At 35.7% G+C, this 144179-nt stretch overlaps 1 protein-coding gene across 1 annotated transcript; it reads left to right on the plus strand.

The window, feature by feature from the left end:
* The first annotated feature begins 9283 nt into the window (after positions 1-9283).
* Positions 9284-73391, plus strand: LOC150097213 (WD repeat-containing protein on Y chromosome-like). Its single transcript, XM_090407376.1, has 13 exons — positions 9284-9385; positions 25497-25631; positions 34074-34189; positions 43202-43329; positions 56004-56156; positions 58679-58744; positions 61418-61655; positions 63127-63173; positions 63340-63471; positions 64254-64445; positions 64647-64838; positions 69979-70155; positions 72498-73391. The coding sequence occupies exons 2-13, from the start codon at positions 25546-25548 to the stop codon at positions 73098-73100; spliced, it is 2130 nt and encodes a 709-aa protein (XP_090263502.1). The 5' UTR covers positions 9284-9385; positions 25497-25545; the 3' UTR covers positions 73101-73391.
* The last annotated feature ends 70788 nt before the right edge of the window (positions 73392-144179 follow it).

Raw genomic sequence — 144179 nt, forward strand, 5'->3', positions numbered from 1 at the left:
TGGATCACCTTCGAGGCTAGTATGGCCACGTTTAAATTCTGCAGCCCATTTCTTAATTGTCGAAACAAAGGAGAAGAATGCTCATAAACCTTTATGAACTTCGAATGAATTTTTTTGGTGTTAAACCTTCTTTTACAAAGAATTTTATAACCGCACGATACTCAATTTTATCCATTTCAAGGGATGCACACAACACTTTTGCTTTAGACAGTTGTATAAAACAAACTACTTGATAGAATGACTTGCAATTTCATGTGGCTTATTAAATGTACTTATTACTAATGTATCAACTTAGAAAAAATCGTGCCGATAGTGTCGCCATCTATGGTCACTGTCGAGAACTTTTCAGACAACCCTCGTATATATAAAGAAATTTGGCCGAGAACGTTTCAGACAACCCTCGTATATATATGGAATGTCTAATTCTTTCACTTTACACAACTTGTTGTCTCTTAATTATCACTGTGAGCTGCTGAAACCAATGCTATTAATGATGTCATAGGTGTGGAGATGTCATAGTGGGGAGAGAGAGAGAGAGAGAGAGAGGCAGGATAGAATGGCAACTATATTTATCCTAACCCCTAAAAGATTTATATTCTCTGAAATAATGCAAGTCGATTTTTCTATGGTTGATTATTTGAGTTGTGGTAGTCAAAATTGAAATTTTTGAGACAAAAACACTACTTGTCTATGTCAAACATCGAATAACTTGGAAATTGGGAAAAATCTAGAAATAGTTCCTTGAGTTAGTGATTGGAATTGGTTCTACTTATAATGGTCCTTTTTGAGCGGTATTTTGGACGAAATGCAATATTCATACGTAACTACACAGACACTTGTAGATCCGCTAAGTTTTCTTTTCCAAACTCTAAAAAAAGCTGAGAGGAAGCGTTCCTCTTTGAGTTTTTGGCTAAAATATCAGAAAAGGTAATCATTTTCCTTTTCATATCATTCAAGCATGTTATTATTATGTGACACCTCCAGGGAGTCTAACGACTCATCAAGGGAGAGTGTGCTATCAGCATCGAACGATTATCCCGTCCAACTACTAACTGCACTCAAACTTGCTTAACTTTTTGCGTGAGCCATTAGCAGCAGAGGCTCTACCAATCGACCAACTTTCACTGACTTATACTTAATTTTACTTGGATTCATTGTCATCTTATGGTAGTATTTCCATATTGCTGGAAAAGAAATAGACTTTATTTGATTTTCGTAATTACTAGAAAAATACTGAATTTTTTCAGCTGTTTCCCAAATTAATTGACCTTTGGTAAGCAGGAAAGTAGTTTTCTCCTCATTAAAACCTAGGTATATAACCCTTAAAGTCAGAAAAATCAGCAATAGACCTTAATGTCTCAAACAATACTTCGAATTACTGTTAGCAAAATGAGATGGTAGTAGTAGTAGTCTGTCATACTCTCATCACCCACAAGTCTTCAAAATCCATCGATAGCAATGAACTCAACTATTCATGGCTGCTAATGGAAATCAGCTGCCTATGGTTGTCAGAGAGTTTGGCAAGAACCCCCATGAAGCAATGAACTTGGCTAGTCTTGTAAACACAACTCAATGTTCTGCAGGTAGTGTCGTGGTGTGGCTCATATTCTGTCAGTATGGAATATTGCTATAATATTGATGGAAGGTCCAGTGTCATCCGAGAAATATTTGAACATTGCTGCTGATCAAGTCCATCCTTCAATATTGAGTTTTTATCCAGCAGGTGAAGGCTGCTTCATGGAAAACGATGCTACTGTCCATCATGCAAGAATTGTTCAGCAGTGGTTTAGTGTGCATAACAACAACCACCAACATCCCTGGCCACCACAAAGCCTGGGTCTGAACCCCCATTGAGAATCTATAGGATATGTTAGAAAAACCGTTCTGGCAACAAGGTCCTCTTCCTCAAACCTGAACCAGTTAAAGGACTGCCTGGTGAACCTGGTATGTCATAGATGTAGATGCAATCCAATACCTTGTTGGAAAATGCTGTTCCAGTCGAATTGCAGTTGTACTAAAAATTGCAGTTGTATTACAGAACGTAGGCAATGTAATCTGAGGTCCAAGTTATCCTCACTCCACTAAAGGATGGCATGGAGATCAGTGTTAAAGTTATTAGTTAGAGATGATCTTGAAGCTTGGGATGTCTGAGTACTTCATGGTTTGTTGAAAGAGTTGAATAAATGATGTGTATTATCATCGGGCAAGTCTGTGGATAGAACTAATGGTGATTGAGACAAAGCCATTGATTATTATTATTATTATTATTATTATTATTATTATTATGTGACACCTCCAGGGATTCCAAAGACTCATCGAGGGAGAGTGTGCCAACAGCATCGAACGATTGTCACCCCGTCCAACTACTAACTGCGCTCAAACTTGCTTAAGCCATTAGTAGCAGAGGCTCTACCAATCGACCAACCTCTGCTGACAAAATTTTTCTTTAGTTGCCGACTAGATTCGAAATGAAGTCTCCCTTCGTGTGGTCAAGAGCCATGGTGTGCAAACGCCACATCCACTGAGCTACACAAGCTCATAGAAGAATGAAGGGTAGGCTAACAGAGTCCTGAGACAATCCTGCATTGGAGAAGAAGCTCGAAGAGAGAGGGCCATCTGTTATGACACGCAATAAACGACCAGAGAGAAAGCTTTCTATCCAGTTACAGAGGGTGGTAGGTGGACCGTAGAAGGCAAGTTATTTACACGATCAGAAGTCCTGGAAATATAAGCAACAGCATATGTTTCTTGGGAAATACATTAGTGTTTCTGTATTCTGCTCTACTGATGAGATGCATCGAATTTGCTTAAAGAGGATGAATGAAGGCATTGGCTTTTGAATATAAGTGTTAAACGAAGATTTTTCACAATATGCGTACTGTGTTTAGACTATATCAGAAATGAAAGCATATGGAAAAGAAACACATGTCATAGCGGATAAAAAGGAAGATACAATTGTACAAATAAGAAGACATGAGATAGTCTGGACTCTCACTGAGCCAGAGGAATCCTTGGTCAAAAAGCTGCAACTAAAGATTAAGGCAATGGTTAAGTATTGTACTAAACGCCTATAGCATGCTCAAGATATTTTGATGAGATGAAACTAGCCTAAGAAAGCCTTATAAACTCTTTTCATCTTAGGAGTTATGTTATCGAAGTATGGGCGCAAGAAGCAGACAGTTAGCAAGTTGATATGTTGCAGTTTTCATTCACGCCAAGTACTATTTGAAGGGCGGAGGAATACTAGAAAATACCTAACCAGCACAGAAATAGCACACAATCTATTTCGTCTGGTTAATTCGAGAACTAGGATTGAAGTATTATTTCGTTTCGTATTCGTAACGAGCAAATTGTAAATTATTTCAAGGGATTTCATAAATAACATGACTTTATTACACATGCCAGTGTTGTTAAATATTTAAGTTGTCTTTTGTAGATAGAAACAGTAAGAAATTCTTCAATAGCTGTGACACTGTATTATGATTGGTCAAGAAGCCACAAAAATGTAACTGAGAGGCGTGGCTTTAACTCGTCAGCTATTCTTTTATTGTCTCTGGAACTGCAACACTAATTTTAGATCTTGAAGGAAAATTTTATAGTCTACGCCAGGGGTCGGCAACCTGCGGCTCGCGAGCCACATGCGGCTCTTTGGATGTGAAGCTGCGGCTCTTTAGTTCCATACGCAAATATTATTTATTTTATAAAAAAAAAAAATTTAAAAATCGTTCTGAATCGATTAACGAGGATTAGGCACCGATTCTATCTCTCAGCCACTTGTACTCGCTTTTCACCGCACCCCTCCCCCGTGACACGCATCGTCACTGTCGTCAGTCCGTCGGAAGCTCTCGAATGACGCCGTCGTCGGATGTTTCTATGTAGGTTTTAATTCGCTTTCGACGCAAGACAATTTGGCGTCTTCACCAGTGCTTTGGCTGTGACGTAAGTTTGTTGTTTCAAGTAAAAGAGTTAGAAGCGAATTATCTTCTCAAAGTTATGTATGTACATATATATATAATAATAATAAAAAAACCGAAGTAAAGGTAGGTAACATAATAAGTATTATATTTTTAAAATACATATTATACATATTTTTTTCCAAATAAGATACCTAACTACTTTTTTGAAGTCAATAAGAATTGTCAAAAAAGAAACAAAGTACTACTGTTGGATATTACCGCGAAAGTGTTTTTATTAAAATATATATTTAATAAATTACCTATTTTATTATTTATCTATTTTATAGCTTTTATTATTTAAAAATTAGCGTTAAAATAATAATTATAAGTGTAAGTACCTATAAATTGTTATTCAATAAACCTATTTTCGAACTCTGAGGATCAAAGTAGGTAGGTATTTGCAGTTTTAGATTGTTTATATGTTTGGCAATTTTCATTGATTTCGGCATAGCTGGGCATAACACCTTTACTCGTAAACTAAGTATCTAATATTTGCCAAAATTAAAAAAAAACTAAAATGTGCAGACTGCGCCGTGATAAACACGTTCTGACAAGTCCGTTCGTGCCAGTCGGCGATCACCGCACACGGGAGGCGACCACAGATGCGACGAAACTATGTACTTATAGTCAATCAGTACGTGAGAGAGTGAGACAAACAGTGTTTCGTGTCTAAGTTATTTATTTTAATAATTAAATTATTAGAGAATTATTTATTTTATTTAGGTAGGTATTTTTAATTGGGAAATATCGTTGTAAAATGTTTTGTGATAAATTATATTTCATTATGCCCAGCTTCTCGTATGTATTTACTTAGGTATACGTTGACATAGTAAATAATTGCAAAATTTGTCATCTGCTGTTTTGGATACCTAAATAATAATTTTAAAAATTCTTTATTACAGCTTCACCGCAAGCATGGCATCTACAAAAAAAAAAAGAGAAGAACTGAAGAAGAGCATCGAGAATTCAATCGGGATTGGACGGAGTCGTTCGCTTTCATATGCAACTCAGATGGCCTTCCGACTTGTCTCATTTGCCACGAAAAACTCGCACACAATAAGAAATCAAATTTAGAGAGACACTTCACTAAAAAACATACTCAGTTTGCTAGTAAATATCCAGCCGGCGAAGAACGAAAAAAAGCTGTCGACGAGATCCAAAAACAAAAACAGCAAATCAAGTTCCATGTTAAGTAACTGGACGCAATCTACAAGTAATGTTAATCTGGCAAGCTTCGCGGTATCACTAGAAATTGCAAAAAAAGGCAACCCATTCATAGATGGTGAGTATGTCAAAGATTACTTCATACGTGCATCTGAAGAACTGTTTCGTGATTTCAAAAACAAACCAGAAATCTTGAAAAAAGTCAAAGATTTGTCACTATCCGCTAAAACAGTACAAGATAGAATAGCTAAAATGTCTTCAAATGTAACATATTTGCAGGCGGAAGATATTCAACCTTCTTCTGCCTTATCACTTGCTATAGATGAGTCTTGCGACATAAAAGACACGGCACAAGTTGCCCTTTTTGTCAGGTATATGTCTTCCCAAGGTCCAAAAGAAGAACTTCTAGGATTGCTACCGCTCTCGGGACAAACTAGAGGGGAAGATATAGCGAATGCCGTGCAAAAATGCCTTGAAGACAATAAGATCGATTTAAATAAAATCGTTTCAATAGCAACTGATGGAGCCAGAAGTATGACAGGAAAAAATAAAGGGGCAACGACGATTCTTCAGAGCAAAATAAACCACGAAATTCTTACGTTTCACTGCATAATACACCAAGAAGCGCTCCGTGCCCAAACATTTCCGGCCGAAATAGTTGAGGTCATGAATTTGGTAATCAAGATTGTTAACAGCATCTTGTCAAAAGCACTCTACCATCGTCAGTTTAAAGAATTCTTAAACGAAATGGAGACTCAGTATTCCGACCTCCTTCTTCACAATAAAGTGCGATGGCTTTCCAAAGGTAAGGTGTTGAAACGTTTTGCTTTGTGCTTGAATGAAATAAATACATTCCTAAATGAAAAAGGCATTAATCACCCTGAATTAGAGAACGACAAATGGTTGCAAAAATTTTACTTTATGGTGGATATCACAGCGAAATTAAATGAGCTGAATCTAAAACTGCAAGGAAAGGGAAACCCAGCCTATGTTTTGGTAGAAGAACTGGTTTGTTTTGAAGAAAAATTAATTCTTTTTGCAGAAGATATTCAGAGCGGTAAAATACTTCATTTTCAATTTCTAAAGCAATATCGCGATAAAACCAGTGCAACTGTTGACACGAATTACTTCAGCACAGTTATAAAAAAAAATTAAAGATGAATTTGCTGACAGATTTGAGCAATTCAAAACCAACAAAACCACTCCAGCATTCATAGTAAGTCCTCTCAACACAAATAGTAACGAAATCCACATTGAGCCATTTGGAATTGATACTGGATCTCTAGAAATGCAATTGATCGATTTAAAAAGTAAAGCTTTGTGGAGTGGAAAATTTACAGAGTTGAAAAGCAAGTTGGAAGAGTTGGAGGTCCAGAAATGTATGTACGTAACGCAACGAAAGTGGACAGCTTTAAAAGAAATGCCGCGAGTTGAGGCACTTATATTTGACGCATGGAATAGTCTTCCAGATTGCTACAGTGAGGTGAAGCAGTTGGCATTTAGAGTGCTGACTATCTTCGGATCGACATATTCGTGCGAACAAGCGTTCTCTTGCATGAATATAATTAAAAGTAAAGTAAGAAGCCAACTAACAAATGAAAATTTAGAGTCGTGTTTGAAACTTAAAACAACAAATTATGAGCCAAATTTATCCAAACTTTCTAAAACCATGCAAAGCCAACGCTCCCATTGAATTTGTTTGCTCAAATGTATGTTATTGTTTTTTTTATTTAAAGTACAAGTTACATTGTTTAGTAAAGTTTAAATTTTCTACTTGAATAACCATGCAAAGCCATCGCTCCCATTGAATTTGTTTGCTCAATTGTTTGTTATTGAAGTACAAGTTAGTGTTGTAAGTAAATGTTTAATTGTTTTAATTTTTTACTTAAATAATAAGTAATTATCTAATAATGCCATATATATATTATCTAATTTGTTGTGAAAAACACTTATATATGAATAAATAGATATTTTTTCTTATGAATAAATAGATTAGTTTTTTTTTTATCAAAAAACTTTATTTATGCGAGTACTATTTATTGTTGGCAAGAAAAAATTTTGTGGCTCTTTAAAAACTTTGAAATTTTGTAAATTGTAATTTTTGACTCTTCCGACTCAAAAGGTTGCCGACCCCGGGTCTACGCGAATTGCTTGTAGGATTGTTGGGCCACTTACAATAAAAAAAAATTGCCCATTCCGGGTTTTTTTGTATTATTCTTTTGTATTATTATGCTTGTAAGCAGTGTCTTGTCAGTTGGGAGAAGAGATTTTAATGTTTCCTTTAGGAGTTAATTAGCCTCACAGGTGGCGTGGTATTTCTTAAAGCATCCATCCAATTGGGAAAAAATGCTAATAAGACAAATTTATTTCCTTAGTGCAATGTTTCTCAAAGTGTGGTACGCGTACCCCCGGGGGGTAAGCGAAAGGTCGTTAGGGGGCACGTGGCAATTTTCGGCTATGCATAATTAAAGGAGTCATTATATTTTTCAACAAACAGTGCAATTAGAGCACTAACTAATGAATCACATCCTCTCTCCAACAGAAACGGCTATATAGACCAAGCAAAACCATATGTTGCCGGTGGAACATATGGTTTTGCTTGACCCCCCCCCCCCCCGTCGTTAACGTGTTAAAACTAAGAAATATATAGTGAATGTGTTTTAGATATTATGGAATTCGGTTGAAGGGAATTAGCATTTCAACTCAACTGTTGAAATGCTAATTTATCTTTGGTTCGCGCGATCTTTTGTTAATACCGCACCAATCATATGCAGTTCTTTGCTGCTCTACGTATTTCAAGTCTTGTAAATTACTGATAATTTTTGCTTGAAATAATGAGAAAGAAGATGACGCTATTTGGGCAGATGACTTTGACGATGTACACAAAGAAACTGTTCTCAGTGCCAAAAGTAGTGATAGCGAGTAGGAGCTTCTTATTCCACATTTAAATATTTTTCTTCAGTAAGCAAAGCTTTCTTAAAAGGATACGTGAAGCAGAATTTTTTTTAAAAAATTGTCAAATAAATAAAATAAAATAAAATTTGGAAAGTTTAATCCAGACTGAAATCATGATTATTTTCGTTTTCATTTTGCAGTCTAAATACCAGTTTAATTTATATATATATTCATAGTTTTCGTGATTTGCGACCATTTTAATTTTTAGAATTTTTCTTGTTTCAGATTTGATACAAATTTAGTTTCTGAAAAGTGCATCCATAGTTCAGGCGAGAACACGTTCCTTTTAGTTTGAAAGACTTGGCTTCGATTCTTGTCATAGTATGTAAGAAACTACTGAACGTGAGATCGCATGTCTTCTACTCAAGTAGAAGGATTTCGTCTTTCTCTCTCTTAGAGATAGAGAGAGAGATTAAACTGCGCTAATCATGTCTAGTTTAGATTAGCGAAATTCTTTTATCAGCGTTGCCGGCTGCCCAGACAATACCTTTGTTGTTTTCTGATAACTATCAGCAGAGCAATTATAGGGGAAAAAAAAACAGTCTAGTCTAGGCAGAGAAGAAAGAGTTTATAGATTGGGAGTGGGAGGTTTTAGTATTGAAGAGGATGAGGTAAAAAGGGTGATCATCTCGGATAAATGAAGGTCTAGCTTTTTTTCACGGAGAGAGAGAGAGAGAGAATGCACGTGCACGAGCGCCTTCAAGTGGGAAAGTTTTACCCCTCCTCTCCTTTTTTGGTCTGTAGACTTTCTCTTCCTAAACTTAACTTTTCTTTTACTATCCCCCCCCGCCCCCCACCCTCACAGCAACAGCATCAGAACAGTCTAATACATCTGTTGTAGAGATAGCTACTTTTCATACTAAGTCCGCTTTATACAATTTATAAATCTAATTTTTTAAAAAAAAAACTATTTTTAAAACTAATATTATAGTATGAGCATTTGCTAATCTGAGTTATTTCATTTTAGTTTATTTTTATGTCATATCCATATAAGATAAACATCAAAATAAACTGTAGATTAGGCGTAAGAGTTTTTTTTTTGTTGTTGTTATTGTTTTGTTTTGCTTTTCTTTTTAACTTGGCCTACAGCCAATCGTTATCTGCTGTTGCTTGTTTATGCGCAGCGTGTTTATAAGCTTCAGTGATTGTTGCACCACCTGGCTAACTAGAATCATACTTTACATTAAACACGTCGTGAATAGTAGACCGAAAAACATCCAATTCTAAATTCGCAAGGGTAGTTGACTTTTTAATGCTGCTTATCTAAGAATATACAGTATTGCGAATACGGTGAACAGCTGCATCAGTAGGTATGTGTAAATCCGGTAGACTTATTTCCCCACGCTCCGGTCTCAAAATTATACCGCTATCTGAGGTTTTTTTTTTTTTTTTTTTTTTTTTTTTTTTTTTTTTTGTTGTTGTTGTTGTTGTTGTTGTTGTTGTTGTTGTTGTATGTAATCATTAATACGCTAAAATTTTCACAGCAGTTTCATCGTCGTTCTGGTAAAAGGTGGCGTTTACAGTATCATGGCGAATAATTCAAATTAGTTTTATTGAGTGAGCAGCATATAACATAAATTATATAACATATAATTTAAATATAATGTCGAAAGCTGAAAAAAAATGAAGTTTGGCATTCTATTATGATGTTTGTATACATATGTTATTAGGCTTAGCTGTTATTAGCGCCTCCGTAGCGCAATTGGAAGAACAACGGCACATTGCGCCCTTCGATTGGAATAGGCCTAAGTTCGATTCTCGTCGCGACGGGAGGAATCTTTATCTGGACGATTTCAATCGAAGGTGAGTTAGTCGACCTCATACGGAGGTAGCAGGGTTTTTCCTCCCGGAAACTCGGGTTTTTCATCCCGCATACAGACAAATCGGCCCTTCAGAACACACGCAATTTACAGACAAAAATACTAGTTATGGTAGTGGAGGAGGGGGGCGGTAGATGGCGTTGATGGAGATGATTCGTAGTAGAGGTTCGGTGTAGTGGTTGAGACAGTTGTAGGTGTCCTCCCGCGATGAGTCTTCGGACTCCTTGGAGGTGTCACGAATAATAATAATAATAATAAATAATTGCACGTTTGCTGCTTCTTTATTCACATACGAAATATGCTTGAACAGTAATTGTTTGTATAATTTCATTTTAAGTGTACATTTTCATATTAATTTTTTTACAATGCAAGTTTTAATATCGCACACAAAAAAAGAATTTGGTAGTTAAATGTGAATTAAAATTATGCCAAAACAAGTACTTCGCTCCGCTATTGAAATAGAAGTTTCGAAGTGATTATGTGCCGCTAATTGTTAAAACATTATTATTATTATTATTATTATTATTATTATTATTATTATTATTATTATTATACGGGTATCTCCATTGAGTCAGAAGACTCATCGCTGGAGACCCAAACTATCCACACAATATCTACCATACCTCTTTTTGAACTCATTTGCAGACGAAGCACTCACAACTGAGTCGGCCAACTCATTCCATTCATTCACCACTCTCCAAGCTAAAAATCCACTCCTCACACCCTTGTTAACCACACTCTTACTTAATTTCCAGGGATGACCTCTTGTTCTTCCACCACTATCCCACTGCTGAAATATTTCCCCTGCATCAATCTTATAAAAACCTTTTAGTAATTTAAATGTTTCTATTATATCCCCTCTTCTCCGCCTATCAACCAACCTCTGTAATCCACAAATCCTCAGTCTATCAATGAAGGGAGCATTCCTTACACCACTCACCAACTTGGTCACTCTCCTCTGAATCTTTTCTACCACTTCCTCATCACCAAGGAATCCAGGCGACCAGACAAGCACAGTAATCCAGATGTGGACCAGATGTGGACGTATCAACGCCTTATAAAGAGAAATAACTTCTTTATCTCTACATGTTAATGTGCTCTTCAATAACCAAGTAATCCTATGAGGTATCTTGGACACCTTAGCAACATGCCCTCTGAACTTCAGTTCCCTATCCACTAACCCCCCTCCCCAAGTCCCTAGCTAGCCTCAATCTCTTGGAGTAACGTTTCATGAATGTGGTGTACTTACGTAATTTCAAAATCACTAAGTGCGCATGCACTCACAACAGTGCCTTTCAAATTTCGTAATTTTATTTATTTAATTTTTTTTTTAATATAAATTTACTATGCTGTTTTAACCTTGTTTTTAAAAATACGCTTATAAGATTATTTTGTCATTTCGTAACTTATTCCTCGCCATGGAGTTAGTTTTTTAATTTAAAAAAATTCTGTTTAATTAAATTAAAAATTAAACAGTTTAATCTTAAATTAAATTAATTTAATCGTAAATTTACTTTTACAATTTAATTAAAAAATTAAATTAACAATTGAACTTAATTTTATTTTTTAATTAAATTTAAAATTTTGAAGATAATGTTTTTGTGAATGTTTTCCATGTAGCTCTTTTTTTTCGTCAACTAACAAAAAATAGCACGGCTTTTTGTAGTAACAAACATCCGCAAACTGGAAGCTCCATTACCAAGTTTTGCTAATTTTTTGTCAATTAAAAAAATTAAATTAAATTAAAGTTAAATTAAAACTTTCGTTTGTAGTTATTATGTGCACAGCACATAAGTCGAAAACTGCTTTAAGTCAAGTGTGGTAATGAATGGTGTCGCTGTACATGAATATAATTACAAAACTCATCTTTTTATGATTGTTTACAATCATGCGTTAATATTATAATCATGTAAGATTATGATATTACAGAAGGCTTACAAATCCTGCTCTGACCTACAAATCTGTTATATCAAAAAAAAAAAAAAAAAGAAAGAAAAAAAAAAAGCCCTTTGACCATATTTATTTCACAAGATGACCGATAATAATTAACTAGTTTTATTACAAAATGCCTCTGGCGTATCAAGACTCGGTGGAATACAAATGAAACAACTCCATTAAGAATTTCAAATCTTATAATTAATTCCTGTTTTATTGTCATATGGTGACAATTGGTGACCTTGGGAATAAGTAAGACTTAATCTTCGCGGGCAGCTTCTGGGATGTATTTTTACACCGATAATCATTACCAACAGGGGAGACTCGTGCATAGGCACTGCGGAACTGCAGCACCTTCAATTTTTCTCTCTATATAAATATATTAATTAATTTATTTATATTTGCTTGTAATATTTAATTTTATCATCAACAATCCTATACAATCCTCCTGTTTTGTGTAAAAAAATAATAAAAATCCATCTGAAAGTAGTTATGAGGGCGAAGGACGCTAGCAGCACTGTGTTTACCGCAGTGTCATATTGCTACGGGCGCAATCATATGCACGTCATAGTGAGATGCGAGCTATTAGCGTAATGCGGCACTGTCCGTGGCGCAGTTCCACTGTTGTTTATATGCAGTTTGCGCCAGTAGTAGAGTGTCCGTAGTGCTTATCGTGTTTACTGCGTCTCTTTAAATATTTGGACATTACAATTAAAGAGACATAACATCTGTTATCGTTTTTACTTTAGAACATTATTGGGATTATGATAATGGATTTTATTTTTAAGTAATTTTGAATTATACTAAACTATAATTTTATCGATAATAAACAATATTTTTTCATGAAACAAAACAAGAAAATATTTTATTTTTAAGTAAGTTTGAATTATACCAAACTGTATATATCAATAATAAACAATATTTTTTCATGTTTAATTTTTAAAATTTTTTACCAATAAAAAAAAATCAGCTAACGCCTTTTTTATTCCCATATACGGGAGTAGGCGAGGCCATTTAGCCCTATCTAACTTTTGGAGACTGAGTGGGCAGTTCAATCCCCACTGGTACCAATCAGAGATAGATGGCCCAAGGCTATCACTAATTAAGAGGTACACAGTGAAGAGAGATGGCTCAAAATTGTGCCGCCATCTCGTGGTCCCTAACCCTAACACAATATATTTAATGTATGAAATAATGTGGGTTCTACGGTCGATTTTCTTGAGTTTACGGGACGAAAAACCCGAGTTTCCGGGGGGGGAAAACCCGCTTGCCCGTGCCAGAGATCGACTAACTCAGGAACCGGTCGAAAAAAGGCTTAGAAAAATTTCCTCTAGTCGTCGACTAGACTCGAAACCAAGTCTTCCTTCGTGCGGCCAAGCGCCGTGGTGTGCAAACGCCACATCCACAAGCTACACAGGCACCAAATTTTTTACCATAATTTTGATATTTTATCCAAACATGTATGTAGATTTCGAAAGTTGCAGCACCTCCACGATTTCAAGCCACGAGCGGCCATTAATTACCAGAAAAGGAAACAGTTCATACTCTTTTTTTTTTTTTCATTAAATTTAACATACTAAATATTAAATATTAAATTTAATCATTGGACAAATGTTTATTAGTCCAATGATTAAGAGAAACAGAGACATAAAGTACTTGCCGGCATATAAGACGCTGTTGGATCCTACTTCGTCTTAATCTGTACCTTGGATCCGACATGTTATTTACTACGATGTTCTTAACCTAAAAATAGTTGCTAGTTGGTTTCTAATTCAAATATAGAGAAAATTTATATTTAAAGACTGCGCCACTCTATATCTGAATTAGTTCAAGAATTGAAGAAAAATCACCCCTCAACTATTTCTCCATTTCTCCTTAATATATATACTGGCCGAGTATATTTGACTTACTTAATTTATCCACTTTGGTTCGAATATTTTATGAATGGTGCAGTAAAAGAGATTCAGGCAAAATACAACTTTTGATTAACAAAAACAAACATTTAATATAAGCTATATAACACATACATAAATTCTACTTCTAATTTAAACAATAAAAACAAGTCAAACATTAAGCCAAGTCAATCACATTAGGAACCTTCCAATCCTTCACATACACTTTCTCAGCTTCTGAGTTACAAAGTTCCTACACATATACAAATATAATAGAACTTCCTATCTAATCAGTTTTCACACACTTTTCAGTCATGCTATAAGTTCAAAATATCGCAGGCACTAATAGTTGAAAATATCTCTCTAACAATTCTTAACTTCAACTCTCAATCACGAAGAGTTTCCACAGTTGAGGTTAGGTTAAGCGTAGCGTAATTAACACTCAATTCTTCAAGCATTGAAATAATACACTAAGATAATCCTTACCGGAAATAGTTCCTAGTACATCAAATACGTTGTGAGCAAACTTTTAAATTATTTTTATTTCACTTAAGAACACATCTACAAGACTTATCCACAGTTATAATTAAAACACTATCAATCGCGCTTCAGAAATCCAGACATCGACTGCAGGGTACTTCAACTATCCTTGTTACCACTCATAAACTAATTAAAACACTGTGCGGTTCTCCTTAGGGCAAATCGGAAATAAGCCGCAATTCTAGACCAACTGGGTTTATTCAGAATTCTTCCTTGAACGTCCAGCTTTTTATATTATCCGATTACAGCATCAATTTCCCTTTTATTATTACTGCTGGCTTCACTTTCAGCTAACTATAAAATTCACTTCATCCTTGCTCACTTATAAAAATTATCCTCTTAACTCCTGCCCTTAAGAACCTTTCATTTACTTCTACTTCTCTAGTTTATGCCCTTGCTTCCTTTCACTTCCAAGTTTCCGTACCAACTCTCTCTTGTTACCTCTTATATTTTTTTATTATTCTTTTTCCAGTCCTCGCTCTGTTCCACTCGCGCTCGTTTATTTCACGCGTTTCCATGACAACCGATAAACGTAAACATTCTCGCGAATGTTACATTAGGCTATACAACTACATTCAGTTATTACATAACGTTAAACTTTCACAAACAAGAATAAATAGAATATTTGCATTTCAATAAATGCGTAGTTAAATTACAAATACAAGTTCTTATAATATTGACATAACAATAAATAAAATAGCTTAATAATACTTAATACAGAATCTTATTACTATTAACACATATCTTTGATTAAACAATTAAATATTAGATATAATTAAGGTAATTACATGATATCATATTATAATTTAAGTTATTTACATTAAATAATATTTACAAATGTAGCCTTTGTGATGGAAGATCATGTTGGATTCTGAAGCAATTAATAATTACTCTAATATCTACATAATCAGAATCCAACAACGCACTTTATTTCTTTGAAAATAGGTCTGAAAAACAGGGTGTGTCTTATATGTCGATACTCAGTGTTTTATTATTTTCATTACTGAGAATTTTTCTCTGTTCTGAGTTACGCGATACAATAGGATCGTTTTACGATCTCGAACGTCACGGATACGTTGAATTTTATTCTATGCGTTCATGATGCATAGTCGAAAATTGCCACGGATCCCCTGAAGACCTTTCACGTACCCCCCGGCGGTACGCGTACTACACTTTTAGAAATACTGACGTAGAGTTCGGTGGATGCGCATACGCTGTTATCGACGATCACAGCTGTGTCCTGTTCGTTTAAACTTTCCAGTTGTTGTCGCAGTTGTGAACGGTGATAACTTTCTGTCGTTAAATTTTCTCTAAATTTCTTGGCAAAGTATGGCTGAAAAACGTCGGCATTGTTACAATATTGCATACAAGCTACGTGTGATTGCGTATGCTAAAGAACATGGAAACAGGGCTGCAGAGAGGCATTTCGGACCAACCCCAACTGAGAAAATGATAAGAACTTGGCAGAATTAGGAAGAGGATTTAAAAAAAGCAACTCACAGTAAACATAACCTACGAAGTGGAACTGCAAAATGGCCAGAACTGAATTCTTGGATTTTAGACCACAGAAAAGCGGGACTTTCAGTGTCTACAAAAATGATTATTCATCAAGCGAAAGTGATAACCACTAACAGAGGGATCGCCAACTTTACTGGATCAACATCATGGTGCTCAAGATTCATGAATAGAAACCAGTTATGTATGCGGACTAAAACAAAATATCACAAAAAATGCCAGCTGAATATGAAGGAAAAATGATTGAATTTCATCGATTCGTCATTAACGCAAGGAAACAAGAAAATTTTGAACTTGCGCAAATTGGAAATATGGACGAGGTTCCGTTGACTTTTGATGTGCCCTCAAACAAAACTGTAGATTCCAAGGGCACTAAAAGTGTTACTATTAAAACTTCGGGGCACGAAAAAACTCACTACACGGTTGTTTTATCCTGCTGTGTTGATGGGACAAAATTGCCCCATTATTGATTTTTAAAATTAAGAAAAACTGCTTAAAGGAGTGTTTGTACATGTTCACGCAAAAAGCTGGATGGATGGAGGAGGAGGAATGAAGTTATGGATAGATTAAATTTGATCTAGGCGCCCTGGTGGACTGTTGAAGAAGCCTGCCATGCTAGTATGGGATCAATTTCGTTCTCCTAGAACAGACGATGTTACAAATAAACTCAAGGAATTGAAAACTCAGTTAGCTGTAATTCCAGGAGGTCTAACTAGTCAGCTTTAACCTTTAGATGTCTGTATTAATAAACCATTTAAGGGATTTATGAAGGAGAAGTGGAACAGCTGGATGCAGTCTTCAGATTTTGAGGTTACGCCATCAGGAAGAAGGAAGAGGCCTAGCATTTCGCAAGTTTGTGAGTGGGTCAAAGCTTCATGGGATGTTGTGAAAACTGAGACAGTGGTTATATCATTTAAGAAGTGTGGAATTAGTAATGCACTGGATGATACAGAGGACAATTTGTTGTATGAGGACTCAGATTCTGATTTAGAAGAGGTTTCAAGTGTCTCTTCATTTAACTCTGGAGATGAATTTCTGGGTTTGACGATTAAATGGTGGGTACTCTTTCCTAGTTAGATTAGGTATTTGTTGAAAGTAGACCTATTTATTACTTTATATTTGAAATACTGTAAATTCATTATAATATACAGTGATAAAGTTTTTTTTCCTAAAAAATGTATACAAAAAAGGGGGTGTGTCCTATACGCTGGTACGTCTTATACGCCGGCAAATTCGGTAAATACTATTTAATAGCTGTAGCATTTCGAAAGCGCAAAGCTCTGAATTACTACGTCATTGATGGGGAAATGTGAGGAGTGGGATTCATTCATCATGACACCTGATGAATCGTCAGAGAATAAAAGTGAAAGGGAAAGAATAAAGTGAAAGGGAGATGACAAACCATAAGGTAATAGGTAAGCCAGACACGATCAACTACTGTGGACATCTCGCTGAACACAGATAATAAAGAACATGTATTTTCGCTCCAGCGCGCAGGGTTTGAGCATAATTAGGAATAATATTTTTTTCTAATTATATGAAGAACCAAAGGCTTCAATTCGGCGACGTGAAATTATCTTAATTTCATGCCGAATATAGTTCTATATTCGGCATGAAACTTTAGGACACCTTCTTGGCAATTCTTATAGTAGGGTATGTAAGTTCTGTTCGCTACAAACTTGGTATTATCCCCGTGTGGTTGCCGGGTTAAGAATAGCACCAATGTAACTCATGCATGTCGTACGAGGCGACTAAAATGGGTATCCTGTGAGGGTAATGGATGGCAATGCTATAGCCAATAAAGTTCTAACTGAGGCTCGGCTATTGCTGTTACCCTCCTGCCATGATCAGAACTTTAATAGCTCAATAACACCTTATCCCTACACTGTCCTCTACAGATAACGGGGAAGATAAAAAGCATTCTTGCTTCGCTCCTTTAAGCCAGTCCTTATAAGGACTTGGTATTAACTAGGTCTACCTACTCACTGATGAGACCTCAATAAAGGTTGAAACCGGTCTGGGTAGTGACCTCTCATAATGTAGAACAGTAATACAGCTCCTAGGACTGGGTTTCACATTATGAGTAAATACCAAGAACAGTGATCGGAGCTTGCTCCACCCTTGCTATGAGTTGCCTCAGTTTGCACTACCAAATGGGTTATGTGTTGCACTATCCAGGAATTTGCTTACGTTTGGACTCGCCGAACTTTATATAGTTTCTATATTCGGCATGAAACTCTTTGAGTTTCTTATTCGGCTATGAAACAATATGGGATGTAATATCCCTTAACTTAAATAATATTTTTTCTATTTTTCTTTCTTTCTTTTTTTTATATGAAACTTTCTCTATGAAAGATTTGAAACCCATAACTCATTAGTTTAGTCAATGGATTAAGGATTTTTTATTATTTTTTTATTTTTGGATTTTATATAATTTCTTATATTTCGTTTTTTTTTTTTTACATCACGTGCTAACCTTGCTTTAAAGGATAAACATGATATTTCTTCAAGCCACCTCATGCTTCCAATAACCGAGATGGTGGTGTTAAACTATGCGATGAAATTTATATCTTTCCTAAAGACAATTACCAAGTATTCATTACCATCACAGATTTTGAACCTACAGCCCGTTAGCTGGCAGATCTGTACCATTTGGTGCTCAAGTCCATCAAATTAAAAAAAGAAAAAAGAGAGAAAGCATAGAAAGTATATATATATATATAATATCATCATCATCATCATAATCATACGTATCAAGGATTTAGGCCTAGCATCGCCGGTAGCCAATCGGTGATATATATATATATATATTTATATATAATACATATTATATATATAATATAAAATATATAATATAATTAATAATATATATATTGTATAGCAGGAGGCGAATTCCCTTGGTTATCCTAGCAGGAGTTAGATGACAAGTAGGAGAATGGATAATAGCTGTCATGTGAACAGCTTTGTCTCTAGATGACACACTGTCTGATCAAAAATATCGGAACATCCCTATATACATCATCACACTCACGGCTTATCAAGCATAAAAGAAAGCACACGGTCTTACAATCTTCATAGAAAAATATTAGCAGTAAAATGAGATGTACTACAGAGTTCAGAAACTTTCGATAGCACTATCATAAGATGCACACATTCACAACAAATAGATTCGGGAAATTTCTCTCCTACAACAGTTTCCCCGATCAACTGTCAGCGATATTATTGTGAAGTGGGGAAAAAAACCTAGGAACAACAATAGCACGCTTGCGATCTACTAAATAAATAAAATAAATAAGCTAATGCCTTTTATTCCCGTATAGGAAGTAGGCAGTAGCCTTTAAAATAGGAAGTAGCCTTTAAACCCTATCTAGCTTTTTTTGGAGATTGAATGGGCAGGTCAATCTCCACCGGTAGCCAATCGGAGATAGCTGACCCATGTCTAATTATAAGCAGCCACCGATGAAGAGACCGGAAAACAAGTGCTGCCATCTCTTGGTTCCTAACTTTAACAGGATATGTTACTGTCTGAAATAATGTGGGTTCTGCGGTTGTTTTTCTTGAGTTCACGGGAAAAAAAACCGCTTGGCCATGCCAGAGATCGACTAACTCGGGAACCTGTCGAAGAAAGGCTTAGAAAAAGTTTCTCCAGTCAGTGACTAGACTTGAGCTATAAGTTTATCTTTCGGGTGGCCTAGCACAGAGGATGCAAGCGCCACTTCTACTGCGCTACACAGAACTTGCGACCTAATAGGTTATATAAATTCACAGAGCAGACCCTCCGAGTGTGAAGCACCTGGCGCGAAAAAATCGTCCGTCTTCGGATTTGAGCCGCTACCGAGATCTGAAATGCCTCAGCAAGCAACTCCAACACTAGATACTTGTTGGAAGCTGAAGAACATCAGTTTCCATGGCCGTGCAGCTGCACATAAACTTAACATCAGCAAAGGCATCACCAACCTTTGGGCAGAAAGGTGTGAAGGTGCCATTAGACTCAGAGGCAGTGGAAACGCATCCTCTGGACTGATGAACCACTCTACAGTATCTGATTTTTCAGACGGACGAGTCTGGGTGGAGCGGATGCTAGGAGAATGCTACCTGTCTGAATATGCTCTGACAACTGTGAAGTTTGGTGGTTTTGAGTACATCGTGATGTGGAAATATTTTTCATATTTCAAGCTGGATCCCTTAGTTCTAGTGATGGGGAATCCTAACAATACGGTCTATAATGTCATTCTAGAAAATTCTGTCCTTCCATCTTTATGGCAACAGTTTGGTGAATTCTCCTTACTGTATCAACATGACAATGCCCAGACTACTGGTCTGGTCTATACAGCTCTGATCTCAACCCTAGCGAACACCTATGGGATGAACTGGAATGCCGATTGCGAGCCATGCCAAATCGCCCAACATTAATCACCGACCTCACCAATAATATTCTGAAATAATGGAAGGGAACTACCGCAACGTATCAAAATCTAGCTGAAAGCCTTCCTAGAAGATTGAAGTTCTTATATTAGCAAAGAGTGGACCAACTCCATGTTAAATATCTTCCATATTAGAGGAAAGGTTGGATAAGCATGAGTTCGGATACTTTTGATCAGATAACGCATGTTACAATAGTGTCATGTGGAAATGATGAGGTGGAACCACAGCACTGGAGGATATGGTTGCCTTTTGTATTTCTCTATTTGGCCCTATCAAAGTTATATTAGATGCGTTAATGTTTTTATTTTTTGCATGTTTGAAGACTAAGCTTAAAGGTGAATTTTGAATCGAACTTGAATTTTTTTCGGAAAACTGTCTTGAATAGTAAGAATGGATCTCGAACTGAATGGGTGATGATTTTTATTTCAGCAAATGGTATTTCGGTAACTCAACCAGAATAAATGTTTAAATCAGGAGGATTGAAACATTTATTCGGGTTTTTGGGTGCCTGATGCAGAACATCAAGCATCAGGGATAAAATATCAAAAAGGTCAAAGTAATTTTCAGAACTGGATAGAAACGGTGAATCACCCTGAGAGAATGAGGAAAGAAAAGTAAAAAAAAATATTCATTATTCTTTATTAGTCTCCGTTCTCTCCTGCTATTTAAAAAAAAAACCGACTTCCTTGTGGAGTGGTTATGAACACGCAATGGTAGGAAGGATATTATCAGTATTATTTTATTTTCACGCATTTGCTACAGCCCTTCAGTATAAACATTATCATCTGGTTGATCTTTTCCACATACACAATAATTAGTACATTCTGTCTGCAACCTGTTAGTGAATGTATATAAAGTAGACTAATCTATGATTCTGATGCCCACAGCGTGTTTTCAGCACTAGGATGTTAGTGCTGAAAGCACATTTCTCAAAATAATAAGGTAAATTCTTTAAACGTTTTTCATTTCCATCAATTGAGCAATCACTTTGACCTGTTTGGAAGAGTAGACCTACTTCTTGACCCAACAGGCGGTAGGGATTCGAATTTTCCCTGTGGTGTTTACGCCTTCAGGTGATTGAGAAATTTTATCTTCCAGTCCGAAACCTCCACCCACACTTACTAGAGATCTGAAATGGCTTCAAAAAGGTCACTTAGGGCAAAATTTCCAAATTATCTTATTCTTAGCCTACTCTAATATTAATGCATTGTCTGATCCAAAATATCCGCTGTTCATTCCGACTCTCGCAGTAACATAAAATCCATTAATACGGAATTGGTCCATCTTTCGTTGCCATAACAGCATTAAATCTTCTGGGAAGGTTCTTTGTCCACTGTATTGTAGTGCGTTGCTACAATAATTCCTTCCATTCTTCCAGAAGATGATTCGTGAGGCCCGACTTGCAATAGGCGTTCCAATTTATCCACATAAGTGTTTAATGGAGTTGAGATCAAGAGTCTGTATAAGCCACTCAAGTTCTTCAACACCCAGTATAATCAAACTATTCCTGTACAGATCCCCACTTTGTTGATGGGGACATTGTCGTGTTGATAACCTTCACCGAACTGTTGCTATAAAGTTGTAAACACAAATTCGTCTAGAAGTCATTATAGGCCGAATTGTCAAGATTTCAAAATATGAGAAACATCCCAGTCCACGATGACTTCTCCACCGAACTTCACAGTTGGTACAACACATTCATACAAGCAGCGTTCTCTTGGCATCCGCCAAACCCAGACTCATCAGTCGAACTGCCAGTAGGTAAAGCCTGATTCAACACTCCAGAAAACGCGTTAACACTTCTCTAAAGCCCAATGGAAGCGTGTCTTATACCACCCCACCCAACTTTTAGCGTTGCCTTTGCTGATGTGAGACTTGTATGCAGCTATGTGGCTATGGAAACCCACGTTCTTCAGCTTCCAATGAGCAATTGTCGTGCTGTCGTTGCTTGTAGAGGCATTTCGATTCTCGGCAGCGACTGTTACAACCATACACATGCGAGTTTTACGAGGCAGGGTGTCCCAAAATTCACGCAAGATTTAAATTTAGCGCCATTTGTGCGATAAAGTGTTGCCAACGAGAAAAAAAAGACAGAGTGACAGCTGACAGTTCAGGGTTATTAAAAATGACCACACACAGCGAAGAGAGTTCGTTGAATGGATTATACAACAACAAGTGGATGCTTATTTTTCGAACAAAATCATCTTCAGCGATGAGGCTCATTTTCATCTTGATGGCTTCGTTAATCGACAAAATTGTCGCATTTGGGGTTCAGAAAATCCATGAGTGATTGTTGAGAAACAAATGCATCCACAACGTGTCACTGTTTGGTGCGGATTTTGGGCAGGAGGCATCATCGGTCCATTCTTCTTCGAAAATGCGGGTGGTAAGGCAATAACAGTTAATGGTGCTCGCTATCGCGACATGATAATCCAGTTTTTTGGGCCTAAATTGCAAGATATGGGTGTGGACGACATGTGGTTTCAACGAGACGGTGCCACATGCCATTCAGCCCGAGAAGCAATTCAATTACTGCATGAATCATTTCCTGGTAGTGTAATTTCCCGTTTTGATGATCAGAATGGGCCGCCGAGATCATGTGACTTAACGCGTGGGACTTTTTTCTTTGGGGTTTTTTGAAGTCTAAGGTTTATGCCAACAAGCCCACGACCACACACGCCTTGAAGGAGGAAATTGAGCGCTGTATCAACGAAATTCAGCCGCATTTATGCAAACGGTCATGGAAAATTTCGACAAAAGAGTGCGCATGTGCTAGCAAAGCGTGGAGGCCATTTACCCGATATGCTATTCCATGCATAACACTATACTGTATACACTATGAATCAATAAGAAATTACAATTTTTAATTAAAAACCTGTGTTTTCTGTCAAAATTACTTCTATATATATATATATATATATATATATATATATATATATATATATATGTCTGTAGCTACGTGTGTTCACGGAACCGGTTGCCTGTTTGGGGGAGAACCCCCCCCCCCCGATAAATTGGGGAGAAAAACCCTGCGGTCCACGCCCAAGACCATCTAATTTGGTTATAATGTCACATTTTAAATAGTTGCATACATTAAGAGAAAAAGAGAATCTCAATATGGGACGGTTGCTCAGTGCGAAAAAAACATCCCATTTCTTGAAAAAAATATTTGAACCGTGTTTTCGTTTACTATATCTGCATGCTTTCAATGTTATGATCAAATCGCAGATGTTTTCAGAGTTGTGATGTGTATAGCTAAAATAATATTTTTTTTCGCCGCGTTTTGATGTTTTTCCAGTAAAAGCGTTGTTAATATTACCGAGGTCATAATACATGTTACTGGGCAGTTCAACTTAAACGGCAATTTCCTTGTTCTCGATGTAACCTCAAGTATTCTGTATATATATGTATGCGCGTATGCGTTTGTGTGTGTGCGTTCATGCTCGCCCGCAGGCGAGGCATGAACGTTTATTATCGATAAATTATACAGTTGGGTATAATTCAAACTTACTTAAAAATAAAATCCATTATCATAACCTCAATAATGTTCTAAAATAAAAACTATATAACAAATGTTATGTCTTTAATTGTAATGTCCAAATATTTAAAGACGAAGTAAACGCGATAAGCACTACGAACACTCTACTACTGGCGCAAATTGCATATAAACAACACTGGAACTGCGCGACGGACAGTGCCGCATTACGCTAATAGCTGGCATCTCATTATGACGTGCATATGCTTGCGCGAGTAGCAATATGACACTGTGGTAAACTCAGTGCTGCTAGCGTGCTTCGCCCTCCTAAGTGCTACAAGATGGATTTTTATACAAAATAAGAAAATTGTATAGGATTGCTGATGATAAAATTAAATAATACAAGCAAATATAAATAAATTAATAAATATATTTATATATCGAGAAAAATTGGGGGGTGCTGCAGTTCCGCAGTGCCTATGCACGAGCCGCCCCAGCTAAGTAGTACATAAGCCAAAAAACAACTCTTAGGTTGAATTGCAGTGTTAATGAATGGAGTCATTCCAAAAATGTTATTTCAAATGACATCTTTTTTATTTTAATTGTTTCTATTCTTCTTAATCTGTATGAACTTACATTTGACAGTGGGGTTGGAATATCGCTTCCCATCCAACAGACTCTGCCTTCAGCTTCATTTGTACATGGATGTGTGCGAAAGTCTTCACTTACTTCAGATGACTTATAAAACATCTTAAATTACTTGAAAAAGTTTTATTTTGGTTTGTAGGTCAGACGGGCAGGCTTATTCGATTACCTAACACTTAGCTCATTCACAGTACTATTGTAAGGTCTATATATTATGAGAGCCAAAGGACTCCCACACGCTGTCGATTTATTATTTTTTTTTTATGTGATTCCCATCCATGCTAAGTGCTAAACGTACAGTAGACTATTTTATTTATTTGAATCCGCTGCTTGTTGGCTGAAGAGCAAATACGTTACCCATTCAGCCTACCCACCTTTTTTTTTTTTTTTTTTTTTTTGAAATACGGTCAACCCTTCTTTAACATCACTAATTCGTTCTGGGAAAAGTGATGTTAATCAAAAATAATGTTAAACGAATTACAACTTCAATGGGGTATTTAGGTAATCTATTTCAGCGACCCAAAAGTAAAAATGTATTGTCCCTAAAGCTATTAAATTGTCTTTGTAATTGTTTTTAAAGTTCATTTTCATTGTGCAGTAGAGACAGTCATTCTCTCTTCCTCTGGAAGATTCAAATTCCTTTATTCCTTTGCCATCTCTTGGAGGTCTGCTCCATTTAACTCCATTAAGCTTTTGTGATATTCTCTGCCTGAAAATCCATGGATTTTTCTGAATGCAAGAATTCAAGCTAATTGATGGCGAGTACAGCAACAGTCTACGATTATACTTTGCTGAAAGGTAAAGGTTAACTCTAAATCATGATCGTTTTCCGGGATTGTGTATAATCTTGAATGTGCATTTAATGATTGCGACATACTTTCCAAAAAATAATATTACTTTGCATTATTTTACATATAAGATAATCAAAGTATAATAATAACACGGAAATAGAGCAATACGAATAAGCCATTATTTTACTGGCTCAGCAAATTATACTATTACTTGCAGATAGCAGTAACTAAGCAACGACGTTGCCTTGACTACAAAGAAACAAACGCTACAGAGCAGACGACAAAGTCATTCATTCCACGAGTTAGTTAAGCGAGGTGATACGCACTCAATTCTAGAATTAGTAATTATACGTGAACGGTGATTTTTTTTTTCTTCCATTTAGTACCATCACTAACACGTTACTTGGAAGGATAATTCATCATCTGTAAAACATGGCTTTACTACACCTACCAGACGAGAGCAGACCACGTCGTTATGTAGCAAGAGCTGGAAGTTTAGGCAGCAGTAAAGCATCGAGGTAAATAAAATGAATTTCTAGCGTGGAAAATTTTGACACGTTTTGAATGCTTACTACTGCTTCTTGTACCAGGAAGTACGCAAGATATTCATATTATACAGTAAAAGGAAAATAATATTGGAAAAGATTCTAGCAGTAATATACATTGCTTTCTTTATTTTTCTTGCACTATAGAACTGTATTATCTTATTTATTACTACTTTCAGTTAATAATATTATCATTCTATTTAATACGTATGCTTCGTTACTTAACGAATGTTTACACTTTTTAGATATATGCAGCGCTAATTATATTTTTAATACAATGATTTTCATCCCAACTTTTTATCTTAAGTTTGAGTTAAATTTCATTGAGGAATTTTTATATATTATTGGCCCGAGAAAGATTTCGATTGAGAAAAGCGGGAAAAGAAATAGATTAATTAAATTGAAACTGAATATATATATATATATATATATATATATATATATATATATATATATATATATATATATATATATATATATATATACAGGGTGTTCGGGATAAATTTGACAGTTTCGTAAGGAAAAAGAAAATCTTCTTTGTATCTATTAAATTTAATGAATTGACAAAAAAACATTACAGGCAGAGTTAATTACAATACTATCAACAAGATTTACTCAAAATAACCACCATTAGCATCGATCACAGCTTCAATTCTGCTTCGGAACCTCGAACAAGCTGATGCTACAGTCTCCCTGGGAAGGGCCGCAAAAACTGTTTTAATTTTATCCATTAACTGGGCTTTTGTATTACTGGAAGTGCGATTGGTGTCTTTTTCAACTGCGCCCCATACAAAATAATCCATGGGGTTAAGGTCTGGGGAGTTTGGAGGCCAAACATTTGGACTGGTGAAGTCGTAGAAATTTTCAGACAACCATTTTTGAATTTTCCCAGAGGTGTGGCAAGGGGCCGAATCCTGCTGCCATACATACGGCCTACCATTGCCTACCCTTGTTATCCAGGGCTTGACTACAGTTAGCAACTCCACGAACAAAGCCCGAATTCCAATGCCAGGGTTCTTCAACACCTGTTCCTGCAGATTTGCGAGGAATTCTGCTGTACGAACGCAATCAGATCGTCTGCTAGGGATCTTTCTTCTTGCTACATCCTCGTAGTCACCATTGCAAGTCTCTAGTTCATGCCTGATTGTTTTTACTGTATTCAGGGAGCATTGGGCAGCAGTCGTAATATCCTTATTTTGATGGCGGGCACGAATCATCATGATACAAGTTATTCTCTTCCATGATTCAGGTGGGTTCCAGCTATCCATCCTTTCTGACATCTTGTATATGAATGAAGAAGGGTCCAAACTTTTAAATGAAGAGAAGTGTGTGTTAATACATGTAACTTACGGAAAAATATAATTAATTATAAATATCTCAAATTTATCCCGAACACCCTGTATATATATATATATATATATATATATTATATATTATATTATATTATATTATATTATATTATATTATATTATATTATATTATATTATATTATATTATATTATATTATATTATATATGTATTATATATTATATATGTATTATATTATATTATATATATGATATTGTATATTACATATTAAGTTCTTAAAGTTCTTAAAAGAACTGGGCGATGGACTGAGTCCTTGACTCTTTATCCCGTTATCTGAATGAAGATAATCTGTGTGGATGGAGTGTTATTGAGCTAAAAAGCTCTAGTCATGGCTGGGTAACGGCAATAGCCCAGCCTCAGTTAAAACTTCATTGGCTATAGCATTGCCATTTGTTACCCTGATTAGTAAGTAAAGGGTAAAATCTCAAAAAATCGGACGATCTCTAGGCCACTTCTTAGTGGGCGAAAGACCGTCCATATCTCAGCGTTGGTTCCACTCAGTGACGGGCTCCCCGACCACTGAGCAGAACCGCTCAAATTCCGAGGAAAATAATTCACCGGCAAGAACCCCTCAGCGGGCCGTGCCGGAGAACACCTTCCCCGGAGACTCAAGGTGCTCCCTTAAGGTAAAAACCCTAAGGGATCGAACTCAAAAACTCACACCCAGGATAACAGCAACAGCCGAACCTCAGTTTACTTCCTCGGTTCAGCATTGCTATTCGTTACCCTGGAAGTCCTAAAAAGGACTTTCTATTACTATCATCGTTCATATTATATATTACTTTTACTTTATTTTTTTACAATAATAAATTTCTACATGTCAGTCATTAAATAGTGCATTGTGAACATAGTCACAATCTGGAAAAGAGACTTATTTAATTCATAAGAAGGAAGATGTATACGAAAGTATAATGGAGGATATTATAAATCCATCCATGTTTTATAGCCAAATACCGAAAATTTCCAGAGAGCTTATCAGAATATAACATTCGGTCACAGTTTCCCTTTAGCCTGTACTATATATATTATATTATATATTCTATTATAATAAATAATAATTTGTGAGTTCAACAAATCTTCATCATCGGCCTGTAGAGTAAGATAGGCTGAGAGTCAGCAGATAGTAGGAGAATAAATATAGATAGAATGCATAGTAGTAGAGTAGGTTAAAGAGGCCTCGTTGACCTGTTTTAGCTGTTTGCCCCACAGGGGCGTTTCTAAAACGGTCGTTGATTTTTCACTTTAGAAAAAAAAAGGAAAAATCCTAAAAAGGAAACATGTAACAAAAAACAAAAACATGAAGTACAGAGAAACTAAAACTATAGAAAGGATTGGAAACCAAAGTAGAAAGGTGGGGGGGGGGGGTCTGGCCTGAGTGATGCAGGTCACAAGGAGCTGCACCGCCTCGCTGTAAGCCTTCGCCGCTCAGGTTCTCAGGCCCTCCCCCACCTGTGGGAACTAGAGAACAGTATAGCTGTGGATGGGAAACCATTGGGTGGTTATTGTGGCTGTCGTTTGTTATGGGCAGTCATAATTCTTTTAGCCACCTCGCTTCCCTTGGCCATGTCTGATTTGGAGAGAGCTATGAAGAACGCCGATGCCGCCTCCTCATCTATGTCCATGGCTACCTGTACTTGCTCAGGGGTGATTTGGCTGATGTCTTCAACAAATAAATCATCCCATTTTGCACTAACTACATTGGGACCATATTTTCCAGTGAGGAGGAGCTCAGGTTCCCCTATTCTCACTATTGCTTCTTGAAATTTTTCTGCCATCCCAGGGATACCTTTAACTAGATGTTTTAGAGTCACCCCTGCTTTTGCATGTGGAGTCTCTAATTCTTCTATTTCTGCTGTTTTTTTTTATTTTTTTCATCTCCTTTTCCTCTGGACTGAGGGGTCTTTTGAAGGGGGCGCTGTTTGCCTCCATATTTTCTGTTTCTTTTTCTTCTTCTCTTGCGATTTCAACATGTGTGGCAGCTTGCTTTTTGGCTGGTTCTTCATTGATTTCTCCCTTCTTATCTTTGGATTCTATGGCAGCATTTTTTTTTTCTTATTGCTCTCCTTAGGTGGTGCGATGGTATGGCTTTCTGCTGCAGCCTTCAAGTTTGGAGAATCTTTCTTTTCTATATTGTTAGTATTGCCTGGCGGTATTGTTGTGATGGCACCTCCCATCCTTTCTGCCAGGGTTCTTGATGGGCAGGTGTCCACTTTGTAGTCTGTGGCACCACATTTTAGGCAGGCTGCCTCACACTTATCCAGGTTGTGGCCTGCCTTGAGGCAGTTTTTACACTTCGTTTTCGGGCAGTCGGCCCAAGGTGGGTGAAGGCTCCACATCGGAAGCATTGTTTCTTTACCCCAGGGTAATTAATCATTACTCTGGCAGATCCAATGACAATAAAGTTGGGAACTGGCGTTTTCATGTCTAGGGAGATGGTTACTTCACCTGACTTCCATGTGGGATTTTCTGCATCATTTAACACTTCCACATTGTGTACTATGCCCCATTTCCCGAATATGTCGTGGATAATCTTTAGATCAGTTTCAACATATTCCAAAGGGAATCTGGAGATTCTAAGTAACTTGGCGATACTTCCCACCAAAAATGGGACTATTTTTTCCCCATTACACTCAAAACATCCGAGTAGTTTATCTCTGGTTTGTATACTTCTGACGACTACTTGGAAGCAGCCACCGCCGAAAGGAGTAAATCCGAAAATCTGGTCAGCACCGACTGTTTCGATGAGGGATTTGGCTAAACATCGAGGATGCAGATGGGCATCCACTTCTATTCCGAGTGTCCGCATACGCGGCAAAGCCATAGCTGGTTGAGGGGTGCTAAGCTATTCTCATCACTACCAAGTGTTTAATATTTCCTCGGTCAGGGGTTTGGGAAGATCTGTTAATTTCCGATTAAATATCGTGAACCCCGATGGTACTCGTACCGATATTAACGGTTAAGAACAGATACTACGAAATGCTAGTAGCCTGTTAAGCTGATACGCACAGATACTACACACCTGATATTGGCCAAGAGGGAGAAGCAATATAATATTATATTATATTTATTACATTAGCAACCATTGACCATTGACGTTGCTGACAGGATGGGTGAAGCACAAGTGCTTTTCATATTCCCCCTTTATCTGTAATGAGAGTTATTTGGGAATGGGAGATTTGTGAGCAATTAAGCTCGCCCTCTGAGGGCAGTGGTGTTAGCTATGATCAGTTGAGAGAAGAATAGCCTTCGGTCTTTTGTGTTTGTAGTAATCAGTCTCATTGTAATTGACAGCTTGCACGATTAGTGGGTTTGAATGTGAACTTGACTTCACGAAGAATTTTTCTGCAAGATCACGAAGAAGAGAGGAGTTGTATGGAATGCCGGTTTCTCGGTGAATCTGTGAATTTCTGACGAACCACGGTGCATCCAGGATCATCCTAAGGCATTTGTTTTGGATTCTCTGCAATTTTGAAATGTTTGATCTTGAAGTGTGACTCCATGCTGGTGAGGCGTAGGTGATGACTGGACGTATTACCATCCGGTAAAGAAGCAATTTATTATGTAGGTTCAATTTGCTCTTGCGGTTGATCAATAGGTAGAGCTGAGCTATGACTTTAGAAGATTTGGAATAAACGAGATTGATGTGTTTGTTGAAAAGGAGTTTCTTATCCATCAATACCCCAAGATATTTGGTCTCTGAATGCCATGGGATCTTTTGACCAGAGAGCAGGATGTCTTCTTTGTTGCAGATCTTTCTTCTTGAAAACATCATGGCTGAGCTTTTGAGTGGGTTTACTTGAATTCTCCAGTTGGTGAATCAGTTTGCTAGCTCATTGATACTTCCTTGGAGTCTAGTGATTGCTAGGTGAGGGCTGAAACTATTCTGAGGGCTGAAAAAATTAATAACAATAGTTTTTAGTTAGATACTGTGTTTGCCCATGCAACATATGGTTTTGTTTCAGTCTATACAACATAGTTTCTGTATGAGGGGACATGTGATTCATTAATTAGTGTGTTTTTATCCCAGTTCTCTAATTGTGCTATTTGTTGAGGAATATATTACACAAACTGCTCATACCTTATTCACTGTCATAATAAAAGTACTTGTTTTTGTTGCCTCTGCAGTATAGTGGCTGTTAGGGAGGGCGTGTTGTTTACCACTGCAAGGAGTTACTATCTCCCCACATGAACTTGTTTAAGCTTTTATTCATGTGTGAAGTATATGCGAAACTTTTATTGGTAACAGAAAACTAGCTCGGATGACAGTGATAATATAAAACGAGTTTTGATATGTATATAAAGTCAATATCAACAGTCCCTGATTACGAACACCTGATGAAAGGGACAGGAAGATTTGGAGCTTCCCTGGAGAGCATTCGATGTAAATACAATTAACCACTGCTTTGAAATGAAACATATGAATAAGCAATATTTACTAATATTCGTTAAGCGCCGAAATACGCAGGAAGCAAAGTTTGTAAACCAACACCAATGTGTGAATTTTTCCATTAAAATATAAAAAAATAACAAAAAAGAAATAATAAATAATGAAAGTTAAATACGTTTCTTTTAAAATAAAAAAATCTACTCAGTCTTAAATCATTTTAAATTTGTTTTCATTATTTGACGGCCCCCCTCAACAAAACCTACGGCCCACAGTTTGGGAAGTGCTGATCTACAGCATAAGTTTTTTTTTGAAAAAAATAAAAAATAAAAAAAAATAAAATAACCTTATATTAAAAAAAACTATACTTGAATTTTTGAGAACTTAAAGAAACTTATTTAACATGTGAATAATAAGTTTCTGTAACAAATCTAGTTTTCCTAGAGTTATGAAAAAACCGTTACAAAAGAATAATACTCAGTGGTCCTAATAGGTACTTAAGCGCCCACGACCTTCCAACTATACTTGGATTTCGCAACCGTAACTCGAGGATGAGGTAGTTATCCCCATGCCTTCCGGTGTCCTATGTCTGTAGAACCTCCCCCATACCTCCAGCTAACTGAGACCAGCTAACTCACCTTTAGGTGAAAGAGACCAGATAAAGGTTCGTCACGTCACTGAAGGGAATTGAACCCAGGTCTTTCCGACCAAAGGGCTTCGTCTATACTGACTAAGCTACGGAGGCTGAAAGATTTGCTACTAGTAGTATTATTCTCAAGTTCTTCGCTTTTTCCCAGCAGATCGTTTCCTCTTAAGTGCGATAGATTCCTGACAGATTTATAAGTAATTCAATGTAGCCACTACACAAACTAATTATAATAATTGGCTTACTTTGGTTTACAAATGATTATTTAAATCTCTTAAACCCATTACAAAAAATGTCCGACCCCATTAATAATAATTAGTTAGTCCTTAATTATAGAATTGCTTCCATTTGAAATCCAAATAAAAAAAATAAGCACTTTGGAAAACCTGCAAAAAGTGTAAATCTCAGGGCATCTATCCACCATTCTTCCTTCTTTGTTGTCGAAAAATAAATAAAATAAAATAAAATAAATGAAAATAAATAACGACATTTTAACTACTTGGAGCGAAGCAATTTCTTGCAGAATGTTTCATTGCCTGCCGCAATAAAACCAGAAGAAACTTTAATTGCAACATTCAGTACTTATGCATGACAGAATCCGCGGTAGAATCTCGCATGGCATTCTTTACTGCCTGCTGCTGCTGGTTCTTTCATTTCTTCAAGCTCTGCATGTGTGAGATTTTCAGATACACTCGAGTCCCGGGGGATAGCTTACGCTACGTGTCTCGGCCTTTCAAGCTAGTAAAGCATCCCATTTCTGCAGAAATCAGGTGTATTCCTATACAAATTCATTTCTTACGACTAAATCCGTTCTTTCTTTCCTTACTCAGATTTTCTCCACCCCCCTCTCTCTCTCTTTTATTGTTTTTGTGGACGAATATTAGACTTGGAACTATAACTTCTGACTCCCTTTCGTGGACAAGTCGTAAATTTGCTTGGAACTCCGTATTATAGTGATAACGTGAGTTGGTGTTATGTGGAATAAACTTTGTCTTACAAATATAGTTACTTATTCCTAATGAGATTCCTTACTGTTTTCCAGGAAAATTAGATGAAGACTACAGTCTAATAAAAATTGTAATTCTTCTTGTAAAAATGAAGGTCTGATGAATACACCGTATCATCTGTTTAGTCAGGAACAATGACCCAGACAATGTGGGTGTTGAAACGTTACTAAGCTTCCGAAGTCAAATAAAAAAAAAATAATAATAAATAATAATAATAAAATTAAAAATAAATTGAACAAAATTTAGTATTTATCCCAAATTTCATTAATTCTAACTACCTCTAGAAATAGATTACAGCTATATAATTACAGTGTTGTCTAGTCCATTCAAGAACGGAGTTATTATGTGTGTAAGGACATATGAGAGGAATCTAATAGATACTTAAGCAATTTGCAAAACGTAACGAAAGTTGGATTAACTTTTAACGGTCTAAAATTTTTTTACTTTACGAACCATTCAACGAGTTTTCACATAATGGCATGAATTACTAATTTTACATTAATTAATATTTCTTTCCTTAGAACCTGTGTAGCTCAGTGGATGTGGCGTTTGCACACCAAGGCGCTTGACCGCACGAAGGAAGTCTTGGTTTCGAGTCTAGTCTGCGACTAGAGGAAATTTTTCTAAGCCTTTTTTCGACCGGTTCCCGAGTTAGTCGATCTCTGGCACGGGCAAGCAGGTTTTTCCTCCCGGAAACTCGGGTTTTTCGTCCTGTAAACTCAAGAAAATCGACCGTAGAACCCACATTATTTCAGACATTAAATATATTGTGTTAGGGTTAGAGACCACGAGATGGCGGCACATTTGAGCCGTCTCTCTTCACTGCGTACCGCTTAATTAGTGATAGCCTTGGGCCATCTGTCTCTGATTGGGTACCAGTGGAGATTGAACTGCCCACTCAGTCTCCAAAAGTTAGATAGGGCTAAATGGCCTCGCCTACTCCCGTATATACGGGAATAAAAAGGCGTTAGCTGATTTTTTTTTTTTTTTTAATATTTCTTTCCTTATAGACTCATTTCGGAAGAATTTGAAGATGATGTGGCGCTAGAGGATACTTTAAACCCAACTAACCTGGAACGGTTGAAGACATTTTTTTGGGAGAAGATTTCGCTACTGAAACAGAAAGGTATGATCATATTGATTTGTTTATTAGCTCTGAAATTATACATCATTCATATTAATTATATCAAGAGTGTAGCAACTGCACGAATAATTTATTCTTGCATTTCAGGTAAATTACAACAAGAAAATATTTAATGAAATTAAAGATATTTTCTTATATCTTAAAAAACAAAATTAATGAGATGATCGAGAAAATCAAGCTAACAAGAAAAGAAAGAGTTATTTATTTAACATTTACTGAAATTAAAAAAAAAAAACTGTTAATCAGTCTACGAAATTTTAAATAAACTACCAAAGTAAACTACGATACCAGTTATTCACTAAATAGATCATTGAATTCTCTGTATTATCAATGTTTTAACTTCAATAAATTTATATCATTATATGAAATAATATGAAATTCAAATTAATACTCTTTTATTTTTAATTTAAATTTCCTAATAGAAGTTTTTTTGAATTATTTGGCAATAAATTTTAAACACCTATTTGAATTTAAAATGAGTATGCAATAATAATTACTAGAATTATAGCTGTGGGAATGAGAGGAAGGACCTTTGGATTGGAAATCCCCGGAGAAAGGACCTCAATGGTAACGAATGGCAATGCTGTAGCCAGTGAAGTTTTAACTGAGGATCGGCTATTGCCGTTACTAGAGCTTTTAGCGCAATAACACCCTATCCACAGATCCACAGATTTTCTTCATTCAAATGACGGGATAAAGAGTCAAGTACTCAGTCCATCTCCCAGTTCCTTTAAGAACTGTGTGAATGACTAAACACAGATAAATATGAACGACTAAACACAGTCAACTGGATGGATAAATATTCTACGTTGCTTAATAGCTAACTCCAATAGAAGGTATTGGAGAATAACTCCACTATACTAAACCGTCAGTTGGAACGCCAATGCTTTGGAAAACAAATTACTCGAACTTCATAAAAACTTCCATTATGCCGATGTCATCCTGTGCCTGCAACTTTGAGGCTACTGGAGTCGAAATCCATACGGCCAACGCCAGCAATCTCACTATTTATTCCGTAAGCAACCCTACAACTAAACGATTACTTGACTGTGATTTGGAAGAAATATTACAGAAGCTAAACATATAGCAGTCATTGGTCCTTGGAAATTCACACATCTCAGTAGCATCGCCGTACGAATATATCGGATATTGTTGTGCTTAAAAAAACGTGGCATATTACTACCAGATACATACAATAAATGACGTCAGTGCAGATCATAACCTATTTTGCTTCAGGTAGGCGTTGAACACAGCACCACCTCGGACCACCCTCCCTTTATTAACTGGACTCAACTTCCCTCCACTCTTCAAGAGAAAGTCTTAGCCCATTTCCAGTAATAAGCTGAACTGAAGAAATTGACAACTTAGTGCAGAACCTAGAAAGGAAAATACGAAACTGATTTGACATCTGCTATCATCGCTTTCAGATGCTGAACTCCTGATCGTCTTCCAGAATAAATTAAGCATATCATTCTAGAAAAATAAAATAATAATAATAATAATAAACACTGAGATGCCGCTACCACAGAACCATAGCTGCCACTGATCGGCATGAATTCATAATAATATAACTATAAAAACGGAGGAAACTCATGTTAAAATTTATTTATTGTTGAATTTCCGTCTGAGTGTTCTAGAAAGATGCCTACAACACTTAATTTTAAACACTAAAGATTATAGAATCGGCAATTAAATGATAGCAGACAATTCTAAAAAGCGTCACCTTAATAGCTAATGTAAGATAACTAAAACGATCAGTAATTTTCTAACTTTTTTTTAAGTTAGAAAATTACTGATTTAAAAAGTCCCATGGTCTACGTCTATCTCTCATAGAGGGGATAGCGTACATCATCGGATCTGTTTAAGTTAGGACAATGGAATAAAGTTTCACACGTTTCTTTATAAAGACATTCTGAGAGGAAAGGACTTTTATGAAGACCTCTTGTCTTGTTCCGGTGAACTCTATGCCTAGTGTTGATAGCATGTTCCGCAAATCCAGACTCTTCAAGCTCAAGGTATAAAAGCAGATCTTCCTGTTTGTCCGAATAACAAATAACATAACCCACAAGAGCAAGGAATCTGGTAGACACCTGGATAATTGAGTGTGGAAGCTTATCCTTAGGCGAAGCGAGAAAGATAGAGGTTTTTCTCATGGGGAAAAAGGCAACAAAAATATTCAGTGGTTTTAAAACTTTCGTTATGCCTTCATAAATGCCTCCCACATAAGGAATACACCCTCTGTTCAAAATGAAACCGAACTTTTCGAAAATAGAAGAAACTAGTGGCGCGACCTCTTGTATCTTTTTGTTGTCAAAAGCGCCAACCTTTCTGTTGTCATAAACAGTTGACAAACTTGTTGTGTCAACTGTATGACATTTGTTTCATTAGAAGCCGTGTTATAGTGCCAAGAGTGACAGTGTGTTTTGATGAAGGGTTGGGAAAATGAGTTTCAAACAGAGAGCTGCGATTGACTTTTGTGTTAAACTTGGTAAACGTTTTACCGAAGCGCATGAAATGCTTCAAAAAAGCATATGGTGATGATGAATGTTTATCCCGTACTCAAGTTTACGAGTGGTTTAAGTGATTTCAAAGTGGTTGTGAGACGCTTGAGGACGACGAAAAGCCGGGCCGTCCAAAAACTGGACTGAGTGAAGTTCACATCCAAAAAGTGCATGATTTCATCAAAGAAAACCCGAAATCGTCCTTGAGATTGATTGAAGATGAATTGGGGATTCCAAAATCAACTGTGCACAACATTTGGACTGAGAATTTGGGCCTTCGTAAGTTGAATTCGCGATCTGTTCCCCACAAGTTGCCCGACGACCAAAAAATGTATCGAATTGAACACTGCAAGGACCTCATTTAAACTGCTCGTAAGGACTCAAACTTCCTTGAAGCGATCGTTACTGGTGACGAAATGTGGCGTTTTGAGTATGAGCCCGAAACAACGCGCCAGAGCGCTGAGTGGAGACCACCAGTAAAGTAAAGACAATGTCGATTTGTTTCAACGATTCCAAGGGTATTATCCACAAAGAATTCGTTCTGCCTGGCCAAACGGTCAATGCCATCGCTTACGGCATTAATATCGTGACGACCGACCGTTCATCAACATACACTGTCACTCTTGGCTTCTAATGAAACAAATGTCATAAACAGGTGACACAACACTAATGAAGGTTGCTGCTTTCGACAACAAAAAGATACAATAGGTGGCGTCACTAGTTTCTTCTATTTTCGAAAAGTTCGGTTTCTTTTTGGAAAAGGGTGTAGGAATGCAAGTTCTTTTTTCTGGATTGGAAGAAATACCATAACTGTTAAAACCATTTTTGATGAAAGAATCCTTAAAACTATTTGATGAAAACGTGGATTTGATATATTGTTATTCTTCTTGTAACAGTTCGTCCTAAGATCATAAAGAATGAGCACGGCGTAACAAGGTTTTAATAGTTCCAGTGTTTTGACTAGGATGGTAGCGAGATTTAGCACAGATATAACGTCCTGCATGAGTCTTCTTCGTAAATACTGATAATTGTAAACTTCCATCTGGTTGGCGAACACTTAGATCTTAAAAGACTATTTGGTTATCTATTTCTTTTTCTGAGATGAACTGGATCCTGGGATGAAGTGCATTTAATTTGGATAGAAACCACTGTAACTTTTTCTTCATTCCAAATTGCAAAAATATCATTCTTGGTTACTTGGTTCACTTACACATTGATCTGTATCAATGTGTAGGTGAAATGTCATCAAAGACCGTGTACCTTTTTCAAAGTGTTCCATGAAGATGGCAATGGTAGAAGAAATAGGACTGTCCACAGCTGTTCGTTCAATGTGCTAATAAAGTTTGTTTTTAAAATGAAATAACCAGAATGTATAACAGACTCATCAGAATTAAATATTAAATAGTTTTTTAACCATTTCTGGAGGTAATTGAAATAATTTAATGTCCTTATAAGGACTGGCTTAAAGGGGCGAAGCAAGAATGCTTTTCATCTTCCCCGTTATCTGTAGAGGACAGTTTAGGGATAAGGTGTTATTGCGCTATTAAATTAAAGCTCTGATCATGGCAGGAGGGTAACAGCAATAGCCGAGCCTCAGTTAGAACGTCATTGGCTACATCATTGCCATCCATTACCCTCCAATGTATTAATCGCCGCATCTCATGGTTGATTCTTCCCAAATAATTTAATGACGCAAGACGCAAGACGTTGCTGACTATAAGGGTGAAGTAAAATGCTTTTTTAATCCCTGCTATCTGATAAGGATTGCTGTGTGAGGAAAAGTTTATGAGCTAAATGCTCCGCCTGAGTGAGTGTGATTTAGAGATCTTCATTTGGAAGTAGGATGGCGTTCGGTCTCCTGTATTTTGAGAAGTCTGTTTCATTATAATTGGCTGCTTGTTGCACTAATTCATTCGGATGTGAAGAGGATACTGAGAAGAACTTTACTGCTGAAGTCTGCAGGAAAGAGTAGATGTAGGGGATATTTGTATCCCGGTGGAGTTGGACATTTCTGACATACCATGGTGCGTTCAAGATCATGAACGGAGACATTTGTTTTGCACTTTCTGTAGTTTGAGGATATTTGTACTTGAGGTGTGGCTCCAGGCTGGGGAAGCATAAGTAATAATGGGTCGAATCATCAATTGATAAAGGAGCAGTTTTATTTTGGTATCCAGCTTGCTATTCCTATTGATAAGAGGGTAAAGTTGTGCAATGACTCTTGATGCTTTCGAACATGAGGCTTTTATATGTGAACTGAACGTTAGTTTTCTGTCCAGCAGTACACCCAGATATTTAGCTTCTGGTTTCCAGGGAATCTTGGTGTTAAATAGGAAGATGTCATCTTTGGGAGATATTGTGTTTTTAGTGAAGAGCATGGCGATACTCTTCTGAGGGTTTACTTGCAGTGTCCGTTCCAAGAACCAGTGCTCTAATCTCTGCAGGTTTTCTTGCAGTTTCTTGGTGACAAGGTGCGGTTTAATAGATCTGGCTAGTATAGCTGTGTCGTCTGTGTATAGGTCAATAATGGATGACATTGGATTGTGCGGAATGTCCGCCATGTAAATCGCGAAAAGTATCGGTGCCAGAAGGGACCTTTGAGGAACTCCTTCCAAGATGCGTCGTTGGGTAGATAATATATCATTTAGTTTGACTTGCATTCGTCTGTCACTAAGAAATGACTTTATGATTTGGACTAGATCTAATGGAATGCCAGCCAAAATCAACTTGTATAGCAGTCCAAAGTGCCATAATTTGTCGAACGCCTTTTCTAAATCAAGAAAAACTGCTCCGGTGTATTGATGCCAATTATAACTTGTGATAATGAATTCTATTAGTCTATGAATTTGTTGGGTGGTACTGTGAAATTGGCGAAAACCAAACTGTTCTGAAGGAAGGATGTTTAATTTTTTTACTGAAGGTTGAATTCTGGAAAGGATAGCTTTTTTCTGCTATTTTGCCCAAATTAGATATCAGACTTATGGGACGATAACTTTGAGGCTGCTGAGGATCCTTGCCTGGTTTGTATATAGGAACTACGTCTGCCAATTTCCATGCAGAGGGGAAGTACTTAAACCTGAACATAGCATTTATTATTGTTGTGAGATATACGATGGCCTTCCGGGGTAGCAGTTTAATAACTTTGTTGGAGATGCCGTCAGGCCCTGGAGCTTTTTTATTCTTTAAATTCTTTATAATGTCATAAATTTCAGCTGGGGAAGTAGGTGTGAGTTGGTTGGTACAGGTATCAGGCCGTTTTAACACGTGTCTGACGTGGCGATGGACTTTGTAAATATGATTGAAATTTAGATTATTGTATGAAGGGCTACTGTTTTTCTAAATTTTTAGCTATAGTTTCGGCATTTTCTGCATCTGTGTAAACAATGTTCAGGTCAGATTTGAGAGGAGGAAGAGATTTGTTTTTGTTTTTAATGTTTCTCAGGAACTTCCAAACGGATTGATCACCGGGTGATATGGAGGCTAATTTATCTTCCCATAGTTTGTTTCTATGGACTTTAAGTGCATCTCTCACTACCCTGTTCATTTTGTTGAGATATTTCTTGTCTTGGGGAAATAATTTAATAACTTTGAGGCTGCTGAGGATCCTTGCCTGGTTTGTATATAGGAACTACGTCTGCCAATTTCCATGCAGAGGGGAAGTACTTAAACCTGAACATAGCATTTATTATTGTTGTGAGATATACGATGGCCTTCCGGGGTAGCAGTTTAATAACTTTGTTGGAGATGCCGTCAGGCCCTGGAGCTTTTTTATTCTTTAAATTCTTTATAATGTCATAAATTTCAGCTGGGGAAGTAGGTGTGAGTTGGTTGGTACAGGTATCAGGCCGTTTTAACACGTGTCTGACGTGGCGATGGACTTTGTAAATATGATTGAAATTTAGATTATTGTATGAAGGGCTACTGTTTTTCTAAATTTTTAGCTATAGTTTCGGCATTTTCTGCATCTGTGTAAACAATGTTCAGGTCAGATTTGAGAGGAGGAAGAGATTTGTTTTTGTTTTTAATGTTTCTCAGGAACTTCCAAACGGATTGATCACCGGGTGATATGGAGGCTAATTTATCTTCCCATAGTTTGTTTCTATGGACTTTAAGTGCATCTCTCACTACCCTGTTCATTTTGTTGAGATATTTCTTGTCTTGGGGAAATAATTTAATGTCCTTATAAGAACTGGCTTAAAGGGGCGAAGCAAGAATGCTTTTCATATTCCCCGTTGTCTGTAGAAGACAGTGTAGGGATAAGGTGGTATTTTGAGCAATTAAAGCTCTGATCATGGCAGGAGGGTAACAAGCAATAGCCGAGCCTCAGTTAGAACTTCACTGGCTACAGCATTGCCATCCATTACCCTCCAATGATATTGGATTGAGAACATTCCTATCCTCGGCTTCTGATAGAAGACTATTATACCTGTAAACTAGTAAAGTAAACTAGGTGTAGTAAACTAGAACACAATATCTAAGCTGATCATAAAATTGGAAGCATTTAGATGAAAATTTCAGTTTTTATTTTTAAAATACAAAGTGTTTATATATATAAGTAGAAAATCTAGTATTGCACGTAAACTGGATAAGTGTTTAGATATCTTATACGTGGCGACATCCTATAGAGCCATCAACCAGTCTTAAAGGAATACTTGGTTTATGAACTTTCGATAGACCATATAATCTAAGTGGACGATCAAAGAAGGTTTTAAGCTTTTTTTCTTTTGTTCTTCATCTCCTTTGAAGCATTCTCAATAAGGAAATTACGTTGATTTATCTGGCTAGCACCAGAAACGAGAGGAAGGCCCTCTCTAAAAGTAAAAGAGACGTTTTTCTATCATATTCTCTTTTAGCTTGCACAACAGATTGAGTAATAATTAAATTGTTGTTATTCTTCAGGGACTTCAGAACAGATCATATAAATTCAGGAGGGGGGGGGAATAAAAAATATGTCTTATTATTATTTTTTTTTTTTCACAACACAGCCTTCGATCCTTATAATCTTAAAACAGCTAACAGGATTCGGTTTGAATGAGCGAAAATTCTTTTTATTGCTAAGCTTCCTCGTTGTAATCTTTTTTTTTTTCTGAATTTAAAGCACTGAAGTCCTTGAAGAATAACAGCTATTTAATTATTACTAAAGCTGAACAATGGAAAGGCTGTTATTGTTCAAAATAAAAGAGAATATGATAGCAAAATGTCTTCACGACTATTCTACTTCTACGCTTTTGATGTTTTTCTAATTCCCAAACCAGGCAAACAACTACTCAATTTCCAGAAAACTATCGCTCCATGTTTTAACTCTCATGTCTAGGCAAGACCTGTGAACGAGTTATTCTCTCACGCCTAGAAAAGGTAGCATATGACAGATTAGATGATATATATAACAGGATGTACATTCTTCGATGCAACAGTATACAGACTCATCAAACAGATCAGCTTAGCATAGGCTGAGTTTTATTGAGTATATAATGGCACTGAATTGAACATGGAAGTTGATGTTTATGTATTGTATAACTTTAATTTAATTTATACTTTTATATTTTTTTAGTATAAGGTGTGCGTGCAGTATTTTTTTTAGAAGATTCAGCTTAATATTTGATGTTTAAAGATATTTAATGCATATGTTAAACACACCTTTTAATTTAATATTTAAAAGTTTCTTAAGAAATTTTAATATTGATTATATTACATTTATTACACTTAGATTGGGGGTGACGGGTGAATCAATCGACCGTGAGATGCGGTGATTGATTCATTCAATCCAATACCCTTGGATTGAATGAATCCAATGAATCCTTGGAGGGTAATGGATGGCAATGGTAATGGATGGCTAATGAAGTTCTAACTAAGGCTCGGCTATTGCTGTTACTCTCCTGCCATGATCAGAGCTTTAATTGATCAATAACACCTTATCCCTACACTGTCCTCTACAGATAACGGGGAAGATGAAAAGCATTCTTGCTTCGCCCCTTTAAGCCAGTCCTTATAAGGACTATATTACATTTATAGAGAGTTCAAAACAAATCTCCACATGATCTTAAACGCACCATGGTATGTCAGAAATGTCCAACTCCACCGGGATACAAATATCCCCTACATCTACTCTTTCCTGCAGTCTTCAGCAGTAAAGTTCTTCTCAGCATCCTCTTCACATCCAAATGAATTAGTACAACAAGCAGCAAATCATGATGAAACAGACTTCTCCAAATATAGGAGACCCAAGGCCATCCTACTTCCAAATGAAGATCTTTAAATCGCACCCACTCAGGCAGACCACTTGGCTCATAAACTTTTCCCTACACAGCAACCATATCAGATAGCAGGGATTATAAAAGCTTCACCTTTATAGTCAGAAACGTCTTGCGTCTTGCGTATTACATTTATGATATTTAGATGTGCGATGCATTCCGGAAATAGTTTGGTAATATTATATTGTATGTTCCAGCAATTAAAACATGCAGCAAATAAACCTGAATTAATTTTTCATTAGATTCGACTGAAAGTTACGAAGAGGAAGATATAAAGCAAGGATTAAGACTTGAAGATTTTCAGGATGTTGTCTGTGAAAGCTTAAGTTCCCAGCGATACGAAGAATCTGCTAAGACGTTTTTCTTAAAGGTGACGGATCTTACATTTTTTTTAAACAATTTAGTTTCTAGATAAATTAAAGATATTCAGATCTCATATGCAAAATGAAGATCAATTGTTTTTCTCATTGTTTTAAACCTAAGAATCCTAGTTCTGATTTTTATTGTTGTTATTGTTGAGGATTCAAAAAATCCTTAGCTTAATTTTTTCTCAAAAAATTTTCTATTTTTATTTAAAAGTAAGAATATTTACATTTTTGAAAATTATTTTTAATAATTTCGATTTGAATTTCACCAAAATGAAATCTGAATTTTAGTTGGCAGTACTTGCCAACTAAACTTATATTTTTTTATACGATCGCACTATTTAAGTTGTAATAAGATGAATCTGAGAACCCTCCTCGTTCTTTTTCACGAATATCCGATACAAACTCAGCTAAAATTTATGCACTCTTTCAGAAAGGCATCTCGACTACCTCGAAAACGATCCCGAATCTAATACATTAGTGAAGGTCTTTGCGAACAGATTATGTTCGCAGTCCTTGAGGATGTCATAGCGAGTTACAAAAGAGGACTTTTGAAAAGGTGAAAATGTCAACGTTATCAAAGCTTAAAGGAAAAGCTAAGAGGCGTTTCATGTACTTCTGGGGCTTTACTACGAATCGTATGTGGACGTTTGCGTGTAACGCGCTTGGTGCAACTTACCTGACCCGATTTTTTTTTATTATTTTTTTATGTCACTGTTTCGTTTACGAAGTTAGGACAGCAGCTACTGATTACAACACAAATCGCCTTTTGTCGATGCTTTGATTCTGACGTTTCTGTAATACAAGGAGCTGGGCATTTTACGAGTCATAAGTGTTTTGCACTCATACATGTAAAGCCTTGCTTATTGATTTTTTGTTAAGAAATCGATTTTGTTAATATCAGCGCATTAAAGAAAAGAGAAAGTGTCTGAAAGATATGTTCTACGTCTCAAAATAAAGTCAGCATGGTGATGTAGGCAACTGATACGTACAGTTATACTTCAGAAGCATTCATCAATGATTATGACTGTTGAATGTTTCATATGGAAATTTCCAGGTCATATTCACAGGTAATTTAGCTCGCTGACTAGCAGAGAAGTTATTAATTCTGTCACTGTACATAGTCAAATATCAAGTTTTATGAGCGATAAGAGGCAAATGTCATTCATTATATCATAAAAAAAATTTCTGAATTTTGTTTGGAACTCCTTTACACTGCGTTAAAAAAATGTATAAGTGCCAAAGGAAAGTTGTTCAAAGATGATATGTTTTTCTGAAATAAATAAATTAAAATATTCAGTTTTATTAGATATGATAACATTTACTTTAAAAATGTTTAAATTCAATAAAGATATGAAAATAGGACAAAACATAAATATGTCCATTGGACATTATAATAATCGACATGATCATTCATACTATACAGCCACGTGTTCTGCTTATCTCATTATGACAAGCACAGTAATGTTTTGTTCATTTCATTTCCGGTTTTAATAGCAGACGTCATCCGGAAATACGCATGCTCGAAATAATCGTTTATTGATAAATAATTTAAACTGCTTCCAAAACCTATGATTGTTAAAGACCTATGCGGTACATTTATAATAAATCCTTGAATATATTTGTACATTTAACGATTTATTATAAATTCTTCATTTACTTAATGTAGTTATATTTTTTTAAAATAAAATTCTCGAAATCTTAGAGTTTCGATTATTAATTTATAATATAATTTCTTTGCTAAAGTAATTTATTCCAAGTAACATGCATTTCAGTGAAGGTGCGATAAAGATGGGTGTTGAAATCCGCAAACATTAAAAAAACAAAAAAAAAAAAAAAACGATATTAGGTTAATGACTTGGTCTTATCACGGGTAATGTAAAATAACAAAAATAAATTTTAGGATTTGAAGGGCTTTTGAGGCGAAAAAAATAATAATAAAAAAATCATGTGATTAAATACGAGGTCATTATGCCCAGCAGATAAAATTTTCTTATTACTTTGTCGGGTGATAATTGGCGCTGATAACCGATCAACGAATCCGCGTGATAAATAACACGACCAGAAATTGCATTTGTAAAATCAATAATCAGCAAATGGCTGTACACTCACCGATGCATGATTTATTTTTTCCCTTGCTATCTTAATTCGCCGAGTGGCTGATGAGTAACCTGCGTAAATTATCAGCCGAAAGAACGCGATAAGATTAGGTTATCTAGTGTTGTTGCATAGTGGGCTCATTCCTAACTTGACCGTGCGTATCTAATTAAACATGCTCATTATCTGGCTAGTTGATGCGATAAAATAACTCTAACGAATAAATATTAATCTGATTTAAAACCTAAGCGAAGAGACCCAGCAATAGAATTATTATCAAACACTTTAAATGCTATCATCACTAAAAACACACGTACTAACCACATGACTATTTAATTCGTAAATATTTCATCCCAAGTATCTTGGTATCTTGGGACATCATCAGTACAGTAGCTCAAACAATACTAGGAATAACATACAGTTAGGGCAATGATTACAATGGAATCTCAATATGCATGCAGTAACGTGTTATAGAAGTAAATTAAATACAACTGAAAAAAAAAAATATATATATATATAAAAGATTATTTTACACAATTTTGTATGACAATTTCCCATACTTTAGGAATAGTAAGAACATCGTTGCGGTTTAAATTTGGTTTGTGTAGTAGGGCTTCAGCACTTTCTTTATATAAACTTCATATTTATATAAAGATCTGTGTATTAAAAGTTTCAACTTCTCCCAATGGATACTATGGTTTGGATTTTCAACTCCGTGTTGGGAGAGACCAGATTACTGCGGTTTAAAAAGACGAATGTGGTCTTGATGTTCCGAGATGCGTTTCTGAACAGACCTACCTGTCTGTCCAAAGTAAGACAATTTGCAGGAGCATGGAATCTCATAAACGCCAGGCAACATCAGAGGTGAGAGTTTGTCCTTAGGAGAAGGTAACAAGTTATAGATTTGGTTGATAGGTTTGTAAGTAGTGGCAAAATTGTATTTCTTCATAATTTTTGAAAGACGTTCGGAGATGCCTTTGACATAAAGTATGGGAATCCTATGGAATTCTTGTCTGGGTTGATGTAGGAAGGTGACTGATGATTTTTTGAGTTGTTTTAAGATTACATCCATTTAGGATGGCTGTATTTTTGATTATTTCTAGTTCTTGGTTTAGAGAATCTTTAGAGGAGCAGAATTTGTGTGCTCTGGAAACTAGTGATTTAATAATGCCAAATTTCGGAAATGGATGATGAGCGGAAGAATTGTGTCTTTCAAAAATTATGAAGAAATACAATTTTGCCACTACTTACAAACCTATCAACCAAATCTATAACTTGTTACCTTCTCCTAAGGACAAACTCTCACCTCTGATGTTACCTGGCGTTTATGAGATGCTCCTGCAAATTGTCTTACTTTTGTCAGACAGGTAGGTCTGTTCAGAAACGCATCTCGGAACATCAAGACCACATTCGTCTTTTCAAACCGCAGAAACCTGGTCTCCCAACACGGAATTGAAAATCCAAACCATAGGATCCATTGGGAGAAGTCGAAACTTTTGCACAGATCTTTATATAAATATGAAGTTTATATAAAGAAAGTGCTGAAGCCCTACTACACAGACCAAATTTAAGCCTCAACGATGTTCTTACTATTCCTAAAGTGTGGGAAATTGTCATACAAAATTGTGTAAAATAATCTTTATATACATATATATATATATATATATATATATATATATATATATATATATATATATATATATATATATATATATATATATATATATATATATATATATATATATATATATATATATATATATATATATATATATATATATATATATTTCCAGTTATATTTAATTTATTTCTATAACACGTTACTGCACGCACATTGAGATTCCATTGTAATCATGCGCCCTAACTGTATGTTATTCCTAGTATTGTTTGAACTGCTGTAATGATGATGATGTCCCAAGATACTTTGAATGAAATATTTACGAATTAAATAGTCATTACTGTGGTTAGTACGTGTGTTTTTGGTGATGAATTTACCACAGGTTTCGTTATATAAAAATGTCTTAAATGCTATACTTAGCTAATAGCTAAACATTGGGAGATGCGGTAATTAATACCCTTGGAGGGTAATGGATGGCAATGCTGTAGCCAATGACGTTCATGAGGCTTGGCTATTGCTATTACCCTCCTGCCATGATCAGAGCTTTAATAGCTCAATAACGCTTTATCCCTACCACTGTTCTCTACAGATAACGGGGAAGATGAAAAGCATTCTTGCTTCGCCCCTTTAAGCCAGTCCTTGTAAGGACTATAAGCTAAACTTTGAAACTAAGAATATATGATTTTTATTCTAATTTATATTAAATGAATATTTATATCAATATTATCCAAATTATCTTTATCAACTGGCAATTATATCATATTTCGGCATAATATCTACATGGTTTACAAGAAGAGGCACAGTAATATCGACGTGTGAGGGTGTTTTTTTTTACTGATTACTATACTCATCACTATATCTCTTGGCGTTGGTAATCATGTCATCTAGAAAGAGGAGTTGATTTGTCCCTTTCTAGTTCTACGGGATGAATTTAAGTTCAGCTTTTTCTGAAGATAGCTAAAACTGTTGGTTGCTCAATTCTTATGCGCTTTTTGGATATGAATATAGTCAAACAATCAGAATATCATGATTTTAATTGGGCCGTTGAAAGGGAGAGAGAAAAAAAATGTGAAAGTAAATGTGATTCACATTAACCCAACTTTTATTCGCCATCCCCCCCCCTCCTCTCCGTACTTCTTTCAAATAATGTTTTAATGGTCCAGCTCTGCAACTAAATAACTCCATAGTGTGGAAAAAATCATGAACCGGCTAACTCCCCTTTAGTCGAAAGAGACCAGATAACGGTTCCTCAGGTCACGGACGGGATATCGAACCCAAGTTTTTCCGATCAAGGGATTCGTCTATACTGACTGGGTTACTGAGTCTCATTCTAAATATATATATATATATATATTTTTTTTTTTTTAAATTATTTAAACGCGAATTTATTTAAATTTCTTTAAATGAACTTATTGTGAATAATTAGTTAGGTAATAAAACTATAATTAGTTAATTAGCTATAATTAACTTTCATCAATAAATAAGCACATTCAGTAAACTATCATTCGTTAATTAATTAGTAAACAATAATATATTTCTAGCAGAATAAAAGATAAAGCTGGAATTTACTTCATTATGCACATTCTTCTTCTTCTTCTTCTTCTGCAGCTTCTCCCACTTAAGTGGGGTCACTGTTGATGATGAGTCTCCTCCACATCCTTCTGTCTTGGGCTCTCACCACATCCAAGTTCTTCATCCTCAAGTCCTCTTCTACCAGCTCTCTCCATCTCTTCTTTGACCGCCCACGCTTCCTCCTTCCTTGCACATCCATATGCATGACCCTTCTTCCCACATATTCGTCCTCCCTCCTCATCACATGACCAAACCATCTCAACCTTGCCTCTTGTATCTTCGGTCCCAAGTTCGTAACTTTCACTGTTCCCCTCACACAGTCATTTCTCAGACGATCCTTTCTGGTCACACCGTACATCCACCTAAGCATTCTCATCTCTGCTACTTCCATCCTGCTGATGTTATTTTTCCTCAGGGCCACAGTTTCTATAGCATACGTCATAGCTGGCCTCCCCACTGTCCTATAGATTTCGCCTTTCAGATTGATCGGCACCCTCTTATCGCATAACACTCTAGCCATCTCCCTCCAGTTCCTCCAACCCGCTTATATCCTGCATCCCACTTCCTTCTCAGCTCATCCATCTTCTTCCACTGTTGAACCTAAGTATCTAAAGCCCCTCACCTTCCTGATGACATTTCCTTCCAGCTCCAGATCTGTCTCCTGTCCGCCCCCCACTGTGCAACACATATACTCTGTCTTACTTCTGCTCAGTCTCATACCTCTCTCTTCCAGTACTTTTCTCCATCTTTCCAGTTTAGTTCCCGCTTCTTCTCTTGAATCTGCCCACAGCAAGATGTCATCTGCATACAACATTGTCCAAGGCGCATCTTTTCTCACCTCCTTCGTCACCACCTCCATCACAATATCAAACGGAAACGGACTTAATGCTGACCCTTGATGCAAGCCAACTGTTACTTGAAAACTTTCTGTCTGTCCCAGACAGGTCTCAACACTTGTCTTCACATTTCTGCACATCTCCCGCACCAACCTGACATATTTCTCCTGAACCTTCTTCTCCTTCAGACACCTCCAGACTTCTTGCCTTGGCGTATGCTTATCGTATGCTTTCTCCAGATCAGTAAATGCCAGATGTAGCTCCCCTTGTTTCTCTCGAAACGTTTCCATCATCTGCCGTAACCCAAAGATAGCATCTGTTGTTGATCTACCAGGCATGAAGCCAAATTGTTCCTTTATAATCTCCACCTCCTTCCTCAATCTTCCATAAAGAACCCTTTCTAGGATTTTCATTGTGTGGGACATCAACTTTATTCCTTTGTAATTTTTACAGTCTTGTGCATCCCCTTTACCCTTGTAGATGGGAACAAGAGTACCCTCTCTCCATTCCTCGGGTATATTTTCCTGTTGGCAAACTTTCACGAACAGGTCCCACAGCAGGTCAATTCCCTCTTCACCCAGTGCCTTCCATGCCTCCACTGGAATCCTGTCGGGGCCCACTGATTTTCCATTCCTCATCCTCTTCATGGCCTCCGTCACTTCCACTCTACTGATGTTCTGCACCATCCCCCTCAGAAGGCTGCCCATCTTCTCTGTGAGTCCTTGCATTTTCCTCATTCAAAGTCCCTCAAAGTATATTCTCAATCTGTTTCTTATGTCCACATCCCTCCATAATACTCTTCCTTCAGCGTCTTTGATCTGCCTCACATGTAAGATGTCCTTTACTGCTTTATTATGCACATTGACGAAGTAATTTATTTGAAAGAACGAAAAAAACATCTCATGATGATATACAAAAATACAATAACTGTTAACAGGAAGAAAACTTGACTAAATGTGATTATTGATAATGAACTTATTAGTTTATGATCGAACTGATTTTGTTGAATTTTTAATTTACATTGATTTTCACTTTACTTTTATTTCAGTTAGTTTTAAATACAAATTGTTCAGTGTAATTTTGCATTTTCATGGAAGCTAAAAAAAAATAATAAAATAAAATAAAATAAAACTACAGGACTTAATTATCCATGGATTGGGACCAAGAAATAGATAATTATGTTTCCCAACGTATGCAGGCCCCTAGCGGCAGCTAGAGATTTGTTGCCATTTTTTTCTAGGTAGCAAAACATGAATTTAATATGCTTATTATTCGTATACTTTTTCATATAAATCTTATGTAAAAGGAATATTTCATTTTCAAAATATTTAATATTTAACAGCCAAAACCTTATTTTTATTATTATTTAAAAAAAAAAAAGCTGCTTGCTGGTTTGATTCGATGTGGGATCCCTGATACAGTTTTCTTCTCGTAGTTCAGAAGATGTTTCTAATGATTTTAAAAAAAAATAAAACTATGATGACTTAAAAGCCTTTGTTCATCAAAGGCATTTAATTTTGTATATTTTTAAAATATTATAATAAACTATATATAAATAATTGGCATTTTTATTTACTTATTTTTATTTTTATTACTACAATAGTTAATTGGTTATCTAATTATTTTTTTAAGCAAAATATTGCCATTGAAAAAAATATCGGAAATGCTTTACCAATAAGAAATAGTATGACGTCACAACCATAAAATCTTGTTTGTTTCGCTTCATCATCTGGTCTACTGATTCACAACGGAACGTTATTATTACCTTATCCTATCTCTTTTGCAATATCACGAGGACCATCGAATAATAATCAAACGTGGAGTATTTTTTGCGTATACACAAAGAGACTACTTTCATTCGAATTTAATCAACCCATCAGCTCGTACATATATCTTCTTGTGTTTATTAGAATTTCGAAAACGCCTCGAGACGATGGCTCTCTAGAGAAATAAGAAATAATAATCGACGAAGCGTGTAACTTCTTCTCAGACTGTTCTATCAAGAAATATGGATCTGTGCCAAATTCCAAACACACTTTACGGCTAAAACTTTACTTGTTACAAAACAAACTATAACTCTAATGAGTTGTCTTTAATTAATTTTTATGCTTCTTAATTAAATCTTGTCTAAAGAATTCATCGACATTCTCCTGAAGTATCCATTCTTTTTCATAGTTACGATGCTCTCAGGTATCCAGTCAAAAAAAAAAAAAAAAAAAAATTTCCACTGTGCCTATGCCACTAGAATACATCATAAATAACCATAGCAACAATTATGCTAATTTCTGTAACTATATATGAAAGGATTTAATAATTTTCAAAAGTTTAGTTTCAAGATTTAACTAATTTAAATTTCAAAGTCAATTTACATTTATAATTTAGTTAAAATTTAGGATTTTTTAAATTTTACATAAGTTTTCTTTGTTTCAAATAGGCGTGCCTATTGCATACATTTTCATAGTTTATTGATTTAATGTAGCTTATTTATCGCTGAAATAAATAAATAAAATAAATAATTTATTTTATATTTAAAATTTATGTATTATTTATAAGATATGTTGTTTTTATTTAACTTTCAAAAATAGCTTTAAATTATTTTATAAAATTTTAAGAAAAGTTATACACCTTTAATTTTTTTCATATCCTAATATTTCAATTAATGATGTTTCTACGGTGTTGTGGCCGGGATAAGAATATAAGAATAGCTTCACTGTAGCCCATGCATGTCGTACAAGCGACCAAAATGGATACTCAAGAAGGGCAATGGATGGCAATGCTGCAGCTAATGAAACCTTAACGGAGACATGGTCATTGCTGCCATGATCAGAGCCCATTTATAAGAATATAAGAATAGCCTCACTGTAGCCCATGCATGTCGTACAAGCGACCAAAATGGATACTCAAGAAGGGCAATGGATGGCAATGCTGCAGCTAATGAAACCTTAACGGAGACATGGCCATTGCTGCCATCCTCCTGCCATGATCAGAGCCCATTTACCCTATCACCATGAAAAGGTGCACCTGAATTAATCATGATAGGTATTTTGTATCATCTATAGCATAGTCTACAGGTGTAAGTTCGCCAAGAGGTTTCAGGAATATTCGTGCCATAATCCTACTGGCCCATGACATCAGGGTAATTCCCCTCCCCAGGCTTTCACTTTCGTTCACATAACATGGATGGAAACGAGATTCATCTGACAAGGCAACTTTGTATTCCCTATCTTAAATGATCTATAATGGGAATAAATATAAACACCAACAAGACAAAATACATGGTCATCAGCAAACATCCAGCCTCATCAATGAAACTGACACTCAATTGGGAAAATATTGATCAAGTGTCAAGATATAAATATCTTGGTTGCTGGCTTAATGAAAGGTGGGATCCTGAAATAGATATAAAGACAAGGATTGAAGTTGCACGGAAGTCCTTCATGAAAATGAGAACATTATTCTGCAATAAAGACCTAAACATGGAAGTCAGATGCTGAAATGCTATATGTGGTCTATTCTGCTCTATGGAGTTGAAAGATGGACATTGAAGGCATCAACCATCAAATTGATGCCTTTGAGATGTGGCTATACAGAAGAATGCTGAAGATATGGACAGAAAAAATTACCAATGAAGATGTCTTAAAATCCATTGGCAAAGCTAAAGATCTTTTACAAATAATCAAGAAACGAAAAACATCATATCTTGGCCACATCATGAGAAACAGCAAATACCAACGTCTGCAAACTATTTTGGTTGGAAGGATTGATAGCAAAGGAACTAGAGGAAGAATAAGAATATCATGGTTTGACAACATCAAGATGTGGACAGGAAAGGGCAGCGCACAACTGCTGCCCTTTCAACAACTGCTCCGATTAACACAAGAACGCAGTTTGTTCGCCAAGATGGTCGCTGACCTTCGATAGAAGATAGCACCATAAGAAGAAGAAATGGTCTATTGACATCTCTCAGATGCAAAGTGTAGAATGTAATCGACGACGATTAGGCGTAAGCATGGGTATACCTTGACTGAGCGCATACCTCGGAGGCCCATATGGAGGAGGGGGAAGTTCGCTTATGGTTTCGGAAACACTGCGCATCCTTGCCGTAATTAAATGCAATTGGCTGTAAGCCACTACATCTTTTGTAATTGCATATGGCATTCTTTGGTTAGTGGTTCGAGTCCAAATACACTTACTTTGCTTATCATCATCATCATACAACTGCTCCAACCGAAGTATCGGGTGTCATAAGAATAAAAGTTCTTCATTTCTATCTTCTCCCATATTCTTTCGTCAGTAAGGTTCCGGTTAAAGTTTATTTCTCTCTCTCACACACACATCTACAAACCCAAAGGTTTCTCCTTTCCGGGGGTTAACAGTGTTAGGATAGCCTTCATCACCACAATAAACAGTGCTGGAGATCACACACTTTCTTATTGCAGTCTCTTATTAAGTAGAAACCACTCCGAATTACCAAATTTATTCTTCGCACAGCTGCTATATTTAATCTACATATTCTTAATGATACTATTTCTTCTTTCCTACACCTGTCTTTCCCAGATTTTGTTTTCATGAACCCTATCCAGAGAAGTTTTTCCTAAATCCAGAGAAGCCCAAAATAGTTTTCTTTCATGTTATGAGTCTCCATCATTTCCATTTATTACAAAAATCAAATCAACTTAGTTTATCACCCTTTTTTAAAACCAAACAGCTTTTCTTAGATCTACTTATATTTTATCCCTTATTCTTTTTACCATTATCCTTTCATAGATATTTACACAGTGATGCATTACTTCTTTACATTTACTACGCTCCCATCTGGAGTCTATGGGGAACACAATAATCTCTTTGGTCCAATTATCACTGTTTTCCCCATCCGTATATAGATGTCACACAATTTAAATCCTAAACTATCAGCAGCTCTGAGGAATCCAAAAAAAAAAATTATTTATCCCGGGATATTTTTCATTCTTCATCTTCCTTAATGGATCTTCAGCCTCTGGCAAACTTACTTTTTCATTATCTCTCCCACTTCTCTATTTATTCCAGCTGATTTTATTGCTGCTTTGATGTTTGTTTAATAAAGCTCTGAAACAATGTGGAAACATTATCTTAGAGATCATCCACTCCGTCCTAATTTCTATTCCGGAAGTCACAAGATTTGCATCTCCATTTATTAAAAACCTTTCTCATTACTCATTCTTCTATTCTTCTTCATTAACAATTTGTTGTTCACATGAATATGTTCCTCCAGATTATGTATAAACTAACCCATCTTTTTATCCTTTCTCTTTAATTATTATTATTATATTTTGACTTAACTGCTTCTTTAACTCTCTCAATTCGCAAACGTTCCGTTTTTACACACACACACACACACACACACACACACACACACACACACACACACACACACACACACACACACACACACGAAATTTCTTCCTTTTTTATTTACATTATCTGTAATTCATTCAAGGGCATTGGAACTGATCTGAGACTCAAATTCTTGCATTACTTTAGTCTGTTTTAACATCCACATCTTAAGCTTCCTAACCCCCCGCCTTATCACATTTGTTATGTAAATGAATATAAGTAACCTATGATCTCCATTTAAAGCTACTCATGGTAAACTTTGATATCCATGACTTTCCTACTCCATTTTATTGAAATCAAGAATGACGAAATGTATTATAAATTTTTGCTCGTCGTCTCAACTATAACTTGCAATTCTGTGGCTTTGTCTTTTCTCAATGTTTCCAATTTCGAGATTTTTTTCTATTTCATCCTATTTTATCTTCTAGAACCGGTGCTTGAAGATCTTTTTATATGCTTATACTCATAGCTTTCTATTTCTAAAATAATCAATGTCTTTATTTCCATATCTAGACCTTGTTGTGCTGTCATTTTCTTCCTTATTGATGAAAAAAGTAGTACTATTTTTAAATGATTATCCTAAAACATAAGCTTTTTCTTAAGTCCTTTCCTATTTTTCCCCTTTTTTTCTTCCATTTTGTCTTACTCAAATCCAAAACATTCAATTTCTTCTCCATCATAACACTCTTACCTGTAAGTTTCCACATCTTCAACGTTCCTATTCTGTTTCCTTTCCACTTGAGGTTGTTGACCATTTATATCCATCGAGCTATGATTCCTCTGTTTCTTTTTTAGCTGTAAATAAATCCACTGGTGGCTTGCTAGACTAGCCGCACCTTCACAAGAGCCTGGTTAGCCAGAACGTTCATGTTTATAATGAATTTTCATCTATCATCCATCTCTTACTTATTCCACTCCAGCCTCACACGTGTTCTTTCGGCTCAGACGTGAAAGTTGGACTTTGCAAGGCTTAATTTACTTATGTGATATAAAAAATTTAAATTTCAGTGAGTTTGGCAACAACGAATGTTTTAAAAGAATTGTTTTGTTAATTTGTTTGACTATCCTTGCGTGTTTCCCATCCTTTGCGGTTCGTACCAAACTCTGGTTTGGCACGAACCTTCCTATTTTGTTTTATTTTTATGTTTCTCTCAGATCAGTTTCATGTTTGTTTTTAATGCAGGTGACTAAATGCCCCAATGGCCAAGGAATCATTACCTGGGAGGAAGTGGTGAAGAATTTGCTTCAAACGCTAAAGCATGAAGATGAAACTAGCCAGAAAAGTACTTGTATTTTACAGGGTGGAACAAGATTCACTCGCTTACAGGATTCTAAGGTAGTTTTTAAAAGTAAATAATTGCTTAATTTTTCTCACAAGTACTTAAGACTGTTCGCGTGTGTATGGTTTCGTAAACAAACAGACACTGGTCATCTAATTACACTAGTGTGACATGCTATGTAGAATTTTCGGTTGTATGCCTCTCGTAATTAAATGAAAATTCTTTTTTCTTTCTTTTATTTTATATATTTTTAATGGATGGACTATGGAGATAAGATTTAATGTCATATCAGGTCTTATTTGACCCAAGAGACATTCATATGCCATTTGACATTGATGCGTATCGCTACATTGCTTCATTATAAGTTAGACTATCGCCATAACTTGCAGCGTTTAAAAGTAACATTCCTTAATTGTTCGATTTTATTGTATTCAAAGGTTTTCGAAACGAGTGAATTTAAAGAACCAATAACGTTTGTTTTAACCTCAGTAAAACTGCATCGAAAATATTTGAAATGTTGGTAAAAAAAAAAAAAAATCGTTTGCGGATGAGGCACTGGAGATGACAAATTTAGAGTGCGTTTTCAAAGTTCAAGTGTCGATGAATTTCGGTAGAAGATTCAACTCTTTACAGGTCGTCGTTGCCGATTTGGACTGATGATGATGTTGAAAAAGTGAGTACGAGAACTTTTGAACATCACCTCGTGCGATGATTTTTAAATCCTTTCTTTGTGTGCGTGTATATATATATATATATATATATACACACACACACACACACACACACACACAACAGATACAGTGGTCCTCAGATTAACAACGATAAGTCCTTTCTTTTAGTACTTTTTTCCTCTGTCTTTTTAATCATCATCATGCACATATCAAGGATTTAGGCCTAGCATGGCTTGTTCCGGCCTTAGAAGTCATCGTTGAATCGTTTAAGAGGACGTCCTGGTTTTCTTTTTCCTAATGGCTTGTACTTTAAGGCTTGTTTTGGTAATCTTTCTGTTTTCATTCTTTGAACGTGTTCCATCCATTTATGTTTATATTTTTTAATTTTTTCAATTACTGGTTCTTGGTTTAATTCTTTCATAATATCTTCGTTTCTTCTGTCATCAAATTAGGGTATACTTTGCAGTTTTTCTCATAAACTTCATTTCTGCTGTTGTTAATCTTTGTTTGTCTTTTTGTTCTATTGTTCAGATTTCTATCTATCCCAATGGCAGTAACAGGCCTTTAAGGCCCACAACATTCCAAGCATGCTTGGATTTCGTAACCGAAATACGAGGATAGAATGGTCACTCCTATGCCTCAAGGTATTCTTGGCTGTATCCCTGTGTGTTCACGGGGCAGGTTTGCCTGCTTGCGGGATGAAAAACACCAGATAAACTGGCGGAAAAAACCCTACTGCCCGCGCCCAAGACCGGCTAACTTGGCTATGGCTGAGGAAGCTCTTTCAGCTCCTCACGTCGGCGACGGGAACCGAACCTAGGACATTCCTTCCCCAGGCATATGGTTGCGAAGCGCAAAGCCACTAGGCTAACCGCGCGGACATTGTTCAGATTTCGCTTCCATATATTAAGACTGGTAGGGCTAATGTATTGTATACTTTTAGTCTGGTTTGTTTTTGAACTAGGTTTGGTTTAAATATAGAGTTAATTACACCTGTTATTTTTAAATATTTTGCAATTTTTACGTTTATATCTTTTTCATTTTCATATGTGATCGTACATCCTAGGTAGTTAAATGAATTAACCGTTCTAAGATCTTGTTATCTATTACTTTTTAATTATCTTTTTTTAAAATTTTTAATTATCTATTATGTCTTTTTAATTATCCCCCCAAAACAATATGCAATGCAGTGTTTCTTAGCAGAAGAAACATTGATAACATGCTTGCCGCTTGTCAGTGTGCAGTGATTTTTTACTTTTCTAATGTCTGATAACATATCTATAACGTTAATTTGTCTTTACCAACCATCCATCCGTTGATTTGCAGTTTTCAACACTCACCCTTAGGGTGAAATGGATAAGTTTTACGTTGGTAACCAGTATTTCGGAAATTTTCATTTCGATCCCATCCGTTTAGTTTTATAATAAAATAATTCTAGATAGTAAATTATTTTATATTACATACTTATGAAATACTTATAATATATCTTAAAATTATTTAATATTCTAAATATTTTTAAAATATTTCCTAATATTCTAAAAACTTAGCCTACACCTTTAATTTTTGTATATTATAATATTACAATTCATTTATAAAAACAATTATCATGTAGCATTGGTATGCAGTTTTCATACCAATGATGAAATTTTCGCATTCAGGTATATATGTAGAGCGTTGAATCAATGTGTGTTGAAAAATACTGAAGATAAAATTCGCGTTTCAAACTACATATTTTTTTTTACGGGACTCTTACTTAAGAAAGATAATGTGTTAGTATGTTAGTATATCCTAAGTGAAATTAAGCTTCAAATAATTAACTAGTTTTGCTTTTAATTTTTATTCTTTGTACTTTAAAAAGGTGACATGCAAACATTTCCCTATATGAGTACGTTTTTTGTTTATTTTAGAGGGAGTGCGTAGCGAAGATTATGTCCATTCCGGAACCATGTTTTGTATACGTCTTTATCGGACAGGTAAGCTGTATTATCACTTCTCAACGAAAAATAAACATGGCGCATACTTTTCGCACAATACAGGTGGAAACAGCTGCGACAAACTGATAAACAGGTTTTATTTTTCAGAGATGACGTGTCGAGGAAAGCGGCGGGGGGGAGTGAAATGTGACTGAGAATCATGATATCTGCAGAAATGAAGTAGCCAGCACTCAACAACAAAGAAGAAAAATTTATATGTCGAGTCTAGACACTTCCGTTCTGCTCTCTCTCAATTATATTCTAATTGCAATGTCACGCACTTTCTTCTGGTCTATAGTTCCATCGTGTGCATCATTAATTGTAATAATGATAAAATTGAGCCATTTTTTACTTTTTTTTTTCAGAACTACTTGTTAGAGGAAGAGTTATAGATTGCCGACTCCAGTTTTAAACGTTTAAAGAATTTCGAATTCTTTAATCAAACAAAAAAACTTAGAATGTATGATAATGGATAAAGGTCATGACCTCGGTAACTTCGAACTGGGGTTGAGATAGATGATCAGTAAGTGCATCTTGGAAACCTGCCCTGATTAGGATGGCCACGTACTGCAATGCCTCGAGTATACCGAGACACAACTCATTTTGTGTAATAAAAAAGAAGCATTAAATCAACTAGGATTAAGTGACTGATCGATTAAGTAGACGATAGACAGCATTTTAAAGTCCAAAATGTGTATTATAATGAGTCAAATTATCGTGTAGTACATCCAACGAGTGTGGGAAGAGTGTACCTACTCCTTCTCTAGTCATTCTACTCATATGGTATCCATAGTAACCGAGGATATCGTAATTCTGTAACAGCATTATGACAAAGTATAACTATGTAACCATAGTGATCTCTAACTTTATTTTTATAGCCTCAGAAACAAAGAACATGACCTTAGCAATCGAGATCATTTTTAGATAACAATAAGATTGTATCAAATTATAGGTGCACATTCCTAATAAACAATGAGTTCAAATAAAATAACAACGGAAATTTCTATCGCTATAGAAAGAAGATTTCTTTTTCTTAAACTATCGAAAATTCGTTTATTTAATCATACACAGAAAGCACATAAAAATTAACAACAGAAATCATATCGATTTTATGATCGTCATAGCAAAACTATCTTTTGTAAGTACAGCAACAATACTTCATTTTTGTAACCATAGAAACATAGCGGATGTAACTAAACACGTCTAAAGGCATGTTATCAAAATTGCTCATTTTCGAGCGTTCCTTCAACTTTTCTCTTTGTGTTTGTTCATCCCGCGTTCTGAATTAATATTCAGTCCAAATTATTAATTTTCTAATATTTTTTAGTGATGAAGCCTGCTTTGTGAAACAATCCTATTTTATGGTATAAACGCGTTTAAAATAATAAAAAACATTTGAATGGATGAAAGTAAATTGTGGATGATACATACTAGCTGCTGTTTTTTGCCGTTTGTCCATTCGATATAGATTCTACTTTCTTTTATACTCAATTTTTTCTTCAATAACTTATATAAGATAATTTACTTTAACTAATATTATTAATTGTAAATTTAGTTTGAAAATTGAAAAAAAAAAAGAATAATTATTTTAAAAAAAGATTAAAATACACTTATACACCCTTTTACTTTTCATATACAATACTTTGAAATTAATTGGTGGCGTATTAGTTCGTGATGCGGAATAATAGAAGGAGGAATCAATCGACCGTGAGATGCGGTGATTGATTCATTCAATCCAATACCCTTGGAGGGTAATGGATAGCAATGCTGTAGCCAATGAAGTTCTAACTGAGGCTCGGCTATTGCTGTTACCCTCCTGCCATGATCAGAGCTTTAATAGCTCAATAACACCTTATCCCTACACTGTCCTCTACAGATAACGGGGAAGATGAAAAGCACTCTTGCTTCGCCCCTTTAGCCAAAAAAAAAATAAAAATAAAAAAAAAATAGTTCGTGATGCGGAGGGATCAATCGACCGTGAGATGCGGTCGATTGGTTCATTAATGCCCTTGGGGGTGATGGATAGCAACGCAAAGCTGTACCAATGAAGTTTAACTGAGGTTCGGCTGTTGCTCTTACCCACTTGGGCGATGAGTTTTTGAGTTCGCTCTCTTAGGGTTTTTGCCTTAAGGGAGCACTTTGAGTCTCCGGGGAAGGTGTTCTCCGGCACGGCCCGCTGAGGGGCTTTGTCGGTGAATTATTTTCCTCGGAATTTGAGCGGTTCTGCTCGGTAATCGAGTTTCACTGAGTAGAACCAACGCTGAGATTTGGACGGTCTTTCGCCCACGAATGAGAGTGGCCTAGAGATCGTCCGATATTTTTGAGATTGAACCTTTACTTACATAGTCGATTGATTCATTCAATCCAATACCCCTGGGGGTAATGGATGGCAATGCTGTAGCCAATGAAGTTCTAACTGAGGCTCGGCTATTGCTGTTACCTTCCTGCCATGATCAGAGCTTTAATAGCTCAATAACACCTTATCTCTATACTGTCCTCTACAGATAACGGGGAAGATGAAAAGCATTCTTGCTTCGCCCCTTTAAGCCAGTCCTTATAAGGACTATAAGTTTGTGATGCGTAGAAAAATTATTTTTCAGTATTTTTCAGTCATAATGTTTGCTTTTCAAAATAATTGCAATAAAAAATCGTATTTTTCTCTCGCCAGAGTAGTACGGGACTGTGAAAATATTTGGACCTGATCTCCGTAGTCAGTTTTCATATTCGATAAATATTGAGATCATCGAAGAGACAGACGAAGACCAAATGAACCAAAGGATGACAAAAGGCTATGTAACGGATGCTGTTTATATGGCAAACAATGATTTTTACGCCTTCTCGACAACTAGCCGTTGCATTCATTTCATGGACATATCAGCAAGCACTCACTGGGAAGCATTTCGATTGTATGGTGAGTTGGTCGCTATTTCTGAATTCCAATTGAACACAGATAAACATTTACACACTATCCTTATAAAAAATAGAAGTATAACTTAAAAATAATAATCAATAAAATATATAAAAGTTGGGAATACTCATAAACCATTTTATTTTTTATATATTTTACCATAAATTTTTATCCATTACTACTTATTTATGATTTATTTTAATATGCACATTGTTGAATCATATGCACATTGTTGAATGTTTGGTAGCGTATTATATTAATTAAATGTTAAATATAAATTTTCGATGCTATGTGTTTAAAAAATGCATGTCCGATAAAATAAAAATAGAGTTAATAAAAATGAAATATATAAATATATATAAGAAAATAGACTTTGCTATCAAAATAACACAATCTCAAATGTTGAAGTATAGATTTCTATAAGTTATGCGAAACGTTAGAAGTATTACAATCATATGTATAAACAGTAGATCGGGGCGGCTCGTGCATAGGCACTGAGGAACCTGCAGCACCCCCAATTTTTCTGGATATATAAATATATATATTTATTTATTTATTTATATTTGCTTGTAATATTTAATTTTATCATCAACAATCCTATACAATTCTCTTATTTTGTAAAAAATAAATAAAATAAAACTCCATCTTGTAGCACTTAGGAGGGCGAAGGACGCTAGCAGCACAGTGTCATATTGCTACGCGCGCAAGCATATGCACGTCATAGTGAGATACGAGCTGTTAGCGTAATGCGGTACTGTCCGTGGCGCAGTTCCACTGTTGTTTATATGCAGTTTGCGCCAGTAGTAGAGTGTTCGTGTTTACTCTGTCTCTAAATATTTGGACATTACATTAAAGTGTTATAGTAATTTTTAAGTAATTTTAGATTATACCAAACTATAATTTTATCGATAATAAACAATATTTTTGCATGTTAATTTTTTTTTTTTTAATTTTTACCATAATTTTGAAATTTTATCCAAACACGTATGCACTGTACTTACAGTGTATATGTATATTTCGAAAGTTGAGCACCCCCACGATTTCAAGCCACTGCAGTAGACCTTAGTTTCTTCTGAACCAAGGAAGTCATTTTTTTTTCCTCGATAAATTTCGCTGTAGTATTAAAGGCATTCAGTTATTTTTTCAGACCTGAGTTCAGTTTTTCCAAAAGCCTCTGTAAGTTTTCGTAATGTCAAAAAAAAAAAAAAAAAAAGGTTGAGTAGGATTAGGCTCTTCAAAATCATCTTCTTGGCAGTTCATTCACATCTTCAGTAGAGATTTCTCAACCCAAATGATTTGCTATCTTAACTAGTCGTTGATTCAGATGCTGAAAATTTTAAAACTTTTAGATCGTTGGACTATAGTTCGAATGTATGTGATTGATGAATGATTTAAGCATTAAATGAATTAACAAAGATTTAACATAATTCAGTTAATATATACTACTAATTATTATTATTATTTTCATCACCAGACATGCCTTCTGTTCCCATGTGTCTTGATTACTGGTTCGACGAAGACGTGAGTATTTTTGTGATCAAATGCACATTTTGAATATCCTCATAGGGACGGGTATCATTATCTGTTGCTATAGCAACCACCCAATACTATAGTATTGGATGGCTGCTATAGCAACTTGTGGAATATTGCGTTAAAGACAGTATCTAATTTCTTACATATTCAACAGGATCCTGATGGCGAATCTCGCTTGTTTTTTGGTGACAACTACGGACACGTGCATATTCTTACATTTTTTGACCCGGTGACTTCGCTTTTCCACAGGCAGAGCATGGAAGGCGTTCAGTGTGTGATGTTTTCGGTAAGGATGATTTAAAATTGGCAGTGCTTGAGATAAATTAATAAATTCTTATTTACTGATATTCTCCTCATATTCACACTTTCAATATTACCAACAATACTAAGTCGTTCCAATTTTTCTGATTAAAGTGCTTTTAACATCAAAGAAAATATAAAAATCTCTCTTAAGATAAAAGTGCTGCTGTAAAAAATATCTATGGCTTTCCTAATCATTCAGTATGAGATAAAACCTTTTAAAGTATGAATTTTAAATAAAAAATATCTAAAATATGTTTTAGATATTAAAATTTGATAAGGAGTTAAAAATAATTGAAAAGGCTAAGTTGTTTAACCACTTTGACATTTCGAGACATCCTCTAATCTATAGATAGCTAGTACATATTTTATTGTACAATTTAAATAAATTAAAACATTACTTTTTTTAAAACAAAACGTCTAAGTGTATTATACGTTAGACGAAAGTAACTCTAAAACAGAAACTTATTATTATACTTTCATATAAAAAATAAAATGGTGTCTTATTAAATTCTAATTAAATTTTAGTATATCAAATGATTTCAAACTTTCTTTAGTCTTATAGATATTATAATATTGTGATACATTAGTTACATTATAATATTATGTTACATATTAAGTTACAAATACACTTTACCAAACTGTAAAGTGTATTACAGTATACACTGTAAGCAAACTTATGTATTTAGTTGTTGTTGTTTTTCTAATTATACAACCAAAGAATTTATTTGGTTATTCATTACACTACTGATTTTCTAACTTCCACAGGATCTCAACACAACTCAGAACCAAAGATGCGTACGCCACCTAGTGCTAGCAGACGTCCACAGCGATTCCATTCGCAAATTCATCTATGTTCCAGAAAGCGAAAGTTTTTTCTCCTGTTCATTGGACACAGAACGTCCCCTAGTGTTCAGAACTACATGCAATCGACTTTCCTATACTTATAAAACAAAAAAGGTAATATTAGAAAAAAATATTAAAAGTAATATTAAAAATAATTTAGGCATTAAAATTAATCTAGCATTAAATATTTACTAAAGATTTATTTTAAACTATTTTGAACACTTTAATTCAAACGAACATAAAATAGGAAATTTATTTATATTATAGCTATTATTCGTTTATTTATTTGTTTATGACATTTATGTATACTTGCAGGGCGTTCGTTGTTTTGACTATTGCAAACGACTTTCCCTAGTTGCGACAGGCAGTAAGGATTTCTTTGTTCGCCTGTGGAATGTATACGTAAATACATTACCAATTGCTGTTTTTAAGGGTCATTGTTTTCTTGTGGTCGACGTACACTTTCATCAAGATAACAACTGGCTCTTTTCGATGTGCAAAGAAGGAGTAAGTTGAATATTTATGAATACACTTTCCTATTAGGACAATTAGGAAATTTGAAAACATTTGCACGCAGCATCTTTCACACTCCAGACAAAACGACTAATTAAAAAAAAAAAATGACGTCATCTTCCACAAAATTGTCTTTATTGTTGAAATTGACATTTTTACAGACATTGCTGTCTGCAATTTGTGTTTTTTTTTTTCTTCCAATTCTTTTCTTAGAAAAGGTTACCAGTCGTGAATTGCAAAACAACCCCCCCCCCCACACTCTTCCCTCTCTTGAGTGCAAACATGTGCCGGTAATTAGTGTAGAAAACTATTTTCAGATAGTAATTAAACTACAGAGAACATTCTGACAAAAAAAAAAAAAAAAAAAAAAAAACCCTCTTCGACAGAGGTTTGGGTTATTTTAGGTGAGGGGGAGGGGGAGAAAGGAGAGTTGATCTGAACCAGGTTCCAAGCTAGCAATATTTTTTAGATTTGTATTCATATATGAAAATAAAATACAGGTAATCCTCGTATAACGCGGAAGTTAAGTTCCATAGAAATGCCGCGTTATGTAAATCGCGTTATGCGAGACTCAGATCACATAGAAAAAGTAGGGTTAGGTTCCGAAATCGTTTTTTTTTATTATGTAAACAATAATGACATACTCAACAAAATATATTTTATTTAATTCAGGAAATTCATGTAAGTTTACAAAACATATAAACTATAAAACAAATCCACCCTATATATATAAAATGATAAGCCTTTTTTGAGTAACATTTTTCTGTCACGTTTTTTTTCAAGTTATTTGAAACGTTTTGAAACTCAAGGGGAGATCGGTCTACCAGTCCGGAACTCGGGGGAAATGGATGCCGGGGAGGGGAGCCCCCTTTCGAGTCTTCTAAATTCGAGTCATCAAAATTCAAGGAGAACTGGCCTACCAGTCCGGAACACGGGGGGGGGGCGCCAGGGGGAGTCTCCCCCTAGTACATAGTATAAACTTATAAAATTAAAAACTGTACGCAAACTTCATTGCACATAATGCATAAATGTTTTAGGCAAAATAAAATAAAGTGCATTTTTAATCGTCATCACTGTCTTCAAAACGAACATTTCATAGGTGTTCTTTATTTACGAGTGGCCGGACGTCTTCATCACTTGAAATCTCGTGGACATCATTAGTATACAGTTGTATCTCACTAATCCGAACCCTCCAGTAATCCGAACTGCAGTTTGAAAGGGGAAAAAAAAGTTTTATTTATTACGTATTATTATTTTTATTTTATTATTATTATTATTTTTTTTTTTTTTTTTTGTAGAAATAAGGCATCAAAGGACATCGTACATGTGAGGCAGATCAAAGACTCTGGAGGAAGGATATTAAGGAGGGATGTGGATATAAGAAACAGATGGAGAATATACTTCGAAGGGATTTTGAATGAGGAAAATGCAAGGACTCACAGAGAAGATGGGGAGCCTTATGAGGGGATGGTGAAGAACATCAGTAGAGTGGAAGTGAAGGAAGCCATAAAGAGCATGAAGAATGGAAAATCAGTGGGCCCTTAAAGGATCTCAGTGGAGGCATGGAAGGCACTGGAGGAAGAAGGAATTGACCTGCTGTGGGACCTGTTAATAAAAGTTTGTCAACTGGAAAATATACCAGAGAATTGAAGGGAAAGTACTCTTGTCCCCATCTACAAGAGTAAAGGGGATGCACAAGACTGTAAGAATTACAAAGTAATAAAGTTGATGTCCCACACAATGAAAATCCTAGAGAGGGTTCTTGATGGAAGGAGGGGGAGATTGCAAAAGAGCAATTTGGCTTCGTGCCTGGTCGATCGACGACAGATGTTATCTTTGGGGTACGACAGATAATGGAAAAGTTTCGAGAGAAGCAACGGGAGCTACACCTGGTATTTATTGATCTGAAGAAAGCGTATGATAGAGTGCCAAGGCAAGACGACTGGAGGTGTCTGAGGGAGATGAAGTTACCGAAGAAATATATCAGGTTGGTGCAGGAGATGTACAGAAATGTGAAGACAATAGTTCAAACCTGCCTGGGAGAGACAGAAAGTTTTCCAGTGACAGTTGGCTTGCATCAAGCGTCAGCATTAAGTTCGTTCCTGTTTAATATTGTGATGGAGATGGTGAAGGAGGAAGTGAGAGAAAACGCGCCTTGGACTATGTTGTGTGCAGATGACATCGTGCTGTGTGCAGAATCAAGAGAAGAAGTGGAAGCCAAACTGGACAGTTGGAGGAAAGAACTGGAAGAGAGAAGTATGAGACTGAGCAGAAGTAAGACCGAGTGTATGTGTTGCAAAGTGGATGGCAGCCAGGAGACAGATCTGAAGCTTGAAGGAAATGTCATCAGGAAGGTCAGTGACTTTAGATACTTAGGTTCAACAATGAAAGAGGATGGTGAGGCTGAGAAGGAAGTGGGATGCAGGATACAAGCAGGATGAAGGAACTGGAGAGAGATGGCTGGTGTGCTATGTGATAAGAGGGTGCCGATCAAGCTAAAAGGCAAAATCTACAGGACAGTAGTGAGACTAGCTATGACGTATGCTATGGAAACTGTGTGCCTGAGGAAAAATAAAATCAGCAGGATGGAGATAGCGGAGATGAGAATGCTTAGGTGAATGTACGGTGTGACCAGAAAGGATCGTCTGATAAATTACTACGTAAGGGGGACGGTGAAAGTTACGAACTTAGGAGCAAAGATACAGGAGGCAAGGTTGAGATGGTTTGGTCATGTGATGAGAGGGGGGGGAGGAAGAGTATGTGGGAAGAAAGGTCATGCAGATGGATATGCAGGGGAAGAGAAAGCGTGGACGGCCAAAGAAGAGATGGAGGGAGATGATGGAGGAGGTCTTGAGGATGAAGAACTTGGATGTGGCTACAGCCCAAGACAGGAGGTTGTGGAGGAGACTCACCAAAAACAACGACCCTACTTAAGTGGGAAAAGCTGCAGAAGAAGAAGCGGATTATTTTGCGTACTATTATTTTTATTTAATAATTATTATTTTAACTATTATTATTTATTTTTTTATTATTACAGTACAGTATTTTTTTCATACTGTCGATTGTACAGTTATAATGTAGGCCTATTTTGATTTATTGTGTGTTCACGTTTGCTTGGGAAGCCGTAGAACCTGAAGCAATTCGAGCATCATGGAAAAAACTGTGGCCTTCTAGAATTTACCAAGATAACTACTGTGACACACAAAAAGAGGAAATTCAAAACGTGCATAATTTGGTTAAAAATATAAATCCAGATGTTGAAATTTCTCAAACCGATGTTACGGAATGGGTTACAGGTAGAACCGGGAGTGAATTGGAAATCGAATCAGATACTGAAATTATAAATATGACGCTACAAAATGAGTTAGAAGACGATGATGACAATGAAGAACTGGAAGAAAAAAAAAATAAAACAGGAAGAGGCAGCTGACAGTTTAATATGCGTGCAGAATGCTCTAAGCAGAATGATACGCCATTCCCCAAAGTTTTATTGCTAATGCACCTCCGAGAAGAAACATTCGAAAAAAGTTTAGCTTCCAAGAAGCGAAAAATAATCAGTGACTTTTTTACAGAGAAATAAAAAAAACTTTTCTGTGTGTTATTTTGTGAAACTTTTTTTTGTATTGTGTACAAGAAAGTTATATTTTTAAGCAAATTAAGTTACGTACTGAACTATGCAGTTTTATTAAATCAGAATCCTGAACAATACAGGTACATACAAACTAAATTTTTTACTAAAATAAACTTGTATTATTTTTAAGTTTTACGTTACAGCACAGTAGCTTTTTTTTTTCTATCATTACTTCATTTATTTACAGAATTAAATTGGTGTACCATCAGAATCTGATTATTTTTGTCTTAAACACTAGTTATTGTCTGTTGGGGGAAAATTCGCTAATCCGAATGAGCAAGTTTTTATTAGTTCGCATTAGCGAGCTACCATTGTAATTCTCATTGCATACTTCGGCTAGTTTAGTTATCAAGAAGTCAGTAATAAGACCTTGCTTACCCACTTTGCTGCAATTTTTTATTAAGTTCATAATATGGAGCTAAACAAATATCCAATTGTCTCGTGAATTTTCCGGAGAGCGCTCCATTGAGGGATCATTATCGGTAAAATAACTTTCTTGCCAAGTCCAATCCTTCTGTTAATTTCTTTAAACTGAAGTCTTTAACGGATTCATCAGAATCTTCGGTAGAACTTTCTCTCCGCCATTTGGTTCGACGTCATCTATTAATTGTACCACTTCCTCCTCATTTAAATCTAATTCCTAACCTTCACTAATTTCGTTTTCAACCATATCGCAAAAGCGCTCTAAATGGCCATTACTATAAAAATATTTTTTTTTTTTTTTTACATAAAAAAAGAGCATTACATATTGTATGTAACTCACCAGAAAATAAAGTGCTCAGCTTGAGATTAACACGCTTGTGATTTTTAATGCGCTTTCCTGGCAGAAGATAAATTTCAACAATAAACACTTCATACGGTAAACAATTGAAGTACATGCCTGGTACAGGGTATTTCTCCAAATATAAATTCGCTACTTATAACTACATGCGCGATACGGGCAGACGCAAATTTAACGAAGATAAAATTTGATATTAAAGTCGCGCGTTGAAAAATATATGAAAAGATAAAGGGTCACTACAATTTGTAGACCGTGTTATATCGAAACCGCGTTGTATAAGTACCGCGCGTTATACGAGGGTTACCTGTATTATTATTATGATGAATGTATACTAATGGTATGTATACTTTCTTGCTAACAGGCGGGGGTCTAATATAAGTTTGTGTTCACTAAAATCCCTCTATTACGCCCTCATCTTTCTCGTTTATAAATAACATTATTATTATTATTTAGATATCATGTATTATTTTAGCAAATATTATGTGTTTAACTTCTTAAAAGTATATGAATTTGAAACTATTTAAGTTTATTATGTTAAGTTAATATTAATATATTAAAGCTATCGATTGTACAGTATGAATACTTATCCGCTGTTTAAAATAAAAAAATAAATTGGACCCTTTTGTAATTTGGCAGCTCAAGCAGTTGCCAGTGAAAGGGTTACTTTAATATTTCAATAATGTTATTTGGCATTGCATGGATTATTTTTATTTATCTTTTAGGAATTAAGAGTGTGGGATGTTATCGAACGCAGCTGTTTGAAGCGATTACGGATTCGGTTTCCCGTTTTCGACTCCATCGGACGGCAAGTGGAATTTGGAATATCGCCCTTTCATATGGAGACACCAGATGGCAGCAGCATACTGGTGACATGTTCAGAGGCTACAACCGAATTTAAGGTAGTCATAATCTTCGCTAAGGTTTTATGTTATGCGGGCTTTAAGTGGTCAGTCTAGTTTCTTTCATGAATTCTCTCAACCTCCCCCCCCCCCCCATAAAACCCCTATATTCTCATTTGGGTACATAACCAGGCACCAGGCAAGATAAAGACAATAATAAATTTAAAAAAAAAGAGGTCAAACTTGATGTTGTTATTTAGGGCACGCGAATAAACAAGAATTAAGATTTGGTGCATTTTTGCTGGTTCGCGTTGTCTTCCTTGTCCAAGAGTATTCTATGTGTGTATTCGCGAAGCCAATTTGCCTGTTTAGAGGGACGAACCCCCCCCCCCCCACTTTCTGGAGAAAATCCCTGCAGATTCCGTATGAGACTGGCTAACCCATTATTTGCTTAAAAACACCTGATGGGGGGGGGGGGGTTCTCGCCATGGACGGTATTCAAACCCAGGTATTTTCAACCAAAGAACTCTGCCGTAATCAACTGAACTAAAGGCTCGTTTATTGATGTAAACATATTGATATTGAAATAGACAACTTTTTTTTTTTAATTAGTCGAGTTTCAATTTTTTTTTTATAAATTTCCAAAAAATAACAAAAAAAAAAAAACAGATAATTTTGGGAGAATTTCTTTCTTTTACTTGTATCAACATAATTTAATAAAAATTATAAAACACTCTGTAAAAAAGTTGTTTCCCTGTCTTATTGCGTTTTATATTTTCTTTAGTGAAATAATCATAATCTAAAATATTCATATTAAAAATAATCCTTATTTTCTAGCCATACAAGGCATATCCGTCATGTAACTAACGTTTTTTTTTTTTTTTTTTTTTTTTTTTTTTTTCATCATCGCCTGTCAAGGATTTAGGCCTAGCATGGCCTATTCTGGCCTCAGAAGTCATCATTCAATCTCTTAGAGTGATAGTGAAGTCTGATTAGCGGAATAATGAATTCATCATTATCATCATCATGCATATCAAGAATTTAGGCCTAGAAGTCATCGTTACATCTCTTAAGAGGACGTCCTGGTTTTCTTTTTCCTAATGGCTTGTAATTTAAGGCTTGTTTTGGTAATCTTTCTGTTTTCATTCTTTGAACGTGTTCCATCCATTTATGTTTATATTTTTTAATTTTTTCTATTACTGATTCTTGGTTTAATTCTTTCATAACTTCTTCGTTTCTTTTGTGATCAAATAGGGTATACTTTGCAGTTTTTCTCATAAACTTCATTTCTGCTGTTATTAATCTTCGTTTGTCTTTTTGTTTTATTGTCCCGATTTCGCTTCCATACAATAAGACTGGTAGGGCTAACGTATTGTATACTGTTAGTCTGGTTTGTTTTTGAACTAGGTTAGGTTTAAATATACTGTAGAGTTAATTACACCAGTTATTTTTAAATATTTTACAATTTTTAGGTTTATATCTTTTTCATTTTCACTTTTATTAATTTATTATTTTTTTTAATTACATCCATTATTTTGAAATATTTTGCAATTTTTAGATTTCTATCTTTTTCATTTTCACTTTTATTAATTTAATTTTTATTTTTCATATTTTATTTTATTTTTACTTTTTATATTTTTTATTTATTTATTTTTATTTTTCATAATTTTATTTTAATTTTTTTATATTATTTATTTAGTTATTAATTTATTCTAAATAAATGATATTATACAGAGCTTGCACCACATTCAAATTAAAATTTTCCTCTAAGAATGAAACCTATTATTAAATTAAACGTAAACTGTTGCAGTTCAAATAACTTTGAAATGGAAATAAAAAAAAGAAAATATATAATAACTTCGAAGTATTTTTAGCTGGCGCCATAGCTATTGTTTGCAAAAACATTGAACAGAATTATAGAGACTATAAATAGACTATTTAAAATTCCACACGACAATGATAAGCTGTTTATAAATAATAAATTCCACGTTACCGGAAATAGCAATAAGGAACATGTATAAAGAAATATTTGTGTCGATTGCATGATGAACATTTATCGAAACATTAATAAAACAATTCTAGAAACATGTATAAAGAATTATTTAATTGCTGTAAAGTTTAGAAATTGACATCAATTATGTATACCTATGTTTTTTTATATATTTATATTTAATATAAATATAAATATATATATTTAATTTTTTAACTGAATTGGCGAATAATAATGCTATTTTATTACAAATTTCATTTAAACTACAGCACGTTATTGTTTTTATTTATTATAATTATCTTTACTTTTTAAAATTGATTTAATATAATTATATGCAAATAACAATAATTTATATTTAGACGTCACGTGTTTTTGTAATATAAATTGTGCGTATTTATCTATTTTCTCGTAGATTATTGAACCAAATCCTGAAATTGTTGAAGAGGACTTCGCCGATGTGGTTCATGATCCAACACGAGAAATAGACAAGACTCGCTTTGCTGAAAACGATGAAGGGAAAGGTCGAGAATCTTTATCTGCACCTCACGCAGTTAGTTTTAAAACTGAAGAAAAAGACGAAGAAAAAATTACCCGTAACGGAAACAATGTGAGGTTTCAAGAAGACTCCGGTCCGGTGACTCCTCCACCACCTGCACAAAAGGAAATTGCGTCCGCCAACGTCCATCAGGAGCCAGAGGGAGAACGGAGCAGTCCGAAACCCAGCTACGAGTCTCTGGTGACGCAGTTTCTTCCCAACCAGATCGATACTTCTTCTCCGTTTGAAGTTCCGCAGACAAAACCCACCAAAGAAGAACTTGACGCGATGAATCGCTTTGTTCGAAGGGGTTCGCCGTTTGCTTCGCTCAAAACTTACGGATTTCAAGATACGGAAATTGCCAAGCTGCCAATGAGCAGACGCATGGTCGAGTTAGGTCTGAAGTGCGAATGTTCGGCGGATCTTGTCAATTTGGAAATTCCCGAGAGCGAAGAGATCATCGACGACGACTGGAGTTAGTTCAGAGAGAGAGAATCCGAAATTACTGACACCTCATAGTGCTTCCATAATATGGAGACCGATTTATTGAACAGTTTCAATAGTTCAGGCCTAGAACATGTATAAAGAAATATTATATCGTTTGCGTCTAGAAATACGTGCAACGAAATCGATTGTTACGAAATATGCATAATAAAATAATTCTGACACGTGCATAAAAAATCGCTGTGTTGCTGAATACAGTTGTTAATATTGGAAATACAAGATTTGACAATAAATTAAAGATGCTACATTAAAAATTATCCCCCTTCACTGATGTCGTTTTCTTTCTGTGTCTGCGTATTGAATTCCAGCTATTCCCACATTTTCTTAAACGACTATGACATTGTCTTTAGGTGGAGGACAAATTCAACTTCCGTTGCGAGTCTACAAAGCGAACGACAAGCATTCCAAATTTTTTTCTTTTCAGTTTCAATTTCTTACAGCAGATGGCATTATTTAAGTGCTAAATTAGTATAAATTAATCGATTGGTTTGTATGAGAATTTACTAAGAAATATATGTTTTTTTTTAATCGATATATGTTTTATTGTATATTTAACTTTTAAACAAAGTTTTAAAAATTATCAATAAATTTTATTTCTTATTCAAATTCAATAAATGAAAAGTTGTTCACAGATCTGTGAAAGAACGTGACTTATGAATCAATCAACGCACAAGAACATATTCTCTGTTATACTTAAAACTGTATTGAATGGTAAATATTATTTTTAATTAATTTTCTCTGTTAGGAAAAGTGAAGAGTAGAAGCAAGCTGCTAGACCTTTCTAATGACTGAAAAGCACGTGAAACGTACATTAACGACGATAAATTAATCAACTTTAATTTATTTTTCGCTACACTATCATTAGCGCCCACTTTCGATCAAGACGCGTAATGCTTTTCATTCGGTAATTTTTAATTGCATGACAAATTAGAACGAAAAAAATAAGTAATTCCAAAATTTGCCATCAGATGACGCCACAGAGTACAATTTATCAGCGCCAACTGTATTGTATTTATCGGTTCTATTTATTTTACTTTTATGTAGATTCTGCTTATTACTAAGAATATGTGATTTTTTTAAAAAATTCTATTATAATCAATCAATTTGAATATAATTTTGTCTTTGGTACTCTTTTTAAACGAAAATTTGAAATAGAATAGAAATAAAAATATTTGCACATTTAGATCATGAGTAATTTGTGTTACTATTTTCTTTACAATTTTTACTTTAAAATGAAATAAAATATTTTACTTCTATTTTATTTCAAGCTTTATTTACTTATGAACTTTTTAAGAAAATCATTAAACACTCAATATTATTATGTATATATATTAATTTTTGAAAATACACCTTATATTGTAATAAATCTTATCCTTTATTATTAGCGGTGTATGAGGGTTAAAATTGATCTTTAGGAAAAATTATCCATGCTATATTTTAATATTTAGGAAAAATTATACATGCTATTTTTAATTATATGTTCTTATTAACTGTAATTTTTTAATTTAGCATGTTACTTGAAGTTTCCATTGATTAGGCGGATCACAAAATAGGATAACGTGGGAAGAACCACAGAACTAACATTGGCAGCAATAGCAGGTCGAGGGAAAAAAAGTTTTAAATAGCATATGGTATCTGTCAAGAGCATGGTTTGTAGTTGAAGTGCGATGAGTCAGTTTTTTTCTTCTCCTTTGTGATCTACATCACCGATATCTTTTTTCCCCCTCAATTTCGATTGAGTAGGCTAGACCACAGACACGTGGTGCGCTATAAACAACTAAATGTTTGTATAAGGGAATCCTGTCCTTCGGAGATCTGACGAGGCTACGAATAGTTTGATTGGCTTGAAAGCCATTCGAATGCTGTGATCCTTGAGCAGAATAGCTAGCTCGATGGACACGTTACTAATATAAGGGATGGAAATCGAATTCCTTTACTAGATAGTGTGGTATCCATTAAGAACAAAAATCGAGAAAGGGTTTGAGATTCTTCCTTAAGATTGTCATCATTGTTTAGAATAGAGATTATCCAGTTCCTAAGGATATGTGGATTATCCCTGTTTTTGGAAAGGATGGTGAGGGAGAGGATAGGACATTAAGGTGTCTAGTACGAGTAGGCTTGTTGATTTTAACATCATTATCTAGCTTTTTTGTGACTAGATCATCCACAAAGAAGAAACTTTTCAAAGTGAAAGAGTCTGACTATGAATATATCTTCTACATCTTCTACACACCCTAACCAAATAGTAAATTTTGGTGTAGTTTGAGCTAGAAAGTGTCTCGGTTTTCCATGAAGAGACCAGCAAGGGGTTGGGAAGATAAGGGACTGCCTAAATGCCATTCTAAACTTTTATCTGTAAATATCATTATTCTATCGGAGAAATTACACAGCAGGCAATGATCGGAGGCTAACAAAAATGTGTGATGGTGAGATATTAGCAGAGACAATTTGTGAATAAAATGTGTGCACTAATGTGAATTTGCGATATACCAGTGAGATGTTTGGATTGTAAATAAATCGGTGAGCTGATACCACTAACAATTGGTCTTAATGGAATACTCTTTTTGTGCATTTTAGCACAACCACATTTCCACCAAGTGATAGAGTGAAGAGGTTTGAGATTCCATTTCAATTCAGGTGGCTATTTAGGCAAGTTCCAGTGTGATTTATTTCTCTTTTCATGAGTGATTCAGGTACGAGATTATGATCGAGACACAAGTAGGTGGAGAAGTCTGCATGTGTGCAAGATATTTTAGAATTGTAATCAGTAGTGTTCATAGCAACTGCATTGTCAACCTTGAGGATAAAGATAGTTTTGTTTTTCTTTAAAGCACAAAGAACCTTCTTCTCCGAACTTGTAATATTGATTCTGTTTGTTGATGAAGAAGGGAAAAGTGCACCAGCAGCTTTAAAATCTAATTTCATTCCCAGAATGAAGTGGAAGCTGGGAAATGTCTTTTCCCATACTACACAATATTGTCCACCTTTAGAATAAAGCGATAAATATTTTAAAAGTTGCCATTAGCAATCACTCCGATGGCAAATAGTCAAATGCTGACATCTCACCATCGAGACATCCTTGCTTAGCCTCGATGTAATTTCTCTTGGCACCAACATTCAGTTGATGAAGTGCTGGCCCTAATTAAAGATATCGTCTTATCGAACGTCACTAGATTATACGAATATTGCCTCCGATCTAACTTTCTTTGATGGAGGTGGAAGGGTTTTTTCCCCTCCCGGAACCTGCTATTCTTCATCTCGCAAAGCAGACAATCCAGCAGAAGAACAAATGCAGTTTGGGAGAATACAGGCATAAGGATCAATCATCTATTTCGTCGAATTTGGTTTGGAAAGCATGCATGATACGGTATGGGTGAACGCAAAAGCGTAAAATAGAACAGATCCTTGCATAGTACTCTTTAACTTAGCAGTCCTGTTAGAAATGGCTAGTCATGTTCTGAACCCAAATACAGCGCACATCCTTTACCAATCTAGGGAAAGTTAGCAAAGATTAAACTTCAAAGAGTTAGTGCACGTTTTTATTTTGATTCGACTCTCTTTTTATATACAATTCATTTATGTATTTTTTTTTCATTTATGTGTTTATTTAATTTTTATTTTTTGATATCTCAATAATATTTTTTTTCCCTTTGAGAACGATAGTTAGAAGGGCGAAATATGTAAAATATGGAGGGGGAAAAGAAAGATAGAAAGGAAGGTAGATAAATAAGCATTCAGTAAATTTTAGTAAAAATTCCAAATTTCAGTTTACATCCAAAAGGACAAAAAAAAAAAAAAAAAAAACGAATAGACACAGAGCGTGTGTCTTTGTCTGTCTTTTTTAAATGATTGAGTAATCATTTAAAAAGTAAGAAAAAAAAACAAGAGGGAAATAATAGAACGAGATAGAACCAAAATATGAAAATAATTCAAGCGATTCATAAAAAATTCGCATCTCGTGCTAACCGACCTTGGTTGTGGTCGAACCAACACACGAGCCTGATAGCGTACCACTAACTGCCGTAACTCAAAGCTTTAATCCTATTCAGGCAAACACCTACAAACAACCTATTTATAACTGGCTGAAACTGTTAAAAAACTTTGCATTGATCTGATTATCGGTAAAGTAGACAGTAATGGGATTGCAATATGGTGAACCCTTTAATATCACAGCTATTGCAAACTTACAGCTGTGCCTTAAATGTATAGACGAAGCCCTTTGGTCGGAAAGACCTGGGTTCGACTCCCGTCCGTGACGTGAAGAACCTTTATCTGGTCTCTTTCTACGAAAGGTGAGTTAACCGGTCTCATACGGATATGAAGTTTTTTTTTCCCGGTAACTCGGGTTTTTCATCCCTCAAAACAGCCTCCCGTGAACACACACGGCTATAGTCGTAAAATATACTACGGCAGGGAAGGCAACGGGAAACCACCTTGCTCATAATCATTTCCCTAGTATGGTAGCATATAACTTCCCCCACCAGTATAGGATTGATGGAGGTTATCACCACAAAATCGCCTTGAAATGATGTAATTGAAACTAACAGAGCTACAACAGAACCCTATGATTGGAAAAACCTGTTCGAATCGCGTGTATGACGCGAAAAATATTTTCCCGGGCCTTTCAGTCAAAGGCGAGTTAACCGGTCTCATACGTTGAAGGGAAATTTCTCAGAAACTTGAGGTTTTAGTCTCTTAAAATAGGCAAATTGGCTCCATGAGCACTCATATCTATAGGCAGAATAATAAAGTAGCATTGCTATAGTCCGAACCACGTAAACGAGCGCTGTCGTTGGCAGACTGCCAAGAAGAGTTAATTCATGTTGAAGGGAGAAAGAAATAAGGCGATGTACGAATTGGTCGCCAACACGCGAAATCACGTTCTTTATACTTAAAATTTTCCAATTGTTATACAAGAAAAATAGTTACCACTTTAAAAACTACAATGATCATAAAAGAAAAGTTAATTTTCCGACGTTGTAATAATAAACAACTCATCTCACACGACGGATTGATTACCCTATTATCGGAATGGATTCTCCTTCTTCTGACATGCGCAGAAGTATCGAAGGGTCTCGCATCTGTGGGCGTACTGACCCCACAAATACTAGGTTGATGGACACATACACACATTGTTCGATTGAAATCAACATTAAAAGGACATTACAAATATAAATACAGAGAGAAGTGTCATATTTCATCAAAATCTGTCAAAATGTGTACAGATTGACAAAAACATCTTAATAGATAATTACGCAGCGTTGTATTCTCGTGTAATTTTAGAAAAAGGGAAAAAAGCAAATACAGTAAATACAATAAAAGCTGGGAGAGAGAAAGACACACACAGAGAGAGAGAGAGAGAGAATAATAAAAATGCACATATTTCCTTCACAGTACTATTTGAATTATAACAAACAGTGTGTGTGTGTGTGTGTGTGTGTGTGTGTGTGTGTGTGTGTGTGTGTGTGTGTGTGTGTGTGTGTGTGTGTGTGTGTGTGTGTGTGTGTGTGTGTGTGTGTGTGTGTTCTTTGTTCCTCTGCTATTCGAGTCGCCAGAGAGAGAGAGAGAGAGAGAGAGAGAGGAATGCCGAGTGTTTTGCTGCAGGAAAACAGTTCATTGCAGTCACTGGCATGTGGTGAGTCGCATCGCTGATTTTCTCCATTCTTTCAACTAAATCGGAACTCCGGTTCGGTTCACCGCTTCTCGGGATGCTACGTGCCACGTGAATGCACCAGAAAAACGGAAGAGAAGAAAGATGAAAGGAAACACAAGTAAGAGATACAGTTTGAAAAAAAAAAATAAAATAAAAACCTTCTTTCTCGATCTAACAACAGGCTCCGAAATAGCCTTAGTGCACAGACTCAACATGCTGTTTGCGGTTGACTCAACACTTTTTGCGAATGACAGGTAGCTCCATCTACCGTGTGCATTATTTATTCATGAATTAAATTTATTATGATAATTATTATAATGAATAATTAAAAGAAACCTGAACTATAATTAATTGAATACAAAAATGTTCTAAAACTAATATCTAAAATCCCATTTATAAAGTGTGCTTTGGATGGAAGTGAGGCTCTAGTAGTTCATTATGTTGTTGTTAAGCCTAAGCCTAAAGGACCATGTTAAATCGGATATACTAGACTAGACATGTACTTTCCTCGAAATCGGTGTGTGTGTGTGGGGGGGGGATCTAATTTTGAAGTGTTTACTACAATAGAGAACGTGAAATATTTCCTTCAAAGACCGTGACACAGACCCGGAAGGCTACGGAAATCTCGAGAACTCCGTTCAACGTTAGCGTAAATGATACCATGATTCTGTATCAGATTCGGACCACCTAAAACGAGTGAAACATTCACGATTTTCGTTGGTTACACCAATCCAACTCTCTTGGAGCTTCACACTGATACCCATAATATGAAACAGAGTGTTCGTGCACAGAATAATAAAATTATTGATACCGTCGAAAGTAGACTACTTTTCGTCATTTGTTTTTTCTGCGTCTTGTGGCTTACTTTGTGATAACTTCATTTATTTTTCTTTCCATATAGAAAACAATTTATTAAAATATGATAATGATAAAAAAAAGTCGATTCTTTTCTTCAAGAATGATGACAATATAAGAAAATTTCAAAAATAAGTATCTATGGTGGGATGAGATCCCGCATATCGGTAGAAGAACGGGCAGGTTAACTGCCAGTCGGCTAGCTAAAGTACTAAATAATAATTTGTGAGTTCAACGTATCTCATCATTGGCCTGTGGAGTAAGATAGGCTGAGATTCAGCAGATAGTAGGAGATGAAATAAAGATAGAGTGCATAGTAGTAGAGTAGGTGAAAGAGGCCTCAGCTGACCTGTTTTAGCTGTTGACCCCCCAGGGGTGCTTCTAAAACGGTCGTTGATTTTTCACTTTTAAAAAGGAAAAATCCTGAAAATGAAAAAAAATGGAGAGACTAAGCAAATTTAACAAGTGTAAATATATCTAAAGACTTTGTGGAAGACAGTTCTAGCCCGGAAGACTCCGCCCTGAAAAGGGCTTGGGACCACCTCGATGTTGGCCTTCGCAGTTCGGGTTTGTTCAGGTCAACCCCAACCTTGGGACAGAAAAACTTTCAACTGCGAAAGGACTAGAGGTACCTGTGGGTTAAACGCTGATCGAGATAGCGTCAACACCTACAACTTGAAGGTGTTATAGGAGGTGCAGACACAACCGGATTCCCCCCCTGTACTATCTGGCAGATGGTTGGTGGGTCGCACCATCTCCTCAGGAACCGCTCTTCTCCCCGTAAGTACCTTTCCTGCTCCAGGAAGCGACGGAGGAAGGCTGAGAGACAGTTCTTTACACGGAGATGGATGCGATCCTCCTCGTTAAGAAGGTGTTTTTTCCTGATTTTCCAAATATGATGTTTAATCACATTTATTAGGAAAATCAGGTGTTTCTTGTTTTTGGTTACTGGGGGAGGAAACTGTAGCAAGACTACTTCGGCGAATGTGAGCGCTGGGATCGCAAGCACCTCAGCCAGTCTGTGCCAAACACGCTGTGCTGGCAGGCAGTGAAAGAAGAGGTGCCCTACGGTTTCTACCGCGCCGCAGACGTCGCAGAAGGGGTTGCACGGTCGCGAGCTGTAGGCTGATTTAACCAGTTTCACCGGGAGTCTGCCGTAGGCGATTCTCCAGGCTAAGTCCCGGTGAAATGGTTGTCCCCAGCTGTTTTTTATGTTGGTGAACAGCACCCCTTCGTTTGTGTCCAGATCGGGCTTTTCCCAGTCAAAGTGGTCAAAAATTTTCCAGTACAGCTTTTTTTGGCTGAGATGAAGTACTCGAACTCCATCCGTTGCCATTTTTTTGAAAAGTTTACATATTGTTTAGTATCACTCTAGCACCGTCTCCGCACATGGTCCGGCGTGGCCAGTGGTCCCGAAGTAGGGTAGGAAAAATCCTAAGAAGTATTTAATCAGATTGCCTGAAGGGTGATTTGATGCCAGTGCTTTCCGTATGGTCTGAGCAGTGTTGGTTAGGTGACAGTATTTGAGGATTGGCAGGGCAAATCCTCCTTGTGTCGGGGGAAGGTGGAGAAAAGGCCTGCGCACCTCGTGTTTCCTGTCGTTCCAGAAAAAAATAGTGATGTGTTTGTTAATGGCGTTGCCTTGTGTGTCTGTGATGTTTGTGAGGTTAATGGTGTGCAGTAACATCGGTTTTAGGACTGTTTTGATAACTGTTGCTCTACCTTCGAATGATAGGTAGTTGGGACTGAAGTGTTTGAGTTTTTCGCGACAAATTTCTATTAAGTTTTGTGTTTGCAACACTAGGGTCGTAGGAAGGGAATTCCTAGTATTGTTAATGGGCCGGTTGTGGGTTTCAGACCATACGGAAGACCGGCAGGGCCGAATTTCCCATAAATTTTGATTTTTGTTTTTTCGGGATTAGTGTGAAGACCACTGAGCATGCTCAACTCTCGCAGTATGCCGAAGAAGATGTAAATCGAGTCGGAATCCCGAAAGGTTCCGACAATGTCATCGGCATACACGATAGTTTTGATCTGTTTGGAGCCTAAGGGCAACGGTATTCCTCTTACTGCGCACGTCTCATCAATTTTTTTTAAAAGAAGCTCTACTACTAAAGAGAAAAGAAGGGGGCTAAGGGGGCAGTCTTGCCGAACCCCTCTGCGTATGGGAATGGGTTCTGAAAGAAACCCATTAATCGCAATATGTGTTGTTGTTTTACCGTACATGCTTTTGATTGCTTCCCTTACGCAGGCCGCCACTCCGACTTTCTCTAGGACATAGTACAGGAAGTTGTGCTTTACACTATCGAACGCTTTTTCTAAGTCTACTGATACGAGTGCAAGTGGGAGTTCCTTGTTCGTCACAAGGCGAAGAAGGTCTCTCATCAGGAAGAGGTTGAGCTCCATTGATCTGCCCGGAACTCCGTATACTTGAGTGCTGGTTAGCACACTCCCAATGCCCAACTTCAGACGGTTACAAATCACTCTTGCGAATAATTTGTAGTCTGTGTTAGTCAAGGAAATGGGCCTCCAGCCACCCATGCTATTCAGGTCTCTCCCTTTCTTGGGGATGAAAATTCTGTACCCGCTAACGAAGTCAGCAGGCACGTCACCAGTGAATAGGAATCCGTTGAATAGTGAGACCAGGATAGGCAAGATGAAGTTCCAGGCTGAGCGATAGAGCTCAACGCCTAGCCCATCAAGGCCAGGGGTTTTCCGTAGCTTAAGCTGTTTGTAAGCTCGAGTAACCTCTTCCGACGTGATCGGTCTCTTTTGAAGAGTTCTGAGGTGTTCAGGCATGTTGTCAATGTTCCACACTCCGAAGTCGCCTGTCTCCTCAGTTTCGTCGGAATAGGTTCTCGTGTAATGCTGGGAAAATTGCTGCAGGATGTCTCCCGTGGTCGTGAGTGTTTGCCCGTTAACGTGAATTTGCCGAACCGTTTTCTCGTCTTGTGCTGCTATGCGCTGCCGGTTGAAAAAGGCGGCCGACGGTGTTTCCGCCTGCCAGAGAAACAGTCCGGTGCAAAAATCGAGCTCGGCGACTTTTTTCCGTCGAAGTGCCTCGAGTTCGATTTCCACGGCTTTTAATAAGCGAATCGCTAGGAATACCGTTTCTCTGATTAGCCCGGTATCACCCTAGCTCTCGATACAGCTCTCTCATTTTTTTCCCTTTGCGCGTGAGCTCTTTCTCTGGAGATGTTTTGGAAGAGCTCTTTTGCCTCGGTTTTGAACTGGGCCCACGCGTCCCACTCCCAGTTGGCCCTTTTCCTTCCTTCGCATAGCAGCTGCAAATCCTTGCTATAAATTTTGGGGAGGCCTGGAGGCATTTTCCAGGGTCCTCTCGATGTTTCTACGACCTTGGGTAGTTCGATGTTCAACAGAACCATTTTATGGTTTGTTATCGAACTACCAACCGCTATATGCCCGACCGAAATAACTCGTGGCCCTAGGTTCCTGGAGATATAAAGGCGGTCGAGTCGTGTTGCGACTCCTCCTCTCGCCCATATGGTACCCACTGTGTCTGGATTATGTTCCCTCCAGATGTCGATGAGGTCGACATTATCACAACACAGTTGCAGTTCCCTAGAGCCACCGGTACCGGAGTTGTTGCCACCAACTTTGTCAAATCTTACGTCAGCGATGCAGTTTCAGTCTCCCCGGCAATGATATACTGAGCCACGTGTAAATAGGGTTCTAGGGACGTGAAGAACCTGCTTCGCTGGTGGACGTTGTTAGGGGCATATACATTAAAGAAGCGGATGACTCTACCTCCAAACTTCCAGTCTATAGACTAGACGTCCTGCAGCATCTTTCTGTACATTGAAAAACCGCCTAGAATAGGCTGACGAATAAGGATTCCTCCCAACCCCCTCGCACAGCGCTCTTCGAAACACCAGAACTTTGTACGGGGAAGCTTCTAGAGAAGTTTTCTATGTCCCTGTACTGATAGAAATGCGTCTCCTGAAGAAAGAGTACATGAACCTCATGCAGTAAGAGTAGGCTCCAAACAGAGCGTTGTGCGTTGACGGAGCGCAGACCGTTAATGTTGAAAGTGGTGACGCGAAATTTGTTGTTCATATTATGGTGTAGTTATAGGAAGGCACGATTAGAACTTTAGTGTCTCCTCTGTAACTATTTTGATTAATGCTGTGATGTTGCTGTCGTGTAAGCCCATATTGGCGGCTAGAATGGAGTTCCTAAAGGAGTTTTGTTCCTCATTTAGAATATCTGGCACGGCGAGTTTGTCCCATTCCAAGCCAACACAGGGTTTTGATGAACCCTTCGTAGAGTGGGCATAGAAGTGTGGCTCGCCGTTTTTTTCTATGGCATTGTGGATTCTTTCAAACCCGTCCTGGTCTTTTTGGACGTGGTGGAGAATGGTAGCTCCCTCTGGAATTATTTTAGGAAATGGTGCTGGGGTGGGTTCCGTTTCTGTCGTGGGGAGGGTGGTAAGGTTTCCGCCCATGGGCAACCTTTTGAACGAAGCTTGTTCGTCTTCTACCTGCTCCCTTTGACGTTTTGCTGTAGAGGTGTCCATTTCCTCTATGGCCGTTGCTGTGGTTGTATCTGTGTTCATCGTGGGGGGGGGGGGCACGCTGTCTGTTGAAGTTTGGCTCCTGTACTTTTTGGTTTTCACCAATGATGTCTGTTTGAACCCCTCTTGTTTGCCACCTTTGGGTTGGGCGGTGTTATCGGTGGAGGGGTTGAGGTGGGTTCTTTTGGTGGTTCTGTATTGTCAGAGCTGGGGGGAAGGGATGGGGAGTGATTGTATCGCTCCCCCTATTCGTTCTGCTGATGTTCTGTGTTGACACACATTGTACCTGTGGTCTTTCTGGTGGCATTTTTTGCAGGGGTTGGTGCAGTGTGGTAGGGAGTGGCCAGATTCACCACAGTTGCTGCACTTGGCCTTGGCACATTCTGCTCCCAGGTGCTCGTGGGAGCCACACCTATAGCATTGCCTTGTGATACCTGGGTAGCTCACCGTGACTTTTGCGGAGCCGATGGTGACAAAGTTCGGAACAGTTGATTTCATCTCCATTGTGAAGATGACCTCTCCTGATTTCCAATCCGGGTAGTCAACATCGGTGCCCTGTGTAATGTTCTTAATTGTGTCCCATTTAGCGAATGTCTATATATTCGAGGGGAACCTGTTAATTTTTACCGTTCTTATCAGGCTTCCCACCAAGAACGGAGTGATTTCTACGTCATCACATTTAAATCCCTCCAGCAGTTTGTCCCTGGTTGCAGTATTTTTTACCACTACCTGGAATCTCCATGCCCCGAAGGGATAAACCAGTAAATGTTTTCAGAACTTCACAGATTCGTCTTTTACGTAGTGATAGGCACATTTTTTTAGTTATCATCCAATCACACTTGATCATAACAGCCATTTACGCCGATTTTTCTTCATATGGTTCTCAATTATATTAATTATAAAAGGGTGTACTTATATTTTAGCTTAAAAAGAAGAAAATTTATTAATTTTTATTTTAAAATATATTACAAAATTATTATTATTTTTAAATAATTATAATATTTAATTTTTTATAATATAAAAAATAATAATTTAATAACGAATGGAATTGCAAATTAATTTCGAGATTCTTTAGAACCTAACAAAATGCTTTGTAGAGGAGTCTTTGAGGAGGGGAAAAAATAAATAAAGTTTAATTTATGTATTCTCCCAATACATGCAAATGACGAGTATGTAAAAGATTCCAATCATTTCATCAAATCCTCTATATCCTTTTTTGCTTTTTGTTATCGAGAATCGATCTGTCGTTAAAATCAATCAATCTAATTTGTCCAAGAATGTCCGACTGTTATGCTGATTTGGGCAGTTTCCAATTAAAATCGACGTTTAGTACGTAAAGACGCCAATAGATATCACTAGAATCGCTACACGAGGCACCTCTTAGATCATGCGGCAAATCAAGAAGTCTGCTGTGTGTTTGCACACTTGGTTTTATTATTTTTAATAAAATATTTATTTATAAATATGAATTATATAAATTTATATTTATAAATAAATATATATGTAAATGATATGAATATAAATATATATTTATAAATAATTTTATTTATAAAACTATTAAATTTTATTTTAATGATTTATTAAATCAATGAAAATATTTCTTTTTATTTTTAACAGTTTTAATAATTAGTTTTCATTGAATGGATTAAAATTGAATTGAAAAAAAAATGCATTAAATACATCCGTTACATAAATATTTACATCAAAAGTAGATAGACTTTATATTTTTAAAATTTATTGCTTATATGAAAAAGTAAAGGAAAAATTTAATAAATAATAAATCGCTTATGTAAATAGTGTAGTGAATAAAGAAGGGTATTCTTTGGGTTAAAGTTCTAATAATAACTTACTTCTTCGAATGAAAAACTCCGAAGCTTCGTCGACGATACACGTTGGTTCAAAATACCTGGGTTAGAATCCCATCTGAGAAACGAAAAACCCTTTATCAGAGCTTTCACCCGAGGGTGGTTAACCGGCCTCATACGGAGGTGGAGGGCTTTCTTCTATCGAAAGCCCGGGATTTTCATCCCGCAAAATAGGTAAACCGAACACAATTTACAGTCATAATACGCTGTTTATTTCTGAACAATAAATTCAATAATCCAATTGTTTAAAAAAATAAATGGTGTATTAGATATTAAGTATATTATATATATTAAAATTTAATATATAGTACATTTTATAAATTATAATTTATATATCTTTATTATTCCTTATAATTTTTAATAAATAAACATTAAAATGAAATAATAAAATAAAAATTAAATAAAATAATGAATATATTATCTTATTTCATTATTTATTTTGCTCACAGATGGCACTGATGCATTATTAATTTTGTAACTTTTCATTTCTAGGATAAACATATTTATATTTCATAAATATGAATATTTCGTTTCAATAATACTGAATATTTATTTCCGTATTTATTAAACGCTTGCATACATCGCAAGATTAGAGAAATAGGAATGAAAAGAAAGAAGGATAGTGTGTTCTAGATTCTCACCTTCGTCTTTATCAGACAAAAAAGAGGGTGTTCCATTATTCAAAAACGAGTTGAAATCCTATGGATTTTCTCTTTTTCTCTCTCTCTAGTATTAACGTTCTCGCCAAGAGTAGTTTTGCATTTTGTTTACTCGATGGAGTGAGAAATGAAATGGAAAGCAAAGCAATGTCTTCCAAGAAATAAGACGAAGACTTTAGCAGGCAACAACATTCTACAGTGTTATGTAAACTATCTAAAATAGTTTGCAAATGGGGTCGGAAGGATTTGACTTCCTGTTTCTAGAAGAGCTTTTCGTTTCATTCTACATTAGTTTGTTACAGTTCTTCTTGAGAATAAATCTTAGAGAGAGAGAGAGAGAGAGAGACGGGAGAATATTCAAAAAGTTTAACTCTTGACCATGTAAATAACTCACAGTAGCTAAATCGAGAACCAAAGAAGAGTATATTCAGTGGCCAAAATAATAGAAATATCCAGATGCTAGTTAGCTAAGCAATGGTGTCCCTACTCGACAAACAGAAAAATAAAAATGGTAAATTGAGTTGGAGCTCCATTGCTTGTATTTAGATGTTCATCAATGTCTTTAGCAGGGGCGAATTTTCCATGCTTGCTATGCAAGCTCATTAATTGAGAAAGAAGTAATATTTATTTCTTAATAAATACATGCATTTATAAGCATTCCGTTTAGGCTTTTATTTTCGTAGACAGAAGACGTCTTAAGCTTGCGCGGCAATAATTGAGCTTTGCGTTGTGTATGGAAGGCCGATGCTTGCTCGTCTAGTCAAAGCTACCTTGGCTTGCTCGGTTGTAGGAGCTTCCAGGTCTTCGCAGCAGCACTGTGAGTTCATGCACGCGCATAGCCATTTCAAGTCGTCTCACTCTGTTGCTTAAACACAGGCCGTACGCAGTCAAAGTAGCTCTAACCAGTGAGCTTCAGCCAGCCTTTACAAGTGTGCGTGTTGATTGGGAAAATTAAGTTACCACCAACTTTTTATGACGATGTTATTGACTAGTTCATAAAGAAAAACCATAGGGTAGAATTTGTATTCAAGTAGCTAAATTGAAAAAGATAGAATATCATTTGTAAAATAAATGTTGTATTTGCATGATTAAATGTACATAAATTTCTAAATATATAGTTTTAAATGGTCAGAACCTCATTCAAAAACAAACCAGACTAAAAGTATACAATACATTAGCCCTACCAGTCTTACTGGATGGAAGTGAAATCTGGACAATAAAACAAAAAGACAAACGAAGATTAATAACAGCAGAAATGAAGTTTATGAGAAAAACTGCAAAGTATACCCTATTTGATCACAAAAGAAACGAAGAAGTTATGAAAGAATTAAACCAAGAATCAGTAATAGAAAAAAAATTAAAAAAATATAAACATAAATGGATGGAACACGTTCAAAGAATGAAAACAGAGATTACCAAAACAAGCCTTAAAGTACAAGCCATTAGGAAAAAGAAAACCAGGACGTCCTCTTAAACGATTCAACGATGACTTAAGGCCGGAACAGGCCATGCTAGGCCTAAATTCTTGATATGCATGATGATGATGATGATGAATTCATTATTCCGCTAATCAGACTTCAATATCACTCCCTGAATGATAACAAGAGCAAGATTGAATTTCTAGACCAGCATTCGCCCCTGGTCTTTAGCTTGAAGACGACTTTCGATGCCAGGTATGATGATACAACTATCGGGATGTCCACACAGATATTCGCTATCATTTCATGAATCCAATATACAGTATTACTATTGTTTGTAATGTATTTTTGTCTGTAAATTTCGCATGTTTTAGTGGTCGGTTTGCCTGGAAAAATCCAGTATGAGATCAGCCAACTCTACAGATGACAATCCCTGATAATGGTTCTTTTCTTCCTAGAAAAATTCAGCACAAAGTGTGGGACCATTACTCTACCTATAATCTGAAATCTCTTGAAAAAAGTGGTTCCATGTTTGAAACCCTTTTTATCTGACCTTTACCTGACCGTCGATATTAAATGTGCTATAGGCGAGACTGACGATATGTCAGATGCATTGATAGAAAATAGGCAATAGCTGTCTCCGAGTGAAAGGACAATTGACCCTCAAAGAAAGCGGGTCTACTTATACGCGGTTTTTTTTTTCCAATAAATATATTGGTAATTTTTTGGAGATTTGAAATAATTTGAAAAAAAAAAAAAAAACTCGCAGACGAACCACGTAGCCTAGAAATATCGAAAAAATTAAAAAATAAGTTAGGTAAGTCATGAATGCATAACATATATGGAGATATTAGTCTATTTTATCATTTACTACCATAAAGTATACACAAATCTATTATAAAAATTTAAAATTTATCAAAACTTACGTCCCCCCCCCCCCACACTTATAGAACGTATATGGTCATTTGCAGTTGATAGAAATGTGAACAAACGTAAAGATGCAGTATTAAATCATAAATGCATGAAATTACCTGTAATTAATTAGTTAAATTAATTAATTAGCATAAAATAAAAATTTTATAACGATTCACTCATTAGTGTATAGGCCAGGCTACCATAAAGCGATCAGATTGCTGCTTCTTCGTTATCAAAAGTTATGCCTGTAAATAAATATGAATTTCTTTTTCACATTATCTTTTCTTGTGTTAGCAATACGTATAACATGTACAGCGGTTTGTATCATATAAGACCATATTGATGTAGGTACTGTAGCTTACTTTATTGTAAGAATATATACATACATATCATGTAAAATATGTGTTAATCGACTGTTTATGTTATTGGTAAGGCTTCCGGTAAGGCTTCCGGTCAACAGTAGGCTATTAGTAGTTAAGTTTTTGGGGAGTCAAAAGTTATACGCGAATTTTAGAACAACGCTGTATGTTCCCCCCCCCCCCCCAACCCCTGTGTTGTCCAAGGGTCAACTGTTTTTGCATTCTAGTGATCTGAATGGTGTACTTGTACTCTATTTATGCATGGATCGGTAATGTTAAGAATATTCAAGTTAATCATGCTTACCAGGGTACACCTAATGATTGATGTTAATGGATGTGATTACCCACGCATGTGTCCAACCCATTAATGGATAACCACCCGAATCATAACTGGATCACGTGTCTCTCTGGTATGATTATTGGACTTTACCTTAATGGATTTCAGGCTCACTTGGTACGTTTTACCTCCATCAAGAATCGTTGGGATGTGTTGGATTAAAATGTTCATGCCAAGAATCAATGACCAGCAAATCTAGTGGCTGCATGTATTTATCATGTCGCTCTGGAGGATTCACAACTTACCCGTGTTTTCATGACCTACACCCTATGTCCAAAAAAAAACCGAACTTTTCGAAAATAGAAGAATTTAGTGGAGCCATCTGTTGCATCTTCATTGTTGTTGTATCAATACTAATGAAGGTTGCCGCTTTCGACAACCTTCATTAGTGTTGTGTTAACTGTTTATGACATTTGTTTCATTAGAAGCCGTGTTGTAGTGCCAAGAGTGACAGTTTGTTTTGACGAACGGTCGGAAAATGAGTTTCAAGCAGGGAGCTGCGATTGACTTTTGTGTTAAACTTGGTAAAAGTTTTGCCGAAACGCATCAAATGCTTCAAAAAGCATACGGTGATGAATGCTTATCCGTACTCAAGTTTACGAGTGATTTAAGCGATTTCAAAGTGGTCGTGAGACGCTCGAGGACGAGGAAAAGTCGGGCCGTCCAAAAACTGGACTGAGCGAAGTTAACAACCAAAATGTGGATGATTTCATCAATGAAAACCCGAAATCGTCAGTGAGATTGATTGAAGATGAATCGGGGATTCCGAAATCAACTGTGCGCAACATTTTGACCGAGAGTTTGGGCCTTCGTAAAATGTATTCACGATTTGTTCCCCACAAGTTGACCGACGACCAAAAAAAGTATCGAATTGAACACTGCAAGGACCTCATTAAAACCGTTCGTAAGGACTCAAACTTCCTTGAAACGATCGTCACTCTCAAACGAAACGTGGTGTTTTGAGTATGAGCCCGAAACAAAGCGCCAGAAGTGGAGACCACCAGAAGAGGGTCATCCGAAAAAAAGCCGCTTGGAGAAGTCAAAAGTAAAGACAATGCTGATTTGTTTCTACGATTCCAAGGGGGTTATCCACAAAGAATTCGTTCCGCCTGGCCAAACGGTCAGTGGTGAGTTTTATCTCGAAGTTCTGAACCGATTAATAGCGAGAATTCATCGCGAACGGCATGAATATCGTGACGATCGACCGTTCGTCAAAACACACTGTCACTCTTGGCACTATAACTCGGCTTCTAATGAAACAAATGTCATAAACAGTTGACACAACACTAATGAAGGTTGCCACTTTCGACAACAAAAAGATACAACAGGTGGCGCCACTAGTTTCTTCTATTTTCGAAAAGTCCGGTTTCTTTTTGGACAGAGGGTGTAGTAGAGTCAATTCCCCGGAATATCGAAGTTTTTCTAAAGATTCATGGTGAGATGGGCATCTCTATGATGCACTATGACTTTATGCTCACCATTACTTACTTTTATCACAACATACTCTATTTCCCTAGTTTTTCTTTTGTTTTGCTTATTTCGTTAAACATAACTAATCATCAGTGTTCTGATGGGCTCTTTAGTCTAATATTTTTGGATCCAGTCTCTTTCAGTTTAACTACTTTTATGACAATTTTAGCGACTTATATTTTGTATCGGAATTCTTTGATTGGAAGCAAAGCTATCTGCAGACTCCTCTCATTACAAAGGCAGAGACTATTGAGCAATCACGTCTTGCATGGAAAATTCAAAATAATCCTTCAAGCAGCTCGTGTGGACGTTTTTATTTGAAGCTGAGATAACAGATCGGTATCGGACGTGACAAGTGTTTGCTCCCAACAAATCGGGGTAGTCAAGGAGAACGTGAGAGGCTGAACACCTGTCAGACATAAACAAAAGGACTAAAATATTCAAAAATCACCTAAATAAATAATAAATCTATATTATTTAACGATGGTACATTTAGATAAATGCGAATATATGGTTAGATTGACATCACACAATAGCACAAACGTTTCGTTTACGTGGCAAATGATTTTCACCACAAGGTGTGAAAATATCTATTTATATCAGGGCGTGCGCGTGGGACTCAACCCAGAAAGGTTGTAAACTAGCACATTAGTACAGTGGGTGGCCTGAAGAATTTTTTATATCGTTATTATTTTTTAAAATTTTTTGGATTTTTATTTTATTTTTATATGTTCCAAAAATATTCCTTTAAAAGTCATACCTAAAATTTTACTATACAATTTTATTCCTTTGATAATTAGAGCAATATTAATACACCTATGATTGGAATTTATCTTATCCCTTTATTAAAATTCGTAAAAATAATTTTTTTACACATTCAAGTGTCTTAAATACGATGCTGTAGTTTAATTAAAATTTAATTAAGTTTAATTTTATTTTAATTTTATTTAAATTTTAATTAAAATTAAATTTTAAATTTTAATTTAATTAAACTTAATTAAATTTTAATTAAGTTTAATTATTTAAATAATTTATGTGTGCTCGTCTGTTCCTAACGAGTTCATTAATTCCTTTAGGCATGGACTTTACCAACGTAGAACCCATTTTTCTTATTTCTGAATCTCAAAACCATACTTTTATAATGGATTGTATTAAGTTATCGTTTGTATCAGAATTTAATTTTCCAAAGTCTCTATTTCACTTTGGCCCAAATTTTCTATTGAGTTAATGTCAGGAGAGTCACTTCTCATCATCTATCAAAAGACACAAGTGATTCCTGGATTTAAGTCTACAGCGGACAATCTAGGAATTCAATTTGCTTTTCATAGCTAAAAAACGAGCAATTGTAGTTTTCCTTTTCTTTCTGATCGCTTTAAAATTGCATTAGCAGTACCCAAACTAGCACCACACTTATTGGTCATTTGTCGTTGAGTCCTGAATGTGTGCTAAAAAAGAGTACATCTTTTTAAACGCTTTCTTAGAGTTGTATCCATTTGAAATATACACGAAATGAATAAAACCCTACAAATATCAACTTGTTTACATTATTAAACACGCACAACACTATTAATAAACATCGCAGAGACAGTTCAAACACTTAAATCACGCGCACTCAACCAAAATAGTGAAATAAAAATAAAACGAAAACCAAAATCATTGTAAACTGAAACAAAACCAAACTAAAAACCTGACTAAAATTCAGCTTGTTCGGATTAATTTGTTCGCTACTGTAGGTAATAATGATGTCAAAAGAAACCACATAAAAGTGGAAATTATTACGTTAGAGATTTTTAAATATTGGAGCATTGATGCCAATCAGCCTTTTTAAGTACATTTCAGTAAATCAAAATGCTTTAAAGACTTCACATTTTAATATCTATTAAACCTATGAAGGTTCCCTAAAATTGATAATTTCTCTTCTAAGCTGCCTCTTGGGACAAATGTCCCCACCCCCTTTCTTTTGCCACCCTCCCTAGTTTTAACTAATATTACAATAACGTCCGCATCCAAACTTCTCTCTATTGCGAGACAACTGGACATGAAATCGAGCCTGGATCGGTGCCCTTTTACTTTTTCGCCGACAGTGCACTTGGCCACAACAATCCGATCACGCCTGAGTTGGTTGTTCGCTATGGAAAGGCCGTAGAAAGGGCTGAATAACGAATCTGTTCGTCACGAGAACAGTTTTAGAGACGAACCGAGTATATAACTTGCCTATCGCCATAGAGACAGACCCGCTGGCAAATTAAATTACGCCATTATCTCAGTCAAGTGAATAACATTACCACCTGCCCCGTACGAACATGCGAATAAGCTGCGTTCATCTTGCGCAAGTACACGGCAATGCTCTGCTGCCTAGCCAAATTAAAATACATTGTGGTCTGAGGACCTTCCTACGTGCGCTACAAAGACTCCTCTTCCCCCCCCTTCTCCTCACTCATCCCCCCCCCCCCTCACTCACTTCCTCGGCCTCCAAAAGCAGCCTGAGATGTAGCCCCGGTGAACTTAGGGGAACTGCTAGTGTGGGCACGCGCCCTTAATTAATTAGACAACTGTCTGTGCATGAAATCGTGTGATCTATTTAACAAGTTGGAAGTGCTAGCGAACGCTGGCCATACGCGAGACACTAGTCGCATAGGTGGCAGCGGTAATGATCGCGGTTATTGATCTCAAATTCGCAATGGACCCGTACATGTTGTGTGTCGAATTGAAGACTTAATTCATCGTCTGCATTGATTAAATACCGGCGAACCTTTAATTAATACCGAAAGAATGTAAAAGCGGAGTTACGTTCTAGAAGAGAAAGGTAAAAAGAAAGAGAGAAAGAAAAAGAGAGAGAGAGAGAGAAACAAGACAACAAAAAACATCCACGTTGATTCCAACCTCATCTCCCAGCAGACTTGATGAAAGAGATGTTCAACACCCGTTTGCAATAATAAAATTTATTACTTCACCAACTCTCTTGTCATGAGCGGTCTGGTACTGATTAAAAATTTCCTGTCTTCTTTCATTTAAGTACTCTCGAGCATTAAAAACATATGGTCGATGGAGTCATTAACAATCCTACAGACTTTGCGATAAAACGTAGGATGTTAAAAACTACCAATTGGTTCTAAGGTTATTGGACAGAGCATGCAGTTTTCTTTTATGAAAATTTTTGTTCTAGAAATTATTGTCGTTTTATGACGTCATAAAATTATATCCAATAAAAAGTGTCATTTCAATAATGGCAACAATTGTAGTATGAAGCGGTGGTTTGTTTCAATTTCTGGTGCACGCGCTCATCGAAACGAACAACAAAAGTGGTTTGGGAAAAATTAAATGAAATTACATGTTAATTTTTTTTTTAATCACAGCACGTGTGCTGGTGGTTGTTTGTTTCAACTACTGGTGCACGCGCAGATAAAAATTAACAACAATGAAATTGAATAAAAGTAGTTTGGAAAAAAAATTAACTGAAATTACACGTTAATTTTTTTTTATCACAGCACGTGGCCTACTGGTTGTTTGTTTCAACTTGTGATGCACGCGCAGATAAAAATTAACAACAATGAAATTGAACAGAAGTAGTTTGGCAAAAAAATTAAATGAAATTACACGTTGAAAATTTTTATCACAGAAGGTGGATGTTTGTTTCAACTTTTGGTGTACGCGCAGATAAAAATTAACAACAATGAAATTGAACAAAAGTAGTTTGGCATAAAATTTAGTGAAATTGCACGCTGAAAATTTTTATCACAGCACGAGACGTGGTTATTTCTTTCTACCACGCAGTGCACGTAAATTTCATGAATTGTGAGACATCTTTTACGTTGAAATTAACATCTTGCCGAGGTGATTTCTTTATTATTTTTTTAAAGAAGCGCTTAAACTTATCTATATTATACAAAAATGATAACCAAGATAAGAAAACTTTGAATAAGCAAGCTATCATTATATACGCTTAGGCTTCAGGAGGTATTATTTACATACTGACAATGAACGGCTATTAATAGAGCGATGGCGAATACGTTCATTATCTTTCTATTATTCACTTTCTTCCTTTCATCACCCTTAGCATCAGGCCGGTGTTTACTTAACAATTTACTAGCGCATTTAAGCTTCACTTCCATTTGCATAGTCAATTTACATATCAATTGTTCCTAGCCTATGGAGACGTCCATTAAATCTATAGCCCTTCAGGCCAACATGTCAGTCTCAATGAACGAGAAGAGTCGACAGTCGACAGCTCACTTAATGCACTCATGAAGTCCGTACTTTCGCCATCTTTCGAGCCACAACAGTAGTGAACCCCTTTAGGTCAATATTTGCTGATGGCAAAGACGTCAAGCTATACCGGAGATAGGTAAACATTTACTTGCTCTTGAGCGTGATTATGTTTTCCAATAGTAGCGTAAACCGGATGAGTTTATGAAGTAGAATAGTATACTTGAAGCACACTGTTACACTTGACTCGCGAGCTTGAAATAACCCTTTTCGCCCCTCAAACAGCTGTGTTGCATGCCCTTTAGAAAACAAACAGTTCTGCCCTCGATAATAGGAGGTAGTGCAGTTAACTCGAAACTATATTTTATACGTATTTTATTATTATTATTTTTTTGTTTGTTTTTAACCATCGATCTTTTTAAATGAAAGCATAACTCATCTATCGTCTCCTCGGCTTCCTTCAAAAGTCAGATTTTCTAGATGCAATACTTGTTAGTTAAATAGATCTATCAGGTCAGACAGCCATACGGTAAGAGAAATTGTAAACTTAAAAAAGATAAATAAAAAAAGAAAATGAATATAAAATCATATGGAAACTAAAATAAAACTTTAAATTACTTAAAATTATATGTTAATTTACTTTAATTTTTTTTAAAAATGTATTACTTTTTAAACACTATTAATAAAATTACATTATCAACGAATAAATAAATTGGTGTCTAAGATGACCACCATAGAGAAAAGAAATAATCGATCAATCGACCGTGAGATGCGATGATTGATGTTATATGAGATGCCCATATAGGGTAACGGATGGCAATGCTGAACCAATGAAGTTTAACTGAGGTTCGGCTGTTGCTGTTATCCTGGGTTAATGAGTTCGCTCTCTTAGGGTTTGCCCTAAGGGAGCACTTTGAGTCTCCGGGGAAGGTGTTCTCCGGCACGGCCCGCTGAGGGGTACTTGCCGGTGAATTATTTTCCTCGGAATATGAGCGGTTCTGCTCGGTACTCGAGTTTCACTGAGTAGAACCAACGCTGAGATTTGGACGGTCTTTCGCCCACGAATGAGTGGCCTAGAGATCGTCCGATATCCGATATTTTTGATATCACCTTTACTTACATATACGATGATTGATTTTATATGAGATGCCCATATAGGGTAACGGATGGCAATGCTGAACCAATGAAGTTTAACTGAGGTTCGGCTGTTGCTGTTATCCTGGGTAAATGAGTTCGCTCTCTTAGGTTTTGCCCTAAGGGAGCACTTTGAGTCTCCGGGGAAAGTGTTCTCCGGCACGGCCCGCTGAGGGGTTCTTGCCGGTGAATTATTTTCTTCGGAATGAGCGGTTCTGCTCGGTACTCGAGTTTCACTGAGTAGAACCAACGCTGAGATTTGGACGGTCTTTCGCCCACGAATGAGTGGCCTAGAGATCGTCCGATATTTTTGAGATATCACCTTTACTTACACATACGGTGATTGATTCATTCAATCCAATACCCTTGGAGGGTAATGGATGGCAATGCTGTAGCCAATGAAGGTCTAACTGAGGCTCGGCTATTGCTGTTACCCTCCTGCCATGATCAGAGCCTTAATTGCTCAATAACACCTTATTCCTACACTGTCCTCTACAGATAACGGGGAAGATGAAAAGCATTCTTGCTTCGCCCCTTTAAGCCAGTCCTTATAAGGACTGTGACCACTATACTGGTAGGATAAGATAATAATTGAGTACTTTTTAGGACTTCCAGAGTAAAAAATGGCAATGCTGTAGCCAATGAAGTTTTAACTGAGGCTTGGCTATTGCCGTTACCCAGCCATGACTAGAGCTTTTTAACTCAATAACACTCCATCCACACAGATTTACTTCATTCAGATAACGGGATAAAGAGTCAAGGACTCAGTCCATCTCCCAGTTCTTTTAAGAGCTGACCACCATACTACCTTGGAGGGTAATGGATGGCAATGCTGTAGCCAATGAAGTTCTAACTGAGGCTCGGCTATTGCTGTTACCCTCCTGCCATGATCAGAGCTTTAATAATAGCTCGTAACCCCTTATCCCTACACTGTCCTCTACAGATAACGGGGAATATGAAAAGCATTCTTGCTTCGCCCCTTTAAGCCAGTCCTTATAAGGACTATAAGGCTTACATATCGATGGGAGATTAGTCCTTTTTAGGACTTCCAGGGTAGCGGATAACAATGCTGTAGCCAATGAAGCTTTAACTGAGAGGCTCGGCTGCCGTCACCCAGCCATGACTAGAGCTTTTAGCTCAAGTTAGCTCAATTACCACCCCATCCACACAGACTGTCTTCATTGAGATGACGGGATAAAGAGTCAAGGACTCAGTCCATCGCCCAGTTCTTATTAGAACTATTAGTTTACATATCTTTCTTGATCGGGATGGCAATGCTGCAGCCAATGAAGTTTAACTGAGGCTCGGCTGTTGCTGTTACCCTCTGGGACGCAGAGATTCGAGAGTTTTGAGTTCGCTCTCTTAAGGTTTTTGCCTTAAGGGAGCAATTTGAGTGTCCGGAGAAGGTGTTCTCAGCCACGGCCCGCTGAGGGGCTTTGTCGGTGAATGATTTTCTTCGGAATATGAGTGGTTCTGCTCGGTGGTGGCGTGTGCGTGGAAGGCCATCACTGAGTGGAGCCACCGTTGAGATGGACGGTCTTTCGCCCACGATTGAGTGGCCTAGGGATCGTCCGAATTTTTTGAGTTGGCTTTACTTACACATCGCCAATGAAGTTACTGAGGCTTGGCCATTGCTGTTACCCTCCTGCCATGATCAGAGCTTTAATAGCTCAATGACGCCTTATCCCTATGTCCTCTACAGCTAACGGGGAAGATGAAAAGCATTTTTGCTTCGCCCCTTTAAGCCAGTCCTTATAAGGCTTACATATCTTGATCGGGAGGGTAATGGATGGCAATGATGTAGCCAATGAAGTTCTAACTGAGACTCGGCTATTGCTGTTACCCTCCTGCCATGATCAGAGCTTTAATAGCTCAATAACACCTTATCCCTACACTGTCCTCTACAGATAACGGGGAAGATGAAAAGCATTCTTGCTTCGCCCCTTTAAGCCAGTCCTTACAAGAATATTTTCAGTATTCCATAGAATTTTCTCGAAGGAGGAAATTGATTATGAAGGTAAGATATTTCTTTCGGATTTTTTAAGTGATTTTTATAGAAGTGCCAGTCAGGCTGCAACTGCACGGTAAGCGTTTTTTTTTTTTCTTTTTCAGCTTCAGATACTTCACGTGGAAAAACAGTTAAACGAGACGATATTTGAGGAAGTATATCGTGAATTCATTAGACGAAAATAGGGTAACGAACCTTTTTATGTGCGCGTGCCAAAAGTCTACAAATCGAGTTGCTGACGTGCCGGCGCGTGCCAAAAATTTACAAATCAAGTTGATGATGTGTCAAGCAGTTTTTTAGTAGAGGAAAAATGAATAGAAAATCTATTAATTAATTTATAATAATATATAATATTTTATACATAATTATTTATAATTTTATAAATAATATTTTATTTTATTTGTAATATAAATTTATAATTTTATTTAGTGTAAAATTGATTATTGTATTATTAAATAATTTTAATTATTTAGTATTGATTTTAATGTTGGTTTAAAAAAAAAAAAACGATAGTGAGAAAAATATTCATGCGTTGTAACTCATCATAGAAGTCAGCTGAGCAGGGGAAGTTCAACTTGTCGGCGAAATGCTTACCGTATTTACTCGAATATAACTTGCCCTCGCGTATAACTCGCGCCCCCTGATTTTACTTTACAAAAAAAGACATTAAAAAGTTTTGCATATACTTCGCACACGAAAAATGTTTAAACATGTTCACATCGAGGCGATAGTAACTCGTCCCACCCCCCGGTTAAAAATACCCCCTTCCCAAAGCCATTATACTGCAGATGCAGGGAAAACAAGTGTAGTTTTATTGTATCCCTGAATAAGGTTCAGAGGCTTTTGTAGTCTGTGTAATATATTTCTCAACAAATAGTGTGATTCATTTGTTAGTGCCGTTTTTATTCCAGCTGTCTAATTGCACTGTTATTACCCCTCCCATAGAAACTATGCTGTACAGACTCAAGTTAACAACTGTGTTTCAGAGCAACCATATGCTGCACTGAAACACAGTATCTAACTAAAACTATTGTCCGATTTTTCACTTACACGAAATAAGCGTTTGTTTTATTGCATTTGAAATTCTCGAATGTTATTATGACTGACAGATCACAGAGACTAACTTCAAATAAACTTCTACCACAAATTGAAACATGCCATATAATTACGACGCCCATACGTCCTTGATTTCACTGCTATGTCCTTTAGATTTATTTCTTTTTCTAAAATGGCCATTTTGTCCTTTATTTTGTGAATTGAAATAGTAAATTGAATATTAATGTCAATATATTTAAAGATGCAATTCATAAATTTTACCAAACCTGCATTGATTATTTAAATAAATGGGGCAGCTGTTTCGTGGAAATGGAAGTATTTGAACGGGTCCTACTACGAGAAATCCCTCTGCGGGCGAAGAACTTCCAGTCACTGGAACTTAAATATAAATGACGGCGAACTATTTGATGAAGTTTCGTGTATTAAAAGTTATGTCACCAGTGAAAAGATCGAAGAATGGCTACAAAATGACGTAGTAGGGTTGAATATTTTTAATATTTCGCAGATAAACATGTATCTTTTAAAAACTTTTTAAAAATCGTTCAATTTTGCTTATATCTCCCTGGATCTAATGCCCCCACTGGACCAGTGAAAAAAACCCAATTAAAAATCGAAACATTGAACGCATGCCTTTACACCAAATGCAACTTTGACATGAATACAGTTTTATGAATTTTTAAAACACAAACCTGATTTATTTAAAAAAAAAAAAGTTCATTCTTTTGTAAAGTATCAAAATTTAATTTTTTTAAGTAATACTATGATTGTTTAAAATGCTATGTATATGCTTATATTTTACAATAAACGTTATAAAGCTTTCTAGTTTTAGTGAAACAAATAAACGCAGCCTTTTTTTTTTTAATTTATTATGAAACAATTTCTGATTTATCCTTTATTTTCTCCAAAAAGATATGGTCATTGTACATATAATGCGTGTGTGAGTTCGCCTGCCAGCTTAACCCAAACAAGCAGGAATAAAATTCGACCAAAGGTTGAAACTTTGTGTGAGTTGAGCCCGCTGGTAATGAGAAGTTCCATCGGAAGAACGATAAACGATACCCTGTCGTGAATGTATTAAAACTAGGAAATATATAGTGAATGTTGTTATGACAGTTTCACATGTTATGGAATTCACTTAAAGAGAATTAGCATTTCAACTCAACACTTGTCGGTTGCCTCTGTCTTTAGGTCGCGTGATCTTTTGTTAATACCGCACCAATCATATGCACGTCTTCATAGCTGCTCTCTCGTGTAAAACAAAATTTAATTTGTACGTATTGTAATAATTAAAAAAAGTTCAATAATTTATAAGCGTATAAAAGGATATCACCTGTAAACCATTGACGTGCCAGCAAAATTCTCGGACGTGGCATAGGTTCGCCATCTATAGCTCGCTTAGTCACTAGGCGAGCTACTTAATAACAATTGGCCGGGAAAAGTGAAACTTTATGATATGTTTCCCCCGCAAGTGTCACAGACGTTGACGCCGAGAAAATAGAAGATCAGTTAGAATCGGTGATCTCCACTCCCTCGGATTATAAAAGGGCCCGCGCACGCACGAAGCGCAGAACAACAGTAGAACCACTCAAAGACAACGAAATGGAACAAGACGGTCAAGTTTCGGACTCCACTGCTTCTCCCAAAGGTGGCTCCGATCATACTAAGAGAAAAACAAAGATGGGCAGCTCTAAGATCCACAATGTCCAGTTTACACATTGGTTATAAAAAGGCCAAAAATGTGGATGAGGGTATTAAAATACAATCCGCCACGGTGACAGACTACAGACGACTAACAAAAAAAATGGAGACAATAGAGGTATTCAATATCATACCTTCTCGCTCAGTTCGGAAAAACTTTTAAACGTGGTCCTCCGTGACGTCTGCGAAGACATTGATACAGAAGAAATAGGCTGCTGATCTTAACTTGCAGGATCTGCCTCCTGTTAAGGCCAGCAGAATGTACTGATCCGACAAGATTCCCAGCCGTTAGTCCTTGTAGAGATCCATAACATATATAAAAATATCTACAACTTGAAAACAATCAGCGGGCTCATCGTCACACCAAAACCACTCCCGAAAAGGGCATCTTCTGGGCAATGCCACAGCTACCAAAAGTTTGGCTATGCCCAGAAGCTATGAAAAACTGAGTTTAAATGTCTGAAATGTGGGGATAGCCACTCAACCAATATCTGCACAAAGCCGAAAACCACCTCGGCTAAATGTGTCAACTACGGTGGCCCTCATCCTGCCAACTATAAGGGATGTATTCAGCACCCAAAGAAGAGACGGTTGGAGACAGCTAAACAGTCCTCCTCCTCTAGTACAAGAACACCAGATGCTCCTGCACCACAGCCGGAGGCTCGGTGGCTACAGTTGGAGACCTCCAAAGATAGAGGGGTGCCAAAGGCAAACAAGAAATTACGCTGATGTGGCCCTTACAAACAAGCCAATACCAGAACAGAACCAGCCAACAGCACCTACAAACCTGACAGCAGTTATTACGGCCTCTCTAGCAAACATCCTTCAAGACTTCAACCTGTCAAACCCTTCAGTAACCTCCACTAAAAATTCCTACGCGAAACACAGGCCATCCTGACAGCACTTATAGATGAATAGAAGCAAACTAATTCCAGCCTCTCTTCAGATCGTTGCATGGAATGCAAATGGCCTCAGAAACAAAATTTTGGAGCTCCAAGATTTTACCCATATATATCAACCAGATGTTATTCTAATAAGCGAGACACGTCTAAGACCCTCGGACAGCCCTAAAATAAAGGATTATCTCCTATACAGAACCGACAGGTTAAACTATAGAGCGGGGCACTGCCATCTTCATTAAAAATTATATCAAATACCATTCTGTAAACAACTCTCCAACCACTAACCTTGAGATCACAGGCGTAGAAGTTTTCGCCAGCTCGGCTGGCAGACTTAAAATCTAAAAAACCCACCCCTAAAAACTCTACTGCACTCTGATCTAAATGCTATATTAGGCATTAGAGAGTCCATCATTATTGCCGGAGACTTAAACTCCAAACACCCTGCCTGGAATTGTAGAACCACCAAAAAGAATGGCTGCATCCTTTCCAACTACATAGGATCAAACTATGCTGTTGTCGCAGGCCCCACCGAACCAACTCATCTCACTACGTTTGGCACTGCTGACATTCTGGATATAGCTATCCTGTAAGATAACTTCAGTACAGCCTAAACTCATTGAACGAGTTGTCATATGATCATAACCCAATTCTGCTACAGCTGGGAAAACAAGAATACCTGTCTCCTCCTTCTCACTCATTTATTTCGTGGGAAAGATTGTCAAATACTCCGGGATTACATTGAACCTGTTCCTCATATACTTTCAAAAGAAGATGTTGGAACCGCAGTCACAATCCTCACCCAACAAATTAACTCCGCTATAATGATAGCCACTTCCTACAAATCTGTCCCCAAGCCTGGTCGTCTGCTCGAAGACATTATAAACTTGATCAGAAAAAAAACAGAGCAAGGAAAAGATTTCACAACATCCGCGCAGAGACCAACTATGGGAAGAAAAGTTAGCTTCTATCTCACCTACTGATTAATCCATCTGGGAACTACAGAGGAATATCAGAAACAAATGCTTTGGATAGATCAAGATCTATCCAAAGGCAGATCTCTTCTCCCTATATTTTCTGACCAGGGCCTTGTTCACATAGACGTAGAAAAGCAGAAGCCATAGCAAAAAATTTAGAAGGGCTGTGCAAACCTTCATACGAAAACTTAGAATAAAATTCACAGACAGTTCGGACACTCATTAAAACTTTCTGATATCAGTGCTGACCATATTGCGCACACATCACCTGCTGAAATATATGATATTATTAAAAATTTAAAGAACAAAAAAGCTCCTAGTCCAGATGGCATCACAAACAGGGTGATCAAACTGCTGCCCCGAAAAGCTGTAGTGCACCTGACCAAAATAATAAATGTAATCTTAAGGTTTCACTATTTTCCTTCCACCTGGAAACAGGCTGATGTCATCCTAATTCATAAGCCTTGCAAGGACCCGCACCTACCGCAAAATTATCGTCCAATCAGTCTCATCTCCAACTTGGGTAAGATCGCAGAGAAGGTCATCCTCCCACGACTTCAAGTTTCAGTAAATGAATTAAACATCCTTACTAAAGAGCAATTCAGTTTTCGACAATACCGTAGTACTACCCAGCAAATCCTCACAATAGTTGAATATATTACCACCAGCTACAACTGGCGTCAATAGAGTGGAGCTGTTTTTCTTGACCTATCCAACGCATTTGACAAAATATGGCACTTCGGATTGCTACATAAACTTATCTCAGCCGGTATCTCAACTGAAAATGGTACATCTAGTAAGATCATATCTACAGAATAGAAGCATGCAAGATCAATGGTACTACCTCATCCCAGCGACATATCTTGGCCGGAGTACCGCAGGGATCCCTACTTACTCCATTGCTATTCTCTATATACATGTCAGATATCCCACACAACCCAATGTCATCCATCATGGCCCTATATGCTGATGATACAGCATTGTTAGCCAGATCTCTCCGACCACACTTCTTTACTAAAAAGCTTCAAGAAAACAATCTAAAGTTAGAGAAATTGTACTCCAAATGCAGACTACAGGTGAATCCCCCAAAACAGCTCAGCCATTCTCTTCACGTAAAGATCGATATCTCCTGCAGGAGACGTTTTACTATTCAATACCAACATTCCCTGGCAGACAGAAACAAAATACCTTGGTATCATGCTCTACAAAACATTAACTTTTAACCAGCACATCAAGACTACGCGTGTAAAGGCATCTAAAGCCATCGCCCAGATCTACCCTTTAATTAACAGGAGCAGCAAGCTAAACATCAGAATCAAACTGCTTTTATACCAGCTGATGATTCGTCCCATAGTCAATTACGCTTCTCCAGCCTGGAGCCACACATCCATTACAAATATTATCAAACTGTAATGTGTACAAAACAAGTGCTTGAGGATGATTCTAAATGCCCCATGGTTCGTCAGAAACGATCAACTTCATCGAGATGCAAATATATTCCTTATATCTTCTCTTTTCTACAATCTTTAGCAACGAAGTTCTTTTTAAAGACATCCATACGCCCCAATGAGCTAGTTCAGCAAGCTGTCGCCTACGAGGCAACGGATCTATTATGTATCGCTACACGAAGTTAAAATGGCTTTTGGTCTTTTATTTAAACATAAAAGACCAAAAGCCATTTTAACTTCGTGTAGCGATACATAATCTCCATACCCATCCAGGACGAGCAAACTGCCCATAAATTCCATCCTCATTGTAGCCGTAACAGATAGCGGGAATATGAAAAGCTTCTTGCTTCACCCCTAAAGACATTAATGTCAATTGTCAATATTTTCAGTATTTGTCAGATCATTTTACGAGACTGATTTATGGGCTGCCAAATCAGTCTATTTATTATTTATTTAAGAAACAAGTCGAACATTTTATTTTAACCAAATGAATAAGCATGTAAAGAATCTCAGGACAGTGTTGGGCGGCAATTGTCAAACTGCTTGCTTTTTGAGGTGGTTTATGTTTTCAAGTACTGAATATCCCTTTATAATCTAAACTCGTGTTCGGTAATCAAAACATAGTCATTAGCAGTGAGGAAATCTGTAGTTTTCGGGAAGGCAACTTCTTATAGTCCAATCAAGTGATTTTTTTTTTTTATCGTTTGCAAGACAGTGGGTTCATTTACTTAATGCCACGTCTTTAGTCAAAACAGGAACGAATTTATCTGACAATACAAGAAGAACTGAAACTCATTCAGAATTGTTTATATAAATTTAATTAATTCTAATAATCTCCCCCCCCCCGTCCAAAGCCTTGAGTGTGTAATTGGTACATTTTCATACCTGTTTCTAATGCGATTTCTTTTCACACACACAAAGATTTTTCTGGAAGACTTTTATTGGGCTTTGTATAAATATCATAGTAAATACACAATTGTAAACATCTAAGTCTGGATGGCTCTACAGCATGGGTCGGCAACCGACGACCCGCATGCTGCCCAAACTTACATTTTTGGTGGCCCATAAAAGGTTGGCAATACTTGCATTGCATGTGGCCCATTGTTGAATTATTTAAATAATACATTTTATAATATGAATAATAAATTGAAAATAATTTTATACTTATACTTCAACAAGCCTGTGTAGCTCAGTGGATGTGGCGTTTGCCAACCACGGCGCTTGGCCGCACGAAGGAAGACTTGGTTTCGAGTCTAGTCGGCGACTAGAGGAAATTTTTCTAAGCCTTTTTTCGACCGGTTCCCGAGTTAGTCGATCTCTGGCACGGGCAAGCAGGTTTTTCCTCCCGGAAACTCGGGTTTTTCGTCCTGTAAACTCAAGAAAATCGACCGTAGAACCCACATTATTTCAGACATTAAATATATTGTGTTAGGGTTAGGGACCACGAGATGGCGGCACATTTGAGCCGTCTCTCTTCACTGAGTACCGCTTAATTAGTGATAGCCTTGGGCCATCTATCTCTGATTGGTACCAGTGGAGATTGAACTGCCCACTCAGTCTCCAAAAGTTAGATAGGGCTAAATGGCTTCGCCTACTCCCCGTATACGGGAATAAAAAGGCGTTAGCTGATTTTTTTTTTTTTGTTTTTACTTATACTTCTTGATATCGCCGTGCAACTTGACGCGAGTCAACCGTGTGAATCATCACGAGTGCGGATAACCAAATATTAAAAAAACAAATATTTTTAATATTTTTTAAAGAAATTTCAAAAATGAGTTCAAGAAAAAGTAAAATTGTAGATGAAGGAAGAGGTTTAACGCTGAATGGAACAGCAAGTACTTCTTTATTGAAAATTGGGGGTAACCCCCTTTGTCTTTTTTGTCATAAAGTGTTGCTGTAATGAAAGAATATAATATCAGAAGTCAAAGTATGTCATACTTTATCTCGTGCTTTAAATATTTCTGTGTTTTTTAAGATTGATATAATAAAAATTGAAAACTTAAGCATTTTTTCATTCACTATTTTCTTTTAATTAAACGCTTGCAGCCCGATTATTAAAAATAAAAGTTGAATGTGGCCCGCGAGTCTGAAAAGGTTGCCGACCTTCGCTCTACAGCATTGGCAACCTGCTTCCAAGTACAGCGAGTGTCAATGTAATATATTCTGATATATGCCGTGGCTGCATTATGGTACAAGTACCACCAAAACACTCAATTAAAAAAATAATAATAAAATTATAAATAAATAAATAATTTATGACAGTTTTCGAGAGCGAATTAAATTACAGTGTTGCAAAAAATAACGTCTTTTTAAGGAGAATTAAGGATGAAGTAGAAAATTTAGTTCTGAAAGTTTGAAGATGGCCAGTGAATGATAGTGGAAATACTTGTAGAACAGACACACGAGGGTGGGTCTGGAAGGTTCTGATAAACACCTACAACAAATTTTTTTCATATAAAAATTTTCAATATTTTGAAAATTTTTATATGAAAAAATTTTCATATAAAATTTTTTTTTCAGATAAAAATTTTCGTAAATTTTTTTTCATATAAAATTTTCATAATTTTTCATATAAAAATGTTGGTATTTTTTCATATAAAATTTTCATAATTTTTTTCATATAAAAATGTTTTTCAGAGAATATCTTTTGTTTTAGGATATAAGAAGACAAAAATAATTTTTGTTTTCTAGGTGTTTATCAGAACTTTCCAGACCCCCTCCCCCCTCCACTCATAAGACAGGTCCATGAGAGGAAGAATGGTATAAATCTGTGTGTGTGAGAGAGTGGGAGAGGAAGGTCATTACCTAATCTGATTTTCTTCTTCTGGATAGATTCTTAGATAGATATTTTGGAGGGAGACATGGATGTGCTACGTTGGTTGCAGAAAACAGTACAAGTGTACTGTTTTCTGCTGTTGTACCATGAGATTGAGATACTCCGGCAATGGTAAATAGACATTTAAATTAATTATTCAATTAAAAGCCCTGGAAATGGCAAGTGTGAGCATATGACTTTCTTCTAACTCTTCCATAGGTTGTGCCCACTCCTGTAGCACAGTGGCTATATTTGCTCTCAAATGAAAAGATCTTGGCCCGAATCTAGAATGCGAGGAAGCGTTATAAGACTTTTCAGCTGAAGGTGAGTTAGCCTCTCTCATATGGAGGTGGCAAAATTATTTTTCCGCCTGTAAAGTGGGTTTTTTATACCTATAAAACAGATAAATATTCCCGAGGAAACATGCAGTTAACTGACATTACATACCGGCCTGAAACCCTTCGTTGCTTCGGCATAATTCAAACCATCTCAGTAGTCTAACGTATGGCTTATGTTCAAAGGCAGAATCGAGATTGGTGGATTAGTCTTTGATAACATCTCAATTATTTTCGAACAAAATGAGGCTACAGTATGAACAATAATGTAAAAGCTGACTCTTTCGTTTTCTCTCCTATTTTTGTATTAATAATTAATTACACAATACTCCTGACCTTGCATAACCTACCAATATATATTTTTTAAGTTTTAAGTAGTTTTCTTCAAAGATTTTATATGATTTTATAAATTTTAGATTTTATATGATTAATATGAAATCTTAGAGGACATACTTTGGCTGATTTAAAAATGGACGTGTTGTAGGTGGTGGTAATTACTTTTATTCATTTTTAAAATACTCAGTTATATGAAAATAACCCCAAAGAACAAACTGAATCAATGAATTAATCTTCTAATATTTTGTTGTATTTTAAACCCGAATCGTCGAGCACAAAGTATTTGTCACTTTATATAAGGTATTCATCAGGTAGTTGCCAAAACAATTTAAATTGAAATAGAAAACAAGGCTTAAGATCCTCACAGGATGTACTCTGGAACTAAATAAGGAAGTTTAGTTATAGTAGTTATGCTGGAGGAGGTAAATCACTGCAGTATACTTATTCCATTTAGGGAGTTGCTTCATAAAATAGTCTGTCAAGTTTGCAGCTAGTTGGGTTGATGTTGTTTGGTTTTTAATTACGGTGCAACTTAAGGCCATAAGGCCAGCGTTTTATGTCATTAAACTGCGTGTGTTCTTCTGGTCCTTTTTCTATTTGGGGATGAAATATCTAGTTTTTGGAGGTTTCCTTCTACTTCCCTCTAAGAACAGCAGGCACACACTTTTGGATATGGGTTTGTCCTCGGTGAACATGTGTGTGTGTGTGTGTGTGTGTGTGTGTGTGTGTGTGTGTGTGTGTGTGTGTGTGTGTGTGTGTGTGTGTGTGTGTGTGTGTGTGTGTGTGGATTTCTAGAGAATAAAAAGATAATGAACCATTGGTCGTATTGTTTTCCAAGCCTAGACATATTAGTTGTCTAGAAAGCGTTCTTCTTTATTTTTTTATTGTTAATTTAATTTTAAATGTTTCTGTTTACGTATATCTAATGTCTCTGGGTTATGGAGCCAAATTGTAACCCAGTGGTTTAAGTGTAATAGCAGTGTTGAGTGCTTTGTTCCCTAAGTGATCTATATGAAAATTTGTCACAGGGAACGCATTACAGTTACATATAATTGTATATTTTTGCTTTGCATGTTATGACTTGTATGGATGGGCTATGAGTCAGTATTTGCCATATGGCGAATTCAAATGGGCTCATACAAACGTTGATGTTATGAATATACCAGTTTGAATCAAAATATGAATCAAAAAATAAATAATTCATTGATGTCCGAGGAGGAATGAGACAGTCAATGGTCCCTGTCAGTGGTATATCGTATATCCTCTTTGAAGAACATAAAAACTACATTTGCTATCATCATTATGACAAGTCAGGACTAGTAGACGACTCTTTGGCTAACCCTTTATACAAGATTAAATCAAAGACTGCATCGCTGTATAGAAATAGGTCAAACTATTTTTAGAGTTAATATCAGTTATATTTTGGGAAACATCCTTTTAAGACTATCTCTAACATATAACAGCTGTTCAAAACTTCTTTATTTGTTGCAAAAGAGCAATTATTATATTTTTCTGTTCACAATTTGACAGCATAATGAGGTACCTCTCCAAAATCAAATTCTAAAATCTCATCCCAAAGAAAATTAAAACATCATTTTTTTAAACCTGAAAGTGATAGAAAAATAACTTAAGTTCTTAAAAGAACTGGGCGATGGACTGAGTCCTTGACTCTTTATCCCGTCATCTGAATGAAGAAAATCTGTGTGGATGGAGTGTTGAGCTAAAAAGCTCTAGTCATGGCTGAGTAACTGCAATAGCCGAGCCTCAGTTAAAACTTCATTGGCTACAGCATTGCCATTTGTTACCCTGGAAGTCCTGAAAAGGACTTTAGGTTATCAAATCCGAAAACCTAATCCAAAAATAACTTATCCTTATAGTCCTTATAAGGACTGGCTTAAAGGGGCGAAGCAAGAATGCTTTTCATCTTTCCCGTTATCTGTAGAGGACAGTGTAGGGATAAGGTGTTATTGAGCTATTAAAGCTCTCATCATGGCAGGAGGGTAACAGCAATAGCCAAGCCTCAGTTAGAACTTCATTGGCTACAGCACTGCCATCCATTACTCTCCAATGGTATTGGATTCTGATATCTAATCACTTTTTATCTTCTCCCACTTCAAAATAACTTAAAAATCGCTATTAGTAATTTAAGGTATTATTATTATTTTTTATTTTGGTGTTTTGTAAATATCATTAAATATTTTTTAATATTTAAATAAAATTTAAAATAGATTACTATAAATGATTTTAATAAATATTATTAGATATTGTATAGAAATAATTTTATTAAACTTAATATTATATATTTAAGATGGTAAAAACATGTTTTTAATAAATTCTATTTTAATATACCTGCCAACCGTTTAAAATATATACACTGTCATCATTATGCGATAAAATTGATGAATTTTTATATGGTTGAAATACATTTGTATGCAATATAAAATGCCTATTCTAGTGACTTCTTGATAGATTTTGTTTATGCATACGTCTGTCTTCTCATTGAGATAATGCCCTGCAGAATGTGATTGTAGATACCGAGCACGCTCACATTCAGTTAAAAAAGATTGCTTAAAAGGTTCTGAAATCCCGTGCACACAAAGAGAAAATAAAATTTAAACTATTCACTCCCTTAAGGGAGATCTCCATAAGATTTCGAGTGAAAGAAAGTAGCTGAACTTATTTGGGTACGCCTTAAAAAGTGCATTTTCTTAAACCTGTTAGGCGGTGTGCCATTTAAATTCAATTCCTTGCACGTCTCCTTGCACCGTATTATACTCCAGGCTCGTGCTTGCGTTTATTCATAATTAAACAGAGTTGGAGCCTCGCGATTTAGTCATTTGTCAATGTCAGCATGGAGGGTACTTTCCCTAACCTCCGGCATCCCCTTTATGAAACAGTAATGACCCCCTAATCAGCTTTATTCTTCTATAAATATCGCGTCTTTCCTCCCATCTTCAACCATCCCAGGTTAGCGGCCTTTAACGATGAAAGAAATTTAAGAAGGGCTTGATGAATTATGGTGTTTAATCGAAGGTCATGAGAGAAGATTCGCAAAACGATGGTAAATGTTCCCAGTGTGGGTGACAGTATTCCCACTTACTCCGTTCAACGACTGTCAACTCCCAACCCCCAAGGTAATTTCCAAAGAACCTGCTAAAGATCCAGTGACATCCCCAAGGAGAAGCCCATCAAAACAGATTTCGGAAATTTCCACCCCTCTGATTTTTCTCTAAACTTAATGAAATACTCTATTTGTCTTTTTTAAAACACACTTTGTTATGTACTATTTAATATTTTGACCAACATCGTATTATTATAGTCGCATATAGACTATTAAAAAGAGTTCATGTTCTCTAAAAGAAGTATTTATGTGATTCTGAACGCTAATTCTATTATAAAACAGTATTTCGTACTTCGTTTTGGTATTATAATATTAATACGCAATTTTTCATTTCTACTAACGCAAATTGCTATTTATCATTTTATCAAAGCAACCTGAAAAATAATATAATATAATAAGCACTTCATAATCACAACTTATAATAATGGCATTAATTCGACAGTGTCCTCTATATATATATATATATATATATACACAGATATCATTTTCTCATTTATTTTCATAATAAGGTCTGTGATCTTTTTTTATAAAAGGTGTAGCAAAGTTTATCGAGTAAAAGAAAGAAACAAATAAAAGATTCCTATATTTTTTCTTTTCATTTGGATTATAAAACTAGGTGTAATTAAATTGTATAGTAAAAGTCTAAAATTTCAAAGTAAACATTATGCAATCTTTTCTTCCTTGGGATTGGTTGAAAAAGACTTTTTCGTTGTTTTATTTAATGAATTTTCAAACTAAAAAAAAGTAATAAAAATAAAGCTGAATTTTCATTAGCTAATCTGACACAAAAGATTAAATATATGTTTGATATATATGTTTGATATACATATATTTGTGATATACAAAAATATTAAAATCACAAAATTAGATTCTTATTTCAGAAATGCAAATATTGAAACGGAAAGAAGATATGCTGCTACGCGAAAATAATTTGTTATCTTATTTTTTTAAAAAAAAATTATGGTATATTAATACATTCAAATAAAATTCATAGTTTAAGAAAGTTAATAAAGAATTTTTAATGAAATTTTTAACATCTTTTTATATACAAAAATATTATTTTTTTTAAATTTCACTTTAGTTTAGATTTAAATGAGGAGATACTGGTAACTTCTTTATGTGTGAATATGAATATCATTTCAGAAAAAAAACAAAAAAGTAATTTTGCACTCTTCACAATTATCTTTATGAACGCCATCTATCGGGGTAGCCAAACCATAAAATATAAATGAACATCGAAATTTCAGTAGAACTATTCTGGATATAAAATGTACATTTAAAAAATTACTAGAACTTTAAAAGTAATATGCATACCAGTGAATAATGAGAAATACCAATGTTCAATTTAACGATTTTTGAGAAAGATAATTGGTGTCTGAGTATAAATGGGTTTCTATTGGTATTTATATCGACAGAATGACAATTTCTTTATATCTACTTATCAATGTTCTTTTTGTTATTAGCAGCATTTCATATATATATTTATAATGCAAGCCGCATGCGATATCATGTTAATTATATTGCGAGTGGCTTGCTACAATACACAACCTTTTGATATCAAACCTATATTTGTAACTTATACACCAATCTACCATGTAAAAATCTATCAGATGCCTTTTCAAAATCCAGAAATATCACAAAATATGAATTCCTCTTATACATTACCGTAGTCACCGTATAAAATGTAACCTTACATAATTATTAAATAGTTCTGTTAGGGCTTATGCCTTGGTCACTTTTACACCAATTTTCCGACAAAGGCTATTCTCCCATTTATTCTCTCTCGTACTGGTCCTTTTAGTGACAAAACTCCTGAATTTTTTCCTGATTTACTAGTCTCTTTTCACACCTGTATTTGTTACTTTCCAGTTCACATCTTCTGATTTTATACTTTTCCTACAATCTTTTCTTCAGTAATTCTTGTGTGATTTCTCTATTGATTCTTTTAAATATATTATCCATTATTATCATCACCAAATGTTTTATCTCCTATGTAGTATTAGTGACTTTTCCTTACAATTCTGCTTCAAACAGGCAAATTATATGCAAGAAGCAGTGGCATATTCTATGTAAAAAAGATATTATTATATTATATGGAAAAGGTAAATTTTAATTTTTACATACGCGTAAACTGGTAAGACACAATTCATTTATACTCACCTTAATGAGTGGATATTCCATAACTATGTATTAAAATGATTTATTTACATTTAACATTAATCTCATTAGATATTTTTATTATTATAACAATTTTATTATAATAATAAAATTTGTTTTATTTGTTCTTATTGTTTTATGTATTAAATTTAACAAGTTAAAATTTAGGTGTATAAATAATTTTCTCTATTACTTCTATTTCTTTTAGATGATATGATCAGTGAAAAAGTGGCTCTTTCCACCTTCTCCCCTAGTTCCTTCACTTCATCTAGCGTTAACATTCTCCAAAACACTTGAGAGTGAATTTGGAATTTCATCTTTTCTATGTAGTTGCCAATTATACGAAGTGTGTGTTGTCTGTCTGGATGACAAATAGGGCAGCGTATTGTTCAACACAAAAAGGAGATATTATGATAATTTTATTATAATAATAAAATAAAATTTGTTTTGTTTGTTCTTATTGTTTTATATATTAAATTTAACAAGTTAAAATTTAGGTGTATTAATAATTTTCTAATTACAACTTTTATAAATAAAATTTATATCATAAATTTAATTTATTTTACTTATTATTTCATTTTATATATTTTTTATTACAAATTAAAAATATTAAGCAAATTTTGCACTATTTCGAAATTTTAGTCAGACCATAATAGTTTCTTTACTTTTTTTTTTATTAAAGTAATTCAGTTTAAAAAAACAGTACTTCACCTCTCCTTTTCCAAATCAACCAATATTTCATTTCTCTTTCTATTGCAGCAATCATTTTAACAAAAAGAGGCGAGATACGTTTTAATATCTTCTACTTTTTAGAAAAATACTTTTCCCCATAATTTTCTAATGACCGACTTCCTACATTCTCTTCCCTTGATGCATTACCTCTATTTCTTTTAGCTGTTATGATCAGTGAAAAAGTGGCTCTTTCCACTCACTTGCCACCTTCTCCCCTAGTTCCTGGTACTCCTGCACTTCATCTAGCGTTAACATTCTCCCAAACACTTGAGAGTGCCTTTGGAATTTCATCTTTTCTATGTAGGAGCCAATTATACGAAGTGTGTGTTGTCTGTCTGAATGATAAATAGGGCAGCGTATTGTTTAAGGCGATTTTTTTTTTTTTTTTTTTTTTTTTTTTTACCGTTAGCTGAGTGATGCATTTTCTCTGTTGCATCTTTCCTTTACGGGTGAGATAGATACATAAAAATAGGCCCGTTTTCGGGAAAAAAAAAAAAACATTTTCTCTGATACATTAGCGAAAACAAAGACCTGAAAAGTGACCAGCAGAGTCTAAGTATTCGCAGGCATTTTCCGGACGTCTGAAGTCAGCTGATAGCCAGCAACTCAATGTCATCAAGGTTCTATCGATTCTTGGCAATTCTGCTGAAAAGGCGCTAGCCTCGTCTGCACTGCCTGTTTGGCAAGTGATAACATACAGAGGCTGCACTTATGCTAATGGTTTATCGAATTTCCTCCTCTTTTTATTATTTTTTTTTTCTTCTCTCTTTACATTTTTCTACGCTGTTTAGTATTTTTCATAATGATGAGTGACTTTTTATTCGCTTTCTTTTCGTTTAAACGACACCGCTGATCACGTAGCTAATTTTCAATGTAATTACGGATGACTTAAAACCTTAAATATATTTTTTTATGAAATCAATCAAATACAATTAAAGTATATAATTGCTAATAGAACAGCTAAGGCAGGCGAAAATGTAACATTTTTTTTGTGTATTTATTACCTCGAATTTCAATTATGGATGTGTCTCATGCATTATAAATAGCAACATGCTTGCGTGTCATCTTCAGATGGTATCAATGACACATAACTGGTCAAGTAGGGCTTTTGTAATTATCTCTTACAGCCAATCATAAATAAAAAATGATTATTAAGCACCAAAAAAAAAGAAAGATTTCTAGGAAGAAAATATCCTGGAAGCGAAACGAAAACTTTTTTCAGTTTGTTGGTGCGACTATACTAATCTTTGCCTTCCTATCATTTACATTAATGGTTTCAATTGGCCATAAAAAATGAAGACAGACTCGAAACACCATTTGGTAGCAACACACGCCTACAGTAGTAGTTTCTAAACTACGTGATAACAGCTTTTATTACTCGAAAGATTAATATCCACCATAACCCTAAATTCTTTCCTTATCCGCGGACATTAAAATGATTCTGTGTTTTATGTATGAGCTATGAATATATCCTTCTTCATTCTCCGAAGAGTTTGCTAGAGCGAGGCCATTATAAAGCCATTTAGACAAAGTAAAATATTACCGTGGTATAAAAATAATATTCGTTGACACCTACTCACTCAGTTAAAAACCCATTACACTTTATGTATCGTCCCATTAATTTATTGTCGTATTGAGCCAAGAGAAAATAAACAGCCATAGATAGAACCACACTTCCTGCTTGTAATACAGGATAAATAAATCGCTCTTTAGACCACTATTATGACATCATAGATGACGTCACTAGCGTGCTTGCCATTCATTATATTGTTGTCTGGTGGCAGCGCACTTTGGTTCTGTGTTTAACAGATTCAGGCACATGATCCAGTGGAACGTGTAACTATGCGGTTCCTGCATAGTGACAGTGAAATGAACATTATTGATTGTTACAGGAGCATGAGGATGGGATGTTAATACTTGCATAATAGCCCTATTGTACTGTTGTTTTTTCATTTTCTTTTGGTCTTTCTGTCTCTGTTTACCATATATTCCAGTGATTCTCAACCTGTGGGATGCGAAGAAATCAAAGGAAAAACTGAAAAACTACTTTATTGAAACGAAAGCATTTAATGAGACTATTTATTAACACAAAATCATAAAATACAGTACAGTAACGAGAGTACGAAGCGCCTGTGGCAAGTGTCTAACTTTCGCCCCCCCCAACCCAAAAATGACAAAAAGTTTGAAAAATTTAAATATAACAAGTTAAATTTTACTAAATGCAACATGCTAAATACTTGCAGTGTGTTGCAGGATTTGTGTGTTTAAAGCGCTTATTGCAGAAATTTAAAAATACAATATAAAATAGCGGACTTTTATATCTACTTATTTATTTTTATTTTTTGCGTTTTGCGCCCAAAATCTAGTTGCGCCCGTGACGGGCGCCTCTTTGGCCACGACCTCGTTACGGTACTGATAAAATACACTCTGAAAAAATAATAAAATGCATTGAATAAACTAGATACGCTTACCGGAACATATCAATATTGCAAAAGATTAAAAATTAAAACTAAACAATGACAATGAATCTAAAATTAATAGCTTTCTTGGGCCCGAGATGTGAAGCGAAGCTTTTCATGTGATGATACATTGGAAATTGGCACTCTTAGTTCTCTTTCTATATTTAGCTGAGATCTATATTTTGTTTTTAAGTCAGCCACTGCAGAAAATTTTAGAAAGATAAGATGTTGGAAATGGAAAAAATGCACGAAAAGCTCTTGACTTTAGTGCAGAAAATCCATCATTAACACCGGCCTAAAATTCAAACAGCAATTTAGATGCAAATTGTCTTTTGACTTCGCCGCTTGACGTGGAAGCTATAATCTTGATTTTACTTTCGGAATGATATTCTGTGACCTTGAATTTGTTGACGACGACGCTCTCAGGGTCAGATGCCCACTTACGTCCAATTAAAAAATTATCCATATTTCTACACTAGAAAAGATTGTTTTTATACCGTGTATCACAGTCGTTGTGAATAGGAGTAAAATAACGCCGACCATCGGCCGTCTTGCCCTTTCAAGCCTTATTTATCTGCAAAAACATTTCCAGAACATTCGAGACTTCCCGTGATGAAATCGCGAATGTTTCCGAAAGGTCAATACGATTCAACGGTCTGTGTAGTGATGCCAGATCTATACAATTTTCGAAAGATTTGATGGCGTATTTAAATTTTTCGTTGTGCTAACGTTTATGGGTTTTGTGAGTGTCTCAACACAAGAATTGTAAGGGAAGAAGGTGGGGATGACACAAAAACTAATATTAAAAAACGGGGCACACATGAAAGAAGGTTGTGCCCTATTCTGTCTTATATCTGTGCCTTTTTTTATCGTCTTTCTCTCTACAGCGTTTGTCTCTTCATTTTTTCCCTTCTATTTGCGCTTTATCTGAACGACTTGATACACTTCCTTTTAAAATGTCTTTTACTTCTAAAAACTAAAATCTCACTCTCACATATTAATACCATACATCTGGTACATTTGAAAGAGAGAAAGAGAAAGAGAATTGTATCTTATTAAGTATGATTCCTCGCCACTACAGACTTCAAACGTAAATACAAAACTCAACGCGAGGAAACTTGATCAATTACTTGGAATTCAATTTTTGAAATGCAGTCACTGATTTCTCAATCCCTTATGAGATTGCCGAGTCATAAATACGGAATTTTCAAGAATTCGATGATAAGAAACCACTTATGTTTTTTTATTCTTAATTTAATTCTTAGTATTGCTTCAATACTGTACGTAGGGTCTGTCAAGATTGAGAAATCAGATATCACAAGACCATTATGGTTATTACCAATAAGAGAATATTGTCTTTTTTTTTTTTTTTTTTGGAATTCAAGTAATGCTACTCATATTTCGTCTTTCTGACTTCCATTATCGTACCGCGGAAGTGGTATGTGCGCGTGTGTGGACCTCCCACAGTAGGATCTATCTTCTGCCATCAGCCTCCCAAGCTACTGTCTGTAACACAAAGACTTACCGACATCATCAGTTCTGTTACTTCTAAATGCTGCCTTGTTGTGAGAAAGCGTTTTTCGACCACACAGCTCTCCCGGTGGTAATGTAATTATCCGGAGAAAAATCCCCCTAGGAAGATATATACATCTACATCAATGGGGATTGAAAGGGGAAGGAATACTGGCTTAAGTCCAGAAAACAGGGAATAGGACTGGGATAGAGAGAGAGGGGAAATTCTTAAATGGTGTAAGTTAGAACGTGCTAAAAAATTAGTAGAGAAAAAGGATATTAAATATTTATTAAATATTAAAAATTACAGAAAACAATCTCAGATCTTTGAAAATTGTAATTAAAATAAAAAGGTGTATTGCTTTATTTTAATTTTATAAATTTTATTTTTGAAAAAATTCTTTTTGAACTTTAATTCTTTAAACATATTATAGATAATAAAGAAATATATAGACAATTATATTTTATTCTAAAATTAAAACTGAAATAAGTGTTCATACTTATCTGGGTATATTTCACATGTTTTTAGTGTTTCATGTAATGTTTCGCATTTCGTCTAAAATTTGGAATTTGATTTTTATCATTTCACATTTGTTGTAAATGAAATGCGAAAAAAAAAATCAGAAAACTCAAATTTCAGAAGTTTTTCCCTCCTATACACACATGCACACAATATACAGTATATGGGAGTTTATTATTATTATTTTATTCATACAACCAAAACAACAGATATTAATCCCAACAATGATTGGTGACAATACAATAAATTTAGATTCTACACAAGAATCCAAGGAATCGTTTGTCAGGTATCGTCAAAAAGTATAGTCTGTTCCGAATAATGCAGCATTTATTTATTTATTTATTTATATTTTTTAAATAGTTCTTTGTTGTTGTTATCAGTGGGTACTGTTAATATATCAATGATCCAAACCTGTCGATGTTCAACAATTGTGATGTCAGATCTATTGTATTCCATGCCGATCAGTTTGTTCTATTTTTCAGCCAATCGATTCTTTTGCTGTTCTTTCTTGTAATCGGATTTATTTCCTTGCTTTAAAATGATCTTCTAAGGAAACGTCTTGGAGCATTTGCTCAATACTATTGTGGTCGTAATTTTTTTAAACAAATTTTTTCTTCTTCAACAATTTGTCTCACTTGGAGCACTCCACCTATTCTTCTTGCCAGATACAGTTGGTCATCACTGAAGGATACACGGATGATGCATAGTAATTAATTTTCCAGTTTTACGGTCTAAGAAGAGACTTACCTTGAATGAACTAGCAAAGTAGTCCGTGTATGTTACCACTGCACAATATCGTCAATGTAGCTTTTTTCGTTAGATCTGTTATAATATAAGATATACACCATTAGTATTTATATTTTTATTAATTTTTATTATGAGTATTAAATGCAGAATGGCCATGAAAATTAAAACGTTTTACATATCCAAGTTTGGAGGCGGAGGGGGGGGGTTCCAAGTAATCTTTAATGCTCAGATACAGAATTCTGAGCATAACTACATTTTTCTGCCCTAAAATTATTTGAATTTTATTTGGAGGAGATAAAATGCTAAAGCTAAACAAAGCCAAAAGGGTTGAGTTGTTTCGATATTAACTCGAGCACAATACTGCTCGAAACAATACTCTGATAACGCCAAGAGAAAAGTTGTTTTTCTACCAGTAGGGGGACCTGTTGTCGACAGTAGTGATTAATGAAGCATTAAAACACAAAATCCCACCACCCTCTTAGCTCTTGACACTGGCAGAAATTGAAGTATTTGTCACCAGTGACAGAGACAGAGTTGGAAGATGTCGACGACATTGCCGGGTGTCATGATCACATCTGGCTTGATAAATTGGACCTTCTTGCTTCCAACCAATTTATGTTTGGGAAGAAACTTATTTCTTCAGAGCTTTCCTTTGGATATCTTTCGTTCGCTGTTGTGTTTTGCAATCGAACAGCCAGATACAATAGTAGTGCTTATTTTCGTCGTATTTCACTTGTCTGTGTAAGGAGTGTTTATAACGTTTCAAAGATGTCTTTAAATCTCTAGTTGATGGCTTTGCCGAAGTGCTATCGGGAAAATTTGTCATTTTTTTTAAGAAAAAGAAACGTTAGCTGGCAGTAAGAAAGAGAGTGTGATATAGGGTTATATATATTTTTCTTAATTCAGTTTTTATAGGCAGTTTGAATCTAGATCGAAATAGACACTTTAAATAATATGCACACTTAAAACAGATAAAAGAGAACTGGAAAAGAAAATAATCATGACTAGAAACAACAATAAAATTATAACACGCACACACACTGTGTGTAATAAGCCATAAAAAGCCTCGTTGTATAATTAATACAGAAATTTAAATAAGCCAAATTATCATTCGTTCACTTTGTCATATACTGTATATGCATATAATGTAAATATACGTAACTGGAGAGATATAACTTGGTGCGATGCAGTTGGTCGATATCGGAATGGATTATAAACTATTAGCTTAGATAAGACGATGGCTGACTACAGATATCAAAAAGTGGTGGGTGGATGTGAGTCTACAATATAAGGTGAACAGCTGCGTACTCAAGGATCAATCCTTGGTACATTATCCAAATTTTAGTATACATTATCCAAACATTATCCAAACAGCTGCATGTATCCTATCAAATCTTTCTCAATATCATGCAGCTATTTGCTAATGAAGATGATGCTAAGATGGGAAGAGTAATCAGGAATGTAAGTGGCATGCGGTGCTTACAGAAATTTGAATAGGCTTGAATTGTGGCCATGTGAAAATGGCTATCAGTTCAGTGTTAGTAAATGCACTTTTTTTTGTCAAGAGCTTTCCTAAGGCGTATTATATTGCTAGGGATCCAAGGATCTTAGAGTCAGTACCCCCCCCCACACACGTCTATATGATATTTCTTAATATATTTTTCACTTTCTATCGAAATGCATTTTGTTTATAGATTGCATGTGTTTTAAGTCCTCGGGATGGGATATAAAAAAAAAAATAAAAAAAAATCTAAATTTTTGAAATGACTCCCCCCCCTCCCATTCTTTATGTAAGACTGGTTCACTTACCTTTAACTGAAAATCGATGGAAAATCGAACAGGGCGGGTCTTTCCAGACAAAAGTCATCATTGTTACCACCTATATTTAGCCAAACAGACAAATCGGTAAAAGAATGCACAAAATTAACATTCCTGATATACCAATTTTTAGCGTTACCTCAATCATAATCCAACTAATTAACCTACAACCTACAGACCAGGCCTCTGCCTGGTCGTCCATTGGTTATTTCCTTTTCATTTTTGAAAAAATATTGTAACATTTACCATCATTTTTATTCCTACATATTTAAGTGAAACATTCATTTGTTGAACGCCATTAAATTAATAAAAATTGCTTGTCAAAATCAGTCCAAAGAGCAGAAGGGAGTGAGAGAATAAGGTATATGTTTTCTTGATTACGTTTCTTTTCATTGAAGATAAGCCCGTCGTGTTCTGAAGTCCATACTGAGTTAATGGAAATGTAATGTTGCTTGCATCATAAACAACAGGCTATTTATTCATTCTAAAGTATTTTTAATTTGCATTTCATGTTTGCTTGAGATTTAGAACCATTTATAAATGCGGTTGTCGTTATGGTACTGTGGAAAACAACATGGGAGAATTTTTTTTTTTTTTTCAAATAATTCTTTGAAATTAAAAAAAAAAAAAATCATTCCGAATTACAGATAAACAAAAACATTTGTCTCAAATTAAATTTTAAAATGGCATGTTTTAAATGTGACAACACAAAATGATTTATAATCATTTAAATATTTATTTTGTATCCGGTTAACTATGCACTACTCTAATCCAAAACTAGAAACAAAAACATTCTCTTAGAAATGAATTTCCTCGCTTGAACTCATATAAAGCGTAATATTTCAAACTGCTTCGCGAGGACATACGTCATCAGCTGAAAGTAACAAGAAAGCATGCCGCACGTGAACTCCTACTCATATATAAAACGACTCGCGCCTCAGCTAAAATATTACATCGCTTAGTGCTCACGCGGTGTCTCAGACGTAAAAGGAACAAAACAAAAACAGCTCATTTTTCAGATTTCTTTTTTCTTCTATTTTTAAAATTCTGTAGACAGCTTTCCCTTTGTTCCTAGAATTGAAACTTCAAGTCGGGTGATTCATGGAGGCTAGAGCTACATGATATTCTTTCTTCATGACAACACTTATCAGGTTAGATACTAAAATATGAAGAAATAATTACAGTCTTTTGTAATACCAGATTTAATCAGTTATTGGTCTTCAACGATTTGATCGAAATATAGATATAAAATGACATATTAACATAGGAGTGGTTGCACCATTATTTCGGCAGGGGTTGCTAAATAGCGACGCATATCAATCGAATGCCTAGGAACTACTTTTTAAGGATGATAAATTCGTCAAACTTGGATAGAGTTTAAGCCAACAACTACACTTAAGAGACGAATATTTAGGAATTTCTAATTATTATTTATACATTAATTTGTTATATATTATTTTGTTTATTAAAATAATACTATAATAATAAATATCTTAACAAAATAAATACAAACGTAAAGTATATATAAACACCATAAAAATAAATATAAAGAAAATTTCAAATAAATGCTTGTTTTAGCGAAAAACAAGAAGGTACCTTATAAGACTTATAAGAATGTAAAATAAGTACAAATAATATAATAACCAAGAACAAGAAAAATGCGCTATGCTTTTTTTTCTTTTTAATTTTAATTACAAAAGTATTTCTGAAATAAAGACAGGAAGTAGCAGTTGTTTCTGACCTGACTATTTGGTTGCCATGGAAACATGACGTCACATCCAGAGCAAATGAAATTACAGTATTTTATTTTATAGACAAACGCATTTAAATTTATTCATTTAATGACGTACATTAAAAGTTCTTTTATTTTATTGAATAAATTTTATGCACTACCATCTAAACGCACACCAATCCAAACACTTTTGTTTTCGTTTGTAAATAGGATAATTTCAACTTGACAATGGGTTTCCACAGAATTGTTGAATACATCACAACCAGCTACAACTGGCGCTGGCGCCAGCGCACAGGAGCTGTTTTCCTAGACCTATCCAAAGCATTTGACAAAATCTGGCATTCTGGACTCCTGTACAAACTTATCTCAGCCGGTACCTCACTAAAAATGGTTCATCTAATCCATTCATATCTTCAGAATAGATCAATACAAGTGAAAATCAACGGTTCTACATCGTCCCAGCGCCATATCTTTGCTGCAGTGCCGCAGAGATCTCTACTGGCTCCATTGCTGTTCTCTATATACATGTCGGACATTCCACACAATCCGATGACTTCCATTTTGGCTCTGTATGCGGACGATACGGCAATACTAACCAGATCTCTCAGACCCCACTTCGTTACCAGAAAGCTTCAAGAAAACCTTCTAAAGCTGGAGGGTTGGTTCTCCAAGTGGAAATTGGAAGTCAACCCCCTGAAAAGCTCAGCCGTTCTTTTCCCAAAAAGGCCAATGTCTCCTATAGAAGATATGTTACTGTTCAATACTAAAATTCCCTGGCAAACAGAAACAAATTACTTGGGTGTAATTATCGACAAAAAGCTATCTTTCAATCAGCACACCAAGGCATCGAAAGCCATAGCTCAGATCTATCCGCTAATTAATAGAAATAGCAAATTCAGCAACAGAATCAAATTGCAACAATACCAGATGACGATTCGTCCTATAATCACCTATGCCTCTCCGGCCTGGAGCCACACCTCTAATGCTAACATTATCAAAATGCAGCGAGTGCAGATCAAATGCTTGAGAATGATTCAGAACGTCCCGTGGTATGTTAGAAACAATCAACTCCACAGAGACATAAATATTCCCTATATTTTCTCTTTTCTACAACCCTTAGCAACTAAGTTCTTCCTAAAGACGTCCATACACCCCAACGATTTGGTTCAGCAAGCTGCAGTATACGAGCCAACGGACATATTCAAATATAGAAAACCAAAAGCTATTAGCCTCCTATAGCGATGCATAATCTTCATGCCCATTCAGGGCGAGCAAACGGCTCGTAAATTTTACCCTCACTGTAACCACAACAGATAGCGGAGAATATGAAAAGCATCTTGCTTCACCCTTAAAGACATAAATGTCAATTTTCAATTGACAATGGGTTGCCTGGAAATCTCTAGAATAATAAAGAGACACTTTAAGGATACTGTAATTCACAATAAAATAAAATGCAATCCGTCAAAATATGAATAAATTCGGTATGATATATTTTATTAGGCTTATTAATAAAAATTAGTAATATTCTCTCATATTTAAAAATTGTTCAAGTTTTCTGTTTTACCGATTTCAAACAGCTCTCAGTTTGAAGCTCTTGTGATGAACATAGAAAATTCTCTATAGTTTGAGCGTTTAAAAGCAGTTCTAATGCTAATCTGATTTAGAAATTGCCCTACATCACTTGAGACTCTGTCTAAATAAGGTAAGGAGTGAGGTCTTTATAATCTATTTGTAATCATACGAGCTTGTTTCTCAGAGAAAAGTAATTTATTTACTAATCTTCTCGAGTATCTCGTCTTACGAAATTGATTGGATAAAATATTATACACATCTTTCTTTTTTGTTTCACCATCTTCGATTATTCTTGAAACGAGGTTTTTTAAGGAGTTGTGATAATTCAAATTTTTTTGTTGAGAATAATGAAAGGAGGCAGTACGAAGTATCTTTCTGTATAGGTGGTTTCCTATAGACTCATAGCGATATTCCTCTCTCATGTTTTTTTATTAGAATATATAGAAATGAAGGTGTTATCCTCTTCAGTTTCCAGAGTAACTTTATGATGGCGTCGTATGGACGTATGTGTATTGTTACACTCCTTTCATCATCCTAAACAGAAGGCAATTATGACAACTTACTTCAAGAATAACTAAAGATGATGAAGCAAAAAAGAAAAATTAACTTAATCTTTAATTCCACAAATTTCTTCAAAATGAATACTCAAAAAATTACTTTTCTCTGTACCAACTCGTAAAATGACAAAAATAGATGATAAAGGTACAATTACGTACCTTACCACCGTCTCATGACATATGACAATTTCTAAAACAATTCAACTTTAGAATTGTTTTCAAACCTGTTCCCACCCGACTTAATGTTCTGCGTTCGCCAAAAGACAGCGTTCTTTTGAAAAATTACCTTGAGGTATACAAAAATTCATGTACCTGCGGCGAAGTTTATATTGGACTGACTGGAAGGAGTTTTGAAATCAGTAAAAAAGAACATCTGAGCGACGTTGAATAGTAAATGAAAGAGAAAAGTGACTTCACTGAACACATTTTCACAAAATATCATAAAATGGATTGGTAACGGCCTCAATGTCTTAGTCTAGAAGACAAAAACGTTTTATGAAAACAGGGTCTTTTCTCATGAATTTTTTGTCTAGTCTGGTTAAAAGATCGGAATAATATTTCCAGGTTATTGTTTTGTCATTTGCAAGATAATTAATAAAAAAAAAAACTGCCTTTAGCATCCTAAAACACTGATGCCATGACCTTTCCTGCTGATGGAACCGACTTTGTCTTCTTTGGCGCTGAACAACCGGCTTCTGTCCACTGTTTTGACTGCTGTTTGGATTCTGGAGGGTAATGGTGAATACACGTCTCACCCATAGTAATAAATCAACTCACAAAATCAGTTTTATTCTTGTTAAAACGCTCCAAGCACTGTTCAGAGATTTTCATGCGAGTGCGTTTTTGATCTGCTGTGAGCAAGCGCGGCACCCACCTAGCGTAAAGTTTTTTCATTTGCAATTCTTCATGCAAAATATATCCTACACGTTCTTTTGAAATGTCTATAGTCTCAGCAATTTCACGCGCTTTGATTCGCCGGTCATTCAATACCATATAGTGCACTCGATCAATGATTTATGGTGTTGTTACACTTTTTGGAAGTCAATCACTTGGATCATCTGGTACGGTCACGTTTAAACTCGGCAGCCCATTTCTTAATTGCCGAAAACGAAGGAGAAGAGTGCCCATAAACGTTTATGAACTTCGAATGAATATTTTTTGGCGTTAAACCTTCTTTTACAAAGAATTTTATAGCCGCACACGATCCTCAATTTTATCCATTTCTAGGGATACAGACAACACTTTTGCTTCAGACAGTTGTATAAAACAAACTTGTTAGAATTTCATAGAATGACTTGCAATTTCACATGGATGCTTATGACAGATGTACTAAGTTAGAAAAAAAATCGCGCCGATAGTGTTGCCATCTATGGTCGAGGCAGAGAACTTTTCAGATCACCCTCGTATATATATTCTATATTTATCTTCCTGACGATACTATTAATAGATAGCGAAACACATAGAAATTTAATTCATTATTTTACAATAAATCTATGGGTAAATTCCTTTATTATAGTTTTTGAAACCTGCATGCTAACAACTTTTAAAAGCTTGCGACAACGAATGTTTCACACTTGAAATGTTAAAAGACTCTAAGAAATTTATTGTTAAAAGTTCTCGGATTACTTTTATGTATTTTTCCTGAGTTTATCTTTCTGACGACTTTGTTAGTCAGTAGGCAACGAACCAATATAGTTAGCATTTTGGATGGTAGTGAGAACACTTGATATTTTTAAACAAGCCAAGATATTTGACTTCAGTCTGCCATGGAATCTTGACTCCTTTCAGGTGTATGTCCTCCTTGGTCTGAACGTTCTTTTTGGAGAACAGCATGGTTGAACTCTTCTTGGGGTTTGCTTGGATCCTCCAGTCCATCAGCCACTTCTTCAGTGTATGAATATTGCTTTGGTGTCTTTTGATTGCCAGTTTGGGGCTGAGAGATCTTGCTAATAAAGCAGTATCATCTGCATATAATGCAGTGATTGTTGAACTTAGATTTTGAGGGATATCAGCTATGTATGTAGATTGAAAATAGCAGGGAAGCCAGAAGTGAGCTTTGCGGCGCACCTGCTAGGATCTTGCATCCGTTGACACAATTTCCTTTATTTTGACCTGCATGTATCTTTGAGGTATGTGCCAATTATTTTAAATTGATTGGTATATTGAATTTGACGAGTTTGTAGAGAAGACCCTGATGCCACACCTTATCAAAAGCCTTCGCAGCATCTATAAAGACGGCAGCTGTGTGGAGATTCCAGTTGAAACATTTTGTGATATATTCAACCAGTCGGTGTAATTGTTATACAGTGGTATGGTTTTTTTTTTTTTTTTTGAATCCGAGCTGCTCATTTCGAATAATACCTAATTTATCCGTTGCTGATTGAAGCTTTGTAAGGAGTACTTTTTCCGCAACCTTTCCGAGGCTGGATAGAAGACTGATAAGTCTGTAGTTTTCGGAGAGTTGTGAGTTTTTTCCAATCTTTTTGATTGGCGTGATATCCGCCGTCTTCCGAGTTATGGGAACGTGCTTGGATCTGAGGATGTCATTGATTATGTTGACTAGATGCACAATGGCTTTTCTGGGGAGTAGTTTGATTATTCTGTTTGTGATTCCATCTGGACCTGGAGCCTTGTTGTTGTTCAGGTGGGTTATGATATTTGTAACTTCTGCTGGAGAAGTGGGTGTGAGAGGTTCTGAGTTATCCTTTTGTTGTCTTAAGACCTGCTTGACTCGGGCGGTGAATCTTGTAGATTAGATTGATGTTCGGATTTTCATAAGAAGGGTTACATTGAGTTTCCAAGCTGTCATTAGAGCTTTGGCTTTTTTCTTATCTGTGTGAGCAATTCCTTTCTTGGTCTGTATTGGGGGTATAGGTTGGCTTTTAGTGCGGAGAGTTCTCAAGAATTTTTAGATGGAGTTGCCCTCTGGGTTTAGATTATTCAGTTTGGTTTCCCAATCTTGGTTTCGATGTTTTTGCAGAGCTTCACGAACTTGTCAATTTAAATTATCCAGAGTTATTTTATCTTGGGGGCCCTTGAATTATGGTAGCTCTTTCTGGCTTTTTTTTAATCTGATTAAGAATGATTTCCTCAGGTATCCCACCGCTACAAAGAAATTTGTAGTTTGATTAACTGATTTCTGGCTAATAGGTACTGCGCCGATGCCATCTGAAAAAACGGTTAGCAAACATGAATTTAGATTTATATAAGAAATTTCTAGAAATATTAAAATGGTGAATGATGCTAATAAAAAATATTTAATAAAAAATTAAATTAAAAAAAATATATTAAATACTAAATAGAAAATAATATAGATAAATTCATATTTTATAGGCAAATATGAAAAATTAAAAATGCTAGAGAGTTTATGAAAATGTTACCTTTGCCATTGGAGTTGACTTGGTTTGCACTACTTAAAAGGTAGTCTGCAAAGGCCATATATTTTCTGCTTTTATTAGTGTATTTCAAGCATATACACATACATATGTTGGTTATTAACATAAATAACACAAAACATAAACAATTATTGATATCTTATAAAATTGAAAGCGGACTGAATGAAACTTTACCGTCAAATATTTAAATCTTTTAATTCTTTATTGTTTTTTAACTTTATTGTTCAACACTTCGCAGCTCAAAACATAATTTAATATAGTCGTGTTCTAAAAGTTATTAATATTTAAAAAAAATGTTGTAAAATGAAAACAAAAATGGTGCAAAAGTTCGAAAAAAAATTGTTTTGATATTTTCTGTTGAAAAAAAAAAAGTTTAAATGTTTAAAAATGTTCTATTTTTTTTTTTTTTTATAAATTTTTACGAGATTAGAACTTTTTTGTCTCCGTAAAAACCAACAAAATTAGAAGAACCAATTTAACGTTTTTATTATTTCTTTACATTCTGTAGCCTTTTAATTATCACTGAACTAGCTAACAGTATTAGGAAACTTTATTTTGTTTTTAATACCAGTTAATAATCTTACATTATTTCGATTTCATACGATGTATTACTAGCCACACATTTATTGATTAACAATTGACTAAAGGTAGGCAGCTCCCTCTAACGGACATCAAGTATATCGTAGCGTGTGCATGTGCAAGTTCTGTAGGAAATAGTAGACTTCTTTGTGTGTTACTATAGGAAGAGAAAATGCACAATGCGTGACGAATGTAACAAGGTAGAAAGCACTTAACGTCTTAGAAAGAAGTCCTTAGAAGACATTTGGGAATTGTGAATAGACGGATAGGGGAGGGACGAGGTTTTAAGAACATGGATGTTTCAAAAGCGAAATACTTCGATTTTACAATAAAGCAGCCTGGTAAATATGAAAGATGAGAGATATCAACGTTACATATCGTCAACGTTAGTCACAGAAAAGACTTATGGGAGGTTGATGTTTAATGGTTTTATAATAGGGACGAAACTCCCTTGGCTGTTCCCGCTTGCCAAGGGGGGAACAGCCTTATATGGTATCAAGTTTTCTTCGTTATTTAGAATTCGGTTTTTTTTTTTTTTTTTTGTTATTAGTTCCCCACCCTCCCTCCTAACATCTTCTAGATATCTAATTTCTGTCCATGTTGTTTGTTATCATTTCTTGAAAATGGTAGATGTATTACTATCTAGCAGAGTCCAACCACCATGATACATTCAACAGTTTTTTTTTTTTTTTAGGAAGGGAGATTTAATTATTATTTTTTTACTTACCGGTGGTTATGTTTGTACAAAATTTTCAACTAAAATACATAAAAAAGAAATAAAATATATATAGCATCCCTTATCGTGTCCCAAATGTAATGAAGTATCCAAAAATATTCATAAAGGGCTTCACGAAGATCTATTTATGGATTAAAAATAGATCTTCGCAGAATCACACAATACTGTGTGATTGTGTGGTGATGTGATAATTATTCCTTTACTAAAAATAATCAAAAATGTTTTTAGAGAACATTGTTTAATTATGTCGAGAAATATGTAAACTATTTAAGATTCCTCTTTTAATTATTGTTCTATCTCACTCCAAACTAACAAAAAAGCACTTCGATTTTTAATTTTTATGCACTTCGAAAACAGTCATAAACTTAATAGTTTCGTATTTTATTAGTCTTGTCATAACAATAACAAAAATCTAAAAAAAAAAAAAAAACTGCTCTCTGCTTGTAAAATTTAATCATTGTTGTTCAACATTCCTATAATGCAGTTGATGTCACGTGGATTTGTCTCGTTTTTTTGTGTGTCAATTTCAGTCGCTATGGAAACCACCGACAACATTCTTTCGCTTAATTAGCAAAAGACAGTTAATTGAATAACAGACCACCAAGATAGACGGTTGTGCATCGGCGACAATGGAATGAAGACGAAACTGGATCACGCAAAGAAATTGGATTGCACTTATTGAGATTTTAAGCAGATATCAACCAAAAACAGGTTGTTTTAGTGATGTTTATAGAGACGAATAATAAGCCACTAGATGGAACCACTGATGATATGTATACCGTTATATGTAGGCATGCATCGTTAATTGCAAATTATAGGAATAGAACATTTCACTTTATTTATTTATTTTTTTTGGAAAAAGAGAAATGTCTTTAAACTGAGGATATTTATCAGCTAGTGACTGGAACTTTTTAACTCCTAAATGTGTTCCTAACAAATAAAAAGCGTCTTTGTTTAGGATATAAACATTTCCCATTGTGGACCGTGTTCACGCTTTCCACTTGATCATAATGCAGTCGAGAAGACGTACAGAGCGAGCGACTTGCTGCAAGAGGCGTAAGAACACTAACGTTTTCCCAGTAGGCTGTAGATAAGTCCCCAGATAAGTCTCTCTACATTAGAGAGCATCCATCATTCCAGTCTGACAGGCAACCGCCTTCTCTTGATCTCCTCTGACTGTCGCTAAAGAAGAGATCCCAGATAGTGCTCGCGCCCTGAAAGAAGCCCATTATTACGGACATAATGAGATCCATTACGCTGCTTAGCGTCCACCATGTCGACGTCATCAAAGTCACTAACCTGGCTGGGAATCGATGTCTTAACAAAGGCTGAAAAGAGGTGAGATTGAGTCGGAACCTTGCTGGAATGTCTTATACTGGTGTGTTCAGAAAGGGTGTGCCACTGTACAAAGGAATGCCGCAAGAAGAGCTGTCATGTGCTTTGAATCGGTGTAAAACTATATATTAACTCTTGATGTTGGCATTTTCTTTGTTGCACCAAGTTTATCAGAACAAACACTCGATGTTACCAAGTAATATATAAATTCTTCGTTCATGCCGTTCGGAAAACAAGAGGTTCCGGCTATCCTCACATGTTATGCACCGGTGAAAATCACTGTTTAGTGGTTGGCGTAAGTCTTTAATTGTAGCACAGAAACAACAATAAACTGTACATATTCAAAAAGATGTTTTCTAAAATAAAATCATGTTCTCAAATTGTAATCATTATCGTAATCCTGAAAGAAAAAAGGAACAACACAAATCATTACAATTTTCTTGTTTATACTTTAGATATTTTCTGAAGTACTGATCTGAGAAATCCTGCCTTTATTGCATATCACACAAAACTAACTTTTTTTTCCTTCTGGGGTATTTCGCTAATACTTGGCTTTTTCAAAAATTCTGAAATCCTTCAACTAGCCATAAATGAACGTTTGATTTTTCCTAGTTTTTTTACGGATTTTAAATGTGTGCCGCGCGTGCGTGTAGATATCACTCGTGTGATATATAAGTCTATTATAGTTATAAAACAGAAAAATAATTACATCTGAAAGAAAATTTTAGTTAGGCGTTTTTGTTGCCTCTTATCTAGTATGCAGTAAGAATGCACTCGAAAACGGTGATGATCAAAGTTACTAACTCCTTACCGATTTCCTGATTATTGCACTGATTGTAAGGAGTATATAACAGTGTTATATACTTCTTACAATCAGTGGAAAGGCATTACAGCATTTGTTTAGTATTTTTATCAAGTTTTCTTTAATTATTGTTAATTAACAGTCGATGTTTCCTTCTAAGGATACCTTTATGTAAAACTAGTTGACTGAACTTGGAATTTAAGCAGAGAAGACATAAACTCATCTGAACTGGCATAGGATAGACAAGAATCCATTTTTGGTTTCTACATTTTTTCAAAATCGGTGTAGTCGTTTTCGAAGAAATACTCCATGCTAATATGGGTTGACCTGAAACATCATTGCCTAAGTGGAAAAAGTGGAACACGCAAACAAAGTAACATTTTTTTTTTATTTTTTTTCCCCTCCCAAACACGACATACAGTCCAGCCATTTTGTTTAGTGACAGTGACAGATTACTTGGGCCGAGAGTAAGTCGACTTTGCACGTGAGCGTTTTAAATATTCACAGGATTTCATATCATCTTACGGTATCTGTTTCTCAAAGTGAGTACGTTATGCTGGCAAAAATCATTAGGTTTAACTGACACGTTTTGGTTCGTGTACGTCTAATGCGCATGCGCCATTCCATGTTTAAAGATGTTTGGGGACGTTGTTTTGTTTATAGGCATGCAAAACGAGGACAAACTCTAGGAAAACTGAAATTGACTAGCTCGAGTTCATGAGTTGGTAACCATAGCAACGAATAGCCAATAAGCTTAGTATTAGAATATAAATGTTTACCAACCGGAAGTGAAGTAATTGATTTTGTGTAACAGTTGTTTATTAAGTTACCTGTTTATTGTTGTTGTTGTATTATATATATATATATATATATATATATATATTGTGTACACTAATTATTTACAAAATTCTTTTCAAGTATAGATAAATGGAACTACCTTGCCGATGTGTATTACAATGTCCAGAACACAAGGGGGTGGATTATTAAGGCTCTCACAGAGCATCATTATACTGTCTTGGGTATCATTAATATGGTTGCTGTTCGCTTCCTGCCCTCTACATTGGTCACGCCCTTTATCTGTTAATCGTCCGTGTTAATTAGCCTTCAGCTAGGACGAGGTTAATTACAGTGCCACTGTACACACACACACACACACACACACACACACACACACACACACACACACACACACACACACACACGTGCAGAGTTTCTCTCTTGCATACAAACTCACATTAAATATACTGTTGGCAGCTGACGAAGTTTCCTGTTTTTACGTGTTCTTTCCAAAGTGAAAATCTTCAGCAGAAACACGTGATACTTTGAATAATGAATTTTATATTATAATTAAGTAATGAAAGAGATATTCGGAAAGTAACGAGCATCTAGAAATCTCATCATTCTTGGTGTGTGTTTCACACCAGATTTATTATATGTTCGTAATTTGGCTTAAATAAAGTTATATCTGCTTCGATTAAAATATAAAAATAAAATAAACTGAAATTAATTTATATGAATAATTAACCGAAATGGGCTGAAAATTTATTGTTATTTTTTTTTGTATTACGTTTTTATTTCCAGGTTATTTGAAGTTATATTAATGATCCATATTTTATTGTTTTAAAAATCTACATGTTCGTTTTAAATGAATTTACTTGAAAATTGTTTAAGATGTTTCAAAAATGATATGTCATTTTTTTTAAATATTTCATTTTATAAGTAAAAAATAATTAAATTAAAAGATTAGTCAGTATTCCACAGCATAACATCTAGCAATCACATAATACATCACATAATATAATATAATAATATAGTATAGCACGTGATACGAGCTTTTGGCATAAGTTGATTATATTAAAATATTTGCAAAAAAAATAAAGGTGTATTCTCTAAAATGTTTATTATATGAAAAATTCTTATTTATTTTCAATTTTAAAGGAAGAAAATAAATAAAATATAATTTATTTTAAAATATTGTTTAGAAATATTTACTAAATCCTACTATTTAATTATGAGAACTAATTATTTTTAATAGGGATTACTAGTTGAATTTGGATTAATATTTATAGTACTTTCTATACAAGCAATTATTATGCAAATATCATAAATTAAAATAAGTAATTAAATAAAAAATTATTCATTGGAATAATTTAAAAAATGTATATAATATGCTCCAATTCCTTCATCTTCAATATGAAATGTGAAAATATGAAATGCAATTCAAAAACGAAGAAAACATTTCATAGAATGCAGAAGTCTAAAATTGCATCAATGAAACCTGTTTATAAGATTCACTCGACAGATAAGTACATCCGGTGACGTCATCAAAATATCGGATATTCCCAAACTTCCAAATTTATTTCTAATGCTTTAAGTTATCCACTATTTCCGATTTCTACTATTAACTTTTAGCCCGAATGATAGAAGACAACTTCGGCGTGCAATTTCAAACTCCTCTTTCTAGTGATGAGCTCCGTTAAGGAAAGAAAAAGAGGAAGTCTTTTTATTGCCTTGAAACGAAATTATGGAAAAGGCAAAATTGCAGACGAAAAAGAAAAAAAAAAAATTGGCTACGTGAAAGCGAACGAGAATTTTGTAGTCAATTTCCAGAAAAATGTCACGGACCAATAGACTTGCACGCAGACGAAGCATGTGATCAGATAGTTACTGTTGCACTCACTCACTTCTGCCGGCATGAAATCAAATTTTGGCAACCAATAGGGCACTGACAAGATAAGAAGCAAAGTTGCGCCCCTTAAACCGACGGCAAGAGAAAGAAAGTGTGTGTGTGTGTGAGAGAGAGAGAGAGAGAGAGAGAGAGAGAGAGTATACACACACACGCACACACACAAAAGGTACATAAAAATCGATACGGTTCCAATATGTGCTCCAAAAGAAGGGATTTTCCTGATTAAATTTATTTGGCCAGTGAAATGCAAGGATGAAGACATACGTCTTCTGTTTGAATAATGGCATCTTGAGATATATTCTACGTGCTATTAATAACATTTTCAATCCTCTTAGTTAAGCCAATCTCACACAACCGTCTGGTTTCTTTAATATTTTCCAGGCTTTGAAGCTAATGACGTATGGCTGTCATATGTATCCTTCAAGAGCCAACTACCAACCGATTGGTCGGTTTTTATGTGATTTACAATTAATATTAATCGTGGATTCTGGTGAAAGATGATCAGATTTATCTTTTCGAGATAATAGTTTATACTGTACAACAGAGGTAGCGAATGATCGTGATAAATTTCTTATAATGAAAAGTTTTTTTTTTTTTTTTTTTTTTTTTTTTTTTTTTTTTTTTGTGGATTGTGAATATCTTTGATGGAAGTGTTTGTCAAAAAAAGAATTGCTTATAAAAGTAGTTCATACATGATTTTTTCCCCCAGTAACGTGCTTTCATATGACTTAGCCGGACTGATTTTTATGAAATTTAGAATTTGGGATCTGTAATTTGATCGATTTGGATTTTGATTACAACAGAACTATTTTGATTATTTAAAATATTCAAAATTGACTTCGTTATAAGCGGCAGTATTGTGCTAAACTGTGCATTTTTTTAAAAGTTATAATTAAAGCTGATGAAAAGTTTTATTATTAATATTCATTTATTAAATTTATATTAAAAAATTAAAACGGATGGAAATTTAAATAAAATCTATTTACCAAGTGACCTTGGTTTTTTTCGAAACAGCTGAAAAGTTTCAATGCTGTAAGTGGGAGTGTGCTGTGCATTATGGGATACAGATACTTGGAAACTTTTATTTTCTCAATTTAGGTAAAAGATTTAAATAATATTAGATTGTAAATATACATTTTATTCTAATAAAATGAGAAAACTGTTTATATTTACAAAATATTTTGAATTTTTCTGAAGATTCACTCGACACCATTTAAAATTAAAAAATAAATTGTTATAAGTAAAAAGTTATGGTGGGATTGAGGGGAATCAGGGAGGGTAATGGATGGCAATGCTGTAGCTAATGAAGTTCTAACTGAGGCTCGGCTATTGCTGTTACCCTCCTGCCATGATCAGAGCTTTAATTGCTCAATAACACCTTATCCCTACACTGTCCTGTACAGATAACGGGGAAGATGAAAAGCATTCTTGCTTCGCCCCTTTAAGCCAGTCCTTATAAGGATGAGGATTTCATTTTGTCAATAAAGTTGAGAGTACTCCATTTTGTACAAAATTTCCTCTCCTACTATCTGCTGAATCTCAGCCTATCTTGCTCTACAGGTCAATGATGAGATACGTTGAACTCACAAAATTATTATTAATTGCAAAGAAAACATTTCATAGATGCAGAAGTCTATATATATAATTGCTATTTTGACGTAATATTACTAAAAATATATAACATAATAACATGTTACTAAAAATATATAACATAATATCGCTTCTCGGCCTTTTTGGTTAAGATCAGGTGTGTAGTGTGCAGTTTCTGTTCTTAATCGTTAATATCGATACGCGTCCCATTGGGTTTCACGATATTTAAACGGAAATTTACAGAACTTCCTAAACCCCGGACTGGGGAAATATCAAACACTTGGTGGTGGGAATAGTAAGGCTCCCCCCATCTGATCATGCCCTCCATTCTGCCGCGTGTGCGTACCCTCGGAATTGAGGTTGATGCCACAATACCGGCAAGGGCGATGGCGAAAGCTATCATAGACTGCGTCGGCGCAGAGAACATTTTTGGATTTACCCCTTACGGGGGTGGAAGATACCAGGTAGTGACCAAAAATATGGAGACCAGAGAAAAGCTTCTCAAAGGGTTTGACTGTGGTTAAGTAAAAGTATCTCCCTTCATGGTTGGGAACATCTTGAGAACCCTTAAGATACCACGATTTCCCCTAGAATATGCAGAGAACAACGATATAATTCATAGCGTATTCTCTAAGTGGGGAGTTGTACGGGAAATCCAGGTTCACAATGATGCATACAATCCTGAGTGGAAGTCAGGGAAGGTTACCATCTCTCTTGAAATGAGGACCGAAGTTCCTAACTTTGTCCTCATAGGATCTGCCCGGGTAATGGTAAATTACCCAGGCGTCAAAAAGCAATGCTTTAGATGTGGTGCCTTCAATCATCTTGGGGCAGACTGCCCTCGCATAAAATGCAAGAACTGCCTAAAAATTGGCCACAACCAAAAAAAATGTGAGGCAGTTTGTTTGAAATGTGAGGTCACTAACCACAAAGTCGACACCTGCCCATCCAGAACCCTCGCAGAGAGGATGGGTGGTGCAATCACATCAGCAACAAAACCAAGTAATGAAAAGGTCACAACACAGGAAGAGTTTTCGCCTCTTGAGGCCATTCCTGATCATGCCGCCATGTCTAAGACAACGAAAAGGTCCCGTAAGGGAGGGAAACCTACCAGAATTGCAGAGACCAGCAATACGATCCCAATAGAAGAGACTGACAATGCAGAAACCATCATGGTAACTCCCACAGACGAAAGCGGAGCTACCACTGCCAATATAGACATCGCCAATTCAGATAGAGTAGAAGAAGCTGAAGTAGAGATGGAGACGAACACCAAAACTTCCAAACGGCCATTAAATCCGCAGGAAGAAGAGCTGACAAATCTCAAATCAGCAAAAGTATCTGAAACCGAACACCCAGAAGTCCCTCATGCAAAAGCAGGGGAGACTCTAAAACATCTCCTTAGAGGTATGTGCCCGGGGTGGCAGAAAAGTTTAAAGAGGCAATAAATAAAGTAGGAGAACCTGAACTCCTCCTCACAGGGAAATATGGACCCGACATCGTCAGTGCAAAATGGGGTGACCTCTTCGTTGATGACATCAGCAAAATCACCCCTGAGCAAGTTGAGGTAGCCCTGGATATAGACGAGGAGGCAGCTTCGGCGTTCTACATAGCTCTCTGTAAACTAGACATGGCCAAGGGAAGTGAGGTGGCCAAAAGAATCATAACAGCCCACAACAAAAGAAAGGAACAGTAACCACCCTGTGGATTTCTGTACTCTTTTTACAGAAATCTGGCTTCACTGGTTTTTAGCTCTCACAGGTGGGGGAGGCCCTGAGAACCCGAGCAGCGAAGGCTTACAGCGAGGCGGTGCAGTTCCTTGTGAGCTGCATCACTCGGGCCAGATCCATCCTCCACCTCTAAGTTTACCTCTCCAGATTTGTTTTGGTTTGTTGTTGTTTTTATGTTACATGTTTCCTTTTTAGGATTTTTCCTTTTTTTTAAAGTGAAAAATCAACGACCGTTTTAGAAGCGCCCCTGGGGGGCAAACAGCTAAAACAGGTCAACTGAGGCCTCTTTTACCTACTCTACCAATATGCACTCTATCTTTATTTCCTCTCCTACTGTCTGCTGTCTCTCAGCCTATCTTACTCTACAGGCCAATGATGAAGTTTGTTGAACTCACAAAAAAAAAAAAATATATATATATATATATATATATATAATTGTTATTTTGACATAATATTGCTAAAAATATATAACATAATATAACATATAACATAATATTACTAAAAATATATAACATATTACTAAAATATATAATATATTATTACTAAAAATATATAACATAATATAACATATAACATAATATTACTAAAAATATATAACATATTACTAAAATATATAATATATTATTACTAAAAATATATAACATAATATAATATAATAAAAATTTAGACATTTAAATTTTTGTGAGAGAATTTCGCCAATTAACAATCGGTAAAACTGGACAAAAATCTTAAGAAATACCAAGTCGCTATATATTTTTTTGTTACCTAGAAGACAAACTTTTTCGTGTGACAGAGATTGATAGAAAAGAAAAAGTCAGAGGATGCAATTTGTTTTATGAAATGAACTCATCAGATCCTAGTGAGCAGTGCTGAATTGAAATTGTCACGAAATAGTGGACCAGAAAACATTGCGTGCAGCACGTAGGTCCAACACAAACCTCCCACTGTCCTGGATGTCACTCACAAGATGGAATTCATCGTTTGAGAAGACCCCGAAAAAAAAGTAGATTAAATTATGACATTAAAAACAGTGACATATTTTACTGCATATGAACGCATTGCAGCACAACCAGCTCCACAAGATGATAATGTAGGATACTATTTTTGAAGTATAATATTGCTCTTTGATCAGTGAATAAGGTCACTGATACCCACACACAGATCTGACCTCATTCTTTAAAGGAATTAAGATAACTGCTGAATGAATAGGTCAACCCCAATTTCAGCATATAACTCTATTAGCATATAACCAATCATGGAATGATGAACATAAGTAGACAGTGATTGACCCTTTAAGAACTCACAATGTTATCCCATTTTGATTGACATTAAAATAGGTAAGCTGTCCATTGACTTAAGCCAAAACTACTGCATAGTAATACTGTTAGAAATACATATAATACATATACTATAATCATGTTAAAACATATTTATAATACTACATCTATAAATTTTGTATATTTTTTTTATTTTAATTAGCTTTTTTCAGTTTGTTTTAAATGACAGATTTTGCAGCTATTTAAAATGAAACAAATTGTAATTTGTACTGTAATTTTTTTTGGATAGATGGGTGAACCAAGAATGCTTTTCATATTGCCCTTATCTGTAGAAGAAAATGTAGATGGGATTATTGAGCTATAAGCTGTGATCATAGCGGGGTAACGGCAATAGCCGAGCCTCAGTTAAAACTTCGTCGGCTACTGAATAAGTAAAGCCATCTCTAAAAATTAGGCCGAAAGACCGTCAAACTCAGCGTTGGCTCCCCCACCACCGACACAGCCCCTCACCGGAGACTCAAAAATCTCTCTTGGGACAAACCCCCAGAAGTCTAAGTCCCCCTCACCGGGTGCAAAATTTCGGAAGAAACCTAAGAGAGCGAAACTCAGCGTCCCAGGGTAACGGCAATGCCGAGCCTCAGTTAAAATTTCATTTGGCTACAGCATTGCCATTTACCCTCTGAAATCATCATCATTCCCTCCTTCCTCATTGTCTCATAATTTGTTTTAGTCCTTATTCTTATAAGGACTGGCTTAAAGGGGCGAAGCAAGAATGCTTTTCATATTCCCCGTTATCTGTAGAGGACTGGGTAGGGATAAGGTGTTATTGAGCAATTAAAGTTCTGATCATGGCAGGAGGGTAACAGCAATAGCCGAGCCTCAGTTAGAACTTCATTGGCTACAGCATTGCGATCCATTACCCTCCAAGGGTATTGGATTGAATGAATCAATCACCTTCCAATTCCTCCCACCCATAATAAATTGTTTTCATATGTGTTGTAGCAATACTAAAACAACTATGTTAAAAATTAAAAGGTGTACTTACAAACTTAGTGATATACTTTTGAATTTTAAAAAATATTTAAAATATTTTAAAAATTAATATTAAAAATAATAAAAATAATTTTTTTAATTATATTATATGATATTTTTGCATTTATTTTACATAAATTATAAATTAGACTGTAAACGGTAGCATTTTTTTAAAGTTTGCTGGCTTCCACACAGTAAACAAATACAGTATACCTACAATACAATGCCATACAAAGCATGTTCCAAGTTTAAGTTAGTGCAACCTTAGAAAGTTCTTTGGCACCCTTAGAAAATGCATAAGAGCTGAAGTATGCAAAACAAAACAAAAACAAAATAATAATAAAGAAAATAAAGAAACTTTAACTTTTAAAAGTACATAAAAGAAACCATCATCAATTGTCATACTGAGAGAATGTATTCAATACTGCTTCTCATTTAGACAATTTGTAGTAGTGTATCTGCATCTTTTTGTATATTTTTTTCTTAAATAAACGGAAAACCATATAAATTTATGCACGCTACAAATTTTTTAATATATTATTACATAAACAAATTACTATATACATTAATATGTGAAATTATTCATACGGTCAACACGTACATCTTTGTTGTCATGGCAGCTGTCCGTTGTGATCCCAGGTATCCCGATAATATCATAGCTGGAAAAATTCGAGGTCTGAATTGGCTTGAAAATGATCCTTAACACCAATACCATCGTGAGTATGATTATTTTTTTTTTAAATAAAACTAAAGCCGAAAACCAACTAAATTAGTTTAATGCGATAATTCTTTTACTTATTAAAAGGTAGTGTAGACAGTAGAACTTCTAGAAGATTATGAGGAGGAGAAGAGCGCCAAAAATCAGACCACCCGTTGATGGTGGAAGAAGAAGCGAGTTGGTTAATCCGCTCAACACATTATCTCTCATCCATCATAGTCTTGACAGACGAAGGCTCTCCCTTGGCTCTTGGTCTTCAAGTACGATAAGAAAGAGGAAATGCACAGAGCCAGGCAATCTGATTTAATCCTTATCATCAACAGTGCTACGTGGAAAGCAGGTAGCGAGTGGCTTAGCAAGAAAGATGCTTTACTTTCTTAGATCTTCTCTCATTAAGAAGATGAGAACTCAACGCTACTGAAAAATCATCACTCTTTGAAGAGAAACTTTAGACACCAGAATGCCTAAAGGCTATAAAACATTATCTCACTTACTTGCTGCAGATAATACATCACCAAGCCAACTTCCCGTAGTCGCTAATTTGAATTGTCTTCTCAACCCCTTCAGGCGATGCATCGACCAATCTATCTGCTCTATAGGAAATAATGATATGGAGGTTTCTCTAGGAACCCTGACTCCATCGATCATAACCAGTGGATGCCTGAAGGCATCCGGCTGACAGGTAGAGGGATGGAAAAAGGGAGGATAATAGCTAACAGTATAATGGATGCTACTTAGCGATGTTCCGTTTATTTAGCTTTCTCCAATACAAATCCCGGATTTTCTATTTGCTTTTCTTCAATTTTTCGATCACCAAAGCAAAATCTGACCATTTATTTAGTTGGATTGTTTGAAATAGGATTTAACAAGCACTTCTCTCTCCACAAAATTATTTTTGGTCGTTTTAATCACTCGTGCCTTCCTCTTTTTTTCCTGTTCTCTCTCTTATACATCAAATGGTTCTCCTCTGTGTTTTTCCTTTGTTTTTCTCTTACATATGCCCGCTTCTCTTTTTCTCTTTTACATACCAAATATTTCCCTCTCTGTGTGTTTTTCATTGTTTTCCCTTGCAAATATTCATTCACTCATTCTTTCTCTCTCTCTCTCTCATTCAGACACACATACGTCAATTATCGTGTTTTTATTTCTTTTTCTTTTAGATATATTAATTCATTATTCTCTCTCTGTGTCTCTTTCTCTTCTATCTGTATGTCTATTTGTCTATCTGTCTCTTCCCCCCCCTCTCTTTCTCTCTATAGAGATTTTATTAATCTGCATACATTTTCCCTTTCCCAGTATTTCATTCTTTTTATCTCCTTCTCTCTCTCTCTCTCCATCTCTCTTTCTATCTCCTTCTTCCCCCCCCCAGTATTTCTTGTTCTCATCCTCCTCCTCTTTTCTTCTTTCTCTTCTACTCTCCCCCTCTTTCCCTTATATATATATATATATATATATATATAACGAAAACATATCTTACAAAACTAAGAGGACTTACAAAAATAAGAAATTTTTATTCATAAGAAAACAAAAGTTGTGTCAGAAAATAACAGAAATAAATATACACAAACAAGTATCTATGCATAAATACATTTATGTCTTGTTTTAAAAAAGGAAGAAATATATCGATCCAGTGTGAAAAGTAATCGACCTTCTATGAAAAAATTAAAAACAGAAATGAGCAAAATATAAAAATAAAAATAAATCCAAAAAATATTTCTAGGTTTTGTGGTTCTATCTAGAATCACGTGATTCGGACTAGTCCCAGATGTCTGAAGATAATGGATTTTTCAATTTTTCAAGAGAGAGAGAGAGAGAGAGAGAGAGAGAGATTTCGACTATTTCTTCATTCAGTTCTTTTCTTACTACGTTATCTGTCTTCTTGTTGTCTAATGCTTTACTCTCTTTTTTCTGTCTATTCTTCTACTTCCCCCTCTCATATCTCTTCCTCTGGCTGCAAATTTCAGTCTCTCTCTTTCTCTCTCTCTCTCTCTGTGTCTAGCATAGCCACACCGAAAGTTCAACACGAGCAGAGAAAGTCAAAGAAATCACAGGGAAAAATCCAATTTTTAACTTTTTCCCTCCTCTGCGCGACACGTGGTGTTGAATATTAAATATAAGACAAAAAAAAAGTGAAGTTGGCACTCGCAGGCTGAGTACAGAGCGAACGAAAGATGAAGGGAGGGAATTTCTACTTGAAGACATCACAATCCTATTTTCAGCTTATACAAGGCAAACAAGAGGAAGGAGGGTCTTCCAAATGTGAATGATATTAATGGTCCATCTGCTGAAAGTGGAGCAGGATGTGAGTTGCTTCCATCACAGGAGAAATCGGAATTCTAGCAAATCCTTCACAGCGAGGGGGTTAAAAAGGCTCCGCTTGTTTTACATTCTGTTCTTCATAGAAACAACTAAGTTTTCTACTAACAAGGGATATCTGATTGATCGATGGGGAGTAAAATAATCTGCAAGATACTTTTTGGAATTCTAAATTTGAATATTTGGATTAACTCACCCTATTTTCATTGGACGGTATCAAATAGCTTAGAATATCACCCTGGTTTCAAGTTTTTCAACGTAAATTCTCAACTTCTAACATTAAAATTATACATCGTAAGTTAGAAATAGTTTGAAAAATAGTTAGTAAAGTTTGAATTAGTAGATCGATGCCAATGTGTTTCGGAGAAGCAGCCTCTACAGGGTACAATCTAAAAAGTATAAACATCGTCTCCGATATTGAAAAATTTAAGAAATAAACATCATAGTAGTATATTTTTTTATTTTTCATTAAATAAAATTATTAGTTCAACATTTAATGGAAAAAATATCTAAAAATTTGCATTTATGTTTGAATTTTTTACAAAATACTTTTTTTTTCCTGTACACGTATAACTAAATTATATGTCTACAATGAAGTACAATTAATTATAGGAGAATTAGCCGTGAGATACGGTGATTGCCATCCATTACCTTTGGAGGGTTATGGATAACAATTCTGTAGCCAATGAAGTTCTAACTGAGGCTCGGCTATTGCTGTTACCCTCCTGCCATGAACAGAGCTTTAATAGCTCAATAACACCTTATCCCTACACTGTCCTCTGCAGATAACGTGGAAGATGAAAAGCATTCTTGCTTCGTCCCTTTAAGCCAGTCCTTATAAGGACTAATTAATTATAATTAATAAAGTTAATCCACTGTAGTATATTGTGTTAAATAAAAACATCTTAAATTAAATATATACACATCATTACATTAAAATTCATATAAAATC

Source organism: Typopeltis vanoorti, chromosome 17, assembly GCF_054136105.1.
Source record: "Typopeltis vanoorti isolate ZY-2024b chromosome 17, IOZ_Tvanoo_1.0, whole genome shotgun sequence".
NCBI classification, from domain to species: domain Eukaryota; kingdom Metazoa; phylum Arthropoda; class Arachnida; order Uropygi; family Thelyphonidae; genus Typopeltis; species Typopeltis vanoorti.

Bases quoted from the DNA above. Each gene is read 5' to 3' on its own strand.
- LOC150097213 (XM_090407376.1), top strand. From the start codon at position 25,546: ATGGCTTTACTACACCTACCAGACGAGAGCAGACCACGTCGTTATGTA. The intron at 63,472-64,253 runs GTAAGGATGATT...TAACTTCCACAG, and splicing joins TTCAGTGTGTGATGTTTTCG to GATCTCAACACAACTCAGAA. The intron at 70,156-72,497 runs GTAGTCATAATC...ATTTTCTCGTAG, and splicing joins AGGCTACAACCGAATTTAAG to ATTATTGAACCAAATCCTGA.